This window comes from Petromyzon marinus, unplaced genomic scaffold (assembly GCF_048934315.1).
Source record: "Petromyzon marinus isolate PM22_M1 ecotype Great Lakes invasive population unplaced genomic scaffold, UKy_Petmar_22M1.pri1.0 PM_G_Scaffold_11, whole genome shotgun sequence".
Lineage (NCBI taxonomy): Eukaryota > Metazoa > Chordata > Hyperoartia > Petromyzontiformes > Petromyzontidae > Petromyzon > Petromyzon marinus.
In genome coordinates, this window is record NW_027422662.1 from 910,435 (window position 1) to 1,054,613 (window position 144,179).

The window sequence follows — 144,179 nt, forward strand, 5'->3', positions numbered from 1 at the left end:
ACGGATGCTTACCTGAAACCGGATTCCCACCACCATCCATCCCAGAAGAATTCCCTCGTCAAGACTCTGCACCATAGAGCCCAATAGATATCCGACCAGGAACACATAGCCAGTGAACTCAAGCACGTACACCATGCTCTTAAGGCTAATGGTTACTCCGACTACAATCCGCAAAGCTATCACTCCAACCATGAAGAAGGACCCTCTTGAGGAGCCTTTCAAAACCATCACTTTGCCCTACATTGCGGGGATCACAAAAAAGATCTCCAAAATGTTGAATAAACACAAGATCCAGGTCCGATTCAACACATTACATAAAATCCGTGATCTGGCTCCGTCTGTAATAGATGTGATTCCGGACATACAGTACCCTGGTGTCTATAAACTAAGTTGCCTCTGTGGTAGTAGTTACATTGGAGAAACCATACGACATGTCTCGGACCTCATTCGTGAACAGAATGCAGACCTAAAACACGGTAGGACCAACACCTCGGCCGTGGCAGATCACTGTTATAATTCAGTAGGCTCACATGACATTGACTTCTCCAAGACGGAGGTTCTTTGCAATCCATCTGGCTACCATGAAAGATTCGTTCATGAGGCTATCCACATATACACAGACAATTTCAGCCGAGAGGAAGGAATTCTGGCTTAGCAATCATTGGAAGGATTTGATAAACCATTTCAGGTCTTAAATGATTGTTCACACTTATGGTGGCTTTCCGACCGCATTCCATTATTTTCGTCTCCCCCCTCTATCCCGAACATAGATGGGCTCGTCCATCTGAATGACTGTCAAATCGCTCTCCGTGGTGCTAACGTTAAAAAAACCCGCCACTTTTTTCAAAATTTCTTGCTGTGGTTTTCACACCTGATGATGATTGCTCGTGTTGCAGTCGAAACGTCGTGAGAATTTTGTTTTATATTTTTATTATTTTATTGTTTCCCTTCTACGTGGTGGTGACTTTACCGAAAGAACCAAGAATATTAATTCCTCGCAGTCACGAAAGCTTTAAATAAAAATTTATTTTTACTTTGTTAACATCTTTCACTTTCGCACGCCGCTAATTTTTTTGCGACAAGAGGTTTCATTACCACAGGTTACACGTGCAGTGGGCCCAAGACGAGGCGAGACGGTTCGCTGGAGGCAACACGTTTATTCAACAAGGGAACCACAACACAGAGGGGTGACGACCCCTCACAGCCGATAACCTCAGGAGGCAGTCCCTCCACACTACGGTGCCCTTACTCTGGTTCTAGCGCTAACCCTACACTGGTTATGTCTGAACCCGACCCTAGCCAGAGTCACTGGGCTCTTCGCTTCAGGGTCTTCAGGGTCTTCAGGGTAGCGCTCAGAGACTTCTTCAGAGCTTCAGGTGGACGAGGACCGCCAAACCCGTTCAGGGGTCCGGCTTTTTTCCCCGTTCCAGGGTCTCTCTGCCCCTGGCCAAGCCTTCTGGAACTCTCTAGGGGGCCCTGGAACATCCCCCAGCCCCCCCTCCCCCCCAGCTGGGGTCTGGGGGCCCTGTTCGTCCCACCTGGTCTGTACACCACCCCCTGTTGACGCATGTCCGCTATTACAGGTCAGCTCCCGTGGTAATACGCATACAGCCCAACAATGGCGCTACATCATCCCCCCCCCCCTCTTGTAGCATCCAGGCGTCTGCTACGATCACAGGAATCCCTAGACGCATACACGAATATGCTCAAGGTGCCATGTCATACGTTAGAGCGTATGGATGTCCCCGACTTATTTATTACCTTTACATGTAATCCGACTTGGCCTGAGATAAAACAAAAATAATAACAACTTTCATTCGGCCAGACACCCAGCCGTCGATACGACTTCACAGCCAGGGTGTTCAGACAAAAGCAAGTTAAATTCATCGAGAGCATTCACTGAGAGTCGTGTTTTTTGGAGAAACAAGATGCTGGATGTACTCAACTGAGTGGCAGAAGCGAGGACTTCCACATCATAGGGGTTTCCCCATTTTTTCTGGCAACAAAACTGAAACCTTTAGCGTCCTCTGCTCGAGCATCAATTGGGTCGAGGCTCTCAAGAAAGCCGTCCCTTGGTGTGGACCAATCGGTTTCAAGGACAATGCCACATATTATCATAGTGCGTGTGTTTTGTTTGCATTTTGACTGCAGGTATTGTGGTTAATGCAGTAACATGAATCCTTGTAAAAAGGTTTCAGTTTTGTTGCCAGAAAAAGGGGAAAAAACCCCTATTATTATATTTTGGTACCGCCAAAGGTGGTCTAATGATGTAGATGACTTCCCCACGCTCATATTTTAATCTGGCTGAAAGAATAAAATCATCCAATCCAAATCGATGTTATATCTGCCGAGTTTCCAAATCCAGAGGAAGACCCAAAATCTGTTTGCAGTAGTGACCGCAAATATGATTCATGGACCATGCGGAAACCTTAATGTCAATGCAGCAGCATGTATGAAGGACATAGCAGCAAGAAATATCCGAGACAATTTATTAAAGACACACAAACTGGAGATGATGGATATCCTCGCTATAGAAGGTGAGCTCCAGCAGACGGTGGATACACAGCAAGACTGAAGATTAGAGGCAACACGGAAATCGAAATGGACAACAGGTGGGTTGTTCCCTATTCTCTGCTTCTTTCTAAAATGTTTCAGGCATAGATGTGTTGACCACGCTCCACCTCCTCCAGTCAGTGTGTGTATCATGGTGTGTGTGTGTCAGTGTGTGTGTCAGTGTGTGTGTGTGTGAGTGTGTGTGTGTCAGTGTGTGTGTCAGTGTGTGTGTCAGTGTGTGTAGGTGCTCGCTAACAGCACTTGCCCCTACAGTCTGTTAAGGCTATACGGGGGATCTTTGTTTTTTGCTTTGTCAGTGTGTGTGTGTCAGTGTGTGTCTGAGTGTGTGTGTGTTAGTGTATGTGTCAGTGTGTGTGTGTCAGTGTGTCAGTGTGTGTCTGAGTGACTGATTGTCTGAGTGAGTGACTGAGTGACTGTCTGAGTGAGTGATTGAGTGTCTGAGTACGTGTCTGAGTGACTGAGTGTCTGAGTGAGTGACTGAGTGAGTGTCTGAGTGAGTGACTGAGTGAGTGACTGTCTGAGTGTCTGAGTAAGTGTCTGAGTGAGTGACTGAGTGAGTGACTGAGTGAGTGTCTAAGTAAGTGTCTGAGTGAGTGAGTGAGTGTCTGAGTGAGTGTCTGAGTGAGTGACTGAGTGAGTGACTGAGTGAGTGTCTGAGTGAGTGACTGAGTGAGTGAGTGACTGAGTGAGCCACTCCCAACGCCCTCACCCGCTGCCCGGTAGTCTCCTCACCCTCCTCCTCTCCACCCTACAACTCACCACCCAGCCCCTCCTCATCACCCTACACCTCACCACCCAGCCCCTCCTCACCACCCTACACCTCACCACCCAGCCCCTCCTCACCACCCTACACCTCACCACCCAGCCCCTCCTCACCACCCTACATCTCACCACCCAGCCCCTCCTCACCACCCTACACCTCACCACCCAGCCCCTCCTCACCACCCTACACCTCATCTCCTCCTCCTCACCCTGCATCTCCCCTCCAGCTGGGGTATCTCAGCCATGATGTCGTCTATCTGCTTGAGAATCCGGCACTCCTCCACCCTCTTGAGACTCGCCACCCTCTCCTCCTCCTCCTCCGCCTCCTCCTCCTCCTCCTCCACCTCGTCGCCCAACTTGTAGTCGCCATCATCGACTGCACTGCGTGATCTCCGTAGTCCCCTCCTCGTCCTCTTCTTCTTCCTCCTCCTCGTCTTCCTCTCCTCCTCCTCCTCGTTCTCCTCCTCCTCGTTGTCCGCCACCTCCCCATCGTCTCGTGCTCTGTCGACGCTCGGCTGCAGGCGGCTGGCGCGAAACTTCAGCAGCAGCCTGCGGACGCCCCCCGTAGACTCCACCACCTCCTCCTCCTCGCCCCTCCGCTCCTTCACCTCGTCACCCTCCACCACCTCCTCGTCCTCGCCCCTCCGCTCCTTCACCTCGTCACCCTCCACCACCTCCTCCTCTTCCCTCCGCTCCTTCACCTCGTCACCCTCCACCACCACCTCCCCCTCCTCCTCCTCCTCCTTGCCCCTCCGCTCCTTCACCTCGTCAACCTCCACCACCTCCCCCTCCTCCTCCTCGCCCCTCCGCTCCTTCGCCTCGTCACCCTCCACCACCTCCTCCGGCGATGAAGACGATGACGACGATGCGTCCGAGAACGACCAACAGCTGGACGACGATGACAACGCTCTCTGCTGCCGGTATTGTTGCTGAATTTGTCTCCGTCGCTGCCGCTGCTTCTCCAGAGCGCAACCCCGGCGCCTCCCGGTGGGCGGTGGTGGCGGCTCAGCCAGCGGCTGCGGCATCAGCAAGCAGAAGTGGAACGTCGCCCCACGCGGGGCCGTCTCCTCCGTCTCCTCCGCCGCCAGCGGCGGCGGAGGAGACGGAGGAGACGGAGGAGCGCGGCAGGTAGAGGAGCCCGGGCAGGGATCGGGATTCGGTCCCGCCGGGCAATCCGCCGCCGCCGCCTCCCGCCGCTTGCTTAGCGGCGACCGCCCGGCCAAAACCTCCTCCTCCTCTTCCTCCTCCGCCTTCATCGCCGCCTCGGCCTCCTCTTCCCCTCCTCCTCCTCTCGCTCCTCCTCCTCCTCCGCCCCTCCTGCTGCTCCCCCTCCTGCCCATGCCCTGCCACCAAAAGTCGAAGTGTCTCTTCCGCACCGCACGCGGTCCAACCGCGGCCTCCCTGCGTCTCTCCGCCTCCTCCGCATCCGCCTCCGCCGCGCCCGCCGCCTCGTCGGCGCCGAGCGCCGGCCCCGACTCTCCGCCGCCGTCTCCGCGCTCCGGGGCGACCCTCGGGCCGATTCCCGGCGGCGGCGTCGGCCGGGCGCCGCCGCCGCTGCCGCAGGAGCTCTCCTGGGGGGGCGCCGTCGCCGGAGTCTCCCGGCGACACCGCCCCCCCCCCTCGAGAGCCCGGAACGTCACGGGGCGACGAAGACGACGGCCGCGGCGGGGAGGCCCCGACGCGAGCCCCGGCCCCCCGGCGTCGTCATCGCCGCCGCCGCCGGCGTTGAGCGGGCGAGCGACCTTGGAGGGCGCTGCGTGGGACTCGGCTCCTTCTCCTCCGGCGTCCGCGGAGCAAGCCCTCGAGGAGGGGGCGGCCGTGGTCGTGGTCGGGGTCGGGGCCCGGGCTGGGGGAGGCCGTCTGGGAGGCCGCTGGTGAGGGGGGACGGCCGGAGGAGAGGGAGGAGACGCGGGATCAGATTCCAGCATTCAGCACGCAAACGTCCTGGTAGTGGTATTGGTGGTAGCGGTGGTGGTAGTGATTGTAGTGATGTTGGTAATGGTGGTGGTAGTGATGGTAGTGTATAGTAGTAGTGGTGGTGGTGGTAGTGATGGCAGTGTATGGTAGTGGTGGTAATGGTGGTGATGGTGCTAGTGGTGGTGGTAGTAGTGGTGGTGTAATGGTGGTGGTAGTGGTGGTAATGGTGGTGGTGGTAGTGTTGGTAGTGTATGGTAGTGGTGGTAATGGTGGAAGTGGTGGTGGTGGTGATGATGCTAGTGGTGGTGGTAGTGTTGGTGGTAGTAGTGGTGGTAATGGTGGTGGTGTCCGGCAAAACAACCCCCTACCTCCTTGTGGTGCCGGACGGGCAACGCTGTACAATAAAATAGAAAAACTAGTTTATAGTTTAAGAAGAGAGATGAGTTAGATCTGTCACGTGGGTTATTAAAAAAAGGTTATTCGTTTCATCAGGCCATGTGCACAGATTACAATAACATTTGGAGGGGAAAAAAACATGCTGGCCGTTATGTGACTTCACCGAAAAAGCCAAAGAGTACGTTATGGTCACATTCACTGCATTGTCTTGGTGAATGCGAGGCATCGCGTGGTCATAACCCACCGGGATATTTTCCCCTTACGCGTCAAGAGATTGACATTCTCATGGAAATCATTTCAGGTATTCACTGAAAGTGTCAGAGATGAATGTTCAGGATAAAACTGAACATTCGTGCTAAAGATTGGTGCCATATTGTACGATTATAATTGTGCAAAATGCAACCAGAACACAATTAGCACGATTAGCTACGTACCGCTACAGTCTACATTATAGACTGTCAGTACACTCACTCAGCTTAATAACCAGGCTACAGTCTACATTATAGACTGTCAGTACACTCACTCAGCTTAATAACCATTACTACAGTCTACATTATAGACTGTCAGTACACTCACCATACTTAATAACCATTACTACAGTCTACATTATAGACTGTCAGTACACTCACTCAGCTTAATAACCATTACTACAGTCTACATTATAGACTGTCAGTACACTCACCATACTTAATAACCATTACCACAGTCTACATTATAGACTGTCAGTACACTCACCATACTTAATAACCAGGCTACAGTCTACATTATAGACTGTCAGTACACTCACCATACTTAATAACCAGGCTACAGTCTACATTATAGACTGTCAGCACACTCACCATACTTAATAACCATTACTACAGTCTACATTATAGACTGTCAGTACACTCACTCAGCTTAATAACCATTACTACAGTCTACATTATAGACTGTCAGTACACTCACCATACTTAATAACCATTACTACAGTCTACATTATAGACTGTCAGTACACTCACCATACTTAATAACCAGGCTACAGTCTACATTATAGACTGTCAGTACACTCACTCAGGTTAATAACCATTACTACAGTCTACATTATAGACTGTCAGTACACTCACTCAGGTTAATAACCATTACTACAGTCTACATTATAGACTGTCAGTACACTCACTCAGCTTAATAACCATTACTACAGTCTACATTATAGACTGTCAGTACACTCACCATACTTAATAACCATTACTACAGTCTACATTATAGACTGTCAGTACACTCACCATACTTAATAACCAGGCTACAGTCTACATTATAGACTGTCAGTACACTCACTCAGGTTAATAACCATTACTACAGTCTACATTATAGACTGTCAGTACACTCACCATACTTAATAACCATTACTACAGTCTACATTATAGACTGTCAGTACACTCACTCAGCTTAATAACCATTACTACAGTCTACATTATAGACTGTCAGTACACTCACCATACTTAATAACCATTACTACAGTCTACATTATAGACTGTCAGTACACTCACCATACTTAATAACCAGGCTACAGTCTACATTATAGACTGTCAGTACACTCACTCAGGTTAATAACCATTACTACAGTCTACATTATAGACTGTCAGTACACTCACCATACTTAACCATTACTACTGTCTACATTATAGACTGCCAGTACACTCACCATACTTAATAACCATTACTACAGTCTACATTATAGACTGCCAGTACACTCACCATACTTAATAACAAGGCTACAGTCTACATTATAGACTGTCAGTATACTCACCCAGCTGAATAACCAGGCTACAGTCTACATTATAGACTGTCAGTAAACTCACCATACTTAATAACCATTACTACAGTCTACATTATAGACTGTCAGTACACTCACCATACTTAATAACCATTACTACAGTCTACATTATAGACTGTCAGTACACTCACCATACTTAATAACCATTACTACTGTCTACATTATAGACTGTCAGTACACTCACCATACTTAATAACCATTACTACAGTCTACATTATAGACTGTCAGTACACTCACCATACTTAATAACCATTACTACAGTCTACATTATAGACTGCCAGTACACTCACCATACTTAATAACCATTACTACAGTCTACATTATAGACTGTCAGTACACTCACCATACTTAATAACCAGGCTACAGTCTACATTATAGACTGTCAGTACACTCACCATACTTAATAACCATTACTACAGTCTACATTATAGACTGTCAGTACACTCACCATACTTAACCATTACTACAGTCTACATTATAGACTGTCAGTACACTCACCATACTTAATAACCATTACTACAGTCTACATTATAGACTGTCAGTACACTCACCATACTTAACCATTACTACTGTCTACATTATAGACTGTCAGTACACTCACCATACTTAATAACCATTACTACAGTCTACATTATAGACTGTCAGTACACTCACTCAGCTTAATAACCAGGCTACAGTCTACATTATAGAATGTCAGTACACTCACCATACTTAACCAGGCTACAGTCTACATTATAGACTGTCAGTACACTCACCATACTTAATAACCATTACTACAGTCTACATTATAGACTGTCAGTACACTCACTCAGCTTAATAACCAGGCTACAGTCTACATTATAGAATGTCAGTACACTCACCATACTTAATAACCAGGCTACAGTCTACATTATAGACTGTCAGTACACTCACCATACTTAATAACCATTACTACAGTCTACATTATAGACTGTCAGTACACTCACCATACTTAATAACCATTACTACAGTCTACATTATAGAGTCTACATTATAGACTGTCAGTACACTCACCATACTTAATAACCATTACTACAGTCTACATTATAGAATGTCAGTACACTCACCATACTTAATAACCATTACTCCAGTCTACATTATAGACTGTCAGTACACTCACCATACTTAATAACCATTACTACAGTCTACATTATAGACTGTCAGTACACTCACCATACTTAATAACCATTACTACAGTCTACATTATAGAGTCTACATTATAGACTGTCAGTACACTCACCATACTTAATAACCATTACTACAGTCTACATTATAGACTGTCAGTACACTCACCATACTTAATAACCATTACTACAGTCTACATTATAGACTGTCAGTACACTCACTCAGCTTAATAACCAGGCTACAGTCTACATTATAGAATGTCAGTACACTCACCATACTTAATAACCAGGCTACAGTCTACATTATAGACTGTCAGTACACTCACCAAACTTAATAACCAGGCTACAGTCTACATTATAGACTGTCAGTACACTCACCATACTTAATAACCATTACTACAGTCTACATTATAGACTGTCAGTACACTCACCATACTTAATAACCATTACTACAGTCTACATTATAGACTGTCAATACACTCACCATACTTAATAACCAGGCTACAGTCTACAATATAGACTGTCAGTACACTCACCATACTTAATAACCATTACTACAGTCTACATTATAGACTGTCAGTACACTCACTCAGCTTAATAACCATTACTACAGTCTACATTATAGACTGTCAGTACACTCACCATACTTAATAACCAGGCTACAGTCTACATTATAGACTGTCAGTACACTCACTCAGGTTAATAACCATTACTACAGTCTACATTATAGACTGTCAGTACACTCACCATACTTAATAACCATTACTACAGTCTACATTATAGACTGTCAGTACACTCACCATACTTAATAACCATTACTACAGTCTACATTATAGACTGCCAGTACACTCACCATACTTAATAACAAGGCTACAGTCTACATTATAGACTGTCAGTATACTCACCCAGCTGAATAACCAGGCTACAGTCTACATTATAGACTGTCAGTAAACTCACCATACTTAATAACCATTACTACAGTCTACATTATAGACTGTCAGTACACTCACCATACTTAATAACCATTACTACAGTCTACATTATAGACTGTCAGTACACTCACTCAGCTTAATAACCAGGCTACAGTCTACATTATAGAATGTCAGTACACTCACCATACTTAATAACCAGGCTACAGTCTACATTATAGACAGTCTACATTATAGACTGTCAGTACACTCACCAAACTTAATAACCAGGCTACAGTCTACATTATAGAATGTCAGTACACTCACCATACTTAATAACCAGGCTACAGTCTACATTATAGACTGTCAGTACACTCACCAAACTTAATAACCAGGCTACAGTCTACATTATAGACTGTCAGTACACTCACCATACTTAATAACCATTACTACAGTCTACATTATAGACTGTCAGTACACTCACCATACTTAATAACCATTACTACAGTCTACATTATAGAGTCTACATTATAGACTGTCAGTACACTCACCATACTTAATAACCATTACTACAGTCTACATTATAGACTGTCAGTACACTCACCATACTTAATAACCATTACTACAGTCTACATTATAGACTGTCAGTACACTCACTCAGCTTAATAACCAGGCTACAGTCTACATTATAGAATGTCAGTACACTCACCATACTTAATAACCAGGCTACAGTCTACATTATAGACTGTCAGTACACTCACCAAACTTAATAACCAGGCTACAGTCTACATTATAGACTGTCAGTACACTCACCATACTTAATAACCATTACTACAGTCTACATTATAGACTGTCAGTACACTCACCATACTTAATAACCATTACTACAGTCTACATTATAGACTGTCAATACACTCACCATACTTAATAACCAGGCTACAGTCTACAATATAGACTGTCAGTACACTCACCATACTTAATAACCATTACTACAGTCTACATTATAGACTGTCAGTACACTCACTCAGCTTAATAACCATTACTACAGTCTACATTATAGACTGTCAGTACACTCACCATACTTAATAACCAGGCTACAGTCTACATTATAGACTGTCAGTACACTCACTCAGGTTAATAACCATTACTACAGTCTACATTATAGACTGTCAGTACACTCACCATACTTAATAACCATTACTACAGTCTACATTATAGACTGCCAGTACACTCACCATACTTAATAACAAGGCTACAGTCTACATTATAGACTGTCAGTATACTCACCCAGCTGAATAACCAGGCTACAGTCTACATTATAGACTGTCAGTAAACTCACCATACTTAATAACCATTACTACAGTCTACATTATAGACTGTCAGTACACTCACCATACTTAATAACCATTACTACAGTCTACATTATAGACTGTCAGTACACTCACTCAGCTTAATAACCAGGCTACAGTCTACATTATAGAATGTCAGTACACTCACCATACTTAATAACCAGGCTACAGTCTACATTATAGACAGTCTACATTATAGACTGTCAGTACACTCACCAAACTTAATAACCAGGCTACAGTCTACATTATAGAATGTCAGTACACTCACCATACTTAATAACCAGGCTACAGTCTACATTATAGACTGTCAGTACACTCACCAAACTTAATAACCAGGCTACAGTCTACATTATAGACTGTCAGTAACTCACCATACTTAATAACCATTACTACAGTCTACATTATAGACTGTCAGTACACTCGCCATACTAAATAATCATTACTACAGTCTACATTATAGACTGTCAGTACACTCACCATACTTAACCATTACTACAATCTACATTATAGACTGTCAGTACACTCACCATACTTAATAACCATTACTCCAGTCTACATTATAGACTGCCAGTAAACTCACCATACTTAATAACCATTACTACAGTCTACATTATAGACTGTCAGTACACTCGCCATACTAAATAATCATTACTACAGTCTACATTATAGACTGTCAGTACACTCACCATACTTAACCATTACTACAATCTACATTATAGACTGTCAGTACACTCACCATACTTAATAACCATTACTACAGTCTACATTATAGACTGTCAGTACACTCACCATACTTAATAACCATTACTACAGTCTACATTATAGACTGTCAGTACACTCACCATACTTAATAACCATTACTACAGTCTACATTATAGACTGTCAGTACACTCACTCAGCTTAATAACCATTACTACAGTCTACATTATAGACTGTCAGTACACTCACCATACTTAATAACCAGGCTACAGTCTACATTATAGACTGTCAGTACACTCACTCAGGTTAATAACCATTACTACAGTCTACATTATAGACTGTCAGTACACTCACCATACTTAATAACCATTACTACAGTCTACATTATAGACTGTCAGTACACTCACCATACTTAATAACCATTACTACAGTCTACATTATAGACTGCCAGTACACTCACCATACTTAATAACAAGGCTACAGTCTACATTATAGACTGTCAGTATACTCACCCAGCTGAATAACCAGGCTACAGTCTACATTATAGACTGTCAGTAAACTCACCATACTTAATAACCATTACTACAGTCTACATTATAGACTGTCAGTACACTCACCATACTTAATAACCATTACTACTGTCTACATTATAGACTGTCAGTAAACTCACCATACTTAATAACCATTACTACAGTCTACATTATAGACTGTCAGTACACTCACCATACTTAATAACCATTACTACAGTCTACATTATAGACTGCCAGTACACTCACCATACTTAATAACCATTACTACAGTCTACATTATAGACTGTCAGTACACTCACCATACTTAATAACCAGGCTACAGTCTACATTATAGACTGTCAGTACACTCACCATACTTAATAACCATTACTACAGTCTACATTATAGACTGTCAGTACACTCACCATACTTAATAACCATTACTACAGTCTACATTATAGACTGTCAGTACACTCACTCAGCTTAATAACCATTACTACAGTCTACATTATAGACTGTCAGTACACTCACTCAGCTTAATAACCATTACTACAGTCTACATTATAGACTGTCAGTACACTCACCATACTTAATAACCAGGCTACAGTCTACATTATAGACTGTCAGTACACTCACCATACTTAATAACCATTACTACAGTCTACATTATAGACTGCCAGTACACTCACCATACTTAATAACAAGGCTACAGTCTACATTATAGACTGTCAGTATACTCACCCAGCTGAATAACCAGGCTACAGTCTACATTATAGACTGTCAGTAAACTCACCATACTTAATAACCATTACTACAGTCTACATTATAGACTGTCAGTACACTCACCATACTTAATAACCATTACTACTGTCTACATTATAGACTGTCAGTACACTCACCATACTTAATAACCATTACTACAGTCTACATTATAGACTGTCAGTACACTCACCATACTTAATAACCATTACTACAGTCTACATTATAGACTGCCAGTACACTCACCATACTTAATAACCATTACTACAGTCTACATTATAGACTGTCAGTACACTCACCATACTTAATAACCAGGCTACAGTCTACATTATAGACTGTCAGTACACTCACCATACTTAATAACCATTACTACAGTCTACATTATAGACTGTCAGTACACTCACCATACTTAATAACCATTACTACAGTCTACATTATAGACTGTCAGTACACTCACCATACTTAATAACCATTACTACAGTCTACATTATAGACTGTCAGTACACTCACCATACTTAATAACCATTACTACAGTCTACATTATAGACTGCCAGTACACTCACCATACTTAATAACCATTACTACAGTCTACATTATAGACTGTCAGTACACTCACCATACTTAATAACCAGGCTACAGTCTACATTATAGACTGTCAGTACACTCACCATACTTAATAACCATTACTACAGTCTACATTATAGACTGTCAGTACACTCACCATACTTAATAACCATTACTACAGTCTACATTATAGACTGTCAGTACACTCACCATACTTAATAACCATTACTACAGTCTACATTATAGACTGTCAGTACACTCACTCAGCTTAATAACCATTACTACAGTCTACATTATAGACTGTCAGTACACTCACCATACTTAATAACCAGGCTACAGTCTACATTATAGACTGTCAGTACACTCACTCAGGTTAATAACCATTACTACAGTCTACATTATAGACTGTCAGTACACTCACCATACTTAATAACCATTACTACAGTCTACATTATAGACTGTCAGTACACTCACCATACTTAATAACCATTACTACAGTCTACATTATAGACTGCCAGTACACTCACCATACTTAATAACAAGGCTACAGTCTACATTATAGACTGTCAGTATACTCACCCAGCTGAATAACCAGGCTACAGTCTACATTATAGACTGTCAGTAAACTCACCATACTTAATAACCAATACTACAGTCTACATTATAGACTGTCAGTACACTCACCATACTTAATAACCATTACTACTGTCTACATTATAGACTGTCAGTACACTCACCATACTTAATAACCATTACTACAGTCTACATTATAGACTGTCAGTACACTCACCATACTTAATAACCATTACTACAGTCTACATTATAGACTGCCAGTACACTCACCATACTTAATAACCATTACTACAGTCTACATTATAGACTGTCAGTACACTCACCATACTTAATAACCAGGCTACAGTCTACATTATAGACTGTCAGTACACTCACCAAACTTAATAACCATTACTACTGTCTACATTATAGACTGTCAGTACACTCACCATACTTAATAACCATTACTACAGTCTACATTATAGACTGTCAGTACACTCACCATACTTAATAACCATTACTACAGTCTACATTATAGACTGCCAGTACACTCACCATACTTAATAACCATTACTACAGTCTACATTATAGACTGTCAGTACACTCACCATACTTAATAACCAGGCTACAGTCTACATTATAGACTGTCAGTACACTCACCATACTTAATAACCATTACTACAGTCTACATTATAGACTGTCAGTACACTCACCATACTTAATAACCATTACTACAGTCTACATTATAGACTGTCAATACACTCACCATACTTAATAAGCATTACTACAGTCTAAATTATAGACTGTCAGTACACTCACTCAGCTTAATAACCATTACTACAGTCTACATTATAGACTGTCAGTACACTCACTCAGGTTAATAACCATTACTAGTCTACATTATAGACTGTCAGTACACTCACCATACTTAATAACCATTACTACAGTCTACATTATAGACTGTCAGTACACTCACTCAGCTTAATAACCATTACTACAGTCTACATTATAGACTGTCAGTACACTCACCATACTTAATAACCAGGCTACAGTCTACATTATAGACTGTCAGTACACTCACCATACTTAATAACCATTACTACAGTCTACATTATAGACTGTCAGTACACTCACCATACTTAATAACCAGGCTACAGTCTACATTATAGACTGCCAGTACACTCACCATACTTAATAACAAGGCTACAGTCTACATTATAGACTGTCAGTATACTCACCCAGCTGAATAACCAGGCTACAGTCTACATTATAGACTGTCAGTAAACTCACCATACTTAATAACCATTACTACAGTCTACATTATAGACTGTCAGTACACTCACCATACTTAATAACCATTACTACTGTCTACATTATAGACTGTCAGTACACTCACCATACTTAATAACCAGGCTACAGTCTACATTATAGACTGTCAGTACACTCACCATACTTAATAACCATTACTACAGTCTACATTATAGACTGCCAGTACACTCACCATACTTAATAACCATTACTACAGTCTACATTATAGACTGTCAGTACACTCACCATACTTAATAACCAGGCTACAGTCTACATTATAGACTGTCAGTACACTCACCATACTTAATAACCATTACTACAGTCTACATTATAGACTGTCAGTACACTCACCATACTTAATAACCATTACTACAGTCTACATTATAGACTGTCAGTACACTCACTCAGCTTAATAACCAGGCTACAGTCTACATTATAGAATGTCAGTACACTCACCATACTTAATAACCATTACTACAGTCTACATTATAGACTGTCAGTACACTCACTCAGCTTAATAACCATTACTACAGTCTACATTATAGACTGTCAGTACACTCACCATACTTAATAACCATTACTACAGTCTACATTATAGACTGTCAGTACACTCACTCAGCTTAATAACCAGGCTACAGTCTACATTATAGAATGTCAGTACACTCACCATACTTAATAACCAGGCTACAGTCTACATTATAGAATGTCAGTACACTCACCATACTTAATAACCAGGCTACAGTCTACATTATAGACTGTCAGTACACTCACCAAACTTAATAACCAGGCTACAGTCTACATTATAGACTGTCAGTAACTCACCATACTTAATAACCATTACTACAGTCTACATTATAGACTGTCAGTACACTCGCCATACTAAATAATCATTACTACAGTCTACATTATAGACTGTCAGTACACTCACCATACTTAACCATTACTACAATCTACATTATAGACTGTCAGTACACTCACCATACTTAATAACCATTACTCCAGTCTACATTATAGACTGCCAGTAAACTCACCATACTTAATAACCATTACTACAGTCTACATTATAGACTGTCAGTACACTCGCCATACTAAATAATCATTACTACAGTCTACATTATAGACTGTCAGTACACTCACCATACTTAACCATTACTACAATCTACATTATAGACTGTCAGTACACTCACCATACTTAATAACCATTACTACAGTCTACATTATAGACTGTCAGTACACTCACCATACTTAATAACCATTACTACAGTCTACATTATAGACTGTCAGTACACTCACCATACTTAATAACCATTACTACAGTCTACATTATAGACTGTCAGTACACTCACTCAGCTTAATAACCATTACTACAGTCTACATTATAGACTGTCAGTACACTCACTCAGCTTAATAACCATTACTACAGTCTACATTATAGACTGTCAGTACACTCACCATACTTAATAACCAGGCTACAGTCTACATTATAGACTGTCAGTACACTCACTCAGGTTAATAACCATTACTACAGTCTACATTATAGACTGTCAGTACACTCACCATACTTAATAACCATTACTACAGTCTACATTATAGACTGTCAGTACACTCACTCAGCTTAATAACCATTACTACAGTCTACATTATAGACTGTCAGTACACTCACTCAGCTTAATAACCATTACTACAGTCTACATTATAGACTGTCAGTACACTCACCATACTTAATAACCAGGCTACAGTCTACATTATAGACTGTCAGTACACTCACTCAGGTTAATAACCATTACTACAGTCTACATTATAGACTGTCAGTACACTCACCATACTTAATAACCATTACTACAGTCTACATTATAGACTGTCAGTACACTCACCATACTTAATAACCATTACTACAGTCTACATTATAGACTGCCAGTACACTCACCATACTTAATAACAAGGCTACAGTCTACATTATAGACTGTCAGTATACTCACCCAGCTGAATAACCAGGCTACAGTCTACATTATAGACTGTCAGTAAACTCACCATACTTAATAACCATTACTACAGTCTACATTATAGACTGTCAGTACACTCACCATACTTAATAACCATTACTACTGTCTACATTATAGACTGTCAGTACACTCACCATACTTAATAACCATTACTACAGTCTACATTATAGACTGTCAGTACACTCACCATACTTAATAACCATTACTACAGTCTACATTATAGACTGCCAGTACACTCACCATACTTAATAACCATTACTACAGTCTACATTATAGACTGTCAGTACACTCACCATACTTAATAACCAGGCTACAGTCTACATTATAGACTGTCAGTACACTCACCATACTTAATAACCATTACTACAGTCTACATTATAGACTGTCAGTACACTCACCATACTTAATAACCATTACTACAGTCTACATTATAGACTGTCAGTACACTCACCATACTTAATAACCATTACTACAGTCTACATTATAGACTGTCAGTACACTCACTCAGCTTAATAACCATTACTACAGTCTACATTATAGACTGTCAGTACACTCACCATACTTAATAACCAGGCTACAGTCTACATTATAGACTGTCAGTACACTCACTCAGGTTAATAACCATTACTACAGTCTACATTATAGACTGTCAGTACACTCACCATACTTAATAACCATTACTACAGTCTACATTATAGACTGTCAGTACACTCACCATACTTAATAACCATTACTACAGTCTACATTATAGACTGCCAGTACACTCACCATACTTAATAACAAGGCTACAGTCTACATTATAGACTGTCAGTATACTCACCCAGCTGAATAACCAGGCTACAGTCTACATTATAGACTGTCAGTAAACTCACCATACTTAATAACCATTACTACAGTCTACATTATAGACTGTCAGTACACTCACCATACTTAATAACCATTACTACTGTCTACATTATAGACTGTCAGTACACTCACCATACTTAATAACCATTACTACAGTCTACATTATAGACTGTCAGTACACTCACTCAGCTTAATAACCATTACTACAGTCTACATTATAGACTGCCAGTACACTCACCATACTTAATAACCATTACTACAGTCTACATTATAGACTGTCAGTACACTCACTCAGCTTAATAACCATTACTACAGTCTACATTATAGACTGCCAGTACACTCACCATACTTAATAACCATTACTACAGTCTACATTATAGACTGTCAGTACACTCACCATACTTAATAACCAGGCTACAGTCTACATTATAGACTGTCAGTACACTCACCATACTTAATAACCATTACTACAGTCTACATTATAGACTGTCAGTACACTCACCATACTTAATAACCATTACTACAGTCTACATTATAGACTGTCAGTACACTCACTCAGCTTAATAACCAGGCTACAGTCTACATTATAGAATGTCAGTACACTCACCATACTTAATAACCATTACTACAGTCTACATTATAGACTGTCAGTACACTCACTCAGCTTAATAACCATTACTACAGTCTACATTATAGACTGTCAGTACACTCACCACACTTAATAACCAGGCTACAGTCTACATTATAGACTGTCAGTACACTCACCAAACTTAACCATTACTACAGTCTACATTATAGACTGTCAATACACTCACCATACTTAATAAGCATTACTACAGTCTAAATTATAGACTGTCAGTACACTCACTCAGCTTAATAACCATTACTACAGTCTACATTATAGACGGTCAGTACACTCACTCAGGTTAATAACCATTACTAGTCTACATTATAGACTGTCAGTACACTCACCATACTTAATAACCATTACTACAGTCTACATTATAGACTGTCAGTACACTCACTCAGCTTAATAACCATTACTACAGTCTACATTATAGACTGTCAGTACACTCACCATACTTAATAACCAGGCTACAGTCTACATTATAGACTGTCAGTACACTCACCATACTTAATAACCAGGCTACAGTCTACATTATAGACTGTCAGTACACTCACCATACTTAATAACCATTACTACAGTCTACATTATAGACTGTCAGTACACTCACCATACTTAATAACCAGGCTACAGTCTACATTATAGACTGCCAGTACACTCACCATACTTAATAACAAGGCTACAGTCTACATTATAGACTGTCAGTATACTCACCCAGCTGAATAACCAGGCTACAGTCTACATTATAGACTGTCAGTAAACTCACCATACTTAATAACCATTACTACAGTCTACATTATAGACTGTCAGTACACTCACCATACTTAATAACCATTACTACTGTCTACATTATAGACTGTCAGTACACTCACCATACTTAATAACCATTACTACAGTCTACATTATAGACTGTCAGTACACTCACCATACTTAATAACCATTACTACTGTCTACATTATAGACTGCCAGTACACTCACCATACTTAATAACCATTACTACAGTCTACATTATAGACTGCCAGTACACTCACCATACTTAATAACCATTACTACAGTCTACATTATAGACTGTCAGTACACTCACCATACTTAATAACCATTACTACAGTCTACATTATAGACTGTCAGTACACTCACTCAGCTTAATAACCAGGCTACAGTCTACATTATAGAATGTCAGTACACTCACCATACTTAATAACCATTACTACAGTCTACATTATAGACTGTCAGTACACTCACTCAGCTTAATAACCATTACTACAGTCTACATTATAGACTGTCAGTACACTCACCACACTTAATAACCAGGCTACAGTCTACATTATAGACTGTCAGTACACTCACCAAACTTAACCATTACTACAGTCTACATTATAACACTGTCAATACACTCACCATACTTAATAAGCATTACTACAGTCTAAATTATAGACTGTCAGTACACTCACTCAGCTTAATAACCATTACTACAGTCTACATTATAGACTGTCAGTACACTCACTCAGGTTAATAACCATTACTAGTCTACATTATAGACTGTCAGTACACTCACCATACTTAATAACCATTACTACAGTCTACATTATAGACTGTCAGTACACTCACTCAGCTTAATAACCAGGCTACAGTCTACATTATAGAATGTCAGTACACTCACCATACTTAATAACCATTACTACAGTCTACATTATAGACTGTCAGTACACTCACTCAGCTTAATAACCATTACTACAGTCTACATTATAGACTGTCAGTACACTCACCACACTTAATAACCAGGCTACAGTCTACATTATAGACTGTCAGTACACTCACCAAACTTAACCATTACTACAGTCTACATTATAACACTGTCAATACACTCACCATACTTAATAAGCATTACTACAGTCTAAATTATAGACTGTCAGTACACTCACTCAGCTTAATAACCATTACTACAGTCTACATTATAGACTGTCAGTACACTCACTCAGGTTAATAACCATTACTAGTCTACATTATAGACTGTCAGTACACTCACCATACTTAATAACCATTACTACAGTCTACATTATAGACTGTCAGTACACTCACTCAGCTTAATAACCATTACTACAGTCTACATTATAGACTGTCAGTACACTCACCATACTTAATAACCAGGCTACAGTCTACATTATAGACTGTCAGTACACTCACCATACTTAATAACCAGGCTACAGTCTACATTATAGACTGTCAGTACACTCACCATACTTAATAACCATTACTACAGTCTACATTATAGACTGTCAGTACACTCACCATACTTAATAACCATTACTACAGTCTACATTATAGACTGTCAGTACACTCACCATACTTAATAACCAGGCTACAGTCTACATTATAGACTGTCAGTACACTCACCATACTTAATAACCAGGCTACAGTCTACATTATAGACTGTCAGTACACTCACCATACTTAATAACCAGGCTACAGTCTACATTATAGACTGTCAGTACACTCACCATACTTAATAACCAGGCTACAGTCTACATTATAGACTGTCAGTACACTCACCATACTTAATAACCATTACTCCAGTCTACATTATAGACTGCCAGTAAACTCACCATACTTAATAACCATTACTACAGTCTACATTATAGACTGTCAGTACACTCGCCATACTAAATAATCATTACTACAGTCTACATTATAGACTGTCAGTACACTCACCATACTTAACCATTACTACAATCTACATTATAGACTGTCAGTACACTCACCATACTTAATAACAATTACTACAGTCTACATTATAGACTGTCAGTACACTCACCATACTTAACCATTACTACAGTCTACATTATAGACTGTCAGTACACTCACCATACTTAATAACCATTACTACAGTCTACATTGTAGACTGTCAGTACACTCACCATACTTAATAACCATTACTACAGTCTACATTATAGAATGTCAGTACACTCACCATACTTAATAACCATTACTACAGTCTACATTATAGACTGTCAGTACACTCACTCAGCTTAATAACCATTACTACAGTCTACATTATAGACTGTCAGTACACTCACCACACTTAATAACCAGGCTACAGTCTACATTATAGACTGTCAGTACACTCACCAAACTTAACCATTACTACAGTCTACATTATAGACTGTCAATACACTCACCATACTTAATAAGCATTACTACAGTCTAAATTATAGACTGTCAGTACACTCACTCAGCTTAATAACCATTACTACAGTCTACATTATAGACTGTCAGTACACTCACTCAGGTTAATAACCATTACTAGTCTACATTATAGACTGTCAGTACACTCACCATACTTAATAACCATTACTACAGTCTACATTATAGACTGTCAGTACACTCACTCAGCTTAATAACCATTACTACAGTCTACATTATAGACTGTCAGTACACTCACCATACTTAATAACCATTACTACAGTCTACATTATAGACTGTCAGTACACTCACCATACTTAATAATCATTACTACAGTCTACATTATAGACTGTCAGCACACTCACCATACTTAATAACCATTACTACAGTCTACATTATAGACTGTCAGTACACTCACTCAGCTTAATAACCATTACTACAGTCTACATTATAGACTGTCAGTACACTCACCATACTTAATAACCATTACTACAGTCTACATTATAGACTGTCAGTACACTCACCATACTTAATAACCATTACTACAGTCTACATTATAGACTGTCAGTACACTCACCATACTTAATAACCAGGCTACAGTCTACATTATAGACTGTCAGTACACTCACCATACTTAATAACCAGGCTACAGTCTACATTATAGACTGTCAGTACACTCACCATACTTAATAACCATTACTACAGTCTACATTATAGACTGTCAGTACACTCACCATACTTAACCATTACTACAGTCTACATTATAGACTGTCAGTACACTCACCATACTTAACCATTACTACAGTCTACATTATAGACTGTCAGTACACTCACCATACTTAATAACCATTACTACAGTCTACATTATAGACTGTCAGTACACTCACCATACTTAATAACCAGGCTACAGTCTACATTATAGACTGTCAGTACACTCACCATACTTAATAACCAGGCTACAGTCTACATTATAGACTGTCAGTACACCCACCATACTTAATAACCAGGCTACAGTCTACATTATAGACTGTCAGTACACTCACCATACTTAATAACCATTACTACAGTCTACATTATAGACTGTCAGTACACTCACCATACTTAACCATTACTACAGTCTACATTATAGACTGTCAGTACACTCACTCAGCTTAATAACCATTACTACAGTCTACATTATAGACTGTCAGTACACTCACCACACTTAATAACCAGGCTACAGTCTACATTATAGACTGTCAGTACACTCACCAAACTTAACCATTACTACAGTCTACATTATAGACTGTCAATACACTCACCATACTTAATAAGCATTACTACAGTCTAAATTATAGACTGTCAGTACACTCACTCAGCTTAATAACCATTACTACAGTCTACATTATAGACTGTCAGTACACTCACTCAGGTTAATAACCATTACTAGTCTACATTATAGACTGTCAGTACACTCACCATACTTAATAACCATTACTACAGTCTACATTATAGACTGTCAGTACACTCACTCAGCTTAATAACCATTACTACAGTCTACATTATAGACTGTCAGTACACTCACTCAGCTTAATAACCATTACTACAGTCTACATTATAGACTGTCAGTACACTCACCATACTTAATAACCATTACTACAGTCTACATTATAGACTGTCAGTACACTCACCATACTTAATAACCAGGCTACAGTCTACATTATAGACTGTCAGTACACTCACCATACTTAATAACCAGGCTACAGTCTACATTATAGACTGTCAGTACACTCACCATACTTAATAACCATTACTACAGTCTACATTATAGACTGTCAGTACACTCACCATACTTAATAACCATTACTACAGTCTACATTATAGACTGTCAGTACACTCACCATACTTAACCATTACTACAGTCTACATTATAGACTGTCAGTACACTCACCATACTTAATAACCATTACTACAGTCTACATTATAGACTGTCAGTACACTCACCATACTTAATAACCAGGCTACAGTCTACATTATAGACTGTCAGTACACTCACCATACTTAATAACCAGGCTACAGTCTACATTATAGACTGTCAGTACACCCACCATACTTAATAACCAGGCTACAGTCTACATTATAGACTGTCAGTACACTCACCATACTTAATAACCATTACTACAGTCTACATTATAGACTGTCAGTACACTCACCATACTTAACCATTACTACAGTCTACATTATAGACTGTCAGTACACCCACCATACTTAATAACCAGGCTACAGTCTACATTATAGACTGTCAGTACACTCACCATACTTAATAACCATTACTACAGTCTACATTATAGACTGTCAGTACACTCACCATACTTAACCATTACTACAGTCTACATTATAGACTGTCAGTACACTCACCATACTTAATAACCATTACTACAGTCTACATTATAGACTGTCAGTACACTCACTCAGCTTAATAACCAGGCTACAGTCTACATTATAGAATGTCAGTACACTCACCATACTTAATAACCAGGCTACAGTCTACATTATAGACTGTCAGTACACTCACCAAACTTAATAACCAGGCTACAGTCTACATTATAGACTGTCAGTACACTCACCATACTTAATAACCATTACTACAGTCTACATTATAGACTGTCAGTACACTCACCATACTTAACCATTACTACAGTCTACATTATAGACTGTCAGTACACTCACCATACTTAATAACCATTACTACAGTCTACATTATAGACTGTCAGTACACTCACCATACTTAATAACCAGGCTACAGTCTACATTATAGACTGTCAGTACACTCACCATACTTAATAACCATTACTACAGTCTACATTATAGACTGTCAGTACACTCACCATACTTAATAACCATTACTACAGTCTACATTATAGACTGTCAGTACACTCACCATACTTAACCATTACTACAGTCTACATTATAGACTGTCAGTACACTCACCATACTTAATAACCATTACTACAGTCTACATTATAGACTGTCAGTACACTCACCATACTTAATAACCAGGCTACAGTCTACATTATAGACTGTCAGTACACTCACCAAACTTAACCATTACTACAGTCTACATTATAGACTGTCAATACACTCACCATACTTAATAAGCATTACTACAGTCTAAATTATAGACTGTCAGTACACTCACTCAGCTTAATAACCATTACTACAGTCTACATTATAGACTGTCAGTACACTCACTCAGGTTAATAACCATTACTAGTCTACATTATAGACTGTCAGTACACTCACCATACTTAATAACCATTACTACAGTCTACATTATAGACTGTCAGTACACTCACTCAGCTTAATAACCATTACTACAGTCTACATTATAGACTGTCAGTACACTCACTCAGCTTAATAACCATTACTACAGTCTACATTATAGACTGTCAGTACACTCACCATACTTAATAACCATTACTACAGTCTACATTATAGACTGTCAGTACACTCACCATACTTAATAACCAGGCTACAGTCTACATTATAGACTGTCAGTACACTCACCATACTTAATAACCAGGCTACAGTCTACATTATAGACTGTCAGTACACTCACCATACTTAATAACCATTACTACAGTCTACATTATAGACTGTCAGTACACTCACCATACTTAATAACCATTACTACAGTCTACATTATAGACTGTCAGTACACTCACCATACTTAATAACCAGGCTACAGTCTACATTATAGACTGTCAGTACACTCACCATACTTAATAACCAGGCTACAGTCTACATTATAGACTGTCAGTACACTCACCATACTTAATAACCAGGCTACAGTCTACATTATAGACTGTCAGTACACTCACCATACTTAACCATTACTACAATCTACATTATAGACTGTCAGTACACTCACCATACTTAATAACCATTACTACAGTCTACATTATAGACTGTCAGTACACTCACCATACTTAATAACCATTACTACAGTCTACATTATAGACTGTCAGTACACTCACCATACTTAATAACCATTACTACAGTCTACATTATAGACTGTCAGTACACTCACCATACTTAATAACCATTACTACAGTCTACATTATAGACTGTCAGTACACTCACCATACTTAATAACCATTACTACAGTCTACATTATAGACTGTCAGTACACTCACTCAGCTTAATAACCATTACTACAGTCTACATTATAGACTGTCAGTACACTCACTCAGCTTAATAACCAGGCTACAGTCTACATTATAGAATGTCAGTACACTCACCATACTTAATAACCAGGCTACAGTCTACATTATAGACTGTCAGTACACTCACCAAACTTAATAACCAGGCTACAGTCTACATTATAGACTGTCAGTACACTCACCATACTTAATAACCATTACTACAGTCTACATTATAGACTGTCAGTACACTCACCATACTTAACCATTACTACAGTCTACATTATAGACTGTCAGTACACTCACCATACTTAATAACCATTACTACAGTCTACATTATAGACTGTCAGTACACTCACCATACTTAATAACCAGGCTACAGTCTACATTATAGACTGTCAGTACACTCACCATACTTAATAACCATTACTACAGTCTACATTATAGACTGTCAGTACACTCACCATACTTAATAACCAGGCTACAGTCTACATTATAGACTGTCAGTACACTCACCATACTTAATAACCATTACTACAGTCTACATTATAGACTGTCAGTACACTCACCATACTTAATAACCATTACTACAGTCTACATTATAGACTGTCAGTACACTCACCATACTTAACCATTACTACAGTCTACATTATAGACTGTCAGTACACTCACCATACTTAATAACCATTACTACAGTCTACATTATAGACTGTCAGTACACTCACCATACTTAATAACCAGGCTACAGTCTACATTATAGACTGTCAGTACACTCACCATACTTAATAACCAGGCTACAGTCTACATTATAGACTGTCAGTACACCCACCATACTTAATAACCAGGCTACAGTCTACATTATAGACTGTCAGTACACTCACCATACTTAATAACCATTACTACAGTCTACATTATAGACTGTCAGTACACTCACCATACTTAACCATTACTACAGTCTACATTATAGACTGTCAGTACACTCACTCAGCTTAATAACCATTACTACAGTCTACATTATAGACTGTCAGTACACTCACCACACTTAATAACCAGGCTACAGTCTACATTATAGACTGTCAGTACACTCACCAAACTTAACCATTACTACAGTCTACATTATAGACTGTCAATACACTCACCATACTTAATAAGCATTACTACAGTCTAAATTATAGACTGTCAGTACACTCACTCAGCTTAATAACCATTACTACAGTCTACATTATAGACTGTCAGTACACTCACTCAGGTTAATAACCATTACTAGTCTACATTATAGACTGTCAGTACACTCACCATACTTAATAACCATTACTACAGTCTACATTATAGACTGTCAGTACACTCACTCAGCTTAATAACCATTACTACAGTCTACATTATAGACTGTCAGTACACTCACTCAGCTTAATAACCATTACTACAGTCTACATTATAGACTGTCAGTACACTCACCATACTTAATAACCATTACTACAGTCTACATTATAGACTGTCAGTACACTCACCATACTTAATAACCAGGCTACAGTCTACATTATAGACTGTCAGTACACTCACCATACTTAATAACCAGGCTACAGTCTACATTATAGACTGTCAGTACACTCACCATACTTAATAACCATTACTACAGTCTACATTATAGACTGTCAGTACACTCACCATACTTAATAACCATTACTACAGTCTACATTATAGACTGTCAGTACACTCACCATACTTAATAACCAGGCTACAGTCTACATTATAGACTGTCAGTACACTCACCATACTTAATAACCAGGCTACAGTCTACATTATAGACTGTCAGTACACTCACCATACTTAATAACCAGGCTACAGTCTACATTATAGACTGTCAGTACACTCACCATACTTAACCATTACTACAATCTACATTATAGACTGTCAGTACACTCACCATACTTAATAACCATTACTACAGTCTACATTATAGACTGTCAGTACACTCACCATACTTAATAACCATTACTACAGTCTACATTATAGACTGTCAGTACACTCACCATACTTAATAACCATTACTACAGTCTACATTATAGACTGTCAGTACACTCACCATACTTAATAACCATTACTACAGTCTACATTATAGACTGTCAGTACACTCACCATACTTAATAACCATTACTACAGTCTACATTATAGACTGTCAGTACACTCACTCAGCTTAATAACCATTACTACAGTCTACATTATAGACTGTCAGTACACTCACTCAGCTTAATAACCAGGCTACAGTCTACATTATAGAATGTCAGTACACTCACCATACTTAATAACCAGGCTACAGTCTACATTATAGACTGTCAGTACACTCACCAAACTTAATAACCAGGCTACAGTCTACATTATAGACTGTCAGTACACTCACCATACTTAATAACCATTACTACAGTCTACATTATAGACTGTCAGTACACTCACCATACTTAATAACCATTACTACAGTCTACATTATAGACTGTCAATACACTCACCATACTTAATAACCATTACTACAGTCTACATTATAGACTGTCAGTACACTCACCATACTTAATAACCATTACTACAGTCTACATTATAGACTGTCAATACACTCACCATACTTAATAACCAGGCTACAGTCTACAATATAGACTGTCAGTACACTCACCATACTTAATAACCATTACTACAGTCTACATTATAGACTGTCAGTACACTCACTCAGCTTAATAACCATTACTACAGTCTACATTATAGACTGTCAGTACACTCACCATACTTAATAACCATTACTACAGTCTACATTATAGACTGCCAGTACACTCACCATACTTAATAACAAGGCTACAGTCTACATTATAGACTGTCAGTATACTCACCCAGCTGAATAACCAGGCTACAGTCTACATTATAGACTGTCAGTAAACTCACCATACTTAATAACCATTACTACAGTCTACATTATAGACTGTCAGTACACTCACCATACTTAATAACCATTACTACTGTCTACATTATAGACTGTCAGTACACTCACCATACTTAATAACCATTACTACAGTCTACATTATAGACTGTCAGTACACTCACCATACTTAATAACCATTACTACAGTCTACATTATAGACTGCCAGTACACTCACCATACTTAATAACCATTACTACAGTCTACATTATAGACTGTCAGTACACTCACCATACTTAATAACCAGGCTACAGTCTACATTATAGACTGTCAGTACACTCACCATACTTAATAACCATTACTACAGTCTACATTATAGACTGTCAGTACACTCACCATACTTAATAACCATTACTACAGTCTACATTATAGACTGTCAGTACACTCACTCAGCTTAATAACCAGGCTACAGTCTACATTATAGAATGTCAGTACACTCACCATACTTAATAACCATTACTACAGTCTACATTATAGACTGTCAGTACACTCACTCAGCTTAATAACCATTACTACAGTCTACATTATAGACTGTCAGTACACTCACCACACTTAATAACCAGGCTACAGTCTACATTATAGACTGTCAGTACACTCACCAAACTTAACCATTACTACAGTCTACATTATAGACTGTCAATACACTCACCATACTTAATAAGCATTACTACAGTCTAAATTATAGACTGTCAGTACACTCACTCAGCTTAATAACCATTACTACAGTCTACATTATAGACTGTCAGTACACTCACCACACTTAATAACCAGGCTACAGTCTACATTATAGACTGTCAGTACACTCACCAAACTTAACCATTACTACAGTCTACATTATAGACTGTCAGTACACTCACTCAGCTTAATAACCATTACTACAGTCTACATTATAGACTGTCAGTACACTCACCATACTTAATAACCAGGCTACAGTCTACATTATAGACTGTCAGTACACTCACCATACTTAATAACCAGGCTACAGTCTACATTATAGACTGTCAGTACACTCACCATACTTAATAACCATTACTACAGTCTACATTATAGACTGTCAGTACACTCACCATACTTAATAACCAGGCTACAGTCTACATTATAGACTGTCAGTACACTCACCATACTTAATAACCAGGCTACAGTCTACATTATAGACTGTCAGTACACTCACCATACTTAATAACCAGGCTACAGTCTACATTATAGACTGTCAGTACACTCACCATACTAAATAACCATTACTACAGTCTACATTATAGACTGTCAGTACACTCACCATACTTAATAACCAGGCTACAGTCTACATTATAGACTGTCAGTACACTCACCATACTTAATAACCATTACTACAGTCTACATTATAGACTGTCAGTACACTCACCATACTTAATAACCATTACTACAGTCTACATTATAGACTGTCAGTACACTCACCATACTTAATAACCAGGCTACAGTCTACATTATAGACTGTCAGTACACTCACCATACTTAATAACCAGGCTACAGTCTACATTATAGACTGTCAGTACACTCACCATACTTAATAACCAGGCTACAGTCTACATTATAGACTGTCAGTACACTCACCATACTTAATAACCAGGCTACAGTCTACATTATAGACTGTCAGTACACTCACCAAACTTAACCATTACTACAGTCTACATTATAGACTGTCAGTACACTCACTCAGCTTAATAACCATTACTACAGTCTACATTATAGACTGTCAGTACACTCACCATACTTAATAACCAGGCTACAGTCTACATTATAGACTGTCAGTACACTCACCATACTTAATAACCAGGCTACAGTCTACATTATAGACTGTCAGTACACTCACCATACTTAATAACCATTACTACAGTCTACATTATAGACTGTCAGTACACTCACCATACTTAATAACCAGGCTACAGTCTACATTATAGACTGTCAGTACACTCACCATACTTAATAACCAGGCTACAGTCTACATTATAGACTGTCAGTACACTCACCATACTTAATAACCAGGCTACAGTCTACATTATAGACTGTCAGTACACTCACCATACTTAATAACCATTACTACAGTCTACATTATAGACTGTCAGTACACTCACCATACTTAATAACCAGGCTACAGTCTACATTATAGACTGTCAGTACACTCACCATACTTAATAACCATTACTACAGTCTACATTATAGACTGTCAGTACACTCACCATACTTAATAACCATTACTACAGTCTACATTATAGACTGTCAGTACACTCACCATACTTAATAACCAGGCTACAGTCTACATTATAGACTGTCAGTACACTCACCATACTTAATAACCAGGCTACAGTCTACATTATAGACTGTCAGTACACTCACCATACTTAATAACCAGGCTACAGTCTACATTATAGACTGTCAGTACACTCACCATACTTAATAACCAGGCTACAGTCTACATTATAGACTGTCAGTACACTCACCATACTTAATAACCAGGCTACAGTCTACATTATAGACTGTCAGTACACTCACCATACTTAATAACCAGGCTACAGTCTACATTATAGACTGTCAGTACACTCACCATACTTAATAACCATTACTACAGTCTACATTATAGACTGTCAGTACACTCACCATACTTAATAACCAGGCTACAGTCTACATTATAGACTGTCAGTACACTCACCATACTTAATAACCATTACTCCAGTCTACATTATAGACTGCCAGTAAACTCACCATACTTAATAACCATTACTACAGTCTACATTATAGACTGTCAGTACACTCGCCATACTAAATAATCATTACTACAGTCTACATTATAGACTGTCAGTACACTCACCATACTTAACCATTACTACAATCTACATTATAGACTGTCAGTACACTCACCATACTTAATAACAATTACTACAGTCTACATTATAGACTGTCAGTACACTCACCATACTTAACCATTACTACAGTCTACATTATAGACTGTCAGTACACTCACCATACTTAATAACCATTACTACAGTCTACATTGTAGACTGTCAGTACACTCACCATACTTAATAACCATTACTACAGTCTACATTATAGAATGTCAGTACACTCACCATACTTAATAACCATTACTACAGTCTACATTATAGACTGTCAGTACACTCACTCAGCTTAATAACCATTACTACAGTCTACATTATAGACTGTCAGTACACTCACCACACTTAATAACCAGGCTACAGTCTACATTATAGACTGTCAGTACACTCACCAAACTTAACCATTACTACAGTCTACATTATAGACTGTCAATACACTCACCATACTTAATAAGCATTACTACAGTCTAAATTATAGACTGTCAGTACACTCACTCAGCTTAATAACCATTACTACAGTCTACATTATAGACTGTCAGTACACTCACTCAGGTTAATAACCATTACTAGTCTACATTATAGACTGTCAGTACACTCACCATACTTAATAACCATTACTACAGTCTACATTATAGACTGTCAGTACACTCACTCAGCTTAATAACCATTACTACAGTCTACATTATAGACTGTCAGTACACTCACTCAGGTTAATAACCATTACTAGTCTACATTATAGACTGTCAGTACACTCACCATACTTAATAACCATTACTACAGTCTACATTATAGACTGTCAGTACACTCACTCAGCTTAATAACCATTACTACAGTCTACATTATAGACTGTCAGTACACTCACCATACTTAATAACCATTACTACAGTCTACATTATAGACTGTCAGTACACTCACCATACTTAATAATCATTACTACAGTCTACATTATAGACTGTCAGCACACTCACCATACTTAATAACCATTACTACAGTCTACATTATAGACTGTCAGTACACTCACTCAGCTTAATAACCATTACTACAGTCTACATTATAGACTGTCAGTACACTCACCATACTTAATAACCATTACTACAGTCTACATTATAGACTGTCAGTACACTCACCATACTTAATAACCATTACTACAGTCTACATTATAGACTGTCAGTACACTCACCATACTTAATAACCAGGCTACAGTCTACATTATAGACTGTCAGTACACTCACCATACTTAATAACCAGGCTACAGTCTACATTATAGACTGTCAGTACACTCACCATACTTAATAACCAGGCTACAGTCTACATTATAGACTGTCAGTACACTCACCATACTTAATAACCATTACTACAGTCTACATTATAGACTGTCAGTACACTCACCATACTTAACCATTACTACAGTCTACATTATAGACTGTCAGTACACTCACCATACTTAATAACAATTACTACAGTCTACATTATAGACTGTCAGTACACTCACCATACTTAATAACCAGGCTACAGTCTACATTATAGACTGTCAGTACACTCACCATACTTAATAACCAGGCTACAGTCTACATTATAGACTGTCAGTACACTCACCATACTTAATAACCAGGCTACAGTCTACATTATAGACTGTCAGTACACTCACCATACTTAATAACCATTACTACAGTCTACATTATAGACTGTCAGTACACTCACCATACTTAATAACCATTACTACAGTCTACATTATAGACTGTCAGTACACTCACCATACTTAATAACCATTACTACAGTCTACATTATAGACTGTCAGTACACTCACCATACTTAACCATTACTACAGTCTACATTATAGACTGTCAGTACACTCACCATACTTAATAACCAGGCTACAGTCTACATTATAGACTGTCAGTACACTCACCATACTTAATAACCAGGCTACAGTCTACATTATAGACTGTCAGTACACCCACCATACTTAATAACCAGGCTACAGTCTACATTATAGACTGTCAGTACACTCACCATACTTAATAACCAGGCTACAGTCTACATTATAGACTGTCAGTACACTCACCATACTTAATAACCATTACTACAGTCTACATTATAGACTGTCAGTACACTCACCATACTTAACCATTACTACAGTCTACATTATAGACTGTCAGTACACTCACTCAGCTTAATAACCATTACTACAGTCTACATTATAGACTGTCAGTACACTCACCACACTTAATAACCAGGCTACAGTCTACATTATAGACTGTCAGTACACTCACCAAACTTAACCATTACTACAGTCTACATTATAGACTGTCAATACACTCACCATACTTAATAAGCATTACTACAGTCTAAATTATAGACTGTCAGTACACTCACTCAGCTTAATAACCATTACTACAGTCTACATTATAGACTCTCAGTACACTCACTCAGGTTAATAACCATTACTAGTCTACATTATAGACTGTCAGTACACTCACCATACTTAATAACCATTACTACAGTCTACATTATAGACTGTCAGTACACTCACTCAGCTTAATAACCATTACTACAGTCTACATTATAGACTGTCAGTACACTCACCATACTTAATAACCATTACTACAGTCTACATTATAGACTGTCAGTACACTCACCATACTTAATAATCATTACTACAGTCTACATTATAGACTGTCAGCACACTCACCATACTTAATAACCATTACTACAGTCTACATTATAGACTGTCAGTACACTCACTCAGCTTAATAACCATTACTACAGTCTACATTATAGACTGTCAGTACACTCACCATACTTAATAACCATTACTACAGTCTACATTATAGACTGTCAGTACACTCACCATACTTAATAACCAGGCTACAGTCTACATTATAGACTGTCAGTACACTCACCATACTTAATAACCAGGCTACAGTCTACATTATAGACTGTCAGTACACTCACCATACTTAATAACCATTACTACAGTCTACATTATAGACTGTCAGTACACTCACCATACTTAATAACCATTACTACAGTCTACATTATAGACTGTCAGTACACTCACCATACTTAATAACCAGGCTACAGTCTACATTATAGACTGTCAGTACACTCACCATACTTAATAACCATTACTACAGTCTACATTATAGACTGTCAGTACACTCACCATACTTAATAACCAGGCTACAGTCTACATTATAGACTGTCAGTACACTCACCATACTTAATAACCATTACTACAGTCTACATTATAGACTGTCAGTACACTCACCATACTTAATAACCAGGCTACAGTCTACATTATACTGTCAGTACACTCACCATACTTAATAACCATTACTACAGTCTACATTATAGACTGTCAGTACACTCACCATACTTAATAACCAGGCTACAGTCTACATTATAGACTGTCAGTACACTCACCATACTTAATAACCAGGCTACAGTCTACATTATACTGTCAGTACACTCACCATACTTAATAACCATTACTACAGTCTACATTATAGACTGTCAGTACACTCACCATACTTAATAACCATTACTACAGTCTACATTATAGACTGTCAGTACACTCACCATACTTAATAACCAGGCTACAGTCTACATTATAGACTGTCAGTACACTCACCATACTTAATAACCAGGCTACAGTCTACATTATAGACTGTCAGTACACTCACCATACTTAATAACCAGGCTACAGTCTACATTATAGACTGTCAGTACACTCACCATACTTAATAACCATTACTACAGTCTACATTATAGACTGTCAGTACACTCACCATACTTAATAACCATTACTACAGTCTACATTATAGACTGTCAGTACACTCACCATACTTAATAACCAGGCTACAGTCTACATTATAGACTGTCAGTACACTCACCATAATTAATAACCAGGCTACAGTCTACATTATAGACTGTCAGTACACTCACCATACTTAATAACCAGGCTACAGTCTACATTATAGACTGTCAGTACACTCACCATACTTAATAACCATTACTACAGTCTACATTATAGACTGTCAGTACACTCACCATACTTAATAACCAGGCTACAGTCTACATTATAGACTGTCAGTACACTCACCATACTTAATAACCAGGCTACAGTCTACATTATAGACTGTCAGTACACTCACCATACTTAATAACCAGGCTACAGTCTACATTATAGACTGTCAGTACACTCACCATACTTAATAACCATTACTACAGTCTACATTATAGACTGTCAGTACACTCACCATACTTAACCATTACTACAGTCTACATTATAGACTGTCAGTACACTCACCATACTTAATAACCAGGCTACAGTCTACATTATAGACTGTCAGTACACTCACCATACTTAATAACCAGGCTACAGTCTACATTATACTGTCAGTACACTCACCATACTTAATAACCATTACTACAGTCTACATTATAGACTGTCAGTACACTCACCATACTTAATAACCATTACTACAGTCTACATTATAGACTGTCAGTACACTCACCATACTTAATAACCAGGCTACAGTCTACATTATAGACTGTCAGTACACTCACCATACTTAATAACCAGGCTACAGTCTGCATTATAGACTGTCAGTACACTCACCATACTTAATAACCAGGCTACAGTCTACATTATAGACTGTCAGTACACTCACCATACTTAATAACCATTACTACAGTCTACATTATAGACTGTCAGTACACTCACCATACTTAATAACCATTACTACAGTCTACATTATAGACTGTCAGTACACTCACCATACTTAATAACCAGGCTACAGTCTACATTATAGACTGTCAGTACACTCACCATACTTAATAACCATTACTACAGTCTACATTATAGACTGTCAGTACACTCACCATACTTAATAACCAGGCTACAGTCTACATTATAGACTGTCAGTACACTCACCATACTTAATAACCATTACTACAGTCTACATTATAGACTGTCAGTACACTCACCATACTTAATAACCATTACTACAGTCTACATTATAGACTGTCAGTACACTCACCATACTTAATAACCAGGCTACAGTCTACATTATAGACTGTCAGTACACTCACCATACTTAATAACCAGGCTACAGTCTACATTATAGACTGTCAGTACACTCACCATACTTAATAACCAGGCTACAGTCTACATTATAGACTGTCAGTACACTCACCATACTTAATAACCATTACTACAGTCTACATTATAGACTGTCAGTACACTCACCATACTTAATAACCATTACTACAGTCTACATTATAGACTGTCAGTACACTCACCATACTTAATAACCAGGCTACAGTCTACATTATAGACTGTCAGTACACTCACCATACTTAATAACCAGGCTACAGTCTACATTATACTGTCAGTACACTCACCATACTTAATAACCATTACTACAGTCTACATTATAGACTGTCAGTATACTCACCATACTTAATAACCATTACTACAGTCTACATTATAGACTGTCAGTACACTCACCATACTTAATAACCAGGCTACAGTCTACATTATAGACTGTCAGTACACTCACCATACTTAATAACCAGGCTACAGTCTACATTATAGACTGTCAGTACACTCACCATACTTAATAACCAGGCTACAGTCTACATTATAGACTGTCAGTACACTCACCATACTTAATAACCATTACTACAGTCTACATTATAGACTGTCAGTACACTCACCATACTTAATAACCATTACTACAGTCTACATTATAGACTGTCAGTACACTCACCATACTTAATAACCAGGCTACAGTCTACATTATAGACTGTCAGTACACTCACCATACTTAATAACCAGGCTACAGTCTACATTATAGACTGTCAGTACACTCACCATACTTAATAACCAGGCTACAGTCTACATTATAGACTGTCAGTACACTCACCATACTTAATAACCATTACTACAGTCTACATTATAGACTGTCAGTACACTCACCATACTTAATAACCAGGCTACAGTCTACATTATAGACTGTCAGTACACTCACCATACTTAATAACCAGGCTACAGTCTACATTATAGACTGTCAGTACACTCACCATACTTAATAACCAGGCTACAGTCTACATTATAGACTGTCAGTACACTCACCATACTTAATAACCATTACTACAGTCTACATTATAGACTGTCAGTACACTCACCATACTTAACCATTACTACAGTCTACATTATAGACTGTCAGTACACTCACCATACTTAATAACCAGGCTACAGTCTACATTATAGACTGTCAGTACACTCACCATACTTAATAACCAGGCTACAGTCTACATTATACTGTCAGTACACTCACCATACTTAATAACCATTACTACAGTCTACATTATAGACTGTCAGTACACTCACCATACTTAATAACCATTACTACAGTCTACATTATAGACTGTCAGTACACTCACCATACTTAATAACCAGGCTACAGTCTACATTATAGACTGTCAGTACACTCACCATACTTAATAACCAGGCTACAGTCTACATTATAGACTGTCAGTACACTCACCATACTTAATAACCAGGCTACAGTCTACATTATAGACTGTCAGTACACTCACCATACTTAATAACCATTACTACAGTCTACATTATAGACTGTCAGTACACTCACCATACTTAATAACCATTACTACAGTCTACATTATAGAATGTCAGTACACTCACCATACTTAATAACCATTACTACAGTCTACATTATAGACTGTCAGTACACTCACTCAGCTTAATAACCATTACTACAGTCTACATTATAGACTGTCAGTACACTCACCACACTTAATAACCAGGCTACAGTCTACATTATAGACTGTCAGTACACTCACCAAACTTAACCATTACTACAGTCTACATTATAGACTGTCAATACACTCACCATACTTAATAAGCATTACTACAGTCTAAATTATAGACTGTCAGTACACTCACTCAGCTTAATAACCATTACTACAGTCTACATTATAGACTGTCAGTACACTCACTCAGGTTAATAACCATTACTAGTCTACATTATAGACTGTCAGTACACTCACCATACTTAATAACCATTACTACAGTCTACATTATAGACTGTCAGTACACTCACTCAGCTTAATAACCATTACTACAGTCTACATTATAGACTGTCAGTACACTCACTCAGGTTAATAACCATTACTAGTCTACATTATAGACTGTCAGTACACTCACCATACTTAATAACCATTACTACAGTCTACATTATAGACTGTCAGTACACTCACTCAGCTTAATAACCATTACTACAGTCTACATTATAGACTGTCAGTACACTCACCATACTTAATAACCATTACTACAGTCTACATTATAGACTGTCAGTACACTCACCATACTTAATAATCATTACTACAGTCTACATTATAGACTGTCAGCACACTCACCATACTTAATAACCATTACTACAGTCTACATTATAGACTGTCAGTACACTCACTCAGCTTAATAACCATTACTACAGTCTACATTATAGACTGTCAGTACACTCACCATACTTAATAACCATTACTACAGTCTACATTATAGACTGTCAGTACACTCACCATACTTAATAACCATTACTACAGTCTACATTATAGACTGTCAGTACACTCACCATACTTAATAACCAGGCTACAGTCTACATTATAGACTGTCAGTACACTCACCATACTTAATAACCAGGCTACAGTCTACATTATAGACTGTCAGTACACTCACCATACTTAATAACCAGGCTACAGTCTACATTATAGACTGTCAGTACACTCACCATACTTAATAACCATTACTACAGTCTACATTATAGACTGTCAGTACACTCACCATACTTAACCATTACTACAGTCTACATTATAGACTGTCAGTACACTCACCATACTTAATAACAATTACTACAGTCTACATTATAGACTGTCAGTACACTCACCATACTTAATAACCAGGCTACAGTCTACATTATAGACTGTCAGTACACTCACCATACTTAATAACCAGGCTACAGTCTACATTATAGACTGTCAGTACACTCACCATACTTAATAACCAGGCTACAGTCTACATTATAGACTGTCAGTACACTCACCATACTTAATAACCATTACTACAGTCTACATTATAGACTGTCAGTACACTCACCATACTTAATAACCATTACTACAGTCTACATTATAGACTGTCAGTACACTCACCATACTTAATAACCATTACTACAGTCTACATTATAGACTGTCAGTACACTCACCATACTTAACCATTACTACAGTCTACATTATAGACTGTCAGTACACTCACCATACTTAATAACCAGGCTACAGTCTACATTATAGACTGTCAGTACACTCACCATACTTAATAACCAGGCTACAGTCTACATTATAGACTGTCAGTACACCCACCATACTTAATAACCAGGCTACAGTCTACATTATAGACTGTCAGTACACTCACCATACTTAATAACCAGGCTACAGTCTACATTATAGACTGTCAGTACACTCACCATACTTAATAACCATTACTACAGTCTACATTATAGACTGTCAGTACACTCACCATACTTAACCATTACTACAGTCTACATTATAGACTGTCAGTACACTCACTCAGCTTAATAACCATTACTACAGTCTACATTATAGACTGTCAGTACACTCACCACACTTAATAACCAGGCTACAGTCTACATTATAGACTGTCAGTACACTCACCAAACTTAACCATTACTACAGTCTACATTATAGACTGTCAATACACTCACCATACTTAATAAGCATTACTACAGTCTAAATTATAGACTGTCAGTACACTCACTCAGCTTAATAACCATTACTACAGTCTACATTATAGACTCTCAGTACACTCACTCAGGTTAATAACCATTACTAGTCTACATTATAGACTGTCAGTACACTCACCATACTTAATAACCATTACTACAGTCTACATTATAGACTGTCAGTACACTCACTCAGCTTAATAACCATTACTACAGTCTACATTATAGACTGTCAGTACACTCACCATACTTAATAACCATTACTACAGTCTACATTATAGACTGTCAGTACACTCACCATACTTAATAATCATTACTACAGTCTACATTATAGACTGTCAGCACACTCACCATACTTAATAACCATTACTACAGTCTACATTATAGACTGTCAGTACACTCACTCAGCTTAATAACCATTACTACAGTCTACATTATAGACTGTCAGTACACTCACCATACTTAATAACCATTACTACAGTCTACATTATAGACTGTCAGTACACTCACCATACTTAATAACCAGGCTACAGTCTACATTATAGACTGTCAGTACACTCACCATACTTAATAACCAGGCTACAGTCTACATTATAGACTGTCAGTACACTCACCATACTTAATAACCATTACTACAGTCTACATTATAGACTGTCAGTACACTCACCATACTTAATAACCAGGCTACAGTCTACATTATAGACTGTCAGTACACTCACCATACTTAATAACCAGGCTACAGTCTACATTATAGACTGTCAGTACACTCACCATACTTAATAACCAGGCTACAGTCTACATTATAGACTGTCAGTACACTCACCATACTTAATAACCATTACTACAGTCTACATTATAGACTGTCAGTACACTCACCATACTTAATAACCATTACTACAGTCTACATTATAGACTGTCAGTACACTCACCATACTTAATAACCATTACTACAGTCTACATTATAGACTGTCAGTACACTCACCATACTTAATAACCATTACTACAGTCTACATTATAGACTGTCAGTACACTCACCATACTTAATAACCAGGCTACAGTCTACATTATAGACTGTCAGTACACTCACCATACTTAATAACCAGGCTACAGTCTACATTATACTGTCAGTACACTCACCATACTTAATAACCATTACTACAGTCTACATTATAGACTGTCAGTACACTCACCATACTTAATAACCATTACTACAGTCTACATTATAGACTGTCAGTACACTCACCATACTTAATAACCAGGCTACAGTCTACATTATAGACTGTCAGTACACTCACCATACTTAATAACCAGGCTACAGTCTACATTATAGACTGTCAGTACACTCACCATACTTAATAACCAGGCTACAGTCTACATTATAGACTGTCAGTACACTCACCATACTTAATAACCAGGCTACAGTCTACATTATACTGTCAGTACACTCACCATACTTAATAACCATTACTACAGTCTACATTATAGACTGTCAGTACACTCACCATACTTAATAACCATTACTACAGTCTACATTATAGACTGTCAGTACACTCACCATACTTAATAACCAGGCTACAGTCTACATTATAGACTGTCAGTACACTCACCATACTTAATAACCAGGCTACAGTCTACATTATAGACTGTCAGTACACTCACCATACTTAATAACCAGGCTACAGTCTACATTATAGACTGTCAATACACTCACCATACTTAATAACCATTACTACAGTCTACATTATAGACTGTCAGTACACTCACCATACTTAATAACCATTACTACAGTCTACATTATAGACTGTCAGTACACTCACCATACTTAATAACCAGGCTACAGTCTACATTATAGACTGTCAGTACACTCACCATAATTAATAACCAGGCTACAGTCTACATTATAGACTGTCAGTACACTCACCATACTTAATAACCAGGCTACAGTCTACATTATAGACTGTCAGTACACTCACCATACTTAATAACCATTACTACAGTCTACATTATAGACTGTCAGTACACTCACCATACTTAATAACCAGGCTACAGTCTACATTATAGACTGTCAGTACACTCACCATACTTAATAACCAGGCTACAGTCTACATTATAGACTGTCAGTACACTCACCATACTTAATAACCAGGCTACAGTCTACATTATAGACTGTCAGTACACTCACCATACTTAATAACCATTACTACAGTCTACATTATAGACTGTCAGTACACTCACCATACTTAACCATTACTACAGTCTACATTATAGACTGTCAGTACACTCACCATACTTAATAACCAGGCTACAGTCTACATTATAGACTGTCAGTACACTCACCATACTTAATAACCAGGCTACAGTCTACATTATACTGTCAGTACACTCACCATACTTAATAACCATTACTACAGTCTACATTATAGACTGTCAGTACACTCACCATACTTAATAACCATTACTACAGTCTACATTATAGACTGTCAGTACACTCACCATACTTAATAACCAGGCTACAGTCTACATTATAGACTGTCAGTACACTCACCATACTTAATAACCAGGCTACAGTCTACATTATAGACTGTCAGTACACTCACCATACTTAATAACCAGGCTACAGTCTACATTATAGACTGTCAGTACACTCACCATACTTAATAACCATTACTACAGTCTACATTATAGACTGTCAGTACACTCACCATACTTAATAACCATTACTACAGTCTACATTATAGACTGTCAGTACACTCACCATACTTAATAACCAGGCTACAGTCTACATTATAGACTGTCAGTACACTCACCATACTTAATAACCATTACTACAGTCTACATTATAGACTGTCAGTACACTCACCATACTTAATAACCAGGCTACAGTCTACATTATAGACTGTCAGTACACTCACCATACTTAATAACCAGGCTACAGTCTACATTATAGACTGTCAGTACACTCACCATACTTAATAACCAGGCTACAGTCTACATTATAGACTGTCAGTACACTCACTATACTTAATAACCAGGCTACAGTCTACATTATAGACTGTCAGTACACTCACCATACTTAATAACCAGGCTACAGTCTACATTATAGACTGTCAGTACACTCACCATACTTAATAACCAGGCTACAGTCTACATTATAGACTGTCAGTACACTCACCATACTTAATAACCATTACTACAGTCTACATTATAGACTGTCAGTACACTCACCATACTTAATAACCAGGCTACAGTCTACATTATAGACTGTCAGTACACTCACCATACTTAATAACCATTACTACAGTCTACATTATAGACTGTCAGTACACTCACCATACTTAATAACCATTACTACAGTCTACATTATAGACTGTCAGTACACTCACCATACTTAATAACCAGGCTACAGTCTACATTATAGACTGTCAGTACACTCACCATACTTAATAACCAGGCTACAGTCTACATTATAGACTGTCAGTACACTCACCATACTTAATAACCAGGCTACAGTCTACATTATAGACTGTCAGTACACTCACCATACTTAATAACCATTACTACAGTCTACATTATAGACTGTCAGTACACTCACCATACTTAATAACCATTACTACAGTCTACATTATAGACTGTCAGTACACTCACCATACTTAATAACCAGGCTACAGTCTACATTATAGACTGTCAGTACACTCACCATACTTAATAACCAGGCTACAGTCTACATTATACTGTCAGTACACTCACCATACTTAATAACCATTACTACAGTCTACATTATAGACTGTCAGTACACTCACCATACTTAATAACCATTACTACAGTCTACATTATAGACTGTCAGTACACTCACCATACTTAATAACCAGGCTACAGTCTACATTATAGACTGTCAGTACACTCACCATACTTAATAACCAGGCTACAGTCTACATTATAGACTGTCAGTACACTCACCATACTTAATAACCAGGCTACAGTCTACATTATAGACTGTCAGTACACTCACCATACTTAATAACCATTACTACAGTCTACATTATAGACTGTCAGTACACTCACCATACTTAATAACCATTACTACAGTCTACATTATAGACTGTCAGTACACTCACCATACTTAATAACCAGGCTACAGTCTACATTATAGACTGTCAGTACACTCACCATACTTAATAACCAGGCTACAGTCTACATTATAGACTGTCAGTACACTCACCATACTTAATAACCAGGCTACAGTCTACATTATAGACTGTCAGTACACTCACCATACTTAATAACCATTACTACAGTCTACATTATAGACTGTCAGTACACTCACCATACTTAATAACCAGGCTACAGTCTACATTATAGACTGTCAGTACACTCACCATACTTAATAACCAGGCTACAGTCTACATTATAGACTGTCAGTACACTCACCATACTTAATAACCAGGCTACAGTCTACATTATAGACTGTCAGTACACTCACCATACTTAATAACCATTACTACAGTCTACATTATAGACTGTCAGTACACTCACCATACTTAACCATTACTACAGTCTACATTATAGACTGTCAGTACACTCACCATACTTAATAACCAGGCTACAGTCTACATTATAGACTGTCAGTACACTCACCATACTTAATAACCAGGCTACAGTCTACATTATACTGTCAGTACACTCACCATACTTAATAACCATTACTACAGTCTACATTATAGACTGTCAGTACACTCACCATACTTAATAACCATTACTACAGTCTACATTATAGACTGTCAGTACACTCACCATACTTAATAACCAGGCTACAGTCTACATTATAGACTGTCAGTACACTCACCATACTTAATAACCAGGCTACAGTCTACATTATAGCTGTCAGTACACTCACCATACTTAATAACCATTACTACAGTCTACATTATAGACTGTCAGTACACTCACCATACTTAATAACCATTACTACAGTCTACATTATAGACTGTCAGTACACTCACCATACTTAATAACCAGGCTACAGTCTACATTATAGACTGTCAGTACACTCACCATACTTAATAACCAGGCTACAGTCTACATTATAGACTGTCAGTACACTCACCATACTTAATAACCAGGCTACAGTCTACATTATAGACTGTCAGTACACTCACCATACTTAATAACCAGGCTACAGTCTACATTATACTGTCAGTACACTCACCATACTTAATAACCATTACTACAGTCTACATTATAGACTGTCAGTACACTCACCATACTTAATAACCATTACTACAGTCTACATTATAGACTGTCAGTACACTCACCATACTTAATAACCAGGCTACAGTCTACATTATAGACTGTCAGTACACTCACCATACTTAATAACCAGGCTACAGTCTACATTATAGACTGTCAGTACACTCACCATACTTAATAACCAGGCTACAGTCTACATTATAGACTGTCAATACACTCACCATACTTAATAACCATTACTACAGTCTACATTATAGACTGTCAGTACACTCACCATACTTAATAACCATTACTACAGTCTACATTATAGACTGTCAGTACACTCACCATACTTAATAACCAGGCTACAGTCTACATTATAGACTGTCAGTACACTCACCATAATTAATAACCAGGCTACAGTCTACATTATAGACTGTCAGTACACTCACCATACTTAATAACCAGGCTACAGTCTACATTATAGACTGTCAGTACACTCACCATACTTAATAACCATTACTACAGTCTACATTATAGACTGTCAGTACACTCACCATACTTAATAACCAGGCTACAGTCTACATTATAGACTGTCAGTACACTCACCATACTTAATAACCAGGCTACAGTCTACATTATAGACTGTCAGTACACTCACCATACTTAATAACCAGGCTACAGTCTACATTATAGACTGTCAGTACACTCACCATACTTAATAACCATTACTACAGTCTACATTATAGACTGTCAGTACACTCACCATACTTAACCATTACTACAGTCTACATTATAGACTGTCAGTACACTCACCATACTTAATAACCAGGCTACAGTCTACATTATAGACTGTCAGTACACTCACCATACTTAATAACCAGGCTACAGTCTACATTATACTGTCAGTACACTCACCATACTTAATAACCATTACTACAGTCTACATTATAGACTGTCAGTACACTCACCATACTTAATAACCATTACTACAGTCTACATTATAGACTGTCAGTACACTCACCATACTTAATAACCAGGCTACAGTCTACATTATAGACTGTCAGTACACTCACCATACTTAATAACCAGGCTACAGTCTACATTATAGACTGTCAGTACACTCACCATACTTAATAACCAGGCTACAGTCTACATTATAGACTGTCAGTACACTCACCATACTTAATAACCATTACTACAGTCTACATTATAGACTGTCAGTACACTCACCATACTTAATAACCATTACTACAGTCTACATTATAGACTGTCAGTACACTCACCATACTTAATAACCAGGCTACAGTCTACATTATAGACTGTCAGTACACTCACCATACTTAATAACCATTACTACAGTCTACATTATAGACTGTCAGTACACTCACCATACTTAATAACCAGGCTACAGTCTACATTATAGACTGTCAGTACACTCACCATACTTAATAACCATTACTACAGTCTACATTATAGACTGTCAGTACACTCACCATACTTAATAACCATTACTACAGTCTACATTATAGACTGTCAGTACACTCACCATACTTAATAACCAGGCTACAGTCTACATTATAGACTGTCAGTACACTCACCATACTTAATAACCAGGCTACAGTCTACATTATAGACTGTCAGTACACTCACCATACTTAATAACCAGGCTACAGTCTACATTATAGACTGTCAGTACACTCACCATACTTAATAACCATTACTACAGTCTACATTATAGACTGTCAGTACACTCACCATACTTAATAACCATTACTACAGTCTACATTATAGACTGTCAGTACACTCACCATACTTAATAACCAGGCTACAGTCTACATTATAGACTGTCAGTACACTCACCATACTTAATAACCAGGCTACAGTCTACATTATACTGTCAGTACACTCACCATACTTAATAACCATTACTACAGTCTACATTATAGACTGTCAGTACACTCACCATACTTAATAACCATTACTACAGTCTACATTATAGACTGTCAGTACACTCACCATACTTAATAACCAGGCTACAGTCTACATTATAGACTGTCAGTACACTCACCATACTTAATAACCAGGCTACAGTCTACATTATAGACTGTCAGTACACTCACCATACTTAATAACCAGGCTACAGTCTACATTATAGACTGTCAGTACACTCACCATACTTAATAACCATTACTACAGTCTACATTATAGACTGTCAGTACACTCACCATACTTAATAACCATTACTACAGTCTACATTATAGACTGTCAGTACACTCACCATACTTAATAACCAGGCTACAGTCTACATTATAGACTGTCAGTACACTCACCATACTTAATAACCAGGCTACAGTCTACATTATAGACTGTCAGTACACTCACCATACTTAATAACCAGGCTACAGTCTACATTATAGACTGTCAGTACACTCACCATACTTAATAACCATTACTACAGTCTACATTATAGACTGTCAGTACACTCACCATACTTAATAACCAGGCTACAGTCTACATTATAGACTGTCAGTACACTCACCATACTTAATAACCAGGCTACAGTCTACATTATAGACTGTCAGTACACTCACCATACTTAATAACCAGGCTACAGTCTACATTATAGACTGTCAGTACACTCACCATACTTAATAACCATTACTACAGTCTACATTATAGACTGTCAGTACACTCACCATACTTAACCATTACTACAGTCTACATTATAGACTGTCAGTACACTCACCATACTTAATAACAATTACTACAGTCTACATTATAGACTGTCAGTACACTCACCATACTTAATAACCAGGCTACAGTCTACATTATAGACTGTCAGTACACTCACCATACTTAATAACCAGGCTACAGTCTACATTATAGACTGTCAGTACACTCACCATACTTAATAACCAGGCTACAGTCTACATTATAGACTGTCAGTACACTCACCATACTTAATAACCATTACTACAGTCTACATTATAGACTGTCAGTACACTCACCATACTTAATAACCATTACTACAGTCTACATTATAGACTGTCAGTACACTCACCATACTTAATAACCAGTACTACAGTCTACATTATAGACTGTCAGTACACTCACCATACTTAATCCATTACTACAGTCTACATTATAGACTGTCAGTACACTCACCATACTTAATAACCAGGCTACAGTCTACATTATAGACTGTCAGTACACTCACCATACTTAATTAAACCAGGCTACAGTCTACATTATAGACTGTCAGTACACCCACCATACTTAATAACCAGGCTACAGTCTACATTATAGACTGTCAGTACACTCACCATACTTAATAACCAGGCTACAGTCTACATTATAGACTGTCAGTACACTCACCATACTTAATAACCATTACTACAGTCTACATTATAGACTGTCAGTACACTCACCATACTTAACCATTACTACAGTCTACATTATAGACTGTCAGTACACTCACTCAGCTTAATAACCATTACTACAGTCTACATTATAGACTGTCAGTACACTCACCACACTTAATAACCAGGCTACAGTCTACATTATAGACTGTCAGTACACTCACCATACTTAATAACCATTACTACAGTCTACATTATAGACTGTCAGTACACTCACCATACTTAATAACCATTACTACAGTCTAAATTATAGACTGTCAGTACACTCACTCAGCTTAATAACCATTACTACAGTCTACATTATAGACTCTCAGTACACTCACTCAGACTTAATAACCAATAATACTACAAATATATTCAAATTATTAGACTGTCAGTACACTCACCATACTTAATAACCATTACTACAGTCTACATTATAGACTGTCAGTACACTCACCATACTTAATAACCATTACTACAGTCTACATTATAGACTGTCAGTACACTCACCATACTTAATAATCATTACTACAGTCTACATTATAGACTGTCAGCACACTCACCATACTTAATAACCATTACTACAGTCTACATTATAGACTGTCAGTACACTCACTCAGCTTAATAACCATTACTACAGTCTACATTATAGACTGTCAGTACACTCACCATACTTAATAACCATTACTACAGTCTACATTATAGACTGTCAGTACACTCACCATACTTAATAACCATTACTACAGTCTACATTATAGACTGTCAGTACACTCACTCAGCTTAATAACCATTACTACAGTCTACATTATAGACTGTCAGTACACTCACCATACTTAATAACCAGGACTACAGTCTACATTATAGACTGTCAGTACACTCACCATACTTAATAATCATTACTACAGTCTACATTATAGACTGTCAGTACACTCACCATACTTAATAACCATTACTACAGTCTACATTATAGACTGTCAGTACACTCACTCATACTTATAATAACCATTACTACAGTCTACATTATAGACTGTCAGTACACTCACCATACTTAATAACCATTACTACAGTCTACATTATAGACTGTCAGTACACTCACCATACTTAATAACCAGGCTACAGTCTACATTATAGACTGTCAGTACACTCACCATACTTAATAACCAGGCTACAGTCTACATTATAGACTGTCAGTACACTCACCATACTTAATAACCATTACTACAGTCTACATTATAGACTGTCAGTACACTCACCATACTTAATAACCATTACTACAGTCTACATTATAGACTGTCAGTACACTCACCATACTTAATAACCAGGCTACAGTCTACATTATAGACTGTCAGTACACTCACCATACTTAATAACCATTACTACAGTCTACATTATAGACTGTCAGTACACTCACCATACTTAATAACCAGGCTACAGTCTACATTATAGACTGTCAGTACACTCACCATACTTAATAACCATGACTACAGTCTACATTATAGACTGTCAGTACACTCACCATACTTAATAACCAGGCTACAGTCTACATTATAGACTGTCAGTACACTCACCATACTTAATAACCATTACTACAGTCTACATTATAGACTGTCAGTACACTCACCATACTTAATAACCATTACTACAGTCTACATTATAGACTGTCAGTACACTCACCATACTTAATAACCATTACTACAGTCTACATTATAGACTGTCAGTACACTCACCATACTTAATAACCATTACTACAGTCTACATTATAGACTGTCAGTACACTCACCATACTTAATAACCAGGCTACAGTCTACATTATAGACTGTCAGTACACTCACCATACTTAATAACCATGCTACAGTCTACATTATAGACTGTCAGTACACTCACCATACTTAATAACCATTACTACAGTCTACATTATAGACTGTCAGTACACTCACCATACTTAATAACCATTACTACAGTCTACATTATAGACTGTCAGTACACTCACCATACTTAATAACCATGCTACAGTCTACATTATAGACTGTCAGTACACTCACCATACTTAATAACCATTACTACAGTCTACATTATAGACTGTCAGTACACTCACCATACTTAATAACCAGGCTACAGTCTACATTATAGACTGTCAGTACACTCACCATACTTAATAACCAGGCTACAGTCTACATTATAGACTGTCAGTACACTCACCATACTTAATAACCATTACTACAGTCTACATTATAGACTGTCAGTACACTCACCATACTTAATAACCATTACTACAGTCTACATTATAGACTGTCAGTACACTCACCATACTTAATAACCATTACTACAGTCTACATTATAGACTGTCAGTACACTCACCATACTTAATAACCATTACTACAGTCTACATTATAGACTGTCAGTACACTCACCAGGCTTAATAACCATTTACTAGTCTACATTATAGACTGTCAGTACACTCACCATACTTAATAACCATTACTACAGTCTACATTATAGACTGTCAGTACACTCACCATACTTAATAACCATTACTACAGTCTACATTATAGACTGTCAGTACACTCACCATACTTAATAACCATTACTACAGTCTACATTATAGACTGTCAGTACACTCACCATACTTAATAACCATTACTACAGTCTACATTATAGACTGTCAGTACACTCACTCATACTTAATAACCATTACTACAGTCTACATTATAGACTGTCAGTACACTCACCATACTTAATAACCATGACTACAGTCTACATTATAGACTGTCAGTACACTCACCATACTTAATAACCATTACTACAGTCTACATTATAGACTGTCAGTACACTCACCATACTTAATAACCATTACTACAGTCTACATTATAGACTGTCAGTACACTCACCATACTTAATAACCATTACTACAGTCTACATTATAGACTGTCAGTACACTCACCATACTTAATAACCAGTACTACAGTCTACATTATAGACTGTCAGTACACTCACCATACTTAATAACCATTACTACAGTCTACATTATAGACTGTCAGTACACTCACCATACTTAATAACCATTACTACAGTCTACATTATAGACTGTCAGTACACTCACCATACTTAATAACCATTACTACAGTCTACATTATAGACTGTCAGTACACTCACCATACTTAATAACCATGCTACAGTCTACATTATAGACTGTCAGTACACTCACCATACTTAATAACCAGGCTACAGTCTACATTATAGACTGTCAGTACACTCACCATACTTAATAACCATTACTACAGTCTACATTATAGACTGTCAGTACACTCACCATACTTAATAACCATTACTACAGTCTACATTATAGACTGTCAGTACACTCACCATACTTAATAACCAGGCTACAGTCTACATTATAGACTGTCAGTACACTCACATACTTAATAACCATTACTACAGTCTACATTATAGACTGTCAGTACACTCACCATACTTAATAACCAGGCTACAGTCTACATTATAGACTGTCAGTACACTCACCATACTTAATAACCATTACTACAGTCTACATTATAGACTGTCAGTACACTCACCATACTTAATAACCATTACTACAGTCTACATTATAGACTGTCAGTACACTCACCATACTTAATAACCAGTACTACAGTCTACATTATAGACTGTCAGTACACTCACCATACTTAATAACCATTACTACAGTCTACATTATAGACTGTCAGTACACTCACCATACTTAATAACCATTACTACAGTCTACATTATAGACTGTCAGTACACTCACCATACTTAATAACCATTACTACAGTCTACATTATAGACTGTCAGTACACTCACCATACTTAATAACCAGGCTACAGTCTACATTATAGACTGTCAGTACACTCACCATACTTAATAACCAGGCTACAGTCTACATTATAGACTGTCAGTACACTCACCATACTTAATAACCATTACTACAGTCTACATTATAGACTGTCAGTACACTCACCATACTTAATAACCATTACTACAGTCTACATTATAGACTGTCAGTACACTCACCATACTTAATAACCAGTCTACAGTCTACATTATAGACTGTCAGTACACTCACCATACTTAATAACCATTACTACAGTCTACATTATAGACTGTCAGTACACTCACCATACTTAATAACCAGGCTACAGTCTACATTATAGACTGTCAGTACACTCACCATACTTAATAACCAGGCTACAGTCTACATTATAGACTGTCAGTACACTCACCATACTTAATAACCATTACTACAGTCTACATTATAGACTGTCAGTACACTCACCATACTTAATAACCATTACTACAGTCTACATTATAGACTGTCAGTACACTCACCATACTTAATAACCATTCTACAGTCTACATTATAGACTGTCAGTACACTCACCATACTTAATAACCATTACTACAGTCTACATTATAGACTGTCAGTACACTCACCATACTTAATAACCATTACTACAGTCTACATTATAGACTGTCAGTACACTCACCATACTTAATAACCAGGTACTACAGTCTACATTATAGACTGTCAGTACACTCACCATACTTAATAACCAGGCTACAGTCTACATTATAGACTGTCAGTACACTCACCATACTTAATAACCAGGCTACAGTCTACATTATAGACTGTCAGTACACTCACCATACTTAATAACCATTACTACAGTCTACATTATAGACTGTCAGTACACTCACCATACTTAATAACCATTACTACAGTCTACATTATAGACTGTCAGTACACTCACCATACTTAATAACCAGGCTACAGTCTACATTATAGACTGTCAGTACACTCACCATACTTAATAACCAGGCTACAGTCTACATTATAGACTGTCAGTACACTCACCATACTTAATAACCATTACTACAGTCTACATTATAGACTGTCAGTACACTCACCATACTTAATAACCAGGCTACAGTCTACATTATAGACTGTCAGTACACTCACCATACTTAATAACCAGGCTACAGTCTACATTATAGACTGTCAGTACACTCACCATACTTAATAACCAGGCTACAGTCTACATTATAGACTGTCAGTACACTCACCATACTTAATAACCAGGCTACAGTCTACATTATAGACTGTCAGTACACTCACCATACTTAATAACCATTACTACAGTCTACATTATAGACTGTCAGTACACTCACCATACTTAATAACCATTACTACAGTCTACATTATAGACTGTCAGTACACTCACCATACTTAATAACCAGGCTACAGTCTACATTATAGACTGTCAGTACACTCACCATACTTAATAACCAGGCTACAGTCTACATTATAGACTGTCAGTACACTCACCATACTTAATAACCAGGCTACAGTCTACATTATACTGTCAGTACACTCACCATACTTAATAACCATTACTACAGTCTACATTATAGACTGTCAGTACACTCACCATACTTAATAACCATTACTACAGTCTACATTATAGACTGTCAGTACACTCACCATACTTAATAACCAGGCTACAGTCTACATTATAGACTGTCAGTACACTCACCATACTTAATAACCAGGCTACAGTCTACATTATAGACTGTCAGTACACTCACCATACTTAATAACCAGGCTACAGTCTACATTATAGACTGTCAGTACACTCACCATACTTAATAACCAGGCTACAGTCTACATTATAGACTGTCAGTACACTCACCATACTTAATAACCAGGCTACAGTCTACATTATAGACTGTCAGTACACTCACCATACTTAATAACCATGACTACAGTCTACATTATAGACTGTCAGTACACTCACCATACTTAATAACCAGGCTACAGTCTACATTATAGACTGTCAGTACACTCACCATACTTAATAACCAGGTACAGGGACATTACAGTCTACATTATAGACTGTCAGTACACTCACCATACTTAATAACCATTACTACAGTCTACATTATAGACTGTCAGTACACTCACCATACTTAATAACCAGGCTACAGTCTACATTATAGACTGTCAGTACACTCACCATACTTAATAACCAGGCTACAGTCTACATTATAGACTGTCAGTACACTCACCATACTTAATAACCAGGCTACAGTCTACATTATAGACTGTCAGTACACTCACCATACTTAATAACCAGGCTACAGTCTACTACATTATACTGTCAGTACACTCACCATACTTAATAACCAGGCTACAGTCTACATTATAGACTGTCAGTACACTCACCATACTTAATAACCAGGCTACAGTCTACATTATAGACTGTCAGTACACTCACCATACTTAATAACCAGGCTACAGTCTACATTATAGACTGTCAGTACACTCACCATACTTAATAACCAGGCTACAGTCTACATTATACTGTCAGTACACTCACCATACTTAATAACCATTACTACAGTCTACATTATAGACTGTCAGTACACTCACCATACTTAATAACCATTACTACAGTCTACATTATAGACTGTCAGTACACTCACCATACTTAATAACCAGGCTACAGTCTACATTATAGACTGTCAGTACACTCACCATACTTAATAACCAGGCTACAGTCTACATTATAGACTGTCAGTACACTCACCATACTTAATAACCAGGCTACAGTCTACATTATAGACTGTCAGTACACTCACCATACTTAATAACCAGGCTACAGTCTACATTATACTGTCAGTACACTCACCATACTTAATAACCATTACTACAGTCTACATTATAGACTGTCAGTACACTCACCATACTTAATAACCATTACTACAGTCTACATTATAGACTGTCAGTACACTCACCATACTTAATAACCAGGCTACAGTCTACATTATAGACTGTCAGTACACTCACCATACTTAATAACCAGGCTACAGTCTACATTATAGACTGTCAGTACACTCACCATACTTAATAACCAGGCTACAGTCTACATTATAGACTGTCAATACACTCACCATACTTAATAACCATTACTACAGTCTACATTATAGACTGTCAGTACACTCACCATACTTAATAACCATTACTACAGTCTACATTATAGACTGTCAGTACACTCACCATACTTAATAACCAGGCTACAGTCTACATTATAGACTGTCAGTACACTCACCATAATTAATAACCAGGCTACAGTCTACATTATAGACTGTCAGTACACTCACCATACTTAATAACCAGGCTACAGTCTACATTATAGACTGTCAGTACACTCACCATACTTAATAACCATTACTACAGTCTACATTATAGACTGTCAGTACACTCACCATACTTAATAACCAGGCTACAGTCTACATTATAGACTGTCAGTACACTCACCATACTTAATAACCAGGCTACAGTCTACATTATAGACTGTCAGTACACTCACCATACTTAATAACCAGGCTACAGTCTACATTATAGACTGTCAGTACACTCACCATACTTAATAACCATTACTACAGTCTACATTATAGACTGTCAGTACACTCACCATACTTAACCATTACTACAGTCTACATTATAGACTGTCAGTACACTCACCATACTTAATAACCAGGCTACAGTCTACATTATAGACTGTCAGTACACTCACCATACTTAATAACCAGGCTACAGTCTACATTATACTGTCAGTACACTCACCATACTTAATAACCATTACTACAGTCTACATTATAGACTGTCAGTACACTCACCATACTTAATAACCATTACTACAGTCTACATTATAGACTGTCAGTACACTCACCATACTTAATAACCAGGCTACAGTCTACATTATAGACTGTCAGTACACTCACCATACTTAATAACCAGGCTACAGTCTACATTATAGACTGTCAGTACACTCACCATACTTAATAACCAGGCTACAGTCTACATTATAGACTGTCAGTACACTCACCATACTTAATAACCATTACTACAGTCTACATTATAGACTGTCAGTACACTCACCATACTTAATAACCATTACTACAGTCTACATTATAGACTGTCAGTACACTCACCATACTTAATAACCAGGCTACAGTCTACATTATAGACTGTCAGTACACTCACCATACTTAATAACCATTACTACAGTCTACATTATAGACTGTCAGTACACTCACCATACTTAATAACCAGGCTACAGTCTACATTATAGACTGTCAGTACACTCACCATACTTAATAACCATTACTACAGTCTACATTATAGACTGTCAGTACACTCACCATACTTAATAACCATTACTACAGTCTACATTATAGACTGTCAGTACACTCACTATACTTAATAACCAGGCTACAGTCTACATTATAGACTGTCAGTACACTCACCATACTTAATAACCAGGCTACAGTCTACATTATAGACTGTCAGTACACTCACCATACTTAATAACCAGGCTACAGTCTACATTATAGACTGTCAGTACACTCACCATACTTAATAACCATTACTACAGTCTACATTATAGACTGTCAGTACACTCACCATACTTAATAACCATTACTACAGTCTACATTATAGACTGTCAGTACACTCACCATACTTAATAACCAGGCTACAGTCTACATTATAGACTGTCAGTACACTCACCATACTTAATAACCAGGCTACAGTCTACATTATACTGTCAGTACACTCACCATACTTAATAACCATTACTACAGTCTACATTATAGACTGTCAGTACACTCACCATACTTAATAACCATTACTACAGTCTACATTATAGACTGTCAGTACACTCACCATACTTAATAACCAGGCTACAGTCTACATTATAGACTGTCAGTACACTCACCATACTTAATAACCAGGCTACAGTCTACATTATAGACTGTCAGTACACTCACCATACTTAATAACCAGGCTACAGTCTACATTATAGACTGTCAGTACACTCACCATACTTAATAACCATTACTACAGTCTACATTATAGACTGTCAGTACACTCACCATACTTAATAACCATTACTACAGTCTACATTATAGACTGTCAGTACACTCACCATACTTAATAACCAGGCTACAGTCTACATTATAGACTGTCAGTACACTCACCATACTTAATAACCAGGCTACAGTCTACATTATAGACTGTCAGTACACTCACCATACTTAATAACCAGGCTACAGTCTACATTATAGACTGTCAGTACACTCACCATACTTAATAACCATTACTACAGTCTACATTATAGACTGTCAGTACACTCACCATACTTAATAACCAGGCTACAGTCTACATTATAGACTGTCAGTACACTCACCATACTTAATAACCAGGCTACAGTCTACATTATAGACTGTCAGTACACTCACCATACTTAATAACCAGGCTACAGTCTACATTATAGACTGTCAGTACACTCACCATACTTAATAACCATTACTACAGTCTACATTATAGACTGTCAGTACACTCACCATACTTAACCATTACTACAGTCTACATTATAGACTGTCAGTACACTCACCATACTTAATAACCAGGCTACAGTCTACATTATAGACTGTCAGTACACTCACCATACTTAATAACCAGGCTACAGTCTACATTATACTGTCAGTACACTCACCATACTTAATAACCATTACTACAGTCTACATTATAGACTGTCAGTACACTCACCATACTTAATAACCATTACTACAGTCTACATTATAGACTGTCAGTACACTCACCATACTTAATAACCAGGCTACAGTCTACATTATAGACTGTCAGTACACTCACCATACTTAATAACCAGGCTACAGTCTACATTATACTGTCAGTACACTCACCATACTTAATAACCATTACTACAGTCTACATTATAGACTGTCAGTACACTCACCATACTTAATAACCATTACTACAGTCTACATTATAGACTGTCAGTACACTCACCATACTTAATAACCAGGCTACAGTCTACATTATAGACTGTCAGTACACTCACCATACTTAATAACCAGGCTACAGTCTACATTATAGACTGTCAGTACACTCACCATACTTAATAACCAGGCTACAGTCTACATTATAGACTGTCAGTACACTCACCATACTTAATAACCAGGCTACAGTCTACATTATACTGTCAGTACACTCACCATACTTAATAACCATTACTACAGTCTACATTATAGACTGTCAGTACACTCACCATACTTAATAACCATTACTACAGTCTACATTATAGACTGTCAGTACACTCACCATACTTAATAACCAGGCTACAGTCTACATTATAGACTGTCAGTACACTCACCATACTTAATAACCAGGCTACAGTCTACATTATAGACTGTCAGTACACTCACCATACTTAATAACCAGGCTACAGTCTACATTATAGACTGTCAGTACACTCACCATACTTAATAACCATTACTACAGTCTACATTATAGACTGTCAGTACACTCACCATACTTAATAACCATTACTACAGTCTACATTATAGACTGTCAGTACACTCACCATACTTAATAACCAGGCTACAGTCTACATTATAGACTGTCAGTACACTCACCATACTTAATAACCATTACTACAGTCTACATTATAGACTGTCAGTACACTCACCATACTTAATAACCAGGCTACAGTCTACATTATAGACTGTCAGTACACTCACCATACTTAATAACCATTACTACAGTCTACATTATAGACTGTCAGTACACTCACCATACTTAATAACCATTACTACAGTCTACATTATAGACTGTCAGTACACTCACTATACTTAATAACCAGGCTACAGTCTACATTATAGACTGTCAGTACACTCACCATACTTAATAACCAGGCTACAGTCTACATTATAGACTGTCAGTACACTCACCATACTTAATAACCAGGCTACAGTCTACATTATAGACTGTCAGTACACTCACCATACTTAATAACCATTACTACAGTCTACATTATAGACTGTCAGTACACTCACCATACTTAATAACCATTACTACAGTCTACATTATAGACTGTCAGTACACTCACCATACTTAATAACCAGGCTACAGTCTACATTATAGACTGTCAGTACACTCACCATACTTAATAACCAGGCTACAGTCTACATTATACTGTCAGTACACTCACCATACTTAATAACCATTACTACAGTCTACATTATAGACTGTCAGTACACTCACCATACTTAATAACCATTACTACAGTCTACATTATAGACTGTCAGTACACTCACCATACTTAATAACCAGGCTACAGTCTACATTATAGACTGTCAGTACACTCACCATACTTAATAACCAGGCTACAGTCTACATTATAGACTGTCAGTACACTCACCATACTTAATAACCAGGCTACAGTCTACATTATAGACTGTCAGTACACTCACCATACTTAATAACCATTACTACAGTCTACATTATAGACTGTCAGTACACTCACCATACTTAATAACCATTACTACAGTCTACATTATAGACTGTCAGTAAACTCACCATACTTAATAACCAGGCTACAGTCTACATTATAGACTGTCAGTACACTCACCATACTTAATAACCAGGCTACAGTCTACATTATAGACTGTCAGTACACTCACCATACTTAATAACCAGGCTACAGTCTACATTATAGACTGTCAGTACACTCACCATACTTAATAACCATTACTACAGTCTACATTATAGACTGTCAGTACACTCACCATACTTAATAACCAGGCTACAGTCTACATTATAGACTGTCAGTACACTCACCATACTTAATAACCAGGCTACAGTCTACATTATAGACTGTCAGTACACTCACCATACTTAATAACCAGGCTACAGTCTACATTATAGACTGTCAGTACACTCACCATACTTAATAACCATTACTACAGTCTACATTATAGACTGTCAGTACACTCACCATACTTAACCATTACTACAGTCTACATTATAGACTGTCAGTACACTCACCATACTTAATAACCAGGCTACAGTCTACATTATAGACTGTCAGTACACTCACCATACTTAATAACCAGGCTACAGTCTACATTATACTGTCAGTACACTCACCATACTTAATAACCATTACTACAGTCTACATTATAGACTGTCAGTACACTCACCATACTTAATAACCATTACTACAGTCTACATTATAGACTGTCAGTACACTCACCATACTTAATAACCAGGCTACAGTCTACATTATAGACTGTCAGTACACTCACCATACTTAATAACCAGGCTACAGTCTACATTATAGACTGTCAGTACACTCACCATACTTAATAACCAGGCTACAGTCTACATTATAGACTGTCAGTACACTCACCATACTTAATAACCATTACTACAGTCTACATTATAGACTGTCAGTACACTCACCATACTTAATAACCATTACTACAGTCTACATTATAGACTGTCAGTACACTCACCATACTTAATAACCAGGCTACAGTCTACATTATAGACTGTCAGTACACTCACCATACTTAATAACCATTACTACAGTCTACATTATAGACTGTCAGTACACTCACCATACTTAATAACCAGGCTACAGTCTACATTATAGACTGTCAGTACACTCACCATACTTAATAACCATTACTACAGTCTACATTATAGACTGTCAGTACACTCACCATACTTAATAACCATTACTACAGTCTACATTATAGACTGTCAGTACACTCACCATACTTAATAACCATTACTACAGTCTACATTATAGACTGTCAGTACACTCACCATACTTAATAACCATTACTACAGTCTACATTATAGACTGTCAGTACACTCACTCAGCTTAATAACCAGGCTACAGTCTACATTATAGAATGTCAGTACACTCACCATACTTAATAACCATTACTACAGTCTACATTATAGACTGTCAGTACACTCACCAAACTTAATAACCAGGCTACAGTCTACATTATAGACTGTCAGTACACTCACCATACTTAATAACCAGGCTACAGTCTACATTATAGACTGTCAGTACACTCACCATACTTAATAACCATTACTCCAGTCTACATTATAGACTGCCAGTAAACTCACCATACTTAATAACCATTACTACAGTCTACATTATAGACTGTCAGTACACTCGCCATACTAAATAACCATTACTACAGTCTACATTATAGACTGTCAGTACACTCACCATACTTAATAACCATTACTACAGTCTACATTATAGACTGTCAGTACACTCACCATACTTAATAACCATTACTACAGTCTACATTATAGACTGTCAGTACACTCACCATACTTAATAACCAGGCTACAGTCTACATTATAGACTGTCAGTACACTCAGCATACTTAATAACCATTACTACAGTCTACATTATAGACTGTCAGTACACTCACCCAGCTTAATAACCATTACTACAGTCTACATTATAGACTGTCAGTACACTCACCATACTTAATAACCAGGCTACATTATTATTCACAAATTGAATCGTTTGTATTTTGTCAATGGCCATAGACTCAACACTGCCCCATAGACTCAGCACTGCCCCATAGACTCAGCACTGCCCCATAGACTCAGCACTGTCCCATAGACTCAGCACTGCCCCATAGACTCAGCACTGCCCCATAAACTCAACACTGCCCCATAGACTCAGCACTGCCCCATAGACTCAGCACTGCCCCATAGACTCAGCACTGCCCCATAGACTCAGCACTGTCCCATAGACTCAACACTGCACCATAGACTCAACACTGCACCATAGACTCAGCACTGTCCCATAGACTCAGCACCGCCCCATAGACTCAGCACTGTCTCATAGACACAACACTGCCCCATAGACTCAGCACTGCCCCATAGACTCAGCACTGTCCCATAGACTCAGCACTGTCCCATAGACTCAACACTACACCATAGACTCAGCACTGCCCCATAGACTCAGCACTGCCCCATAGACTCAGCACTGCCCCATAGACTCAACACTGCCCCATAGACTCAGCACTGCCCCATAAACTCAACACTGCCCCATAGACTCAGCACTGTCCCATAGACTCAGCACTGCACCATAGACTCAACACTGCCCCATAGACTCAGCACTGCCCCAAAAACTCAGCACTGCCCATAGACTCAACACTGCCCCATAGATTCAGCACCGCCCCATAGACCCAACACTGCCCATAAATTCAACAGTGCATATTTAAACTATCTGCGAATCACGGGCTGGACATTTGAGGCCACTTTTTACCTCACGTTTTCCCTCACGAGAGGCGATCTCGCACCCCTGGGGGGTCGTCATCGTCGTTAATTTCTGCTCCGAAATAAAAAAAAAATTCAAATCCGCACCTCACGACTCTCAAAATGGCGCCTGGCCGAGGAGGAGCCTCAAAAATTTGGCGGGAAAAAAAAATCCCGCGTCACGTGGCTAGGGAGGAACCAAATCTGATTGGCTCCAAGTCGCCGCTGGGACCAATCAGAGAGCTCCAAGCGCCTCGCCTCACAGCAGCTCCGCTCCTGCACTGACAGATCACTGCAGAAGGTCTCTCGTCTGTAGTTGAATAGTGTACTAGTGTGTGTATCTGTGTGTATGTGTGTGTATGTGTGTATCTGTGTCTCTGTGTGTGTGTATCTGTGTGTGTATCTGTGTGTGTATGTATGTATGTCAATGACTTGGCCACTGAACTGGATAATTCCAGGGTAAATCTTTTTGCAGATGACACGATACTGATTACTGCTGGCCGCTCTCCGGATGACGTGATTGCTAAGCTCCAGGGTGATTTCAACAAACTACAACATCAGCTAGTTTCTCTTAAACTAGTCCTGAATACCTCCAAAACCAAGGTGCTATGCTTCTCTCCGGGACTAAAGCAGGAAGTTATTTTTCCCCAATTACATTCCTTGAATAATTATCAAATAGAGCATGTTAATATCTATAAGTATCTTGGGGTCATCCTGGATTCAAAACTTAGTTTTGAAGATCACATTGATTATATTGGTAAAAAGACACAAGTAAAAATTGGTTTTCTGTATCGACACAAGCACTGCTTCCCCCCAATGTTCCGTTTGGAATTGATAAAAGCTACCATACTGCCTCTACTTGACTACTGTGACATCGTGTATAAATCAGCCCCAAGTACTGTACTGAAGAAGCTTGATTCCATCTATCACTCGGCCTTAAGATTTACATTGAACTGCCCATATAGGACTCACCACTGTGATCTCTACATTGGGTCAAACTTAACATCTCTTAATGTTTGACAGCTTGTGCACCAGATCTTATTTATTCACGATGTACTTACAAAAAAATCTGCAGACTACCTACTGGATCTCCTCTCTGTTTCAAAGAACAAATTTGACCTCAGGTCATCGCTCATTTACCAGCTTCACATTCCCTATTGCCGTACAAAAACCGGAGGAAGGGCCTTTGCTATTGATGCCCCCAGGGTTTGGAATGCTATTGCCAATAAACTGCAACTTGAATCACTACCTATGAGATCAAAACTGCTCTAGAGGAGTTGTACACCCCTAGCTGCCACTGCTATTCAGTGGCCTAAAATATGGCTCTAGATTTTGGTGTTATAATTTATTTATGTAGTTTATTGTTAAAAATTCGGTCACAGTCCCTATGATCACTGTTACATTGCATGTATGGCTTTTATTTTGGTGATTTCGAAAAGTTTTTTTGTTTTGGCCATGTTTTTGTTTATTGTAGTACGGAATTAGACTGATGTCCTTAATCTTAGTTGTCCTGTGGTTGTTGTTATTTTGACTTGCATCCCACTGGGATTTTTTGCACACAGCGTTGGTGTACGGTGCTATTTCAGGAATATTTTTGATGGTTTTTTTTCCTGTATTTTCTGTTTGCACGGTCACATAATCACATTAAGATGTTTTCTTGTTCATGTTTTTTTGTTTGTTGAGGTTGCACCCGATTCAAGAGCCGAATGGCTCACAGGGCTATACCAAATAAATTAAACTATGAACTACGACCTCCTGTAGACCAGGCGAGGTTTTAAAAATTTCCCGCGCTTTTTGTGACTCCGGGTCACGTGGCCCCGGCTGCCTCCACCCCCCCTCGCGCCCTCGGCAGCGCCTCTCAGTCCCTGAAGGCCACCGCGAGGTTGTTTTAACAAAGTAAATAATGTCCTCATCGTGTACATGTACACACGTGTGTGTGTATAGAGAGAGAGTGAGTCACGAGTGATAGATAATTAATAATTAAGCTGAAGTTAGCCGTCCAAGTGGGAACGTGAAGAGTTTGCGGCGTTGGTTTTGGTGACGGTTTGTTTTTGGCGGGAAAAGTGAAAACGGCTGCGCTGGGGGCTCGCGTGAGGTAAACTTTTAATTATACACAACTCTTAAATTACTCGCCTAATGTTTATTTTATCATCGTAATATACACGGCGTTTAATATTTGCGCAGGTTGACCAGCGTGGTGAAGTATGGTCAGGTCACATTGACCAGAGTGGTGAAGTATGGTCAGGTCACATTGACCAGGGTGGTGAAGTATGGTCAGTACACATTGACCAGCATGGTGAAGTATGGTCAGGTCACATTGACCAGCGTGGTGAAGTATGGTCAGGTCACATTGACCAGGGTGGTGAAGTATGGTCAGTACACATTGACCAGGGTGGTGAAGTATGGTCAGGTCACATTGACCAGGGTGATGAAGTATGGTCAGGTCACATTGACCAGAGTGGTGAAGTATGGTCAGGTCACATTGACCAGAGTGGTGAAGTATGGTCAGGTCACATTGACCAGCGTGGTGAAGTATGGTCAGTCCACATTGACCAGCGTGGTGAAGTATGGTCAGTACACATTGACCAGAGTGGTGAAGTATGGTCAGGTCACATTGACCAGGGTGGTGAAGTATGGTCAGTACACATTGACCAGGGTGGTGAAGTATGGTCAGGTCACATTGACCAGCGTGGTGAAGTATGGTCAGTACACATTGACCAGCGTGGTGAAGTATGGTCAGTACACATTGACCAGCGTGGCGAAGTATGGTCAGGTCACATTGACCAGAGTGGTGAAGTATGGTCAGTACACATTGACCAGCGTGGTGAAGTATGGTCAGTACACATTGACCAGCGTGGTGAAGTATGGTCAGTACACATTGACCAGCGTGGTGAAGTATGGTCAGGTCACATTGACCAGCGTGGTGAAGTATGGTCAGTACACATTGACCAGCTTGGTGAAGTATGGTCAGTACACATTGACCAGCGTGGTGAAGTATGGTCAGTACACATTGACCAGCGTGGTGAAGTATGGTCAGGTCACATTGACCAGCGTGGTGAAGTATGGTCAGGTCACATTGACCAGAGTGGTGAAGTATGGTCAGTACACATTGACCAGCGTGGTGAATTATGGTCAGTACACATTGACCAGCGTGGTGAAGTATGGTCAGGTCACATTGACCAGCGTGGTGAAGTATGGTCAGTACACATTGACCAGCGTGGTGAAGTATGGTCAGTACACATTGACCAGCGTGGTGAAGTATGGTCAGTACACATTGACCAGCGTGGTGAAGTATGGTCAGTCCACATTGACCAGCGTGGTGAAGTATGGTCAGTCCACATTGACCAGCGTGGTGAAGTATGGTCAGTCCACATTAACCAGAGTGGTGAAGTATGGTCAGGTCACATTGACCAGCGTGGTGAAGTATGGTCAGTCCACATTGACCAGCGTGGTGAAGTATGGTCAGTACACATTGACCAGCGTGGTGAAGTATGGTCAGTACACATTGACCAGCGTGGTGAAGTATGGTCAGGTCACATTGACCAGCGTGGTGAAGTATGGTCAGTACACATTGACCAGCGTGGTGAAGTATGGTCAGTACACATTGACCAGAGTGGTGAAGTGTGGTCAGTACACATTGACCAGGGTGGTGAAGTATGGTCAGTACACATTGACCAGGGTGGTGAAGTATGGTCAGTACACATTGACCAGGGTGGTGAAGTATGGTCAGTACACATTGACCAGGGTGGTGAAGTATGGTCAGTACACATTGACCAGCGTGGTGAAGTATGGTCAGTCCACATTGACCAGAGTGGTGAAGTATGGTCAGGTCACATTGACCAGCGTGGTGAAGTATGGTCAGGTCACATTGACCAGGGTGGTGAAGTATGGTCAGTACACATTGACCAGAGTGGTGAAGTATGGTCAGGTCACATTGACCAGGTTGGTGAAGTATGGTCAGTACACATTGACCAGCGTGGTGAAGTATGGTCAGTACACATTGACCAGGGTGGTGAAGTATGGTCAGTACACATTGACCAGGGTGGTGAAGTATGGTCAGTACACATTGACCAGAGTGGTGAAGTATGGTCAGGTCACATTGACCAGGGTGGTGAAGTATGGTCAGTACACATTGACCAGCGTGGTGAAGTATGGTCAGTACACATTGACCAGGGTGGTGAAGTATGGTCAGTACACATTGACCAGCGTGGTGAAGTATGGTCAGTCCACATTGACCAGAGTGGTGAAGTATGGTCAGTCCACATTGACCAGGGTGGTGAAGTATGGTCAGGTCACATTGACCAGGGTGGTGAAGTATGGTCAGTACACATTGACCAGCGTGGTGAAGTATGGTCAGTCCACATTGACCAGAGTGGTGAAGTATGGTCAGTCCACATTGACCAGAGTGGTGAAGTATGGTCAGGTCACATTGACCAGCGTGGTGAAGTATGGTCAGTACACATTGACCAGAGTGGTGAAGTATGGTCAGTACACATTGACCAGAGTGGTGAAGTATGGTCAGTATACATTGACCAGAGTGGTGAAGTATGGTCAGTACACATTGACCAGAGTGGTGAAGTATGGTCAAGCAAATCGCTCCTCAACCTCTCACCGGGAGACTAGCATGATGTTTTGTGTTTCTCACTCGTGATGGGACTTTGTAGTATGAACGCTGAGATGTATAAGGGGCACCGAGGGGTGATCAATAAGTTCTGAATTACTCATTGGTTTTGTCGGTAAAGTCATGTATGTAGAAATATAAAATTATATTAAAACAAAAAAACACAATCACGACGTTTCGATCACAACGCAAGCGATCTTCATCAGGTGTCAAGAACAAATCGCGGAGGTAAATACAGCAAAAAGATGAGAGACGAGAATTCAACAAACCTGAAAAACCATTATGTGAAGCACATCGAGTCAGGCCAACGACACAGTTAGACACTTCCTGGCGGACCACGAATTTCAGAAGAGTGTTACATTTCGTGTTCAACCTTTGGATTGCACATACCACCTGATGAAGATCGCTTGCGTTGTGATCGAAACGTCGTGATTGTTTATTGTTTTAATATATTTTTATTGTATTTCTACATACGTGACTTTACCGAAGAAACCAATGAGTAATTTCATGCAGTCACGAAAGCTTTAATACTTTATTAAGTTCTGAATTGGCCCGTAGTAAGGTAGGGGCAACTGATGAGCGGTTGACAGCTGCGCCATCGAGAGGGAATCTTGATGGTGGCGGTGTTTGTCTTTGTGGGTGAAGGACGCCAGTGGGAGAGCCTCGCCATGGACACGTCAGGTGGCGAACTTGGCCGTGGTGGCAGCAGCAGCAAGGCCGCTTCTGACAGCCGGTGATGGCTCTGTGGTGATCGTGATGGGGTTGGTGGTGGTGATTGTGAGGGTGGTAGTGATGGGTGGTGATCGTAATGATTGTGGTAATGGTGGTGATCGTGAGGGTGGTTATCGTGATGGGGTTGGTGGTGATCATGATGATGGTAGTGATGGTTGGGGATCGTTATGGTGAATGTGAGGATGGTAGTAATGTTCATAATAAAGGTTTTTGGGTTAGATCGCGTTTATTTATGAATGTGTCGTAACCCTCCACCACCCGACATGGCCAATCAGCAAAAAAAAAGTGTGACGTTGACAAAAGACAAATAGTTCACTCCTTTAGCCCACCTGTGTGTTGAAGAGTGAATCCACATTTACAGTTTGAGTACGACGTTTCGCTGGTAAATACATCCAGCATCATCAGGCAATTCGCCAGAATGGTAAAGCCCTCGCTTGCTCACGGTTTTATATAGAGCAGCAGGGTGACGTCATCACTTAACTCATATCAGGTGCAGTGATTAGAGGCGGGGGGGGGGGGGTATTGTAATTATATAATCGATTAGTAATCAGTCATTGGTTATGATTAGTAATGAGTTGTAGATTAGTAATTCTTTAAATCAAAATGTAATGTGTATTATTTAATAATACGCTTCCAGGCCGCACTAAGCCGGTAGCTGTCAGAGCGATTAAAGTTATTCTTGTTCCTCTCAATTTCAATGGATTCTCTAATTAGTCTTTGCCAGTAATAATTAGTTTTACACACCACTGCAACATTGTCAAAATCAATTGAGTGTCCTTGTTAACAAGCATGTTCTGCCACTGCCGACAGTTGTGTTTGAGATAATTTAATATTTCTCTGATGTTCTTTTAGTCTTACGCTATGTTACGTCCCGTCTGCCCAATGTAGCAGCTGCCACATGAACAATTAATCCGATATACACCTTCTGTTGATAGTTTAGGTAATGCGTCTTTAGTGCAAGATACTAGTTTTTGAATTTTGTGTACTGTACCAAATCTTACTGTAATGTTTTGCTTTTGCAAAACACGGGCTAATTTGTCAGTTACTCCTGAGATGTATGGAATTTTTATTGTTTTAACAATCAGGTCGCTTTCAGCAGTATTGCTTTGCGATCGTGATTTGGCATTCAGTGCTCTGTTAATTTGAGCATTATTGTAGCCATTCTGTCGTAGTGCGTCTTTAACGTGTTTAATCTCTCTCACTAGACTCTCACCATCTGACACTGTTTTAGCCCGATGTCAGATGGTGAGAGTCTAGTGAGAGAGATTAAACACGTTAAAGACGCACTACGACAGAATGGCTACAATAATGCTCAAATTAACAGAGCACTGAATGCCAAATCACGATCGCAAAGCAATACTGCTGAAAGCGACCAGATTGTTAAAACAATAAAAATTCCATACATCTCAGGAGTAACTGACAAATTAGCCCGTGTTTTGCAAAAGTAAAACATTACAGTAAGATTTGGTACAGTACACAAAATTCAAAAACTAGTATCTTGCACTAAAGACGCATTACCTAAACTATCAACAGAAGGTGTATATCGGATTAATTGTTCATGTGGCAGCTGCTACATTGGGCAGACGGGACGTAACATCAGCGTAAGACTAAAAGAACATCAGAGAAATATTAAATTATCTCAAACACAACTGTCGGCAGTGGCAGAACATGCTTGTCAACAAGGACACTCAATTGATTTTGACAATGTTGCAGTGGTGTGTAAAACTAATTATTACTGGCAAAGACTAATTAGAGAATCCATTGAAATTGAGAGGAACAAGAATAACTTTAATCGCTCTGACAGCTACCGGCTTAGTGCGGCCTGGAAGCGTATAATTAAATAATACACATTACATTTTGATTTAAAGAATTACTAATCTACAACTCATTACTAATCATAACCAATGACTGATTACTAATCGATTATATAATTACAATACCCCCCCCCCCACCTCTAATCACTGCACCTGATATGAGTTAAGTGATGACGTCACCCTGCTGCTATATATAAAACCGTGAGCAAGCGAGGGCTTTACCATTCTGGCGAATTGCCCGATGATGCTGGATGTATTTACCAGCGAAACGTCGTACTCAAACTGTAAATGTGGATTCACTCTTCAACACACCGGTGGGCTAAAGTAGTGAATTATTTGTCTTTTATATTCTTAGTTTTTTCGGTAAAGTCACGTTGAAGAGAAACAAAAAATATATAAAACAATAAAAAATTCTCACGACGTTTCGACCATAACTCAAACGGTCGTCTTCAGGTGTGTTGGTTCGCATAAATGTATTTTTAAACGGCGCATTTATTTATTTATAAAAAAAACGTTAGCGCCACACGCAACGATTTGGCAGTTTACCCAGGACTAGTCCATCTATATTCTGAAAAGAGGAGGGGGGAGACGAAATTTTTTATAATGTATGCTGTCTGAAAGCCACTGTAAGCATGAACAATCAATTATAAATAAATAAATGCGCCATTTAAAAATACATTTATGCGAACCAACACACCTGAAGACGACCGTTTGAGTTATGGTCGAAACGTCGTGAGAATTTTTTATTTTATATATATTTTTTGTTTCTCTTCAACGTGACTTTACCGAAAAAACTAAGAATATGAATTACTGCAGTCACGAAAGCTTTAAATCAAAATTTATTTGTCTTTTGTCAACGTGACACTTTTTTTTTGCTGATTGGCCATGTCGGGTGGTGGAGGGTTACGACACATTTATAAATAAACGCGATCTAACCCAAAAACCTTTATTATGAATAATATTGGTCGCGAAAGCCTACGTGTTAAACTGATGGTAGTAATGGTGGTGATCGTGAGGGTGGTTATTGTGAGGGTGGTTATCGTGATGGGGTTGGTGGTGATCATGATGATGGTAGTGATGGTTGGAGGTCTTTATGGTGATTGTGAGGGTGGTAGTGATGGTGGTGATCGTGAGGGTGGTTATTCTGAGGGTGGTTATTGTGAGGGTGGTTATCGTGATGGGGTTGGTGGTGATCATGATGATGGTAGTGATGGTTGGAGATCTTTATGGTGATTGTGAGGGTGGTAGTGATGGTGGTGATCGTGAGGGTCGTGGTGATGGTGGTGATTGTGAGGGTGATGGTGGTGATCGTGATGATGGTGGTGATCGTGATGGCGATGATGTTCATGACGATGGTGCACGTGATGGGGATGGTTATGATCCCGATCGTGGTCATCAGGGCCATAGAAAGTCATAGACGACAGTTAGGCAATACAAAAAAAGATTTATTCCTGACCAGGGAGTATACATTTTGTGAAGTATAATTACCTTCTCAGGGAGTATAATTTCCAACAGTTTTGCACTATTGGACATTGTGCTCCCTAGTTGGATCGTATTCTCCCCGTACAGAAAGTCACGATCACATTGTGTCTCGTACATTTTCTCTCCCACCTGTCACAATCCCAACACCAGGTACGATTCCAACACCAACTATGACCCTTCCACCCAATTATCTTCAGCCGCCGAGGAAGCCTCGACCCTGCTCTCAACCCCCTTGGGCAGGCCCACCTCTGACGATCTGACAAACGAGCTGGAAGCACTGGTGCAGGAGATTAACGATAAACGCGCCAGGGACTTGGAGATGTTGAACGAGTTCCAGAATTCACTATTATTCGAGGTGAGAGGATGTTACTACGACCCAGGGTCGCCTTAATCTGGCTCTCTTGAGCCTCTGGGGCTTAACACCTGGGTCCTTAGGCGCCCTCATTCTGGCTTTGAAACTGTGCGAAGGATTTATGAAACAAGCCTCAGAGTTGTAACACTGAACCTGACGGGGAGCCTTCAGACCAAATTGAACGAGGGCCATTTTCAGGAAACGGTTGGCAAAAATCATCAATGATGATTGCATGTGAAAGAAATGCTGTATCTTTTAAAAAAAACTGACTCAAATCTGATGACTTGATCTCCCTTTTGTACATTTGGGTAAGCAACTTCCGTTGAGATCTTAGAAGTCACCGTTCTTGAGGTGCGCTCTTCAGATACCCAGTGGTCGCTCATGGAACCCAAGTAGCAACAAACTCGTTTTTTTTTTACTAGCTAGACCAGGGGTGGGCAAATTTGTTGACTCGCGGGCCACAGTGGGTTCTAAAATTTGACAGAGAGGCCGGGCCAGGAACAGATGGAGTGTTTGTGTGAACTAAATATAAATGACATTAAAAATCATTACGTGAAAGGATTTGGCCTTTAACAGGTAGCAAAGCATTCGTTTGCAAGGCAATTTAACAAGTTGCACGAATATAAACAATACAAAAACATAAATTTTGATTTAAAGCTTTCGTGACTGCAGTAATTCATATTCTTAGCTCTTTCGGTAAAGTCACGTTGAAGGGAAACAATAAAATAATAAAATATATATAAAACAATAAAAATTATCACGACGTTTCGACCATAACACAAACGGTCGTCATCAGGTGCGTCGGTTTGCAGTAATTTACTTATTTTGAAATATATTTCATTATTTTATTGTTTCCCTTCAACGTGACTTTACCGAAAGAGCTAAGATTATGAAATACAAAAACGTGTCGTAACTCGCGGTCAAAGTGCGCCATCTAGTGGGAAAATGGGGGCATTACAGGAGAAGGAAAATTTAATATAATAATAATATTTGGACAAGTTCGGCGGGCCGGATTAAAAAGCCCGTTGGGCCGTACATGGCCCACGTCTGAGCTAGACACAACTCTTTCACCATACGGCAGGATTCCTCACGTTGGCTATTAGGCCACGTGACATCACGCACGTTATCTCTGTCTTGGGGGAGCTTGGCTGCAATCTCGCTTTATCTCTTATCTCCAGCTATTTAACAACAAAAAAACACTCAGTGGGACACTCCAAGAGCATTTGACTTACAGCCCACCGGTTGCGCATTTACTTACCGTGACAATGTGTGTTTCCCTCAAGTTTAGTTCAAATAAATGTTTAACGAGGTGAGAACTCAAGGGACCAGGATAGTCTCATTATTCAAAATCGATCCCCCGAGTCCAAGGTTGACAAAAGAGTAAGCAACAAAGAAAGTACATAAATTATCAAATAAAAAATCGGAAGAAAAAAAACAACAACAGCCGCCATTCACCGCTCCGCCACTAACTGGTGGTAATGTCACCAAATAGCTTGCGCCTTTGAATCAATGGTGCCCGTTTCGAAGGCAAGAGGTCATTGGACAGGCCCAGATCATTGTGGGTTAACTGACAGAGGTAAATGGCAGATACACGGCCTGTGAGCCCCACTGTGCCAACTTGTGTGTTTTAGCCGCCCACTGCTCCACTCTTGAGCGTCGCTCCTCCACCCTACGTTGATGCTTGCAGAGCGACTGCCTCCAACTGCCCAGTAGCATCCTTCATGAGCCTCCTCCACAGAGGCCGATCTTGACAACGCTGGTACCAATCCTTGGCAAGTCCAATCAGCTTTATATTCTCCTGTACCACAGCAGCCCCTGTGTTCTGTAGCTTGTACCATGACCATTCAGTCCCTTCTATCTGGCTAGACAGAAACTGATTGGGCATGCGGTGGCTGGGCATGTGGGCTATGTGACCCAGCTAACACACAGTCTAGCCTCATTGAGGAAGTCACTGGTGTGAATTTGTCCAGATCTTTCAAGAACATGTGAGTTCCTCACAACACAGCAGGGTGGATTGGAGGCAGGCCAGCCTGAATGTTTCAAACCGATGCAAAATGTTCCTTTAAATGTGTTCAGTTCCACGAAAACAAAACACGATCATATGAGGAATTGAAAACATTTCCCTCCATTATTGCTTGTAAAATTGCCCTTTCGCCCCCCCCCCTCCCCCCACTGTAGGTGTCTCAGGTGTGCGATGCTATCCGCTCCTCCATCAACCCCCAACCTTACGATTTTATTGGTTTTTAATAAGCTATTAATTCCATAATTGGATGTTATAAATTTGAGCGCTTTTCAGATTTGTTGCATAGATAGTATGAGTTTTCAGATTTTAGTTAGACCTTTTCGGCAATGTTAATTGTAAAATGTTGTGAAATGTATTCTAATTTATGCTTAGCTGTTACTGCAACCGCTTTTAAAATTGCTTTGTACTTGCTGTGCTTTCGTGATGTTTCATGAGTGTTGACCCAGGGCTCACTGAAATAAAATACATCGAGACTCTGGGCTTACACTTGGTTATAAAGTTGATACTGGTAGGAACCTCCTGGTTATTACACCACCAGCCCACAGGGGATTATTGTTGTGTCAGACCGTCGTGCATCCAAAAATGGGAGGGGTGGGGCTGGGTGGAGAGGGGAGGGTGGGGAGGGGCTGGGTGGGGAGGGGAGGGTGGGGAGGGGAGGGTGGGGCTGGGTGGGGTGGGCAGTGGAGGGGCTGAGTGGGGTGGGTGTGGCGGGGTGGGGAGGGGAGGGAGGGGAGGGTGGGGCTGAGTGGGGATGGGTGGGGCTGGGTGGGGAGGGGCTGGTCACCCCGTGGTGCCCTTATAAAACTCAACGTGTAACCTACTCACGCCGGCTCATGCCCGCCCTCACAGAATCAGGCCAGCAGCAGATGGGAAGAAACTGTTTTTATGGCGTGAGGTTTTGGTCCTGATGGACCGAATGCCTTCTGCCGGAGGGGAGTAGCTAAAACAGAGAGTGTCCAGGGTGGGAGGAATCGGCCATAATCTTCCTCGCTCGCCTCATGGTCCTTGTCGTGTGCAGGTCCTCGAGGGTTGGTAGATTGCAGGCAATTACCTTCTCAGCAGTGTGGATGATACGCTGCAGTCTGCTCTTGTCCTTGGCAGTGGCAGCAGCGTACCAGACGGTTATGGAGGAGGTGAGGATGGATTCAATGATCGCTGTATAGAATTGCACCATCATTGTCTTTGGCAGGTTAAATTTCTTCAGCTGCCGTAGAAAGTACATCCTCTGTTGAGCTCTCTTGGTGAGGGAGCTGATGTTCAGTTCCCACTTGAGGTCCCGGGAGAGAATAGTGCCCAGGAAGCGGAAGGACTCTACAATTTTGACTGGGGAGTCTAACAGGGTGATGGGGGTGAGGGGGGCTGTATTCTTCCTGAAGTCCACAACCATCTCAACTGTCTTTAGAGCATTTAGCTCTAAATTGTTCTGGCTACACCAGGTCACCAGGTTGTCAGCTTCCCACCTATAGTCAGACTCATCCCCACCAGAGATCAGCCCAATGAGGGTGGTGTCGTCCGCAAACTTCAAGAGTTTGACGGACAGATGATTGGAGGTGCAGCTGTTGGTATACAGGGAGAAAAGCAGTGGGGAAAGGACGCAGCCCTGAGGAGTTCCGGTGCTGATGGACCTGGAGTCAGAGATTTGTGTTCCCAGCTTAACGCACTGCTTCCTGTCAGACAGGAAGTCTGTGATCCATTTACAGGTGGTGTAGGGCAAGTTCAGCTGGAAGAGCTTGTCCTGAAGCAGGGCAGGGATGATGGTGTTGAAGGCAGAGCTGAAGTCCACAAACAGGATCCTGGCGTAGGATGCTGGGGCGTCCAGATGCTGTAGGGTGAAGTGGAGGGCCATGTTAACTGCGTCGTCCACAGACCTGTTGGCTCTGTAGGCGAACTGAAGGGGGTCCAGGAGAGGGTCTGTGATGGCTTTGAGGTGTGCCAGGACCAGGCGCTCAAAAGACTTCATTACCACAGATGTAAGGGCGACCGGTCTGTAATCATTTAGTCCTGTTGGCCTTAGCTTTTTGGGCACAGGGATGATGGTGGAGGACTTGAGACAGGCTGGTACATGGCATGTCTCCAGGGAGGTGTTAAAGATGTTGGTGAACACTGGAGACAGCTGGTCAGCGCAGTGTCTGAGGGTCGCTGGAGAGACAGATCCGACCCGGCTGCTTTGCGTGGATTCTGCCTCTTGAAAAGTCTATTAACTTCTCCCTCCTGAAAGGAGAGAATCGTCTCTGTAGTATGGGTGGGGCCTCTCGGGTGGGAAGGGGTGGTTCAGGATAGTCCAATTGTCTTTCAAATCTAACGTAGAACTCGTTCAGGTCGTTGGCTAGGCGGGAGTCGTTAGTGGTGTGGGGGGTTCTGGGTTTGTAGTTGGTGATCTGCCTGAGCCCTCTCCAGACAGAAGCAGCGTCGTTAGTAGAGAACTGGTGTTTTAGTCTCTCTGAGTAGTCGTTTAGCCTCTCTCACCGCTTTGCTAAACCTGTTCATCGACTCCTTGAATCTGTCTCTATCCCCACTCCTAAACACTTCCTCCTTCTCCAACCTCAACCTTCTGAGCTTTGCTGAGAACCAGGGCTTATTGTTGTTAAAGTTCACCCTGGTACGTGTTGGGATACAGCAGTCCTCACAAAAGCTGATGTCGAGCATATTTACGGAATACACCACGTGATGGTGCCGCCGTTGACCCTGGCCATTGACCGAGCAGCCCAATGTTCCTACTACCAGCTCCCTCCGCGGGAGAATGTGTTATGTTATCTTATGGTTGTGCCTCTACGTGCCTTTGGCCTTGCTTTACATACCCTTTAACGCTCTAAACATTGGGCCTTGCTCTTTGGTTCTTTAGGTAAAGTCACGTGGTAGGTATAAAATAAATTAAATCCGCGACGTTTCGGGCGCAGCACAACAAGCGTCCGCCGTCAGGTGGGACAACCACAGCAAGAAAACAATTGGTGAAGTGGGCAAAAGGGCTGCCGTGACAAGAGGCTATGTAGGTAAGAGAGGGGGGAGGAGCCAGGGAGGAGAGAGTGGAGGGGGTGTGGAGTAGGGGCAGTGGAGTGCTGCAAGTGAGTCACATCTAGATTGGGTCTTGCGTTTCATTATCAAGTTACATTTTCCAAAAGCACACCAACCTGCTCTCATCCGCTTATTTTGTAAGTTTGATCCCAGGCGGCCTTCAGTTTTATGTGAGTCTGTTATGGCGCTCAGGATGCGTTCTTTATAAACGGAACACTTCGTGAAACAGCGCTGTAGGAGGTCATCATAACATGCTTCCAATGGAGATGCATTACCGAATGAGCATTGGTTTTCCTCTGACCAAATATGAGCACTACTTCATTGGGGTATCAGTACCCGCCTATATTACAATACTGTGCACATGATAAATGTTTAGAGCATTTTATATATAGTTAAAACAAGTTCAATGGTTAAAGACGTAAGAGCTATGCCTGTACATGTGTAATGGGTTCTTTAAGACGGCGTAGAGACGAATCGGTAGAGGCAACGCTTATTTATTACAAAGGTGCTTAACAATACAATACAGCCTTCTACTTGAAGGGGTAACGGCCCCTTCACCGACTGCTAGCTGAGGAGGTACGGCTTCGGTCTAACTCGCCCTATTCCTGGGCTAGGGTCTCGGGGTCCTCCGGCTAAGGGGGTCCTTGGGGAGGCTAGTCTGACCTGACCCAGCCAAGGTACAGGTCTCGACCACTGGCCACACGGGACCCGTCCCTGATAAGTCACCCACACAGACCCACAGTCACTCACCTAGCCACCCACACACTCAGTCACTCACTCACCTAGCCACCCACACACACACACAGTCACTCACCTAGCCATCCACACACTCAGTCACTCACTCACCTAGCCACCCACACACACACAGTCACTCACCTAGCCACCCACACACTCAGTCACTCACTCACCTAGCCACCCACACAGACACACAGTTACTCACCTAGCCACCCACACACTCAGTCACTCACTCACCTAGCCACCCACACACTTAGTCACTCATTCACTCACTCACCTAGACACCCACACACTCACTCACTCACCTAGCCACCCACACACACAGTTGCTCACCTAGCCACCCACACAGTCACTCACCTAGCCACCCACACACACACTCACCTAGCCACCCAGACACTGTCACTCATTCACTCACATAGCCACCCACACACTCAGTCACTCACTCACCTAGCCACCCACACAGTCACTCATTCACTCACCTAGCTACCCACACACTCATTCACACACTAACCTAGCCACCCACACACTCAGTCACTCACCTAGCCACCCACACACTCAGTCACTCACCTAGCCACCCACACACTCAATCACTCATTCAGTCACTCACCTAGCCACCCACACACTTAGTCACTCACCTAGCCACCCACAGTCACTCACCTAGCCACCCACACAGTCACTCATTCATGCAGTCACTCACCTAGCCACCCACACAGTCACTCATTCACTCAGTCACTCACCTAGCCACCCACACACTCAGTCACTCATTCACTCCGTCACTCACCTAGCCACCCACCCACACACTCAGTCACTCACCTAGCCACCCACACACTCAGTCACTCATTCACTCAGTCACTCACCTACCCTATGCCCAACTTCCTTCATGTCTCCAAGCTCATGTTCAATCGATTCCAGTTCGATGTCAAACATGCATCTCTCCATGCTTTTATTTTCAAACACTGTTCTATTTTCTCTTGGGGTTTATATTTGCAAGCGTATTAACCTGCTAAATACACGCACTGTACAGAATGCCAACCCATGTTTTTCAATGGGATTGTCAATGAGTCGGGGTATATTTTTACCAGCCCCCCCCCAAAAGGGTCTCTTTGGCATTTATTTCAGAGCTCTCCGTTATGAAATTAAATGGGCAATATTAGTGCCATGGGCTACAGCAAGAAAGGAGCATCACTCGTGGTGGGAGCAAAAACTTTGGCTATGAGCAAGTTGAGAACCCCCCCAAATTGTAAATTAATTGGAGCCGCTAAAGTTACGGCACCCGAGGACTGCCAAGTGAAATCTGGTTTGGGGCTCATGGACAAAATGGCAATGCACACGGCAGACAAACTCGGCAGGTTAAGGAGACTAACCATAATTATTTTAATTTCAACATTCTTCATTTCCACTGCGACCTTTAAAATCTTTCGGTGCAGTCAATATAGAAATCTAAATTAATCCTCCAAAAAATGACAACTAAAATGTAAACGCGTCAAATTGCACTTTCGACCTATACCCACGGTTAACTTTCAACAAGAGTGATGGGACATTCACAAATAATACACAAAGTGACAATGATGTTGACACCGACGTTCAATACGGCATGAAACATGTTGAGTTGTCTTCTATGAAGGCTGGGCAGTGGAGAAGCACAGTTTGAGGGTGTAGAAGTATGGAACATCTGAGAAAATAAAAACAGGGGAGCCACATGACATCTTCACTGGAGCACACAAAAACTTAAAACAATGAAGCGATTCTTAGGAGGGTCTTTGTCGATGTCGACAAACTCGTTCAGGGAGCTAAGATAACGTTGAGTTGTGATAAGTGAAAGTGCTTGGCTATGTCAACTTTCAATTCCATTCTGTATATGCAAACAACAACGAAATCCAAATCGCCCATAAATAACAACCTGTTAATATATAATACAACAATCTACAACTGCTTTCACTTCCTGCAATTTCACCCAAGGCTGCTAGGCAGCCAGTGTACACAGATGGTGCTATGGTAATAACAAGCGCCCCCCCCCAAATCTGAACATTAGGTGCTCAACAGAGCGTGCGACCAAAGATTTGCCGATAATGCAGCACCGCTTCAATGTCATCGCACCAACACAAATGGCCAACACCCCACAACTTACTTGCGTTCTTCAGGGGGTGATGGTTAATGCACGCCAGAGCCTCCATGGCATCGTTCTTGGTCTCCCACTCCGTCAGGCCGGACACGCTCCTATCGGCTGGACACGTGGACGGACCGTTGCTCATGGAGTCATTTGGGTCGTGTAAAACGCGACACCCTTCACCATTTTGATTTAAAGCTTTCGTGACTGCAGGGATTCATATTCTTGGTTCTTTCGGTAAAGTCACCACCACGTAGAAGGGAAACAATAAAATAATAAAAATATAAAACAATAAAATTCTCACGACGTTTCGACTGCAACACAAGCAATCATCATCAGGTGTGAAAACCACAGCAAGAAAATTTGAAAAAAGTGGCGGTTATTTTTAACGTTAGCACCACGGAGAGCGATTTGGCAGTTGTTCAGATGGACGAGTCCATCTATGTTCTGAAAAGAGGAGGGGGGAGACGAAAATAATGGATGCGGTCTGAAAGCCACCGTAAGCGTGAACAATCAATTAAGACCCAAAATGGTTTATCAAATCCTTCCAATGATTGCTAAGCCAGAATCCATCTTCTCGGTTGAAATTGTCTGTGTTTGTATATATTTATTATTTTGTTGTTTCCCTTCTACGTGACTTTACCTAAAGAACCAAGAATATGAAACCCTTTGCCGTGTTTAAAGGATGGTGTCAGTCGTCGGTGAATTTCTGCAGCAGGAAGGCTTCAGTCCGATGCCTTGGCTACGCTAACACGCTTCAGTCAGCTTGGGCGCGAGTGAATAGCAAGGATTGCTCTCGGGAGAGAATTTCTCACAGGGTTTCTTGAGCATGGCCTCATAGCACACGTTGCAGATCATCTGGTGTCGTGCTGTAAATCAAGCGACGATTGCATGGAGAATACAGTACACGATTTATTCTGTGCCATGACACGTAAGATAAATAATAAACATACTTTGCGGGACTTACTTTTTCCAGAAAACACTTTGAAAGAGCGGGGCTTCGCAATCGACATTTCGTCGCACAGCTGCGGGGACAGAACGGGCGGCGTTCACGTTATAGTTGGTAACAGTTAACGTGCACCGGTAAAGCATTCGGGAGATGTCATTTTAATTGCAGGCACAAATCCCGTTGTCCATTTTTAAATTTACATTCGCCAGCTTTGGAGCAGTCTTTTAAAGTGCTCAGATTATTGTGAACACCAAGCATAGACTCAGGGGGAATGCAACCATTTGCAGAAACAATGTCCAAAGACTGAAATGTAAACCTTTCGAATACGAATGAATATGAATCGTAATGTATTAAACAGGACAAATTAACGCGAGGTGTTGTCTAGTCTGTAACAAAAAAGTCCCTTTGGAACATCGACTGCATTATTTATACATCTTATGTTTTAACCGCTGAAAGGAAACTACATTACACCATTTTACATTTGTCCCGTCACAGGAAACGTGTCATTGGCCACCACAAACTCCACAACATCAATAGGCTCATCTTAAAAACCCACGATTGTTTCACGTGCAAACTTTGGACTTGAATATTTATAAAAGCTTCACCTGGGAAAACTTTTAAAGAAACCGAACGCGCTCCCCTTCTGTGCTGCTGGCAGCAGGCTGAAGGGGCGGCGGGGGCACGGACCTGCGCGAACATCTCGGCCGTGATGTCCGTGGGCGCGTTGAAGAAGTGCAGCACCGCGGTGGGACGCTGGTTGCGGTTCTTCGCCGCCTTCTCGCTGTTGGCGTAGCGGTGGTTGTGAGAACCTGCGTAGTCCCTGTAGCTGTCGGTGCCGTCCGGCAGCTCGAACGCCTGGCCCGGCACAATCGACCGCTGCCTCGACACGCTGCCGAGACGAGGGCGGAAGGGAGGGAATAGCGCGAAGAAACTGTTTTTAGTTTTTATTTTATCACGTTCCAAATTTCACGTGCTCTTTGGTTCGATTCGGTAAAGTCACGTGGGTAAAAAATAAAATAACAAAAAATCACGACGTTTCGGCCACAACACAAGTGGCCTTCATCAGGTGAAGGGACCGGACTGTCCAGAGGACAGCGTTGGAGTGAAGACAGCAAGCCCAGGTCGCGTCCTTTAAGCTTGTTGTCGCGGCATCTTTTGAGGAAGGTCAGCGTCTCGATGAGCTTTGACTTCTTGTCCCGTTGTCTGTTGAAAGCTCTAACAGATAGGTGAAAGCCCTCCCCGTAGAGCTTCAAATCTAGAATCCAAATTTCACGTTCGCTATTTCAATAAAGGCCCTCCCCGTAAAGCTTCAAATCTAGAATCCAAATTTCATGTTCGCCACTTCAATAAAGGCTCTGGAAAGCAAGTCACCGGGGTCCTCGTGAGCTGTGACGAGTGTTTCGTTCACGGTATTCATCAGCTCTCTTTTTCACCGTCCTAAAATTTAGTCACTTGCACTAAATATTTACTAAAGTTGTCTTCTCTAAATGGAAAGCAGTATCCAATTACATTAACAGGATATGACGAGTTACATTTACCAATTTAACACGGGGACAAAAAGGCTCACCAGAGGTTGATTTTATTTCCAAAGATCTGAGACATATTGAGGTGAAAAACCGCCCTGTGCACGGCGTACTGATCTCCCATCTCGACCATGGCGGCTCCCGGCTTGCTCTTCAGGAACTTAACCTACAAAAATAACAACCCGTAAGATGGTTCAGCATCGCGCAATCTTGCACGAAAATATCTACAAGTTTCGTTGTAACGCATTGTTGAAATGTGAAGTGTTGGCCGAGGGGCCATTAGAAAACATGCACAAAGAACACTTCGCATTGGGTACATTTTTGTAAAGAAAATTACCAAATGTGTATGTTGTCAATCGGTGAACAAATTTGGTCGTGTGAATCTCCCACTTTATATAACACGATCAGCGCACGACGTGCACCACACGCGTGCGTACGCATTGCACCGCGGTTGAACCTTTGGAAGAAAAAAAACGGGGACTCATTTCAAAGCAGGTGCGCGCAACACCCAGCGAAGGCACCTTCTCCACGTCGCCGAAGAGGCAGAGGATGTTAAACACGCGGTCGCAGTTGAAGCGTTCGGCGTCCAAGTCGTACACAATGAGGACCTTGTTGTCGGCCTGCTGGTTCATCATGGCCTGCACGTGCTGGCCCTGGGTACCACCCTGGGGCCCAACCTGGTTGCCCATGCCTACTCCCATGCCCATTCCTCCCCCACCGCCCATGCCGTCGCCGCCAGATCCGTAGTCGACGCCCGGTGGTGGTGGCTGCTGGTGGCCTGTGACGCAAACACACAAGAGGGGGAAACGCATCGTGAACTAGCTGAAACTCTCTAAACTTCTCTGAAAAACAGATTTATGACAACCATCATCTTACACACGTGTGCCCTTTCCTATAAGGTCAGGTAACCCAGGAATCACCACTCTACTCCTTGGAGACACTGGAAAACATTGGTCCAGAAGACTCAGTTGCCTAGGGAATAGACTAAACTAGTTTTTATTTTAGGTTGAGGGCCACCAAGCTAGAGCTCTTATTCAGCATAGCTTGTTTTAAATACCCAATACATCTGATAGCTATTGGAAATATCGTCTCTTAAAACACAAAGCAACTCATACGTTGCAATTGTTAATTGCAAAAAAAGGTTTTTAGGATGCACCTTAACACTAATTCCAAATAAGAAATGTTCTCAACAGGCAGCAGGTTCTTTCAATCTGACAGCAAGCTGAAGGAAACCGAAATTATAGCATTCGCAACAAGGGGATTACCTCCACAGTCACCACCACCGCAAGCGTGTGCTTTGGGATGGTCGCCAAGGAGAGACGTTTGCTTCGCTGGCATCATTGCATTGTCCTCTGAAAACAACAAAAAAACGATCACCAAATTCACCCACGGGAAACATAAGCGCTCATTGCTGCACAAAATAAGGACAATCCAAAAAATGCATTCTGCACCCAGAACATTCACATGACCAACACATTAAGAAATTCCGGGCACACTCCACACGGGGGCGCGCTGCGTCTGTCGATAAAAACAATTGGCGGTATTTTTTAAAATGCAGATTTCACACGGCGCAACATAAATAACGAGCACCATACAAAATACAGCGCGTAAAGAAACGCTCATCGCAAGAAGAAGAAAAAACAAAATTTATTGGAGGTGTACAGATGCACGCGACAAATTGTTCCGAGGTGCGGCGTCAGCGAGTGTCCGTGGTTGCCGCCTGCGATGCCCGCTCATTTCTTACCCAGTCTACGCTTCGACGGGAACACAAAGTTGCCCAGAGTCGGGCGGCGGCTGACGACCCATCGCGAGGAGGATGCAACAGAAAGGCCGGCGCCTTCTTTCCTGCGCCAACAGCAGTCACGCTTGGCACAAATGCACCCCCCCGCGTTGTCCGTGCCACCGCACCTCTCGCTCTCCGGCGACCCTTTTTGGTTTGGGGCTTAAAATTGGGACGCTTGAAGTGGGCGACGGGGCCTTACGAACCTTTAAAATGAAAAAGATCGCCGCTTATAAACCGATGCGAAATGCGTTGTGTCTGGCATCTGCAATGTCAAAATCCTCGTTTGCAAACAAAACTTTAGCAAGGCAGTCTAAACGTACGAGCGTGGAGGTAAATTCTCACCAACGGAGCGATTTTAAGCCCCAAACGCATCGGCACGCGTTCCGTTCGGCTTATTTCCAAGTCCCGTTCGCGGTGAATGCGGGCTTTCGTCGCTCCCGGCTTCTTCGCGGCGGTTCCGGTGCTTTGCCGGTCTGTCAGCGCCGTGTCCCCCGGTGCCTGCGGCTGGACGCGGGTTATCCGATGGCCTCTGCCAAGCGGCACGTGGCGGTTGCGGTGCAGCGGACGCGGCGTGCTGCGCCAAGTGTTCCGTGACGTGGCGCTGCAGGCGTGGGGGGCGCGGGTCGGCCGTGCGTGTCACAGCGGTGGCGGCGTGTTGGTTGCTTGGTCCCCGGTGCCTCCCAAGTGCCGACGAGGATGTCGCCAATGTCGCCGTTCGTGTCGTCGCCGTTCACGTCGGTGGCTGTTGGCTGCCGGGCGCTTGATTGCTCGTGTGTTGCTTGCAAATTGCCTCGTGTGCTTGTGTGCGGCAATGCTCGCAGATGCTCCTTGTAGCGTTGATGTTGGGAGTGAGGAAAATACTCTTCGAAGCGTTTACGGACATTTGGCGATTAAATCAAACCGCACCGTGTCCCTGAAGCTCCCTTGATAAAGTGGCGAGACTTACCTCTTCGGAAACTAATATCTGTGCGTACACACAATGTACTCGGGACAAAGATACCATTTTCCTGTTCAGGCTCAATCGTACCAAATTAAAAGGGTTACTTTATAATAAGTGATATTTTCAATCGTAAATATCGGCTTTTCTGACATCCTCTAAGCTTCTCCGCTTAGTATCCAGACACCACATAATGCAGTCAAGGTTTCTCAACCCTACAAAATATAAAAACGCAACGTGCAATGTCCACCTCAAATATGCCAGTGAAAGTTGGCACCTACTTCTGATCCAACAGACACACACCCTGGTAAATCTAAATATAAAAGTAAAACCTTGGATTGCGAGTAACTTGGTCTGCAAGTGTTTTGCAAGACGAGCTAAAATTGAAAATAAATATTAACTTGATAAACGAGCGAGGTCTTGCAATACGAGCAGTGTACGTGTAGACACACTTTGTACTGCCGTGAGTCACGTGATCACACAACTGATAGACGAGTGCTTTGATGTACGAGCGCTTTGGATTACAAACACGTTCCCGGAACGAATTATGCTCGCAATGCAAGGTTTTACACTGTAGTGTAAAAATGCCCAGCCTTGATACACCCCGAACAACCGAGTACCCGCCTATGGGCCACATGCACTTGACGTTGGGAAAATCTTCAAAGCTGATCAAAATCTAAAACGCCACCAACTTAATGGCAATATCTATCGCATGTCCAGTACCAGGGCAACAGCTTTAATGGTAACAAAAAAATTAATCCAATGGATTATTGAACACTCCAGCAGCCACATGCCTCCTTGTGAATCCTGTTCTTCACAACATTCACTTATACTGCCAAATTGTTCTGAAGGGTAAACTAGAAAAAACAAAGTACACGGGCACGAGTTTAAAACCAATCTGCCCAGAGTAAACTACGCAAGCTTAGCATGGGCTAAAAAAACACAAAGATTATTTAGTTATATGTTGCGCTAGCTGTTACTACCCGGCTTCGCCCGGGACTTGGATCCACCACGCCCGGCCGCCTTTGTCTCCCCAGTGGCGATGTTCACACACCACAGCAGTTACTCGTTTGAGGCTGAGTCGACCTAGGGGAGGCCCAGGACCGGTTAAAATAATCGTCACCGGTGGTGGCGGTGAGCGGGAATCGAACTTGGGTCGCCGGGTTCGTAGCGCAGCGTAGCGCTAACCGCTACACTACGGGTCACGTGACAGATTTGACGTCACAGCTCACTTGCCGTGCAAAAAATAAATGCATTATCGAGCTCCCCCCCCCCCAAAAAACAAAAGTGTATTTGTGTAATGTTTGCACGGTGTACAGTCTGGAAAGTACCCACATGGCAAATTTCCAGTTTGTTGCATGTCGGGAAGTACGCTAAACATTTTGAACAGACACACATATTCACAACTTTGCCTTTTATATATATGGAGAAGATAGGTATAAACGAAAATAACCTTGACCAGCTCTACACAATTGCAGTGATTGCATGATTGATACAAAAGAGGGGAATGGCGTTTCAAATAACTTCCTGTGACAACGACCAAGTTCTGTAGATTGTAAACAGTACACCAATGTGCTTCAAGACAACCAAGTGTCTGCAGGTGTGACATTTTTCTGCAACCAAAATCTCAAGTGCAGAAGCTGCATTATCCTCTTGAGAACGCTCCAAACTTCCCCCTCTACTTGGCCACTGATCTTCAAGTATAACACGGCAAAGCCGGCCGCGTACAGAAAGTCAATGCCTGTTTCATCACGCCGTGCACACCCCCCAGCCCTTGCGTTAAAAACGTCACCCCCCCCCCCACACACCCGAGGGCTCACCACCACCAGCTGTCGAGAGAGCGCGGCTCTGATATGCTCAATATTGGTCTTACCTTGCTTGAGGCCAGGGTTGGTGAAGTCCCAGGTCTCAGAGTCATTTTTAAACACATTCAGACGTGTCGCCTGTAAAGAGGACACAGCAGGGGGAAAAGATAAACATTATTCGTGGCCAGCATATAGGGCATAGATGCTGGGAAAAAATTATATAACTTTAGAACCTTCTTTGGTTCTTTCGGTAAAGTCACCACGTAGAATGAGGATAAAATAATAAAATAAAACAATAAAATTCTCACGACGTTTCGGCCACAACACAAGTGGCCTTCTTCAGGTGAAAGGAACAAACCTGTCGTCCCGACCTTGTGTTGTGGCCGAAACGTCGTGATAATTTTATTGTTTTATTTTATTATTTTATTTTCATTCTACGTGGTGACTTTACCGAAAGAACCAAAGAAGATGAATCCTTGCAGTCACGAAAGCTTTAAATCGAAACTTTAGAACCATTTAAAATTTACAAGCATAATAATTATTAAGCGGTCATTACCCCCGAGACAATTACGGCACGCAACTTGCGGTAAAGCCGAGGTACTTAACGCAACCCTTAACCTCCTGGGAGATGAATGAATAAGAGCTGCCACACGTAGCAAGTCAACGATAAGCTAAACTTTCGCACCGTACGTAGCAAAAGCGTGCTTATCGGAGTTGTGGGAAAACAGTGGCCTTCTGCCACCAGTTTTTTTTTTAAGATCACGTGTTGATTATCCCTCTTCGTTGGAACAAGCTCCCTTCGTGTTTGCAGATAAAAATCGCTATCCCTCGGTGGCCTATTTAAATTCCAAACTTGTTTAATCGCACATAAGTTTGGCATGCTCTGCCTAACTCGGTATTATTTATTCGCAGTGTTCCTCGTGTACTGTAAAGCGTTAGCCTTGATCGTATACCTCAAAAATGTTGAAGTGCCATAACCCCGTTATGAAAATGATGCATTCGTTATTACTGTTCTGTAATTTTATTTCCTGCTAACAATGTAACATCTCCCCTCAGGTACTCTGCAGGTCTCGCAAAGCAGCCTATGGCTGAATGTTAATCACCCGTCACCAAATAAAATCGAATTAAAAACCAACTCTACCCTTCCCACTGGATGCGAATTTTCCATTAACTGGCTCAGGGCACTGGCTCAGATGAGAACCACCCTCACACGGTAATATCAATTGGGAAAAGTTTGACTTTAGACAACGGCAAGGATGCCCGTCATGCACAATGGGTTGTTGTAGGTTGTGGGGCTGTGTGGTGGGCAGCTGTAAAATCCATTGGGTGCATTGTATTTCTATGCTGCCACAATATATGCTACACTCCTTTACCCCGCACACAAGTCAAATAACCCCCACAACAGGCATCGAGTGCAGAAGCCCTCATCTAGCAATGAATTGCTGTGTGTATTCAGCATTATTTGCTCACCAAAGTGGTCAATTCATAATATTAAATGAAATCTTTGGTCTGCGGGTGAAAAAACCCAGGTTGTGGTGCACACACTTGTGAATGTACAAAGTATCGGTTGTACTTGCCCTTGCATAGTCCACTATAAGGGTACAGCAGCCCGAATAGATGTCCGCTCCATTCAGAGATGAGTTCGCTCTCTCGGCGCTCTCAACCGAAACAAACGTGGCCAAAAATTAAGGAAAACACGACCATTTCATTTTAAAAACAATACATTTAGCATCTCCAAAATAACACGTAAAATTACGTGAATGGCAGACATATCGTTACGGTTATGCATCTCGTTGAAAGGATATTCCACAAAGGCCTGCAGGCCATTCTTCCTGAAGATAACAATGCGTTGCAGAGGCCCAAATGGTTTGCAAATGTTGTAAAGCACATCCTGCAGGACCACATGGAGCACACAAACGCAGCGAGGTGATTTTGCACGCATTACCAAGTAAATTTGAAAAGCTTTTTTTCCAGTGAATTTTTAAGATCGAGCCATACAGGACATCAACGCTTTCCAAAATCAACATTAGGTCTATATATTGTTTTTTATTCAATGCCATTGGTAGACTTCAAAGCACAAACAAAAAACACGACTTCAATTGCCTCAAATGAACCAAAGGATCAATGTAATTTCCTTAGCAAAGCCATTCACTGTAATCCAAAACGGACATAATTTCACTCGTATAAATGAAACATGCGCGTGTGTGCGTGGCACACCCGACAAACTATTCACACATTAATGTCCAGCTGCTGTAAGTGTAACAATGCCCACCGTGGTGATGGGGTAGATGGGGTTGAGAATGGTGAAGAGCAGGATGTGGTTGCTGTTGCCGTTGTCCCCCGGGACGCCAGGGCGCCAAAGCTTCTGGCTGGTAGAGAAGTTAAAGTAGGCCGGCTGCCCGCACACGTAGACGGAGCCCTTGGACGAGTAGTCGACGCAGCTGCGGGAGCTCTCCGGGTCTTCAAACTCCACCAGCGCCTGCCGCGTCTTGGGTATCATCACCACGTAGCTGCACGGAGGGAGCGATTCAAACGAGTGCCGTTATTCAAAGATGTGGCCGACTTTAAAACGCATGCCTGTTGTTGTTAATGTTAAACACGAGGTTGGTCTGCTCCAAGTCACCTCATTTGATCTCAAGAAATGTTTCAATGCATGCAACGGAGTGGAGACTGGTTTGATGCAGGTTAGATGCCACGTCCCATTTCAGTTTGGCAGTGTAGTACGTTGGAATTGAATGTACTGTAAGAATATAATTATATTTAAAATACATCTTGAGGGTAATGTAGTCTTCTTCTGTCGATGTATCACCTGACAAACGAAGCCTCTTCAAACGTACATAAACAAGGTACGTGTGTGCACCATTTCAATACGAGATATTAATTTTTAACACGGTTACTAATCACAGTTGAACGTGTGCCGCTTTTGTCAGACGGCACAACAAAAGCAGCAGCGGCACTTTAATTCGGAGGGAATTCGTGACTTGGGGAAATTGAAAAACAAACGGTTTTTGTTTCCATTTAAAGCTTTCGTGACTGCAAGCATTCATCTTCTTTGGTTCTTTCGGTATAGTCACGTAGAATGAGAATAAAATAATAAAATAATAAAAAAACACAATAAAATTCTCACGTTTCGGCCACAACACAAGTCGCCTTCATCAGGTGAAGGGACGAGACTGTCCCATTTCAGTTTGGCAGTCTCGTCCCTTCACCTGATGAAGGCCACTTGTGTTGTGGCCCGAAACGTCGTGAGAATTTTATCGTGTTATTTTTATTAATTTATTATTTTATTCTCATTCTACGCGGTGGTGACTTTACCGAAAGAACCCCAAAGAAGATGAAGTGGTTTTTGGTTGGTCACTTCAGGCTGGCAAGGCCCCGAGTAAGCCACGCACGGCGTCGCCGATCACGCCGTGACGTGGGCAACGCCGCGCCCTCTCGTCCACCGCCACACGCGGCCACGACTTTTTATTTACGTAAGTGGTTCTTGAGCTTTAACCTGCAGCCTTGCCACCCCCCCTTTGGTTCTCAATATTTTTTTTAAAACGTACAATGTTTATTAATTTAGAGGTTTGATGGAACAAAGTAGCGGTGCGTACGTGCCCGTGCTCAATGTGTTTCGATGGATTTACCTTGTTAAAAAATAATCTGGCACGTCTTGCACCCCCAGAAAGGGCATCTCCCACCCCGTGCTTAAGAACCATCGAGTATTTTTGTGTTATGCAATTTCTTGAGTTATTGAACCGAAAATCGGTAATACTCGAATTTCCAAGGTCTACGTTCACTCCACGTCCGCAAACACCACCACCACAACAATAATAACAATAATAACAACACCAATAACAATAATAACTATAATAACAACAATAATCTTTGTTTTTTTTCGGTAAAGTCACGTATAAATAAGAATTAATAAAATTACATAATAGCGTACGTTTCGGTTGCAACACAAGCAGCCATCATCAGGTACAGAAGAGCTAAATTTAAGAGAGAGGGGAAACACATAACCCCAGATGTATATACAGACACCCAAGTAGGGGGGAACTAACACCGACACAATAGGGGACATAGAGAGAGAAGCATACCAAACAGACAAGAGTTTAGCAGAATTTGGAAACCAAATAAAGCAACACAGACGGTCGGTCAAAACACAATTAACGCAAAGCCTGGTTGATTACGTTATTTCAAAGATTGCTAAATTGCAAGTTAAGTATGAAATTTAAGATACAGACGGCACACACACACATAGACATTCAAGTACAGCGGACCAGCACAGGTACAAGCACACAGTGAAGTCGCCTTAAATAGGCAGAGAAGGCAAGGCTGAGAGACAATGGGACATATTAGCATGAGAAGGCAAGGCTGAGAGACAATGGGACATTTTAGCATGAGAAGGCAAGGCTGAGAGACAATGGGACATTTTAGCATGAGGTATGCATAGAGCAAAGTGGAGCACGGCAGCAAACATTCGGAAGCACCAAGACCGACACACAGGCAGAGACAGCACAGAGAAACAAATCCAAGCACAGACACAAAGGCAGATACACAAGCAGAGACAACACAAGACAACACAAAGACAGACACAAAGATACAGACCTTATACCTCCCCGTAGAGGCGGTTTAAACTTGGTTCAAAGCTTTCGTGACTGCAGGAATTAATCTTTGGTGTTTTCGGTAAACAACAATAATAATAATACAGCTTTCTTCCCCATGCGGGCAACGGTCACCACCGACTGGTCACCTGACTAGGCCAAAGTACCGCACGGCCTCCACGAGGTCCGACTCGAGGGCTGTGTCCGAGAGTCCCCGCACGTGAACCACAGCCGACGGTGGGGGCTTGTGTGGGTCCTCAAACGTGTCCTGTGCACGTCGGCAAGGAAGCAAACTCAACACGACTATTGTGCAAAGCTGTTGTTTCCTCCTATACCGAGAAGACAGTTTTCAGTTTCATTTATTTGGTATAGCCCTGTGAGCCATTTGGCTCTTGAATCGGGTGCAACCGCAACAAACAAAAACATGAACAATAAAAACATCTTAAAGTGACTTTGTGTGACTGTGCAAACAAAAAATCCAGGAAAAAACAGCAAAATAATCCTTGAAATAGCACCGTACACCAACGCTGTGTGCAAAAATCCCAGTGGGATGCAAGTCAAACAACAACAACCACAAGACAACTAAGATTAAAGCCATCAGTCTAACTCCGTACTACAACAAAACAATCATGGCCAAACCATAAAACTTTTTCAAAATCACCAAAATAAAGCCAAGGCTAACATCGCTGGCAAGTGATATCGGAGCAGATGCAGACACTTGCATTAAAGGGCTTTTTAAATATGCATCCGTTTGGCAAAAAATGGCCATAGCTCAGTGCCATCATTTCAGTAATAGCTAAGAACGTTCGCGAGTTTAACTTTAAATCTAAACGGCCCTCGAGTTACAAACTCTGGAACTCGCATCCCCCACCGCCAGGTGCGCTTTTGTAGACGCTGTAAAGTTTTATTCCGCAAAGTTTTTAATCACATTGGGGAGGGTCGAAGAGCTACCCCACGACGCTATCGCGTGGGACATTTAACATATCGGTATTTTAACTTAATTAGTATTTTAACTTTTGATTTAAAGCTTTCGTGACTGCAGGGATTAATATTCTTGGTTCTTCCGGAAAAGTCACCACGTAGAAGGGAAACAATAAAATAATAAAAATATAAAACAATACAATTCTCACGACGTTTTGACTGCAACACAAGAAGCAATCATCATCAGGTGTGAAAACCACAGCAAGAAAATTTGAAAAGTGGCATTTTTTTTAACGTCAGCACCACGGAGAGCGATTTGAGAGTTTGTTCAGATGGACCAGTCCATCTATGTTCTGAAAAGAGGAGGGGGGAGACGAAAATAATGGATGCGGTCTGAAAGCCACCGTAAGCGTGAACAATTAAGACCCGAAACGGTTTATCAAATCCTTCCAATGATTGTTAAGCCAGAATCCATCTTCTCGGTTGAAATTGTCTCTGTGCTTGTATATGTGGATAGCCTCATGAACGAATTTCTCCTGGTAGGCAATGTTTTTATTCGTGGTCCGCCAGGAAGTGTCTGTGTTGTTGGCCTGACTGGATGTGCTTCACATAATGTTGTTTCAGGTTTGTTGAATTCTCGTCTCTCATCTTTTGCTGTATTTACCTCCGTGATTTGTTCTTGACACCTGATGAAGATCGCTTGCGTTGTGATCGAAACGTCGTGATTGTTTTTTGTTTCAATATAATTTTATTGTATTTCTACATACGTGACTTTACTGAAAAAAAACAATGAGTAATGTTTTTATTGTTTCATATTTTTTTTTATTATTTTAGTTCAGTGCAAAGAGAATACCCACCCTTAGAAGAGAAAACGCCGTATAAAAAAATTACACTGGAAATAGCCCAAAGTGTTAACGAACACGAAATCCACGTTTACCAAAACGCGTTTTACTGAACGTAAGCAGAGCCTAGCGATGCTGTGGTCCGCGTGGTCCATCCCCAACACCAACAACGAGAAGCTCTTCGCAACGGCACTGGAATCTGCGAGTTACAAAGCTAAACAATCACGTTAAATAATATAAACACGGCTGGTGGTGGTGGTGGCACGTCGCCTGAGTGAAGCCTCTGGCCCAGGCCTCACAACGAGGCTCTGGGCGAGGAGGAGTAAAATAAACATCTTCTCGTTATAAAAACACCTCGTCAAGTCGCTCGTCACTGACGCTCACCATCGCGCCCGCCTGGACGCGGTCGTTGCCTTCGCCATTGACTCCCAGGCGCTTGGCCGCGTGCCGGGCGGCGGAGGCGGCGGTGGTCAACATCGTCGTGATGGCGTGGAGCGCCGGAGGGAATCGATTCGCGATCCTGTCGCTAAAAATCGACGCCTGCGCGGATCGCCGAGCGTCAGCGGCAGCAGCGGGCGGCGGCGGGGCGATTCCAACGTGTGACATCGATTCTCGGATCGATGTGTCCTCTGGCGATGTTCGCGCGGCTTGGTGTGACCCCACAGCCACTCGTCACGTGACGCCTCTCTCGGCCGACTGGGGCCGGCGACGGAGATCTGAAGCAGTCGTGGGCCTCCCCCTAGGTCGGACTCGGACTACATAATTAAATTTGATTAAATTTTTATAATATTAAATAAATAATAATAAATGATCAATAAAAATAATCAAATTAGATTATTGTAAAATCATAATAAATAAATAAAACGGAATTTTTTTATAACCAAATTTGATTGCTTTTAAATAAGAATAAGTACATAAAAAACAAATTTGATTATTTTTAAAATAAGATTAAATAAATAAAAATGTATAAATTAAAATAATAAAATTTGATTATTTTAAAATAATAAATAAATATACATTATAAGTTAAAATAACAATTGGATTATTTTAAAATAATAATGAATAAATAATAAAATAATTGACCAATTTCTATTACTTTTACATAATAAATCAAGGCAGGAATATTTAATTAATAATTTAGCCTTTCTTTATAACAAAATTTTAATATTTTAAAATAATAAAAAATAAAACTTACAAATATTCACATTTGAGTATTATAAATAATAAATATATAAAATTTCCTTTCAAATTTTACTAATCAAATTTGATTATTTTTAAATAAAAATAAATAAATATAAATATTCAAATCTGATTATTATAGAAATTAAAAAAGAGGGATGGCATTGTCATCCTCTCAGCCGACAAGGTCAATGCCACTGTCATCATGGATAAAATACAATATAACAACAAAATTCAAGAATTACTCATCGATGGTAGCTATACAAAAATAAAAAGAGATCCCACCAACAGCCTCGTCATACAAACCAACAAAATCATTTCTGATTCGATCCGCATTAATTGATCAAACCAAACAGTTCTCGTTGAAACCTTCTACTGCCAGGCCACCAAGATTATGCGGCTTACCAAAAATACATAAAGTAGATTCACCCCTTCGTCCCATCGTCTCTACTACAGTGAGGGAAAAAAATATTTGATCCCCTGCTGATTTTGTACGTTTGCCCACTGACAAAGAAATGATAAGTCTATTATTTTAATGGTAGGTTTATTTGAACAGTGAGAGACAGAATAACAACAAAATCCAGAAAAAACGCATGTCAAAAATGTTATAAATTGATTTGCATTTTAACGAGGGAAATCAATATTTGACCCCTCTGCAAAACATGACTTAGTACTTGGTGGAAAAACCCTTGTTGGCAATCACAGAGGTCAGACGTTTCTTGTAGTTGGCCACCAGGTTTGCACACATCTCAGGAGGGATTTTGTCCCACTCCCCTTTGCAGATCTTCTCCAAGTCGTTAAGGTTTCGAGGCTGACGTTTGGCAACTCGAACCTTCAGCTCCCTCCACAGATTTTTGATGGGATTAAGGTCTGAAGACTGGCTAGGCCACTCCAGGACCTTAATGTGCTTCTTCTTGAGCCACTCCTTTGTTGCCTTGGCCGTGTGTTTTGGGTCATTGTCATGCTAGAATACCCATCCACGACCCATTTTCAATGCCCTGACTGAGGGAAGGAGGTTCTCGCCCAATATTTGACGGTACATGGCCCCGTCCATCGTCCCTTTGATACGGTGAAGTTGTCCTGTCCCCTTAGCAGAAAAACACCCCCAAAGCTTAATGTTTCCACCTCCATGTTTGACGGTGGGGATGGTGTTCTTGGGGTCATAGGCAGCATTCCTCCTCCTCCAAACACGGCGAGTTGAGTTGATGCCAAAGAGCTCCATTTTGGTCTCATCTGACCACAACACTTTCACCCAGTTGTCCTCTGAATCATTCAGATGTTCATTGGCAAACTTCAGACGAGCATGTATATGTGCTTTCTTGAGCAGGGGAACCTTGCGGGCGCTGCAGGATTTCAGTCCTTCACGGCGTAATGTGTTACCAATTGTTTTCTTGGTGACTATGGTTCCAGCTGCCTTGAGATCATTGACAATATTCTCCCGTGTAGTTCTGGGCTGATTCCTCACCGTTCTCATGATCATTGCAACTCCACGAGGTGAGATCTTGCATGGAGCCCCAGGCTGAGGGAGATTGACAATTCTTTTGTGTGTTTTCCATTTGCGAATAATCATACCAACTGTTGTCACCTTCTGACCAAGCTGCTTGGCAATGGTCTTGTAGCCCATTCCAGCCTTGTGTAGGTCTACAATCTTGTCCCTGACATCCTTGGAGAGCTCTTTGGTCTTGGCCATGGTGGAGAGTTTGGAATCTGATTGATTGGTTCTGTGGACAGGTGTCTTTTATACAGGTAACAAGCTGAGATTAGGAGCACTCTTTTTAAGAGTGTGCTCCTAATCTCAGCTCGTTACCTGTATAAGGCACCTGGGAGCCAGAAATATTTCTGAGAGGGGGTCAAATACTTATTTCCCTCATTAAAATTCAAATCAATTTATAACATTTTTGACATGCGTTTTCCTGGATTTTTTTGTTATTCTGTCTCTCACTGTTCAAATAAACCTACCATTAAAATTATAGACTGATCATTTCTTCGTCAGTGGGCAAATGTACAAAATCAGCAGTGGATCAAATACTTTTTTCCCTCACTGTATCAACTTCCCCACCTACAAACTGGCTCGTTTTCTGTCTGAAATCCTGTGGTCTTTCACTGGAAAAACCACCTCTGCGGTACAAAATTCTACTCACCTGGTATCTACAATCGCGAGTATTTCCATGTCCCCAGACGACCTGCTTGTCAGTTTTGATGTATTCTTAGTTCTTTCGGTAAAGTCACGTTGAATGGAAACAATAAAATAATAAAATATAAATAAAACAAAAACAAAAATTCTCACGACGTTTCGACCATAACACAAACGGTCGTCGAATTTTTTTATTGTTTTATATATTTTTTATTATTTTATTGTTTCCCTTCAAGGTGACTTTACCGAAAGAACTAAGAATATGAATTACTGCAGTCACGAAAGCTTTAAATCAAAATTTAGTTTTGATGTAGTTTCCTTATTCACCAAAGTTCCTGTACCTGACACCATCGCAATCATTGAAGACTTGGTTCATCAAGGAATAAACACTGAGGTACCCCCCCTGGTGAGACACTGCTTAACCAATACATACTTCACTTGGAATGGAACTTTCTACAAACTGAGGGCACCCCAATGGACTCCCCCCTATCTCTGGTTGTAGCCAACATTTTCATGGAGAAATTTGAGACTGACGCCATCCAGACTGCCACTCTGTGCCCAACCTTATGGAAGAGGTACGTGGATGACACTTTTATCATCTGGCCACATGGCCGGCCTGCTCTAGACCAATTCCTCGACCACATTAATTCCATACACCCAGCCATCAGATTTACCATGGAAGTCGAAAAAGATGGCAAGCTACCTTTTTTTAGGATTTCATAATAAAAAAGAGACCTGATGGTTCAATGAGCCACTCTGACTACAGGAAACTATCCATACGGATGCTTACCTGAAACCGGATTCCCACCACCATCCATTCCAGAAGAATTCCCTGATCAAGACTCTGCACCATAGAGCCCAATGCATATCCGACCAGGAACACATAGCCAGTGAACTCAAGCACGTACACCAAGCTCTTAAGGCTAATGGTTACTCCGACTACACAATCCGCAAAGCTATCACTCCAACCATGAAGAAGGACCCTCTTGAGGAGCCTTTCAAAACCATCACTTTACCCTACATTGCGGGGATCACAAAAAAGATCTCCAAAATCTTGAATAAACACAAGATCCAGGCCTGATTCAACACATTACATAAAGCCGTGATCTGGTTCCATCTGTAAAAGATGTGATTTCGAAAATACAGTACACTGGCGTCTACAAACTAAGTTGCCTCTGTGGTAGTAGTTATATTGGAGAAATCAAACGACATGTCTCGGTCCGCATTCGTGAACACAAAGCAGACCTGAAACACGGTAGGACCAACACCTCGGCCGTGGCAGATCATTGTTATAATTCAGTAGGCTCACATGACATTGACTTCTCCAAGACAGAGGTTCTTTGTAAGCCATCTGGCTACAATGAGAGATTCGTTCATGAGGCTATCCACATATACAAGCACAGAGACAATTTCAACCGGGAAGATGGATTCTGGCTTAGCAATCATTGGAAAGATTTGATGAACCATTTCGGGTCTTAATTGATTGTTCACGCTTACGGTGGCTTTCAAACCGCATTCCATTATTTTCGTCTCCCCCCTCCTCTATTCCTAACATAGATGGACTCGTCCTTCTAAATAAACTGCCAAATCGCTCTCCGTGGTGCTAACGTTAAAAAAACCCGCCACTTTTTTCAAAATTTCTTGCTGTGGTTTTCACACCTGACGACAATTGCTCGTGTTGCAGTCGAAACGTCGTGAGAATTTTATTGTTTTATATTTTTATTATTTTATTGTTTCCCTTCTACGTGGTGACTTAACCGAAAGAACCAAGAACATGAATTCCTTGCAGTCACGAAAGCTTTAAATGAACGTTTATTTTTACTTCGTTAACACCTTTCACTTTCGCACGCCGCTAATTTTTTGCGACGAGAGGTTTTATTACCATAGGTGACACGTGCAGTGGGCCCAAGACGAGGCGAGACGCTTCACTAGAGGCAACACGTTTATTCAACAAGGGAACCACAGCACAGAGGGGTTACGACCCCTCACAGCCGATAACCTCAGGAGGCAGTCCCTCCACACTACGGTGCCCTTACTCTGGTTCTAGCGCTAACCCTACACTGGTTATGTCTGAACCCGACCCTAGCCAGGGTTACTGGGCTCTTCGCTTCAGGGTCTTCAGGGTCTTCAGGGTAGCGCTCAGAGTCTTCTTCAGAGCTTCAGGTGGACGAGGACCACCAAACCCGTTCAGGGGTCCGGCTTTTATTCCCGTTCCAGGGTCTCTCCGCCCCTGGCCAAGCCTTCTGGAACTCTCTAGGGGGCCCTGGAACATCCCCCAGCTGGGGTCTGGGGGCCCTGTTCGTCCCACCTGGTCTGTACACCACCCCCTGTTGACGCATGTCCGCTATTACAGGTCAGCTCCCGTGGTAATACGCATACAGCCCAACAATGGCGCTACATCCCCCCCCCCCCCTTGTAGCATCCAGGCGTCTGCTACGTTCGCAGGAAGCACTAGACGCATGCACGAATATGCTCAAGGTGCCATGTCGTACGTTCGAGCGTATGGATGTCCCCGACTTATTTATGACCTTTACATGTAATCCAACTTGGCCTGAGATAAAACAAAAAAATAATAAAAACTTTCATTCGGCCAGACACCCAGCCGTCGATACGACTTCACAGCCAGGGTGTTCAGACAAAAGCAAGTTAAATTCATCGAGAGCATTCACTGAGAGTCGTGTTTTTTGGAGAAACAAGATGCTGGATGTACTCAACTGAGTGGCAGAAGCGAGGACTTCCACATCATAGGGGTTTCCCCTTTTTTTCTGGCAACAAAACTGAAACCTTTTGGCGTCCTCTGGTCGAGCACCAATTGGGTCGAGGCTCTCAAGAAAGCCGTCCCTTGGTGTGGACCAATCGGTTTCAAGGACAATGCCAATATATTATCATAGTGCGTGTGTTTTGTTTGCATTTTGACTGCAGGTATTGTGGTTAATGCTGTAACATGAATCCTTGTAAAATGGTTTCAGTTTTGTTACCAGAAAAAAGGGGAAAACCCCTACTATTATTATATTTTGGTACTGCCAAAGGAGGTCTAATGATGTAGATGACTTCCCCACGCTCATATTTTAATCTGGCTGAAAGAAAAAAATTCATCCAAACCAAATCGATGTTATATCTGCCAAGTTTCCAAATCCAGTGGAAGACCCAAAATCTGTTTGCAGTAGTGACCGCAAATATGATTCATGGACCATGCGGAAACCTTAATGTCAATGCAGCAGCATGTATGAAGGACATAGAGAGCAGCAAGAAATATCCGAGACAATTTATTAAAGACACACAAACTGGAGATGATGGATATCCTCGCTATAGAAGGCGAGCTCCATCAGACGGTGGATACACAGCAAGACTGAAGATTAGAGGCAACGCGGAAATCGAAATGGACAACAGGTGGGTTGTTCCGTATTCTCCGCTTCTTTCTAAAATGTTTCAGGCATAGATGTGTTGACCACGCTCCACATCCTCCAGTCAGTGTGTGTATCATGGTGTGTGTGTCAGTGTGCTGAGGGAGGGTGGCGTTTGTGCACAGACTGCCCTATTTGACATCATAACAGTCTGGACCACTGGACGGGTTCCGCAGGATTGGAAGGATGCCCTGGTGGTCCCCCTTTTTAAGAAGGGGGACCGCACAGACTGTAACTACAGGGGCATCTCACTCCTCAGTGTGCCGGGAAAGGTCCTGGCAAGGATTATTCAGCATCGCCTTGCCAGGCACGCTGAGGAGAGGCTTGCGGAGCCCCAACGCGGTTTCAGGAAAGGGCGGTCGTGCACAGATGCCATATTTTCTGTCCGTCTGCTACAGCAGAGGTGTAGGGAATTCCAACAAGACCTACATCTCTGCTTTATTGACCTGGTCAAGGCCTATGATACCATCAGTAGGCCTGGGCTCTGGGTCGTTCTTCGTGCTTTTGGAGTACCTGACCCTCTGCTCACGATCATTAAGGACCTTCATGATGGTGAGCGGGCCCAGGTAAAACTACGTGGCCGGGAGTCAGAGCCATTGCCTGTACACCTTGGGGTGCAACAGGGATGTCCTCTGGCTCCCACATTATTTAACATCTATTTTGACCACGTAGTTCGTGAAGCCTTCAATAGCTGTACCGGGGGAATCTCCATATGGTACAGATATAATGGGAGGCTAATCGATGCCCGGGTGCGGTCAAGGGATGGCTCCCTATTGCTCAACCACGTTATGTATGCTGATGATTTGGTAATAGCTGCTCAGTCAGAGGAGGAGTTGGAGACGCTGCTGCTGAGACTGGAGCGTGCCACTAAGAGGTGGGGCCTTACCATCAGCCCCACCAAAACTAAGCACCTGCCTGGGTATTTTGTACCATCGGACACTCCACCCCCACAACTCCCAATCGGTGATGGGGCAGTTGTGGAGAGAGTGGAGAGTTTCCCATACCTGGGCAGTGTGCTTATGACTGGCTCCAGTTTAACAGCAGAGGTCTCACTCCGAATCAGTCGAGCGGCAATATCTTTTCATCGGTTGCGTAACGCTGTGTGGAAGCTACCTGGTCTGTCGCTCCGCACTAAGCTTCAGGTCTTCTCGGCCACGGTCATTCCCTCCCTTCTCTACGATTGCGAAACGTGGACCCCCCTAATGGAACATCTTCGCCGGTTAGAAACATTTAGGCAGGCCTGCCTACGATCCATCCTGGGTTTAACCAGACTGGATTGTGTGAGGAGCTCACAAATCCTTGAAAGATCTGGGCAGGGTCCCATCGGTGAGCTCCTCTGGCAGGCAAGGCTGCGATGGCTGGGTCATGTAGCCCGCATGCCCAGCCACCGCATGCCGAAACAGCTTTTGTTTGGCCGGATTGAGGGGGCTAAGCGAGCGCGGCACGGGCTAGAGAAGAGATGGAGTGATGTGGTACAGGAGGACGTGGAGCTGAGTGGACTTGCCGATGACTGGTACCAGCAGTGTCAAGATCGGCCTCTGTGGAGGAGGCTCGTGAAGGATGCTACTGGGCAGTTGGAGGCAGTCGCCCTCCAACAACAACGGAGGGCGGAGGAACGACGCTCAGAACAACGAGCGGAGCGCCGGGTGGCTAAAGCACAGCAGGTTGACACAGTAGGGGGCACAGGTGGTGCATCAGCCAGTCATCTCAGTCAGTCGACCCGTGGCACCTGGGTCTGTCCCGTGACCTCCTGCCAGCGGGCGTTCGACACTTCACGTGGCCTCAGGGTGCACATAGCCTGGCACAAGCGTCGTGGTGACGTCACCGCCACTTAGTGGCGAATGGCGGTTGTTGTTGTTGTTGTCTGAGTGTGTGTGTGTCAGTTTGTGTGTCAGTGTGTGTGTGTCAGTGTGTCAGTGTGTGTCTGAGTGACTGAGTGTCTGAGTGAGTGACTGAGTGACTGTCTGAGTGAGTGACTGAGTGTCTGAGTACGTGTCTGAGTGACTGAGTGTCTAAGTGAGTGACTGAGTGACTGAGTGAGTGACTGAGTGTCTGAGTACGTGTCTGAGTGACTGAGTGTCTGAGTGACTGAGTGTCTGAGTGAGTGTCTGAGTGAGTGACTGAGTGAGTGACTGTCTGAGTGAGTGTCTGAGTAAGTGTCTGAGTGAGTGACTGAGTGACTGAGTATCTGAGTGAGTGTCTGAGTGAGTGGCTGAGTGACTGAGTGAGTGACTGAGTGTCTGAGTGAGTGACTGAGTGTCTGACTGAGTGTCTGAGTGAGTGACTGAGTGAGTGACTGAGTGAGTGACTGAGTGTCCGAGCGAGTGAGCCACTCCCAACGCCCTCACCCGCTGCCCTGGAGTCTCCTCACCCTCCTCCTCACCACCCTACACCTCACCACCCAGCCCCTCCTCACCACCCTACACCTCACCACCCAGCCCCTCCTCACCACCCTACACCTCACCACCCAGCCCCTCCTCACCACCCTACACCTCATCTCCTCCTCCTCCTCACCCTGCATCTCCCCTCCAGCTGGGGTATCTCAGCCATGATGTCGTCTATCTGCTTGAGAATCCGGCACTCCTCCATCCTCTTGAGACTCGCCACCCTCTCCTCCTCCTCCTCCTCCTCCTCCATCTCGTCGCCCGACTTGCAGTCGCCATCATCGGCTGCACTGCGTGATCTCCGTAGTCCCCTCCTCCTCCTCCTCGTCCTCTTCTTCTTCCTCCTCCTCCTCCTCGTCTTCCTCTCCTCCTCCTCGTTCTCCTCCTCGTTGTCCGCCACCTCCCCATCGTCTTGTGCTCTGTCAATGCTCGGCTGCAGGCGACTGACGCAAAACTTCAGCAACAGCCTGCGGACGCCCCCCGTAGACTCCACCACCTCCTCCTCCTCCTCCTCCTCGTCCCTCCGCTCCTTCACCTCGTTACCCTCCACCACCTCCTCCTCCTCCTCGTCCCTCCGCTCCTTCACCTCGTCACCCTCCACCACCTCCTCCGGCGATGAAGACGACGACGATGCGTCCGAGAACGACCAACAGCTGGACGACGATGACGACGCTCTCTGCTGCCGGTATTGTTGCTGAATTTGTTTCCGTCGCTGCCGCTGCTTCTCCAACGCGCGACCCCGGCGCCTCCCGGTGGGCGGTGGCGGCAGCTCAGCCAGCGGCTGCGGCATCAGCGACAAGAAGTGGAACGTCGCCCCACGCGGGGCCGAGCGCCGCTTGCCCGCGACCGCCGCCGCCGCCAGCGGCGGCGGAGGAGAAGGAGGCAGAGGAGGCTTAGGAGGCGGAGGAGCGCGGCAGGTAGAGGAGCCCGGGCAGGGATCGGGATTCGGTCCCGCCGGGCAATCCGCCGCCGCCTCCCGCCGCTTGCTTAGCGGCGACCGCCCGGTCAAAACCTCCTCCTCCTCTTCCTCCTCCGCCTTCATCGCCGCCTCGGCCTCCTCTTCCCCTCCTCTTCCTCTCGCTCCGCCTCCTCCTCCGCCCCTCCTGCTGCTCCCCCTCCTGCCCATGCCCTGCCACCAAAAGTCGAAGTGTCTCTTCCACGCCGCACGTGGTCCAACCGCGGCCTCCCTGCGTCTCTCCGCCTCCTCCTCCTCCTCGCCCGCCGCCTCGTCGGCGCCGAGCGCCGGCCCCGACTCTCCGCCGCCGTCTCCGCGCTCCGGGGCGACCCTCGGGCCGATTCCCGGCGGCGTCGGCGTCGTCCGGGCGCCGCCGCCGCCGCCGCCGTGGGAGCTCTCCTGGGGGGGCGCCGCCGCCGCCGGAGTCTCCCGGTGGCGGCGCCCCCCCTCGAGAGACCGGAACGTCACGGGGCGACGAAGACGACGGCCGCGGCGGGGAGGCCCCGGCGTGGGCCCCGGCCCCCCGGCGTCATCGCCGAGTGGGCGAGCGACCTTGGAGGGCGCCGCGTGGGACTCGGCTCCTCCGGCGTCGTCCGCGGAGTGCTTGGGCACCCGGATGGTCCAGGAGGAGCGAGCCCTCACGGAGGGGGCGGCCGTGGCCGTGGCCGGGGTCGGGGCCGGGGCCGGGGGAGGCCGTCTGGGAGGCCGCTGGTGAGGGGGGAGGGCCGGAGGAGAGGGAGGAGACGCGGGATCAGATTCCAGCATTCAGCACGCAAAAGTCCTGGTAGTGGTGGTGGTATTGGTGGTAGCGGTGGTGGTCAGTGATTGTAGTGATGTTGGTAATGGTGGTGGTGATGGTAGTGATGGTAGTGTACGGTAGTAGTGGTGGTGGTGGTGGTAATGGTGGTGGTAATGGTGGAAGTGGTGGTAGAAGTGGTGGTGATGGTGCTAGTGGTGGTGGTAGTAGTGGTGGTGTAATGGTGGTGGTAGCGTTGCTGGTAGTAGTGGTGGTAATGGTGGTGGTGGTGGTAGTGATGGTAGTGTATGGTAGTAGTGGTGGTAATGGTGGAAGTGGTGGAAGTGGTGGTGGTAATGGTGCTAGTGGTGGTGGTAGTAGTGGTGGTGTAATGGTGGTGGTAGTGTTGGTGGTAGTAGTGGTGGTAATGGTGGTGGTGTCCGGCAAAACAACCCCCTACCTCCTTGTGGTGCCGGACGGGCAACGCTGCCGTGGGCAGTGCCGGGGGGGAGGGCCAATTCGGATTGGCCTTTCCCCTCATGGCGTTTGTAACCACCACAGTGGCTAAGTGGGGGCTCTGGACAGGTGTGAGGGGCTGGTAACCCCTCCACCTCCAATTAATTACCACTAAACCACGACCACAACATTTTATAAATAAGCTTGTGCCGGAGGCCCCGGGGGGACAGGCGTCTTTGACGTCTCCTGACCAAACCCCATTTGGCAGAGCCAGGAGACTGAATCCTTCGACTCGGGGCTCCTCCAAAAACAACAAAAAACCACTACGTGTGGCCACGTGGAATGTTCGAACGCTCACTGCGGAGGAGAGGCTGCCACTCCTCTGTCAAGAACTGGACCGGTACCGCCTGGATCTCTGTGGTAATAAGGAGGTCCTGTGGACCGGCTCTGGCTCCTGCCACCATGAGGGGTGGACAGTCCTCTACACGGGGCAGGAGACTGCCAAACAACAGGGTGTGGCTCTTTTTCTGAATAAAAGAATGAAGGGGTGTGGGAGCGTGGTGATGAGGTGTGGGAAGCTGTAAGCCCCAGGCTACTTTGGGCTCGCCTTCCCATCAACCACAGGTGAGGAATGGTGGTCATGGTAACTTATGCCCCCACCAAAGTCGAACATCCGTGGAGGGATGCAAGCAAGGCCAATGAGTCAAATGGCTTCTATGACCTCCTGTCACAGGTGCTGGCTAAAGTGGCCCCTCGGGATAGAGTCATCTTGTTGGGTGACTTCAATGCCCGAGTTGGTCATGATGCTGGCACCTGGTCTGGAGTAATTGGAAGGCATCGGGCAGACCAGCTCAATAACAACAGCAGGAGGCTGCTAAATTTTTGTGCAGCCCTTGGGCTTGTAATTACCAACACGCTGTTCCGGCATCGGCGCATCCACACCACATCATGGATGCATGCCGGGTCCAAGCAAGATCATATGCTGGACTACATCGTGACGGAACAGCGAATGCGGGCCCATGTCCTTGACACCAGGACCTACCGTGGAGCTGATCTGCCCACTGACCATCGACTTGTCATCTGTAAGATGCACCTGCAATTCTTCCACTCCGGTGGTGGGTGTACACCCAGGACCCCATTCAAACCCTTAGTGGCATGGTCTCAGCTAGCTGATGAAAGTTACAAACGAGAATTTCATCATCGCTTGCGGCTGGGATTGGCATCGTCCCCCACCCCTCTTGATCTCGAGGGGAAAGGGGCGAGGTTTAGGACTGTAGCTCATGTAGCTGCAATGGCTGCTTTGGGTACACGGTCCAGACCTCCCCAGAGACCCTGGCTGACAGAGGAGGTGTTCAAGCCGGCTGAGAAAAATCGACAGGCCCACTCTCATCGGCTACAGCATCCCACGTCGGAGAATGAGGCTTACCGCAGCCTTCGCTCGGAGGTTCGGAGAGCCGTGAGGCACTGCAAGAATGGGTGGTGGTCGCGGGTTGCTGAGGAGATGGAGTCTGCCTCAGTGGCCCACGATCACAAATCGCTCTTTAATTCCATCAAAAAAGTAACCTGCAGCGCCACACCTATTACCATCATTAGGGGAAAGAACGGTGATCCAATATCCGACCCCCAAGAACAGGTTTGCAGATTTTCTGAGACTTCCTGAGGTCCTGGGGAAGGGGAAATCCCTCAGCCAGGAAAACAACGTGGGACAAAGTGGGGATGACCCTACTGAGGCTGCGGTGCCTCAAATATTGGAGGAAGTCACCCCCTGTGAGTGGCTGGCTGAGGTGCCATCCGTTGAGGACAGCAAGTTGGCACAGTAGGGGGCACAGGTGGTGCATCAGCCAGTCGTCTCAGTCAGTCGACCTGTCGCATCTGGGTCTGCCCCGTGACCTCCTGCCAGCGGGCGTTCGACAATTCACGCGGCCTCAAGGTGCACATCGCCTGGCACAAGCGTCGTGGTGATGTCACTGCCACTTAGTGGCGAACTGCGGTTGTTGTTGACAGTGGAGCTGCTGGTAGTATATTTGGAGTGTGAGTGTCTCTCGCCTCGTGGTCACGTGGATTTGTTTCTGGTTCCTCTGGTTTCCCCCCCTCCAGATTTAGAATTAACATCACACATTTAAAATATTTCACTGCAATACTTTTCCACACGATGAAGTCACTTTGTGTTGAGCTTTCATTTGTGATGTTAATTCATTTGTGAAAAAACACTACATAGCTCAGTGGGCCTTACCTTGTACAATAAAATAGAAAAACTAGTTTATAGTTGAAGAAGAGAGATGAGTTGGATCTGTCACGTGGGTTATTTAAAAAAAAAAGGTTATTCGTTTCATCAGGTCATGTGCACAGATTACAATAACATTTGGAGGGAAAAAAAAACATGCTGGCCGTTATGTGACTTCACCGAAAAAGCCAAAGAGTACGTTACGGTCAAGTTTTTTTTTTTTTTAGGATATTTGCTCTTAATGTGCTTACTTTCCCCTAGCACATTCACTGCATTGTCTTGGTGAATGCGAGGCATCGCGTGGTCATAACCCACCGGGGTATTTTCCCCTTACGCGTCAAGAGATTGATATTCTCAATGGAAATAATTTCAGGTCGTACCGCTACAGTCTACATTATAGACTGCCAGTACACTCACTCAGCTTAATAACCATTGCTACAGTCAACATTATAGACTGTCAGTACACTCACCATACTTAATAACCATTACTACAGTCTACATTATATACTGTCAGTACACTCACCATACTTAATAACCATTACTACAGTCTACATTATAGACTGCCAGTACACTCACCATACTTAATAACCATTACTACAGTCTACATTATAGACTGTCAGTACACTCACCATACTTAATAACCATTACTACAGTCTACATTATAGACTGTCAGTACACTCACTCAGCTTAATAACCAGGCTACAGTCTACATTATAGACTGTCAGTACACTCACCATACTTAATAACCATTACTACATTTTGATTTAAAGCTTTCGTGACTGCAGTAATTCAGTCCTGCTTGTCAGTTTTGATGTAGTTTCCTTATTCACCAAGGTTCCTGTACCTGACACCATTGCAATCATTGAAGACTTGGTTCATCAAGGACTAAACACTGAGGTACCCCCCTTGGTGAGACACTGTTTAACTAATACATACTTCACTTGGAATGGAACTTTCTACAAACAAACTGAGGGCACCCCAATGGGCTCCCCCTTTCTCCAGTTATAGCTAACATTTTCATGGAGAAATTTGAGACTGACGCCATCCAGACTGCCACTCTGCGCCCAACCTTATGGAAGAGGTACGTGGGTGACACTTTTGTCATCTGGCCACATGGCCGGCCTGCTCTAGACCAATTCTTCGACCACATCAATTCCATACACCCAGCCATCAGATTTACCATGGAAGTCGAAATAGATGGCAAGATACCTTTTTTGGATGTCCTAATTAAAAAGAGACCTGATGGTTCAATGAGCCACTCTGTCTACAGGAAAGCTACCCATACGGATGCTTATCTGAAACCGGATTCCCACCACCATCCATCACAGAAGAATTCTCTCATCAAGACTCTGTATCATAGAGCCCAATGCATATCCGACCAGGAACACATAAGCAGTGAACTCAAGCACGTACACCAAGCTCTTAGGGCTAATGGTTACTCCGACTATACAATCCGCAAAGCTATCACTCAAACCATGAAGAAGAACCCTCTTGAGGAGCCTTTCAAAACCATCACTTTACCCTACATTGCGGGGATCACAAAAAAGATCTCCAAAATCTTGAATAAACACAAGATCCAGGTCCGTTTCAACACATTACATAAAATCCGTGATCTGGTTCCGTCTGTAAAAGATGTGATTCCGGACATACAATACCCTGGTGTCTACAAACTAAGTTGCCTCTGTAGTAGTAGTTACATTGGAGAAACCAAACGCCATGTCTCGGACCGCATTCGTGAACACAAAGCAGACCTTAAACACGGTAGGACCAACACCTCGGCCGTGGCAGATCATTGTTCTAATTCAGTAGGCTCACATGCCATTGACTTTTCCAAGACAGAGGTTCTTTGTAAGCCATCTGGCTTCCATGAGAGATTCGTTCATGAGGCTATCCACATATACAAGCACAGAGACAATTTCAACCGAGAAGATGGATTCTATCTTAGCAATCATTGGAAAGATTTGTTAAATCATTTCAGTTCTTGATTGATTGTTCACGCTTACAGTGGCTTTCAGACAGCATACAAAAAAAATTCGTCTCCCCCCTCTTTAAAAAAAAAATAGATGGACTAGTCCTGGGCAAACTGCCAATCGCTGCGCGTGACGCAAACGGTTTTTTTTAAATAAATAAATATGCCGTTTTTAAAAATAAATTTATGCAAACCGACACACCTGATGATGACCGTTTGAGTTATGGTCGAAACGTCGTGAGAATTTTTTTATTGTTTTATATATATTTTGTTATTTTGTTGTTTCTCTTCAACGTGACTTTACCGAAAAAACTAAGAATATGAATTACTGCAGTCACGAAAGCTTTAAATCAAAACAAATAGTATTGTTTTCAACACCCTTTGCTATGTCAGCCGAATTTAGCTTTCATAAATATTCCTTTGTAGTCAGACAGCCGAAATTGTGTGCTCGGAGTATTGGGTTAACATTCATTTTGCAGATATTGAGGGCTTCCAGGCATATTTATGACATTTCCCTTCTCATTGTGATGAATTTGGGAAACGTTTTCACTACATCATGAATATAGTAATAAGTATAGATGTGTAAGTCACTGTGTATATATGCATTCCTCTGTGCCTCGAAACTGACTTGTAAATGGCGTGGATATTCTTATTTTCTGTCTGCAGCTGACGCTGACTCTGACGCTTCCTCTGCAGAATTGGTTTCATGGAGCAAAGGCAGCAGCTCGGTACGACAAGTCAACAATGCGACCAGCGTGCATACAGCACGGACCGGACTGAAAACTTGACACAGCACCAGAGAACTCACACAGGAGAGAAACCCTTTAAGTGCACTGTGTGTGGGAAGGCATTTGCATGGCCATCAGTTCTTGAGACCCACCAGAGAACACACACAGGAGAGAAACCCTTCAAGTGTACTCTGTGCGGGAAGGCGTTTTCAGATTCATGGCATCTTGTAACACACCAGAGAACACACACGGGAGAGAAACCCTTCAGGTGCACGATGTGCGGGATGGTGTTAACACAGTCATATCATCTCGTATTACACCAGAGAACACACACGGGAGAGAAACCCTTCAAGTGCAGTGTGTGCATGCAGGCGTTTGCACAGTCATCTGCTCTTGTAAAACACCAGAGAACACACACAGGAGAGAAACCCTTCAAGTGCAGTGTGTGCGTGAAGGCGTTTGCACATTCATCTGATCTTGTAAAACACCAGAGAACACACAGGAGAGAAACCCTTCAAGTGCAGTGTGTGCGTGAAGGCGTTTGCACATTCATCTGATCTTGTAAAACACCAGAGAACACACACAGGAGAGAAACCCTTCAAGTGTACTCTGTGCGGGAAGCCGTTTGCAGATTCATCAAATCTTCGAAGACACCAGAGAACACAAAAGCATCGGAAGATCCACAAGGAGCGGAGTCGGAGTCTGAAGTCAGCTTGTGAAAGTCATAGTGCCGCAATGAGCCCATCCCTCATGAAACAAGAACCGGACGAAAATCCCAGCTTGGACACTTTTAGAGGTATCGAGGTGAAATATGAAGAGGTGATGGTGAAATGTGAAGAAGTGATGAGCGATGAAGTGAAGGTTAAAAGTGAAGATGAAGATTCAACTCCAAAATGGGACCTTCACATCGTGAAGCAGGAGGAGAATTCTGACTGAGGCAGAGCGAGGCAACTCCCAGCAGTTTGTGGAAGTGGAGGTGTGGGTGGACTTGCTCCTAGACAATACAAAGTCAAGTGGAGACCCGGTAGATGTGTAAGCCAGAGACGATGTCACTACAATAGATGCACCTTTGTCACAGGCCTTTAATGACAAGAATGTGAAGTTGAACACTTTGTGGGCCCGTGGGTTGGGTCGATCTCTAACCAGGAGCAAGAGCCAATAAGCTCCCAAGCATTCACTATGTTATCATAATAATTCCTTTTACATGGTGCTTGGTTAATCGCCTCAGCAACTCGGAGTTTTGTGGCGTACCTCGCCTGAAACACTCGAAGAGCATCCCCAAGTAGCAGCTGCCCCTGTGTGCCACAAGGTGGTGGCCCTGCACCGGCCTGCATGTGGACAAGAGCCTGTCAGTAGGGGGCGATGGTTGATGCGTCATCTCAGTTGTGTAGTTTGTAGGTAATGTTTAGAATTTGCTACATTTTCACTCAGACGCCAGCATGCAATGGCCTACTACAAATTGAGTTGTATCTGCGGTGATTGCTATATCGGGGAGACGAAGCGACATGTCTCTGACCGATTTCGCGAGCACAAATCAGATTTCAAACACGGCAGAACAAATTCTTCTGCCGTAGCTGATCACTGTTACAACGTTGTGGGTGATCACGATATAATTTTCTCCGATACCAAGGTTCTTTGCAAACCCACGGGTGTTTATCAGAGATTTGTTCACGAGGCAATTCAGATTTACAAACACAAACACAATTTCAACCGAGAAGATGGTTTCACATTAAGCAACCATTCGAAAGATGTTCTAAATCGAACCAAACATTAAACTAATTTCAATGGTACAGTATATTTTTTCAAGTAGTGGTACCCCAAACTTTCGCAGCTTCTTAAAATTCCCTTTTCACACCATCAATATGTAAACTCCCCCTCCCCCCTCGCCGGCCTGCACATGTTCACCCCCTCTACACCGTTCATCATGCTAAGTCCACCAATTAAATGCTATTTTTTAATGCTAATTACTTTGTCAAGGCACCTTAATTCCTCTCACACAGCTTAAAGGTCGTGGTCTGAGCTTGGCTGTATTCACTCCAGCGCTGTCCTCGAGACAGTCTGGTCCCTTCACCTGATGAAGGCCACTTGTGTTGTGGCCGAAACGTCTTGATTTTTGTTTTATTTTTTACCTACGTGACTTTACCGAATAGAACCAAAGGGAATGGCCTACTCGTTTTGAATGACACGATAGTATGTTTTACATACACTGTGAAGCAGACTGCAACTTTTTTTAAAAGCTTCTTGTTAATACGATGTAACGTGATGCAGTATATTTCACTGCAGTAATCCAATTTTGTTAATATGCCTGTCAATAATTTATAATGTATACTTGTCTGGTTTTGTGCATATCTGTAACATTTGATCTATAAGGGTCAAACATTGAATAAGTGATGTTAGGACAAAGTGTGCGTGTGTTTGAAAGTAACCTGTACAGAGAACTCAGGTGAGACCCGTTGTTCTTGTGATACAGGTCAAACGGTATTTTTGTGTTCCACGAAGCATCTGGAGCAACTCATTGTCTTTGAAATAGGAAGCACACTCGGATCATTCATCCGTTACAAGGCATACCACTTAAAAGTTACACGTATAGGAGGAGGTACATTCTCTACAACACAAATTATAGTTTTGTCTTACGTGTTGAGGCCACGTGATGTGTCGAAGGCTCTCTGCCAGCTCACAGGACAGACCCAAGTTGCCATGTGCTCAATAAGATGACTGACAGAGGCACCACTGCACCGACTTGGTGTGGCCGATGCTCCGCTCGTTGTCGTGAGCGTCGCTCATCCACCCTCTGTTGTTACTGGAGGGCGACTGCCTCCAACTGCCCAGCAGCGTGCTTCACGAGCCTCCTCCACAGAGGCCAATCTTGACACCACTGGTACCGGTCATCGGCAAGTCCACTCAGCTCCACATCCTTCTGTACAGCATCAGTCCATACATCTTTAACAGGGTTATTGAAATGCCATGCTACAGACAAATGGGCAGATATGAACGAACAGAGCTAATGCATTAACATCTCAACCTTGGTTGGAAAGCGTTAAAACGAAATGTCTTATTTGACCTGAACTGCATATTGTTTGATTTGAGTTAAGGACAATAAAAAAACTAATACAGAGATTGTGCACTCACATCAGTCTGGGTTAGCGCGTGAGAGGACCTCCTGTAATACTATGATCTTACCAGATACGGAGACTTTGGCATTAATGCAGATTTGAGGCTATGCGGATGGCTTTGAACCAAATGCACCCTTCAATTCTAATGCACATAATAGAGACATGCTTTGTTCACTTTTCTAAACTCATGCTTTTAAAATAATCTCAAGCAATTTTCTCTGCCAGTCATATTGCCTGATCTTATTGCACACAAACACACACTCACACACACACAAAGATCCCCCGTACAGCCTTCAACAGACTGCTGGGGCAAGTGCTGTTGGTGAGCTCCTATAAACGCCGGCACGCACGGCACTCGGGGAGGGTGGCCAACACCGCACCGGGCCGCCTTTGTCTCCCCTGATATTTACACACCACACTAGGAAGTCATTCAAGGCTACTTCGATGTAGGGAAAACCCAGGATTGGTTTAAATATCTACCACTGTTTGTCATGAACAGGAATCCAATTTGGGTCACCGGGTTACGGAGTGCAGTGCGATAGCCACTAAATTTCTGCTCCCCACTCGTACACAACAACAAGAACAAAGATCCCCGGTAGAGCATTAACAGACTCTAGGGGCAAGTGCTGTTAGCGAGCACCTATGAAGGCTGGCACGGCACACAAGGGGGGTGGGTAGCCAGCACCGCGCCCGGCCGCCTTTGTATCCCGAGTGGCGATGCTCACACATCACACTGGGTACTCATTTTTAGGCTGAGTCGACCTAGGGAAGGCCCAGGACCGGTTCAGATAATCGTCACTGGCGGTGTTGGCCGTGAGCGGGAAACGAACCCGGGTCTCCGGGTTCGTAGCGCAGCGTAGCGCTAACCGCTGCCCTACCGCTCGTACAAAGATACGTTTAAACACGCGCACGCAAATACACATTCTGTTTGACTAACACTTCTTTCAAACCGTATGTAGCCAAACATTTCCGTTGTAGAGTTTCTGGATAATGTCTGGAATTACCACAATTTTAACCGTGACACCAACATGCAATGACCTGTGCGTTGTGAGTGACACAATACTCTGTTTTACATCCGCCGTGAAGCAGAACAGCGCATATTGTGGTGAATGTTACTGGGGTAGCCAGGTGTGCCTGTCGGATTTGAACTTTGAGCCTCTGCAACAAATAGAAAATGCGCTACCATATTCCTGGTTCTTTCAGTAAAGTCACGTAGATAGAAAACAAAAAATAAACAAAATAAAAGATAAAAAAGATACAAATAAATATAAATAAATAAACAATTATACATTTAAACAAATAAATTGATGAGAAGATGCCATGGGTCGACTGACTTGAGATGACTGGCCAATGCACCGCCCGTACACACATAGTGTGTACGTACACACAATAATGTCCACGTTGTTGCTGAGTTCACGCACGCAAGGGAGGGGGCAATGGAAAATGAATCTAAATCAACTTAAACTCCATCCCCGCTCTGTGACGTCACCACTCAGCATGACCTCATCGGCATGAAGTGCCAGCGGGAGGTGTACCTCGCTAGTGACGTCATGTCACCAAGGTATTCACACTCCCCCAACTCCGTCCACCGCGCTCTTGAGCGTGACGTCACCTCTGGGGTCACTGCCGTTATCGTTCCAGTGCCAATCCTTATTTGGGCAAAGCTACGCCCAGTGACTGGCGGCTCATTAACATAATGCATTCGTTAAAGGCGTCGCGAGTATATTGCGATGGGTTCAGCACCTACGATATATATCGGATGTTACATTAACATAATTTAATCATACTCTAATTTATTTATTTACGGAGCAGCTCATTGTGGGAGGAGCGTGTCTCTTTCCCCAGAAGTGACGTCACGTCACCTGCTGCCGCGTGACGTCACGAGGTAACAGGAAGCTATCGCTTCCTGCACTGAAATCCGAGGTGATAAATTCTCATTGCGATTGTGGTTGTGGTGGTTGTTGTTGTTTACCAAGGTAGAGCCTCTCCCTCTCTCGTAGGGATGTCAGTTGAGTAGCAGCGAGCATGGGGATCGATGTCCAGGTTGGAACTTTACAACGCGGGGCCTAGCCACGCAGGGCCTTGCCTCCTGCCCTCGCCTGATTGCGTTTACTTTAATTATCTCGCTTAAGTTTAATTTGTCTTCACCCGGCTCGCCACTTTGTAACTTTGTTTTATTGTCAATATTCACGCAGTTTTTATTTTCTTTTGTTAGCAGGCCAAACCCGCTTGAGCTGCTATAGCGCTCTTGTTATCAGAAGCGACCTGCCCACAACAACACAAGGTGAGGCTTTGTCAACGTGTGTGAATGTTTTGACTTAAAACTTTGGTGACTGCAGGAATTAATATTCTTGGTTCTTTCGGTAAAGTCACGTAGATAGAAAATTAAATGAAAATAACAAAAATGTAAATAAAGCAAAAAAACTCACGTCGTTTTGATCGCAACACAAGTGGTCTTTATTTAATGTAATTGTATTATCTGTTATTGTTATTTTCTATCTACGTAACTTTACTGAAAGAACCAACAATACGTGTGTCAATGTCTATCGGTCAAAGACGCTAAACGGAGTGACGCGCAAACTCCAAATATACAGCAGGCGTCAGGGTCGGGATCGAACCCACGACTTCCTGTATACCAGGTGAGGTAGTTAACATCTCACCACGGAGAGAGACACGCACACTCCAGTTAGCCTCGGCTATGTTCGTTGATCCTCAATTACTTGGTGGAGTGAGGAAGCATTCATGCCAAGCAGATGAAGGTGGCCAGGCATGATTCTAGACACGCCACCGCCTGTTTACCCAGTGACATTGTACAGTTTGTGTTTGCAGTAACGTCTATTAACTCTGTTGAATACGGAGGTTATGGCGTAACAATAGTTTACTTTTGTTTTCCTCTGGAACTCTTTATAATAATGCAAACAGGAGGTGAACACAGCACACACATTCAGCTGAAGTCAGAACTGTTCATCCCAGCATTCAAGGACATCTGAGCCTGGATTCACACCTCTAAGTTGCGATTGAACGTTAAATTATGCATTTCTGCATAACACAAATGGTATTGTTTTCAACACCCTTTGCTATGTCAGCTGAATTTAGCTTTCATAAATATTCCTTTTGAAGCCAGACAGCTGAAATTGTGTGCTCGGAGTTTTTGGTGAACATTCATTTTGAAGATACGAGGGCTTCCAGGCATGTTTATAACCATTTGCCCTCTCATTGTGTGCCATAACAGCCCGTGTGATGAATTTGGGACACTTTTCCACTATATCATGAATATATGAATAAGTATAGACGTGTAAGTCACGTGTTACTGTGTATATATGCTTTCCTCTGTGCATCGATACTACGTGTAGATGGTGTGGATATTATTTTTTTCTGTCTGCAGCTGACGCTTCCTCTGACGCTTCCTCCGCAGAATTGGTCTGATGGAGCAAATGCACTCAGCGCAGCTCGGTACGACAAGCCAACAATGCGACCAGCGTGCATACAGCACGGATCGGACTGGAAATTATACACAGCACCAGAGAACTCGCACAGGAGAGAAACCCTTCAAGTGTAGTGTGTGTAACAAGGCATTTTCACGGTCATCTGCTCTTAAAACACACCAGAGAACACACACGGGAGAGAAACCCTTCAAGTGCAGTGTGTGTGTGAAGGCATTTTCATGCTCATCTGCTCTTGTAACACACCAGAGAACACACACCGGAGAGAAACCCTTCAGGTGCACTGTGTGGGAAGACATTTTCAGATTCATTTGCTCTTAAAACACACCAGAGAACACACACGGGAGAGAAACCCTTCAAGTGCACTGTGTGTGGGAAGGCATTTGCACAGTCATCTGCTCTTAAAAAACACCAGAGAACACACGGGAGAGAAACCCTTCAAGTGCACTGTGTGTGAAGGCATTTTCAGATTAATCTGCTCTTAAAACACACCAGAGAACACACACGGGAGAGAAACCCTTCAGGTGCAGTGTTTGTGGGAAGACATTTTCAGATTCATCTACTCTTAAAAAACACCAGAAAACACATGGGAGAGAAACCCTTCAGGTGCAGTGTGTGTGGGAAGGCATTTTCACAGTCATCTGCTCTTAAAACACACCAGAGAACACACGGGAGAGAAACCCTTCAAGTGCACTGTGTGTGTGAAGGCATTTTCAGATTCATCTGCTCTTAAAACACACCAGAGAACACACACGGGAGAGAAACCCTTCAGGTGCAGTGTGTGTAGGAAGGCATTTTCACAGTCATCAAATCTTCAAGTACACCAGAGAACACAGAAGCATCAGAAGATCCACAAGGAGTGGAGTCTAAAATCAGCTTGTGAAAGTCAAAGTTCCGCAATGAGCCCATCCCTCATGAAACAAGAACCGAAAGAAAATCCCAGCTTGGACACTTTTAAAGGTATCGAGGTGAAATATGAAGAGGTGATGGTGAAATGTGAAGAAGTGATGGTGAAGAGCGAAGAAGTGAAGGTAAAATGTGAGGATGAAGATTCAACTCGAAAATAGGATCTTCACATAAATGGAGGCAACGTGAAGCAGGAGGAGAATTGTGACTGTGAGGCAGAGCGAGACAACTCCCAGCAGTTTGTGGAAGTGGAGGTGTGGGTGGACTTCCTCCGAGACAATACAAAGTCAAGTGGAGACCCGGTAGATGTGTAAGCTTGAGATGATGTCGCTACAATAGATGCACTTTTGTCACAGGCCTTTAATGACAAGAATGTGAAGTTGAACACTCAGTTCCTAGTTCAACCTGCAGAGTAAGGGCGGCCAGTCTTTGTGGGCCCGTGGGTTGGGTAGATCTCTAACCAGGAGCGAGAGACAATAAGCCCCCAAGCATTCACTATGTTATCATAATCGTATTTACACGGTGCTTGCTTAACCGCCTCAGCAACTCGGAGTTTTGTATCTTGTCTGAAGCACTCGAAGAGCATCCCCAAGTAGCAGCTGCCCCTGTGTGGCACAAGGTGGTGGCCCTGCACCAGCCTGCATGTGGACAAGAGCCTGTCAGTAGGGGGCGATGATTGATGCGTCATCTCAGTTGTGTCCTTTGTAGGTAATCTTGATTCGAAGCTGTCGTGACTGCAGGAATCCACACTCTTGAGTTATTTCGGTAAAGTCACCACGTGGGTAGAAACATAACAGATCACGGCGTTTACATCACAACACAAGCAATCGTCATCAGGTGGGACAACCACAGCAAGATAAACTGCTGAAGTAGTAGGCGCCTACTCCAGCAGTTTCCTCTTATTGCTGCTGTGCTTGTCCCACCTGATGACGATTGCCTGTGTTGCCATCGAAACGCCGTGATTTATTGTTTGTAGCGTAATGTTTTAAATTTGCTACATTTTGACTCAGACGCCAGCATGCAACGGCCTACTCGTTTTGAATGACGCAACAATAGTACTGTGTACATACACTGTTAAGCAGACGGTGCGTATTTGTAAAATAACTTCTTAATACGATGTAACGTGATGCAGTCAATTTCGCTGCAGTATTCAATGTTAATATGCCCGTCAATGATTTAGAATGAATACTTGTCTGATTGTGTGCGTACGTGTAACATTTTGTATGAGGAACAAACATTGAATAAGTGATGTTAGGACAAAGTGTGTGTGTTTTGGAAGTAACCTGTACAGAGAACTCAGGTGAGATCCGTTGTTCTTGTGATACAGGTCAAAGGGTACTTTTGTGTTTCACGAAGCGTCTGCCTCTGGAGCAACTCATTGTCTTTGAAGTAGGAAGCATGCTCGGATCATTCATCAGTTACAAGGCATACCACTTGAAAGTTACACGTATAGGAGGAGGTACATTCTCTACAACACGAATTGTAGTTTTGTCTTACGTGTTGACGTAGATTTTGTCTAACTGGGACTAGAAATGCTCCTTGCTGATTCACGTCTGGATGTTCGTACCTATCGGTTGAAGCAAACCCCACTGCTGTTGTTGAGACGCTGTGCACCAATAAGGGTCCAACACATTGACGGCCTTCAGGCCAGGAAAGTCACAACATTTGCACACGAAGGACGCATTTACACAAGTACCCCATGCTCCGGTTTGAAGTTTTAAAATGAAGCATCTTTGAATTGTGTTGTGTTTTGAATTAGATGATTTTATTTACTCATTAAAAGCTTGTATCAATTTACATATGGAAGACTTCATTGAAAAGGACATTTCGTGTGAATTTTCTCTCGTCATTAAGTAGATGGTCTTGCAGGGGGTTCGGTTCAATACGGACACAAACAGTTGTACACACACAGTGTACACACACAGTGTATACACACTGTGTATACACACACTGTACACACAGTGTGCGTATACACACTGTGCGTATACACACAGTGTATATACAAAGTGTACACACACACAGTGTACACACACACAGTGTATACACACAGTGTACACACACAGTGTACACACACAGTGTATACACACTCTGTGTATACACACACTGTACACACAGTGTGCGTATACACACAGTGTGCGCATACACACAGTGTACACACACACAGTGACACACACAGTGACACAGTGACACACATAGTGTGCACACAGTGACACACACAGTGACACACACACAGTGTATACACAGTGTACACACACACACAGTGACACAGTGTATACACAGTGTACACACACACAGTGACACACACACAGTGTATACACAGTGTACACACACAGTGTACACACACAGTGTATACACAGTGTACACACACAGTGTATACACAGTGTACACAGTGTATACACAGTGTATAGACACTGTGTACACACACAGGGTGCACACAGTGTGTACACACACAGTGTACACACACAGTGACACAGTGACGCAACAACCGCCATTCGTGGCGATGACGTCACCACGACGCTTGTGCCAGGCACAGTGACACACACAGTGACACAATGACACACAGTGTACACACACAGTGCATACACAATAATGTCCACGTTGTTGTTCCTGAGCTCACGCACCCAAGGGAGGGAGCAATGGAAAATGAATCTAAATCAACTTAAACTCCAACTCTGTGACGTCACCACTCTACATTACCTCATCGGCGTGAAACGCCAGGGGGAGGTGTACCTCGGTAGTGACGTCATGTCGCCAAGGTATTCACCCATCCTCCGCGCTCTTGAGCGTGACGTCACCTCCGCTGGGGTCACTGCCTATATCTGTTCCGGTACAATCCTTATTTGGGCAAAGCTACGCCCAGTGACTGGTAGCTCATTAACATAATGTTTCCGTTAAAGCCGTCGCGAGTTTATTGCGACGGGTTCAGCGCCCACGCCCCATTCCCTCGACATATGGGCCGGCTTCATTAACATAATTTATTCAGTTAGAGAGCCGTTCGTGGGAGGGAAGTGACGTCATACTGCTTCCTGCTGTCGCGAGGTGACAGGAAGCTGCCGTGTGCGCGCTTGCACTGAAATCCGAGGTGAGAAATTCTCATCGTTGTGGTGTTGGTCGTTGTGGTGGTGGTGGTTGTTGTTGTTTACCAAGGTAGAGCCTCTCTCTCGTAGGGATGTCAGTTGAGTAGCAGCGAGCATGGGAATCGATGTCCAGGTTGGAACTTTACAATGCGGGGCCTAGCCACGCGGGGCCTTGCCTCCTGCCCTCGCCTGATTGCATTCACTTTAATTATCTCGCTTAAGTTTAATTTGTCTTCACCCGGCTCGCTACTTTGTAACTTTGTTTTATTGTAAATATTCACGCAGTTTTTATTTTTTTCACCAGGCCAAGCCCGCTTGAGCTGCTATACCGCTCTTGTTATCAGAAGCGACCTGCCCACAACAACACAAGGTGAGGCTTTGTCAACGTGTGTGAATGTTTTGACTTAAAACTTTGGTGACTGCAGGAATTAATATTCTTGGTTCTTTCGGTAAAGTCACGTAGATAGAAAATTAAATCAAAATAACAATAAAAATTAACAAATAATTGTAAATAAAGCAAAAAAACTCACGTCGTTTTGATCGCAACACAAGTGGTCTTTATTTAATGTAATTGTATTATCTGTTATTGTTATTTTCTATCTACATAACTTTACCGAAAGAAACAAGAATACGTGTGTCAATGTCTATCGGTCAAAGACACTCAGCGGAGAGACGCGCAAACTCCAAATATACAGCAGGCGTCGGGATCGAACCCACGACTTCCTGTATACCAGGTGAGGTAGTTAACATCTCACCACGGAGAGAGACACGCAAACTCCAGTTAGCCTCGGATATGTTCACTGATCCTCGATTAATTACTTGGTGGAGTGAGAAAGCATTGATGCCGAGCAGATGAAGGTGGCCAGCATGATTCTAGACACGCCACTGCCAGTGTGTGACAGTGTCAAGTTTGTGTTTGAAGTAAAGTCTATTAACTCTATTGAACACGGAAGTTATATAAAAAATAGTTTATTTTTGTTTTCCTCTGGAACTCTTTGTAAGAATGGAAACAGGAGGTGAACACAGCACACACATTCAGCTGAAGTCGGAACTGTTCATCCCAGCATTCAAGGACATCTGAGCCTGGATTCACACCTCTAAGTTGCGATTGAACATTAATTTCTGTATTTCTGCATAACACAAATGGTATTGTTTTCAACACCCTTTGCTATGTCAGCTGAATTTAGCTTTCAGAAATATTCCTTTTGTAGTGAGACAGCCGAAATTGTGTGCTTAGAGTTTTGAGTTAACATTCATCTTGATAATATGAAGGCTTCCAGGCATATTAATGACATTTTCCCTCTCATTGTGTGCCATAACAGCCCGTGGAGAGAAACCCTTCAGGTGCACTCGGTGCGGGAAGGCATTTGCATGTTCATCAAATTTTTTCATTACATCATGAATATATTAATAAGTATAGACGTGTAAGTCACGTGTGCATTCCTCTGTGCCTGACGTGTAGATGGTGTGGATATTATTTTTTTCTGTCTGCAGCTGACGCTTCCTCTGCAGAATTGGTCTGATGGAGCAAAGGCACTCAGCGCACCTCGGTTTGTAGGTAATGTTTAGAATTTGCTACATTTTCACTCAGACGCCAGCATGCAATGGCCTACTCGTTTTGAATGACACAATAGTATGTTTTACATACACTGTGAAGCAGAATGTGCAACTTTTTTTAAAAGCTTCTTGTTAATACAATGTAACGTGATGCAGTATATTTCACTGCAGTAATCCAATTTTGTTAATATGCCTGTCAATAATTTAGAATGTATACTTGTCTGGTTTTGTGCATTCTTGTAACATTTGATCTGTAAGGGTCAAACATTGAATAAGTGATGTTAGGACAAAGTGTGTGTGTGTGTGTTTGAAAGTAACCTGTACAGAGAACTCAGGTGAGACCCGTTGTTCTTGTGATACAGGTCAAACGGTGTTTTTGTGTTCCACGAAGCATCTGGAGCAACTCATTGTCTTTGAAATAGGGAGCACGCTCGGATCATTCATCAGTTACAAGGCATACCACTTGAAAGTTACACGTATACGAGGAGGTACATTCTCTACAACACGAATTATAGTTTTGTCTTACGTGTTGACGTAAATTTTGTCTAACTGGGACTAGAAATGCTCCTTGCTGATTGACGTCTGGATGTTCGTTACCTATCGGTTGAAGCAAACCCCACTGCTGTTGTTGAGACGCTGTGCACCAATTAATGGGCCAACACATTGACGGCCTTCAGGCCAGGAAAGTCACAACATTTGCACACGAAGGACGCATTCACGCAAGTACCCCATGCTCCGTTTTGAAGTTTTAAAATGAAACATCTTTGAATTGTGTTGTGTTTTGAATTAGATAATTTTATTTCTTCATTAAAAGCTTGTATCAATTTACATCTGGAAGACTTCATTGAAAAGGTCATTTCAAGTGGATTTTCTCTCAACATTAAGTAGATGGCCTTGCCGGGGGTTCGGTTCGATGCGGACTTTCACCTGTTTGGGATTGCGGGATCGAGATAAGGCGACACGGAGCTGCTGGCCGTGTGAGAAGACCGCCGTCTGCAGATCGATTCCAACGTAATCGAACGTCTGTCCCTGCGCCTCCGTCGTCCATGCAGGGGGTGCGTAAGTTTGCAGCGCCCCCTGCATTAAAACAACGGAAAGTGCAGCGCTCATCACAGATAGATACAGTTGTGCGCTTATATTTAAAATGTTATTCTTTTATAAGGTGATGTTGAAATCGGAAAGTGTTTAGCCAGTTGATGATTTCAATCAGATTGATTCATTTATTATGCACCGCATATCCGAGCTTTTGTGGTCCTGTTGAGCTAAAGTTGGAAAAAGTCCGTGACTATAACTTCGCTTAATTTTGTAAACGTGTTTCTATTATTTAGTTATTGTTTAATACAAACTACTTCAGATAATGGGTTTCAAGATGTACTTGAATGGCACGTTCGTTGTTCCGGTGTTTAATGGCTTGGACGTCATGGCAAATGGCTTCCATCGATGTGGAAGTCAATGGTGGATGATGATTTGACATTTCGGTGTTCATTTGGAGTAGATTGTTTAACTGTTGCATACCGGGTGGTGAAATGCTTTGCCGAGTACCTGAACTGTTTGACCAAGTGAATTAATGAAGAGTTCGATACGAGTTTGAGCGTTAATATTCTTGCGGAACAACAAAGGTCGGATATTTTAAAGATTCCTGATCGTACGTTTATTGCGACAATGTTCATGGGGAACACGTGTGGAGGAGAGTTCCGGGTGAAGTCTCCCCTTACCTGGCAACCATGGTGGCTGTCCGCTGATCACTCTGGCTTCGTCACAGCTACGAGCTGTAGGGACGCGACGCTCCACCCTGGCGCTGTTTTAATTCACAGCACCAAGACTGGAGAGCCTCATCCCTGCAGTTCCCTCCTGTTGTGCCGCAGCATTTACCGCGTAACGAGGCAATACAACACACACAGAGACACACACAGAGACACACAGAGACACACACAGAGACACACACACAGAGACACACAAAGACACACATTACACACAGAGACACACACATACAGACACACACAAAGACACATCACACACACAGAGACACACACAGAGACACACACATCAAACAGAGATACACACACAGAAACACACAGAGACACACACCACACACAGAGACACACACCACACACACGTACACACACGGAGACACACAGAGACACACACACAGAGACACACACAAACAACAACCGCCATTCGCCACTAAGTGGCGGTGACGTCACCACGACGCTTGTGCCAGGCTATGTGCACCCACACAGACACAAAGATCAAAGAGACACACGGATACACGCACAGAGACGTACACACAGATACATACACACAGATATACACATACACACAGATACACATACATACACACATACACACGTACATACAGATACATACACACAAATACTCACAGATACAACAACAACCGCCATTCGCCACTAAGTGGCGGTGACGTCACCACGACGCTTGTGCCAGGCTATGTGCACCCTGAGGCCACGTGAAGTGTCGAACGCCCGCTGGCAGGAGGTCACGGGGCAGACCCAGGTGCCACGGGTCGACTGACTGAGATGACTGGCTGATGCACCACCTGTGCCCCCTACTGTGCCAACCTGCTGTGCTTTAGCCACCCGGCGCTCCGCTCGCTGTTGTGAGCGTCGCTCCTCCGCCCTCCGTTGTTGTTGGAGGGCGACTGCCTCCAACTGCCCAGTAGCATCCTTCACGAGCCTCCTCCACAGAGGCCGATCTTGACACCGCTGGTACCAGTCATCGGCAAGTCCACTCAGCTCCACGTCCTCCTGTACCACATCACTCCATCTCTTCTCTAGCCCGTGCCGCGCCCGCTTAGCCCCCTCAATCCGGCCAAACAAAAGCTGTTTCGGCATGCGGTGGCTGGGCATGCGGGCTACATGACCCAGCCATCGCAGCCTTGCCTGCCGGAGGAGCTCACCGATGGGACCCTGCCCAGATCTTTCAAGGATTTGTGAGCTCACACAATCCAGTCTGGTTAAACCCAGGATGGATCGTAGGCAGGCCAGCCTAAATGTTTCTAACCGGCGAAGATGTTCCATTAGGGGGGTCCACGTTTCGCAAGTGTAGAGAAGGGAGGGAATGACCGTGGCCGAGAAGACCTGAAGCTTAGTGCGGAGCGACAGACCAGGTAGCTTCCACACAGCGTTACACAACCGATGAAAAGTTAATGCCGCTCGACTGATTCGGAGTGAGACCTCTGCTGTTAAACTGGAGCCAGTCATAAGCACACTGCCCAGGTATGGGAAACTCTCCACTCTCTCCACAACTGCCCCATCACCGATTGGGAGTTGTGGGGGTGGAGTGTCCGATGGTACAAAATACCCAGGCAGGTGCTTAGTTTTGGTGGGGCTGATGGTAAGGCCCCACCTCTTAGTGGCACGCTCCAGTCTCAGCAGCAGCGTCTCCAACTCCTCCTCTGACTGAGCAGCTATTACCAAATCATCAGCATACATAACGTGGTTGATACACACACATACACACACAGATACACATACACACATACACACGGAGACACACATACACAGAGATACACACATATACACACAGCTACATACACACATACACACACTATTACACTATTCAACTATAGACGAGAGACCTGCAGTGATCTATCAGTGCAGGAGCGGAGCTGCTGTGAGGCGAGGCGCTTGGAGCTCTCTGATTGGTCCAAGCGGCGGCTTGGAGCCAATCAGATTTGGTTCCTCCCTAGCCACGTGACGCGGGATTTTTTTTCCCGCCAAATTTTTGAGACTCCTCGTCGGCCAGGCGCCATTTTGAGAGTCGTGAGGTGCGGATTTGAATTTTTTATTTATTTCGGAGCAGAAATTATCGACGATGACGACCCCCCAGGGGTGCGAGATCGCCTCTCGTGAGGGAAAACTTGAGGTAAAAAGTGGCCTGAAATGTCCAGCCCGTGATTCGCAGATAGTTTAAATATGCACTGTTGAATTTATGGGCAGTGTTGGGTCTATGGGACAGTGCTGAGGCTATGGCCATTGACAAAATACAAACGATTTAATTTGTGAATAATAATGTAGACTGTAGTAATGATTATTAAGTATGGTGAGTGTACTGACAGTCTATAATGTAGACTGTAGTAATGGTTATTAAGTATGGTGAGTGTACTGACAGTCTATAATGTAGACTGTAGTAATGGTTATTAAGCTGAGTGAGTGTACTGACAGTCTATAATGTAGACTGTAGTAATGGTTATTAAGTATGGTGAGTGTACTGACAGTCTATAATGTTGACTGTAGCAATGGTTATTAAGTATGGTGAGTGTACTGACAGTCTATAATGTAGACTGTAGCCTGGTTATTAAGTATGGTGAGTGTACTGACAGTCTATAATGTATACTGTAGTAATGGCTATTAAGCTGAATGAGTGTACTGACAGTCTATAATGTAGACTGTAGTAATGGTTATTAAGTATGGTGAGTGTACTGGCAGTCTATAATGTAGACTGTAGTAATGGTTATTAAGTATGTTGAGTGTTCTGACAGTCTATAATGTTGACTCTAGCAATGGTTATTAAGCTGAGTGAGTGTACTGACAGTCTATAATGTAGACTGTAGCGGTGCGTAGCTAACCGTGCTAATTGTGTTTTGGTTGCATTTTGCACAATTATCGTACAATATGGCACCAATCTTTAGCACGAATGTTCAGTTTTATCCTGAACATTCAGCTCTGACACTTTCAGTGAATACCTGAAATGATTTCCATTGAGAATGTCAATCTCTTGACGCGTAAGGGGAAAATACCCCGGTGGGTTATGACCACGCGATGCCTCGCATTCACCAAGACAATGCAGTGAATGTGCTAGGGGAAAGTAAGCACATTAAGAGCAAATATCCTAAAAAAAAAAAATTCATAAAACTTGACCATAACGTACTCTTTGGCTTTTTCGGTGAAGTCACATAACGGCCAGCATGTTTTTTTTCCCCTCCAAATGTTATTGTAATCTGTGCACATGACCTGATGAAACGAATAACCTTTTTTATTTAAATAACCCACGTGACAGATCCAACTCATCTCTCTTCTTAAACTATAAACTAGTTTTTCTATTTTATTGTACAAGGTAAGGCCCACTGAGCTATATAGCGTTTTTTTCACAAGCGACCTGCCCATCACAAATTAAAGCTCAACACAAAGTGACTTCATCGTGTGGAAATGTATTGCAGTTAAATATTTTAAATGCGTGATGTTAATTCTAAATCTGGAGGGGGGGAAACCGGAGGAACCAGAAACAAATCCACGTGACCACGAGGCGAGAGACACTCACACTCCAAATATACTACCAGCAGCTCCACTGTCAACAACAACAACCGCAGTTCGCCACCCAAGTGGCGGTGACGTCACCACGACGCTTGTGCCAGGCCATGTGCACCTTGAGGCCACGTGAAATGTCGAACGCCCGCTGGCAGGAGGTCACGGGGCAGACCCAGGTGCCACGGGTCGACTGATTGAGACGACTGGCTGATGCACCACCTGTGCCCCCTACTGTGCCAACTTGCTGTCCTCAACGGATGGCACCTCAGCCAGCCAATCACAGTGGGTGACTTCCTCCAATATTTGAGGCACCGCAGCCTCAGCAGGGTCATCCCCACTTTGTCCCACGTTTTCATGGCTGAGGGATTTCCCCTTTCCCAGGACCTCAGGAATGCTCAGAAAATCTGCAAACCTGTTCCTGGGGGTCGGATATTGGATCACCGTTCTTTCCCCTAATGATGGTAATAGGTGTGGCGCTGCAGGTTACTTTTTTGATGGAGTTAAATAGAGATTTGTAATTGCAGGCCACTGAGGCAGACTCCATCTCCTCAGCAACCTGCGACCACCACCCATCCTTGCAGCGCCTCACGGCTCCCCGAACCTCCGAGCGAAGGCTGCGGTAAGCCTCCTCATTCTCCGACGTGGGACGCTGTAGCCGATGAGAGTGGGCCTGTCGATTTTTCCCAGCCAGCTTGAACACCTCCTCTTGTCAGCCAGGGTCTCTGGGGAGGTCTGGACCGTGTACCCAAAGCAGCCATTGCAACTACATGAGCTACAGTCCTAAACCTCGCCCATTTCCCCTCGACATCAAGAGGAGTGGGAGACAATGCCAATCCCAGCCGCAAGCGATGATGAAATTCTCGTTTGTAACTTTCATCAGCTAGCTGAGACCATGCCACTAAGGGTTTGAATGGGGTCCTGGGTGTACACCCACCACCGGAGTGGAAGAATTGCAGGTGCATCTTACAGATGACAAGTCGATGGTCAGTGGGCAGATAAGCTCCACGGTCGGTCCTGGTGTCAAGGACATGGGCTCGCATTCGCTGTTCCATCACTATGTAGTCCAGCAGATGTTCTTGCTTGGACCCGGCATGCATCCATGATGTGGTGTGGATGCGCCGATGCCGGAACAGTGTGTTGGTAATTACAAGCCCATGGGCTGCACAAAAAATTAGCAGCCTCCTGCCGTTGTTATTGAGCTGATCTGCCTGATGCCTTCCAATTACTCCAGACCAGGTGCCAGCATCATGACCAACTCGGGCATTGAAGTCACCCAACAAGATGACTCTATCCCGAGGGGCCACTTTAGCCAGCACCTGTGACAGGAGGTCATAGAAGGCATTTGACTCATTGGCCTTGCTTGCATCCCTCCACGGATGTTCGTCTTTGGTGGGGGCATAAGTTACCATGACCACCACTCCTCGCCTGTGGTTGATGGGAAGGTGAGCCCAAAGTAGCCTGGAGCTTACAGCTTCCCACACCTCATCACCACGCTCCCACAGCCCTTCATTCTTTTATTCAAAAAAAGAGCCACACCCTGTTGTTTGGCAGTCTCCTGCCCCGTATAGAGGACTGTCCACCCCTCATGGTGGCAGGAGCCAGAGCCGGTCCACAGGACCTCCTTATTACCACAGAGATCCAGGTGGTACCGGTCCAGCTCTTGACAGAGGAGTGGCAGCCTCTCCTCCGCAGTGAGCTTTCGAACATTCCACGTGGCCACACGTAGTGTTTTTTTTTTTGTTTTTGGAGGAGCCCCGAGGGGAAGGATTCAGTCTCCTGGCTCCGCCAAATGGGGTTTGGTCAGGAGACGTCATAGACGCCTGTCCCCCCGGGGCCTCCGGCACAAGCTTATTTATAAAATGTTGTGGTCGTGGTTTAGTGGTAATTAATTGGAGGTGGAGGGGTTTCCAGCCCCTCACACCTGTCCAGAGCCCCCACTTAGCCACTGTGGTGGTTACAAACGCCATGAGGGGAAAGGCCAATCCGAATTGGCCCTCTCCCCCGGCACTGCCCACGGCAGCGTTGCCCGTCCGGCACCACAAGGAGGTAGGGGGTTGTTTTGCCGGACACCACCACCATTACCACCACTACTACCACCAACACTACCACCACCATTACACCACCACTACTACCACCACCACTAGCACCATCACCACCACCACTTCCACCACTTCCACCATTACCACCACTACTACCATACACTACCATCACTACCACCATTACCACCACTACTACGAGCAACGCTACCACCACCATTACACCACCACTACTACCACCACCACTAGCACCATCACCACCACCACTTCTACCGCCACTTCCCCCATTACCACCACCACCACCACTACTACCATACACTACCATCACTACCACCACCAATACCACCACCACCACTACTACCGTACACTACCATCACTACCATCACCACCACCATTACCAACATCACTACAATCACTGACCACCACCGCTACCACCAATACCACCACCACTACCAGGACGTTTGCGTGCTGAATGCTGGAATCTGATTCCGCGTCTCCTCCCTCTCCTCCGGCCCTCCCCCCTCACCAGCGGCCTCCCCCGGCCCGGGCCCCGGCCCCGGCCACGGCCACGGCCGCCCCCTCCGCGAGGGCTCGCTCCTCCTGGCCCATCCGGGTGCCCAAGCGCTCCGCGGACGACGCCGGAGGAGGAGCCGAGTCCCACGCGGAGCCCTCCAAGGTCGCTCGCCCGCTCCACGACGACGACGCCGGGGGGCCGGGGCCCGCGCCGGGGCCTCCCCGCCGCGACTGTCATCTTCGTCGCCCCGTGACGTTCCGGGCTCTCGAGGGGGGGCGCCGCCGCCGGGAGACTCCGGCGGCAGCGGCGCCCCCCCAGGAGAGCTCCCGTGGTGGCGGCGGCGGCAGCGGCGGCGCCCGGAAGACGCCGACGCCGGGAATCGGCCCGAGGGTCGCCCCGGAGCGGGGAGACGGCGGCGGAGAGTCGGGGCCGGCGCTCGGTGCCGACGAGGCGGCGGGCAAGGAGGAGGCGGAGGAGGAGGAGGCGGAGAGACGCAGGGAGGCCGCGGTTGAACCGCGTGCGGCGTGGAAGAGACACTTCGACTTTTTGTGGCAGGGCGTGGGCAGGAGGGCGAGCAGCAGGAGGGGCGGAGGAGGAGGCGGAGCGAGAGGAGGAGGAGGGGAAGAGGAGGCCGAGGCGGTGATGAAGGCGGAGGAGGAAGAGGAGGAGGTTTTGGCCGGGCGGTCGCCTCTAAGCAAGCGGCGGGAGATGGCGGCGGCGGAGGATTGCCCGGCGGGACCGAATCCCGATCCCTGCCCGGGCTCCTCTACCTGCCGCGCTCCTCCGCCTACTCCGCCTCCTCCGTCTCCTCCGTCGCCGCCGGCTCCTCTTCCGCTGCCGCCGGCGCCGGCGGTCGCGGGCAAGCGGCGCTCGGCCCCGCGTGAGGCGACGTTCCACTTCTCCTCGCTGATGCCGCGGCCGCTGGCTGAGCCGCCGCCGCCCGCCGAGAGGCGCCGGGGTCGCGCCCTGGAGAAGCAGCGACAGCGACGGAAACAAATTCAGCAACAATACCGGCAGCAGAGAGCGTCGTCATCGTCGTCCAGCTGTTGGTCGTTCTCGGACGCATCGTCGTCGTCGTCTTCATCATCGTCATCGCCGGAGGAGGTGGTGGAGGGGGACGAAGCGAAGGAGCGGAGGGATGACGAGGAGGAGGAGGGGGAGGTGGTGGTGGAGGGTGACGAGGTGAAGGAGCGGAGGGACGATGAGGAGGGGGAGGTGGTGGAGGATGACGAGGTGAAGGAGCGGAGGGACGACGAGGAGGAGGGGGAAGTGGTGGTGGAGGGTAACGAGGTGAAGGAGCGGAGGGATGAGGAGAAGGTGGTGGTGGAGGGTGACGAGGCGAAGGAGCGGAGGGACGAAGAGGAGGAGGTGGTGGTGGATGACGAGGTGAAGGAGCGGAGGGACGACGAGGAGGAGGAGGGGGAGGTGGTGGTGGAGGGTAACGAGGTGAAGGAGCGGAGGGACGAAGAGGAGGAGGTGGTGGTGGAGGGTGACGAGGCGAAGGAGCGGAGGGACGAGGAGGAGGAGGGGGAGGTGGTGGTGGAGGGTGACGAGGTGAAGGAGCGGACGGACGACGAGGAGGAGGAGGGGGAGGTGGAGGGTGACGAGGTGAAGGAGCGGAGGGACGAGGAGGAGGAGGTGGTGGAGTCTACAGGGGGTGTCCGCAGGCTGCTGCTGAAGTTTCGCGCCAGCCGCCTGCAGCCGAGCGTCGACAGAGCACGAGACGAGGAGGAGGCGGCGGACAACGAGGAGGAGGAGAACGAGGAGGAGGAGAGGAAGACGAGGAGGAGGAAGAAGAAGAAGAGGAGGAGGAGGGGACTACGGAGATCACGCAGTGCAGCCGATGATGGCGACTGCAAGTCGGGCGACGAGGAGGAGGAGGAGGAGGAGAGGGTGGCGAGTCTCAAGAGGGTGGAGGAGTGCCGGATTCTCAAGCAGATAGACGACATCATGGCTGAGATACACCAGCTGGAGGGGAGATGCAGGGTGAGGAGGAGCAGATGAGATGTAGGGTGGTGAGGAGGGGCTGGGTGGTGAGGTGTAGGGTGGTGAGGAGGGGCTGGGTGGTGAGGTGTAGGGTGGTGAGGAGGAGCAGATGAGGTATAGGGTGGTGAGGAGGGGCTGGGTGGTGAGGTGTAGGGTGGTGAGGTGGGGCTGGGTGGTGGGTCTTCCTCTGGATTTGGAAACTCGACAGATATAACATCGATTTGGATTGGATGATTTTTTTCTTTCAGCCAGATTAAAATATGAGCGTGGGGAAGTCATCTACATCATTAGACCTCCTTTGGCAGTACCAAAATATAATAATAGAGGTTTTTCCCCTTTTTTCTGGCAACAAAACTGAAACCTTTTTACAAGGATTCATATTACAGCATTAACCACAATACCTGCAGTCAAAATGCAAACAAAAAACACGCACTATGATAATATATATGTGGCATTGTCCTTGAAACCGCTTGTTCCACACCAAAGGACGGCTTTCTTGAGAGCCTCGACCCAATTGGTGCTCGACCAGAGGACGCCAAAAGGTTTCAGTTTTGTTGACACAAAAAAAGGGGAAACCCCTATGATGTGGAAGTCCTCGTTTCTGCCACTCAGTTGAGTACATCCAGCATCTTGTTTCTCCAAAAAACACGACTCTCAGTGAATGCTCTCGATGAATTTGACTTGCTTTTGTCTGAACACCCTGGCTGTGAATTCGTATCGACGGCTGGGTGTCTGGCCGAATGAAAGTTATTATTTTTGTTTTTTCTCAGGCCAAGTTGGATTACATGTAAAGGTAATAAATAAGTCGGGGACATCCATACGCTCGAACGTACGACATGGCACCTTGAGCATATTCGTGCATGCGTCTAGGGCTTCCTGTGAACGTAGCAGACGCCTGGATGTTACAAGGGGGGGGGGATGATGTAGCGCCATTGTTGGGCTGTATGCGTATTACCACGGGAGCTGACCTGTAATAGCGGACATGCGTCAACAGAGGGTGGTGTACAGACCAGGTGGGACGAACAGGGCCCCCAGACCCCAAGATGGGGGGGGGGGGGGCTGGGGGATGTTCCAGGGCCCCCTAGAGAGTCCCAGAAGGCTTGGCCAGGGGCGGAGAGACCCTGGAACGGGGATAAAAGCCGGACCCCTGAATGGGTTTGGCGGTCCTCGTCCACCTGAAGAAGACTCTGAGCGCTACCCTGAAGACCCTGAAGCGAAGAGCCCAGTGACCCTGGCTAGGGTCGGGTTCAGACATAACCAGTGTAGGGTTTGCGCTAGAACCAGAGTAAGGGCACCGTAGTGTGGAGGGACTGCCTCCTGAGGTTATCGGCTGTGAGGGGTCGTCACCCCTCTGTGCTGTGGTTCCCTTGTTGAATAAACGTGTTGCCTCCAGCGAACCGTCTCGCCTCGTCTTGGACCCACTGCACGTGTAATCTGTGGTAATGAAACCTCGTCGCAAAAAATTAGCGGCGTGCGAAAGTGAAAGATGTTAGCGAAGTAATAATAAATGTTCATTTAAAGCTTTCGTGACTGCGAGGAATTCATATTCTTGGTTCTTTCGGTAAAGTCACCACGTAGAAGGGAAACAATAAAATAACAAAAATATATAAAACAATTAAATTTTATTGTTTTATATTTTTATTATTTTATTTTTCGGTAAAGTCGCCACGTAGAAGGGAAACAATAAAATAATAAAAATATAAAATAAAATTCTCACGACGTTTCGACTGCAACACAAGCAATCATCATCAGGTGTGAAAACCACAGCAAGAAATTTTGAAAAAAGTGGCGGGTTTTTTAACATTAGCACCACGGAGAGCGATTTGGCAGTTTATTCAGATAGACGAGTCCATCTATGTTCGGAATAGAGGAGGGGGGAGACGAAAATAATGGAATGCGGTCTGAAAGCCACCGTAAGCGTGAACAATCAATTAAGACCCGAAATGGTTTATCAAATCTTTCCAATGATTGCTAAGCCAGAATCCATCTTCCCGGTTGAAATTGCCTCTGTGCTTGTATATGTGGATAGCCTCATGAACGAATCTCTCATGGTAGCCAGATGGCTTACAAAGAACCTCTGTCTTGGAGAAGTCAATGTCATGTGAGCCTACTGAATTATAACAATGATCTGCCACGGCCGAGGTGTTGGTCCTACTGTGTTTTAGGTATGCATTCTGTTCACGAATGCGGTCCGAGACATGGCGTTTAGTTTCTCCAATGTAACTACTACCACAGAGGCAACTTAGTTTGTAGACGCCAGGGTACTGTATGTCCGGAATCACATCTTTTACAGACGGAACCAGATCACGGATTTTATGTAATGTGTTGAATCAGACCTGGGTCTTGTGTTTATTCAAGATTTTGGAGATCTTTTTTGTGATCCCCGCAATGTAGGGTAAAGTGATGGTTTTGAAAGTCTCCTCAAGAGGGTCCTTCTTCATGGTTGCAGTGATAGCTTTGCGGATTGTGTAGTCGGAGTAACCATTAGCCTTAAGAGCTTGGTGTACGTGCTTGAGTTTACTGGCTATGTGTTCCTGGTCGGATATGCATTGGGCTCTATGGTGCAGTCTTGATGAAGGAATTCTTCTGGGATGGATGGTGGTGGGAATCCGGTTTCAGGTAAGCATCCGTATGGGTAGCTTTCCCGTAGACAGAGTGGCTCATTGAACCATCATTTTTTTACCAATTCCACTTTACAATAAAATTGTAGACACGGCACAATATATATTTCTGAATCTTTATTTTTACCAACATTTTAAACAATATTCTCCGTTAAGGCAAAATTCTGAAAAATTGGATTTTTTACAAAGCCTTGTGAATTCACCTTGTATCTGAACAAGTTCAATTTGTGCAAATATATTTTTTCAAACGTATAAATAAAAAAGACTGCTTACAAATATCAGCTCTATGTTTTCAAGTAAATACATTTTGGGTAGTGAATAAATTATAGTCTAAATAAGCTACACATGACGAATTGTAGGCAATTATAGTTATAATCAAAGACATTTGTAAACAATCACGTGGTCCCTGTAGTCGCCGTTAGAGACAATCTGCTTGAAACAGTTTATCAACATATATGAATACATTGATTTGAATAAGCAGAGTTAATTTCCTATTTATGGCATGCCAGTTATGTGTCAGTTTTCGATATCAACATCACCTTATAAAAGAATAATATTTAAAATACGCACTGACAAGTATTCATTCGTAATTATTGACAGGCATATTAACAAAATTTAATTACTGCAGTGAAATATACTGCATCAGGTTACATCGTATTAACAAGAAGCTATTTTTAAAATACGCACCGCCTGCTTAACAGTGTATGTACAACAAACTATTGTAGTGTCATTCAAAACGAGTAGGCCATTGCATGCTGGCATCTGGGTCAAAATGTATCAAATTCTAAACATTAGCTACAAATAATAGATCATGGAGTTTAGATCGCAACACAAGCAATCGTCATCAGGTGGGACAACCACAGCAGCAAGAAGACAAAACTGCTGAAGTAGGCGCCTACTTCAGCGTATTCTTCTTGCTGTGGTTGTCCCACCTGATGACGATTGCTTGTGTTGTGATCTAAACGCCGTGGTCTGTTATGTTTCTACCCACGTGATGACTTTACCGAAATAACCCAAGAGTGTAGATTCCTGCAGTCGCGAAAGCTTAGAATCAAGATTACCTACAAACTACACAACTGAGATGACGTATCAATCATCGCCCCCTACTGACAGGCTCTTGTCCACATGCAGGCCGGTGCAGGGCCACCACCCTGTGCCACACAGGGGCAGCTGCTACTTGGGGATGCTCTTCGAGTGTCTCAGACGAGATACGACACGAAACTCCGAGTTGCCGAGGCGATAAAGCGAGCAAAGCGTAAAAGCAATTATCATGAGAACATCGTGAATGCTTGGGAGCTTATTGTCTCTCGCTCCTGGTGAGAGATTGACCCAACCCGCAGGTCCACAAAGACTGGCCGCTCTTACTCTGCAGGTTGAACCTAGGAATTGAGTGTTCAACTTCACGTTCTTGTCATTAAAGGCCTGTGACAAAGGTGCATCTATTGTAGCGACATCGTCTCTGGCTTACACATCTACCGGGTCTCCACTTGACGTTGTATTGTCTAGGATGAAGTCCACCCACACTTCCACAAACTGCTGGGAGTTGCCTTGCTCTGTCTCACAGTCAGAATTCACCCCCTGCTTGAAGTTGCCTCCATCAATATGGTCCCATTTGGGAGTTGAATCTTTATCTTCACATTTCACCTTCACTTCTTCGCTATTCACCATCACTTCTTCCCTCTTCACCATCACTTCTTCCCTCTTTACCATCACCTCTTCATATTTCACCTTGATACCTTGAAAAGTGTCCAAGCTGGGATTTTCTTCCTGTTCGTGTTTCATGAGGGATGGGCTTATAGTGGCACTTTGACTTTCACAAGCTGATTTCAGACTCCACTCCTTGCAGATCTTCTGATGCTTCCGTGTTCTCTGGTGTACTTGAAGATTTTATGAATGTGCAAACGCCTTCCTGCAGAGTGCACCTGAAGGGTTTCTCTCCCGTGTGTGTTCTCTGGTGTGTTACAAGAGGAGATGACTGTGCAAACGCCTTCCCACACACACTGCACTTGAAGGGTTTCTCTCCTGTGTGTGTTCTCTGGTGTTGTTTAACAACAGATGACCGTGAAAATGCCTTCCCACACACACTGCACCTGAAGAGTTTCTCTCCCGTGTGTGTTCTCTGGTGTACTTTAAGATGTGGTGACTGTGAAAACGCCTTCCCGCACAGAGTGCACTTGAAGGGTTTCTCTCCCGTGTGTGTTCTCAGGTGTACTTTAAGATGTGATGAATGTGCAAACATCATCCCACACAAAAAGCACCTGAAGGGTTTCTCTCCTGTGTGTATTCTCTGGTGTTTTTTAAGAACAGATGAACGTGCAAACGCCTTCCCACACACAGTGCACTTGAATGGTTTCTCTCCTGTGTGTGTTCTCTGGTGTTTTTTAAGAGCAGTTGACTGTGAAAATGCCTTCCCACACACACTGCACTTGAATGGTTTCTCTCCCGTGTGTGTTCTCTGGTGTCTTTGCAGACTTGATGAATGTGCAAACGCCTTCCCGCACATCGTGCACCTGAAGGGTTTCACTCCCGTGTGTGTTCTCTGGTGTCTTTGCAGATTTGATGACTGTGAAAATGCCTCCCCACACACACTGCACTTGAAGGGTTTCTCTCCCGTGTGTGTTCTCTGGTGTTCTTTAAGATGTGGGGACTGTGCAAACGCCATCCCACACACACTGCACTTGAACGGTTTCTCTCCCGTGTGTGTTCTCTGGTGTGTTTGCAGATTTGATGACTGTGAAAATGCCTTCCCACACACAGTGCACTTGAAGGGTTTCTCTCCTGTGCGAGTTCTCTGGTGCTGTGTCAAATTTCCAGGCCGATCCGTGCTGTATGCACGCTGGTCGCATTGTTGACTTGTCATACCGAGCTGCGCTGACTGCATTTGCTCCATCAGACCAATTCTGCGGAGGAAGCGTCAGAGGAAGCGTCAGCTGCAGACAGAAAAAAATTAATATACACACCATCTACACGTCAGTATCGAGGCACAGAGGAATGCATATATAGTCACATGTGACTTACACGTCTATATTCATATATTCATGATGTAGTAAAAACGTTTCCCAAATTCATCACAGGGCTGTGATGGCACACAATGAGAGGGAAAATGGTTATAAACATGCCTGGAAGCCCTCATATCTTCAAAATGAATGTTAACCCAAAACTCCGAGCACACAATTTCAGCTGTCTGGCTACAAAAGGAATATTTATGAGAGCTAAATTCAGCTGACATAGCAAAGGGTGTTGAAAACAATACTATTTGTGTTAGGCAGAAATGCATAAATCAACGTTCAATCGCAACTTAGAGGTGTGAATCCAGGCTCAGATGTCCTTGAATGCTGGGGATGAACAGTTCCGACTTCAGCTGAATGTGTGTGCTGTGTTCACCTCCTGTTTACATTCATATAAAGAGTTCCAGAGGAAAACAAAAATAAACTATTGTTATAATATAACCTCCGTGTTCAACAAAGTTAATAGACGTTACTGCAAACACAAACTGTACACTGTGACTGGGTAAACAGGCGGTGGCGTGTCTAGAATCACGCCTGGCCACCTTCATCTGCTTGGCATGAATGCTTCCTCACTCCACCAAGTAATTAATCGAGGATCAACGAACATAGCCGTGGCTAACTGGAGTTTGCGTGTCTCCGTGGTGAGATGTTAACTACCTCACCTGGTATACAGGAAGTCGTGGGTTCGATCCCGACCCTGACGCCTGCTGTATATTTGGAGTTTGCGCGTCTCTCCGCTGAGCATCTTTGACCGATAGACATTGACACACGTATTCTTGTTTCTTTCGGTAAAGTTACGTAGATAGAAAATAACAATAACTGATAATACAATTCCATTAAATAAAGAGTGCTTGTGTTCAAAACGTGAGTTTTTTTGCTTTATTTACAATTTATTTTTCATTTATTTCCATTGTTATTTTTATTAAATTTTCTATCTACGTGATTTTACCGAAAGAACCAAGAATATTAATTCCTGCAGTCACCAAAGTTTTAAGTCAAAACATTCACACACGTTGACAAAGCCTCACCTTGTGTTGTTGTGGGCAGGTCGCTTCTGATAACAAGAGCGGTATAGCAGCTCAAGCGGGCTTGGCCTGGTAACAAAAGAACGAAAATAAAAACTGCGTGAATATTTACAATAAAACAAAGTTACAAAGTGGCGAGCCGAGTAAAGACAAATTAAACTTAAGCGAGGTAATTAAAGTGAATGCAAATCAGGCGAGGGCAGGAGGCAAGGCCCCGCGTTGTAAAGTTCCAACCTGGACATCGATTCCCATGCTCGCTGCTACTCAACTGACATCCCTACGAGAGAGAGCGAGGCTCTACCTTGGTAAACAACAACAACAACCACCACCACCACAACGACCACCACAACGATGAGAATTTCTCACCTCGGATTTCAGTGCAAGCGCACACACGGCAGCTTCCTGTTACCTCGCGACAGCAGGAAGTAGTATGACGTCACTTCCCTCCTACGAGCGGCTCTCCAACTGAATAAATTATGTTAACGAGGTCGGCCCACACGTCGAGGGATGGGGGCGTCGGCGCTGAACCCGTCGCAACTCGCGACGGCTTTAACGGACACATTATGCTAATGAACCGCCAGTCACTGGGCGTAGCTTTGCCCAAATAAGGATTGCCACTGGAACGATATCGGCAGTGACCCAAGCGGAGGTGACGTCATGCTCAAGGGCGCGGTGTACGGGGGAGGGGTGAACACCTTGGTGACATGACGTCACTAGCGAGGTACACCTCCCACTGGCGATTCACACCGATGAGGTAATGCAGAGTGGTGACGTCACAGAGTTGGAGTTTAAGTTGATTTCGATTCATTCTCCATTGCTCCCTCCCTTGGGTGTGTGAGCTCAGCAACAACGTGGACATTATTGTGTATACACCGTGTGTGTGTGTACACTGTGTGTGTGTACACCATGTGTCACTGTGTGTGTCACTGTGTGTCGCTGTGTCACTGAGTACCTAGTGTGGTGTAAACATCGCCACTAGGGAGACACAGGCGGTCGGGCGTGGTGCTGGCCACCCACCCCCTCGTGTACCGTTCCGGCCTTCATAGGTGCTCGCTAACAGCACTTGCCCCTACAGTCTGTTAAGGCTACACGGGGGATCTTTGTCTTTGTGTGTCACTGTGCCTGGCACAAGCGTCGTGGTGACGTCACCGTCACTTAGTGGCGAATGGCGGTTGTTGTGTCAGTGTCACTGTGTGTCACTGTGTGTGTATATACACTGTGTGTGTACAATGTGTGTGTACACTGTGTGTGTACTCTGTGTGTGTGCACTGTGTGTGCACTGTGTGTGTACCCTGTGTGTGTGTACACTGCGTGTGTACACTGTGTGTCACTGTGTGTGTGTACATTGTGTATACACTGTGTGTACAGTGTGTCTACACTGTGTGTGCACTGTGTGTACATTGTGTACACTGTGTGTGCACACTGTGTGTACACTGTGTGTGTGTACACTGTGTGTGTACACTGTGTGTGTGTCCGAACCCCCGGCAAGGCCATCTACTTAATGACGAGAGAAAATTCACACGAAATGTCCTTTTCAATGAAGTCTTCCAGATGTAAATTGATACAAGCTTTTAATGAGGAAATAAAATCATCTCATTCAAAACACAACACAATTCAAAGATGTTTCCTTTTAAAACTTCAAAACGGAGCATGGGGTACTTGCGTGAATGCGTCCTTCGTGTGCAAATGTTGTGACTTTCCTGGCCTGAAGGCCGTCACTGTGTTGGACCCTTATTGGTGCACAGCGTCTCAACAACAGCAGTGGGGTTTGCTTCAACCGATGGTTACAAACATCCAGACGTGAATCAGCAAGGAGCATTTCTAGTCCCAGTTAGACAAAATCTACGTCAACACGTAAGACAAAACTACAATTCGTGTTGTAGAGAATGTACCTCCTCCTATACGTGTAACTTTCAAGTGGTATGCCTTGTAACTGATGAATGATCTAAGCGTGCTCCCTATGTCAAAGACAATGAGTTGCTCCAGATGCTTCGTGAAACACAAAAGTACCCTTTCACCTGTATCACAAGAACAACGGGTCTCACCTGAGTTCTCTGTACAGGTTACTTTCAAACAGACACACTTTGTCCTAACATCACTTATTCAATGTTTGACCCTTACAGATCAAATGTTACAAGTATGCACAAAACCAGACAAGTATTCATTCTAAATTATTGACAGGCATATTAACAAAATTGGATTACTGCAGTGAAATATACTGCATCACGTTACATCGTATTAACAAGAAGCTTTTACAAAAAAGTTGCAGTCTGCTTCACCGTGTATGTAAAACATACTATTGTGTCATTCAAAACGAGTAGGCCATTGCATGCTGGCGTCTGAGTGAAAATGTAGCAAATTCTAAACATTACCTACAAACTACACAACTGAGATGACACATCAATCATCGCCCCCTACTGACAGGCTCTTGTCCACATGCAGGCCGGTGCAGGGCCACCACCTTGTGCCACACAGGGGCAGCTGCTACTTGGGGATGCTCTTCGAGTGTTTCAGACGAGGTACGACACGAAACTCCGAGTTGCCGAGGCGATTAAACAAGCACCGTGTAAAAGCTATTATTATAACATAGTGAATGCTTGGGCGCTTATTGGCTCTTGCTCCTGGTTAGAGATCCACCCAACCCACGGGCCCACAAAGACTGGCCACTCTTTACTCTGCAGGTTGAACTAGGAACTGATGTTCAACTTCACATTCTTGTCATTAAAGGCCTGTGACAAAGGTGCATCTATTGGAGCGACATCATCTCAAGCTTACACATCTACCGGGTCTCCACTTGACTTTGTATTGTCTTGGAGTAAGTCCACCCACACCTCCACTTCCACAAACTGCTGGGAGTTGCCTCACTCTGACTCAGTCAGAATTCTCCTCCTGCTTTACGATGTGAAGGTCCCATTTTGGAGTTGAATCTTCATCTTCACATTTCACTTTCACTTCTTCGCTCGTCACCATCACCTCTTCACATTTCACCATCACCTCTTCATATTTCACCTCGATACCTTTAAAAGTGTCCAAGCTGGGATTTTCGTCCGGTTCGTGTTTCATGAGGGATGGGCTCATTGCGGCACTTTGACGTTCACAAGCTGATTTCAGACTCCACTCCTTGTGGATCTTCTGATGCTTGTGCGTTCTCTGGTGTACTTGAAGATTTAATGAATGTGCAAATGCCTTCCCGCACACACTGCACTTGAAGGGTTTCTCTCCCATATGTGTTCTCTGGTGTTTTTTAAGAGCAGATGACCGTGAAAATGCCTTCCCACACACACTGCACTTGAAGGGTTTCTCTCCCGTGTGAGTTCTCTGGTGTGTTTTAAGAGCAAATGAATCTGAAAATGTCTTCCCACACACACTGCACTTGAAGGGTTTCTCTCCCGTGTGTGTTCTCTGGTGTCTTTGAAGATGAGATGAATCTGAAAATGCCTTCCCACACAGAGTGCACCTGAAGGGTTTCTCTCCCATGTGTGTTCTCTGGTGTGTTTTAAGAGCAGATGACTGTGAAAATGCCTTCCCACACACACTGCACTTGAAGGGTTTCTCTCCCGTGTGTGTTCTCTGGTGTCTTTGAAGATTAGATGAATCTGAAAATGTCTTCCCACACACAGTGCACTTGAAGGGTTTCTCTCTCGTGTGTGTTCTCTGGTGTGCGTTAAGAGCTGATGACCATGAAAATGCCATCCCACACACACTGCACTTGAAGGGTTTCTCTCCCGTGTGTGTTCTCTGGTGTGTTTTAAGAGCAAATGAATCTGAAAATGTCTTCCCACACACACTGCACTTGAAGGGTTTCTCTCCCGTGTGTGTTCTCTGGTGTCTTTGAAGATGAGATGAATCTGAAAATGCCTTCCCACACACACTGCACTTGAAGGGTTTCTCTCCCGTGTGTGTTCTCTGGTGTGTTTTAAGATCAAATGAACCTGAAAATGTCTTCCGACACACACTGCACCTGAAGGGTTTCTCTCCCGTGTGTGTTCTCTGGTGTTTTTTAAGAGTAGATGAATCTGAAAATGTCTTCCCACACACACTGCACTTGAAGGGTTTCTCTCCCGTGTGTGTTCTCTGATGTCTTTTAAGAGTAGATGAATCTGAAAATGTCTTCCCACACACACTGCACTTGAAGGGTTTCTCTCCCGTGTGTGTTCTCTGGTGTGTTTTAAGAGCAGATGACCATGAAAATGTCTTCCCACACACACTGCACCTGAAGGGTTTCTCTCCCGTGTGTGTTCTCTGGTGTGTTTTAAGAGCAAATGAATCTGAAAATTTCTTCCCACACACAGTGCACCTGAAGGGTTTCTCTCCCGTGTGTGTTCTCTGGTGTTTTTTAAGAGTCGATGAATCTGAAAATGTCTTCCCACACACAGTGCACTTGAAGGGTTTCTCTCCTGTGTGAGTTCTCTGGTGCTGTGTCAAATTTCCAGTCCGATCCGTGCTGTATGCACGCTGGTCGCATTGTTGACTTGTCGTACCAAGCTGCTGCGCTGAGGGCCTTTGCTCCATCAGACCAGCGTCAGCTGCACACAGAAAATAAGAATATCCACACCATCTACACGTCAGTATCGAACCATGGAAGAATGAATATATACAGTCACACGTGACTTACACGTCTATATTCATTCATGTATTCATGACTAGCAGTACTACCCGGCTTCGCCCGGGACTTGGATCCACCACGTCCAGCCGCCTTTGTCTCCCCAGTGGCGATGTTCACACCACAACAGTTACTCGTTTGAGGCTAAGTCGACCTAGGAGAGGCCCAGAAGCGGTTCAAATAATCGTCGCCGGTGGTGGCCGTGAGTGGGAATCGAACTCGGGTTGCCGGGTTCGTAGCGCGGCGTAGCGCTAACCGCTACACTACAATGCGTTACGCTTACACACACACAGACACACACAGACAGACACAGACAACGCTAACCGCTACACTACAATGCGTGACGCTTCCACATGCGAGGGTCACGTGACAGATTTGACGTCACAGCTCACTTGCCGTGCAAAAAAATAAACTAAAAGTGTATTGGTATAATGTTTGCACGGTGTACAGTCTGGAAAGTACCCACATGGCAAATTTCCAGTTTGTTGCATGTCGGGAAGTACGCTAAACATTTTGAACAAACACACACAATCACAACTTTGCCTTTTATATATATTTGGAGATGCAGTGAAAAACTTTCCCAAAATTCATCACGCGGTTTCAGTTTTTTAGATTTTCAGTTTGATTTATTTTGGTATAGTCCCGTGAGCCATTCGGCTCTTGAATCGGGTGCAACCACAACAAGCAAAAAACCAAAAACACGACCAAGAAAAACATCTTACAGTGACTATGTGTGACTGTGCAAACAGCACTGTCATGGAACGCAATGAGAGGGCAAATGACATAAATATTCCTGTAAGCCCTTGCATCTTCAACATTAATGTTGCCATAGAAACGTTGTGGGGTGTTTTGCTTCATTTAAAAAATAAAAATTATTATCTGTTATTTTAATTTTATTTTCTATCTACGTGACTTTACCGAAAGAACCAAGAATATTAATTCCTGCAGACACCAAAGTTTTAAGTCAAAACATTCACACACGTTGACAAAGCCTCACCTTGTGTTGTTGTGGGCAGGTGGCTTCTGATAACAAGAGCGGTATAGCAGCTCAAGCGGGCT

General features: G+C 43.0%; 2 protein-coding genes and 2 long non-coding RNA genes across 10 annotated transcripts; 2 read left to right on the forward strand and 2 right to left on the reverse strand.

Annotated features, from left to right (window-relative positions):
* Nucleotides 1–1,672: 1,672 nt before the first annotated feature.
* Nucleotides 1,673–63,668, reverse strand: LOC142908956 (uncharacterized). The gene is made up of 3 exons (XM_076059638.1): nucleotides 63,579–63,668; nucleotides 4,059–5,207; nucleotides 1,673–1,684 (listed from the first exon to the last, which is right to left on the reverse strand). The coding sequence occupies exons 1-3, from the start codon at nucleotides 63,627–63,629 to the stop codon at nucleotides 1,673–1,675; spliced, it is 1,212 nt and encodes a 403-aa protein (XP_075915753.1). The 5' UTR covers nucleotides 63,630–63,668.
* A 14,414-nt stretch (nucleotides 63,669–78,082) lies between these two features.
* Nucleotides 78,083–94,516, reverse strand: LOC142908913 (heterogeneous nuclear ribonucleoprotein L-like). Of its 7 annotated transcripts, none has more exons than XM_076059566.1 (13): nucleotides 94,150–94,514; nucleotides 92,182–92,300; nucleotides 89,716–89,953; nucleotides 89,249–89,334; nucleotides 89,021–89,117; nucleotides 87,512–87,581; nucleotides 84,184–84,270; nucleotides 83,440–83,696; nucleotides 82,963–83,084; nucleotides 82,083–82,284; nucleotides 81,414–81,471; nucleotides 80,468–80,563; nucleotides 78,083–80,011 (listed from the first exon to the last, which is right to left on the reverse strand). In XM_076059566.1, the coding sequence occupies exons 1-13, from the start codon at nucleotides 94,399–94,401 to the stop codon at nucleotides 79,956–79,958; spliced, it is 1,740 nt and encodes a 579-aa protein (XP_075915681.1). In that variant the 5' UTR covers nucleotides 94,402–94,514; the 3' UTR covers nucleotides 78,083–79,955. The 7 variants fall into 7 exon arrangements, with proteins under 7 accessions (XP_075915681.1, XP_075915682.1, XP_075915683.1 ...); XM_076059567.1 differs by having other exon boundaries at nucleotides 94,180–94,513; XM_076059568.1 differs by lacking the exon at nucleotides 92,182–92,300 and having other exon boundaries at nucleotides 89,716–89,931; nucleotides 94,150–94,513.
* A 20,774-nt stretch (nucleotides 94,517–115,290) lies between these two features.
* LOC142908989 (uncharacterized) lies at nucleotides 115,291–119,223 on the forward strand. Its single transcript, XR_012932049.1, has 2 exons — nucleotides 115,291–115,361; nucleotides 116,493–119,223. It is a non-coding gene; the product is annotated as an uncharacterized LOC142908989 (long non-coding RNA).
* A 2,320-nt stretch (nucleotides 119,224–121,543) lies between these two features.
* On the forward strand, nucleotides 121,544–123,645 carry LOC142908990 (uncharacterized). Its single transcript, XR_012932050.1, has 2 exons — nucleotides 121,544–122,061; nucleotides 122,423–123,645. It is a non-coding gene; the product is annotated as an uncharacterized LOC142908990 (long non-coding RNA).
* The last annotated feature ends 20,534 nt before the right edge of the window (nucleotides 123,646–144,179 follow it).

Bases quoted from the DNA above. Each gene is read 5' to 3' on its own strand.
- LOC142908956 (XM_076059638.1), bottom strand. From the start codon at position 63,629: ATGACGACCCCCCAGGGGTGCGAGATCGCCTCTCGTGAGGGAAAACGT. The intron at 5,208-63,578 runs GTAAAAAGTGGC...CCCCCTCACCAG, and splicing joins CTCGTGAGGGAAAACGTGAG to CGGCCTCCCAGACGGCCTCC.
- LOC142908913 (XM_076059566.1), bottom strand. From the start codon at position 94,401: ATGTCACACGTTGGAATCGCCCCGCCGCCGCCCGCTGCTGCCGCTGAC. The intron at 92,301-94,149 runs GTGTTTTTATAA...CGACGTGCACAG, and splicing joins GTGACGAGCGACTTGACGAG to GACACGTTTGAGGACCCACA. The intron at 89,335-89,715 runs GTGGGCATTGTT...GTGGTCCTGCAG, and splicing joins CCATCTACCCCATCACCACG to GATGTGCTTTACAACATTTG.